The sequence below is a fragment of the Hypanus sabinus genome, chromosome 6 (assembly GCF_030144855.1).
Source record: "Hypanus sabinus isolate sHypSab1 chromosome 6, sHypSab1.hap1, whole genome shotgun sequence".
Classification (NCBI taxonomy): Eukaryota; Metazoa; Chordata; class Chondrichthyes; order Myliobatiformes; family Dasyatidae; genus Hypanus; species Hypanus sabinus.
In genome coordinates this window covers 9046786-9190964 of record NC_082711.1, presented here as the reverse complement: position 1 = coordinate 9190964, position 144179 = coordinate 9046786, and the positions used below count along the sequence as shown (strand labels likewise).

The 144179-nt window shown below is 42.1% G+C and overlaps 1 protein-coding gene across 1 annotated transcript; it reads left to right on the top strand.

Moving 5' to 3' along the window:
- Positions 1-51908: 51908 nt before the first annotated feature.
- Positions 51909-89020, top strand: LOC132394957 (spermatogenesis-associated protein 21-like). The gene is made up of 12 exons (XM_059971304.1): positions 51909-52030; positions 52128-52166; positions 58535-58570; positions 64575-64652; positions 65841-65939; positions 67313-67390; positions 69440-69523; positions 72300-72383; positions 73896-73967; positions 82266-82352; positions 87359-87579; positions 88768-89020. Exons 1-11 carry the CDS (start codon positions 51940-51942, stop codon positions 87427-87429), a joined length of 819 nt encoding a protein of 272 aa, XP_059827287.1. The 5' UTR covers positions 51909-51939; the 3' UTR covers positions 87430-87579; positions 88768-89020.
- Positions 89021-144179: the final 55159 nt, after the last annotated feature.

Sequence of the window (144179 nt, the reverse complement as noted above, 5' to 3'; positions counted from 1 at the left end):
TACCCTGCTCATCAGGGAGGAGGCTACATAGCATCAACACCAGGACTACTAGAGTCAAAAACACTTACTTTCCACAAGCAGTAAGGCTGACCAACACCCCATCCACTAACACACCTCTCCACACCTCCAACCATCACTTCATCATTTCCTGTCAGAGTCACCTATGTCCAGACACTCCTGTACTTAGTGTCACTTTACAGACACACATTCAGTCTATATATATATAAGCTAAACTTAGGTCTTTAGTCAATAGACAATAGGTGCAGAAGTAGACCATTCGGCCCTTCGAGCCTGCACTGCCATTCTGAGATCATGGCTGATCATCCACTATCAATACCCGGTTCCTGCCTTGTCCCCTTATCCTTTGATTCCCCTATCCATGAGATACCTATCTAGCTCCTTGAAAGCATCCAGAGAATTGGCCTCCACTGCCTTTTGAGGCAGTGCTTTCCAGACCCCCACAACTCTCTGGGAGAAGAAGTTTTTCCTTAACTGTCCTAAATGACCTACCCCTTATTCTCAAACCATGCCCTCTGGTGCTGGACTCTCCCAGCATCTGGAACATATTTCCTGCCTCTATCTTGTCCAATCCCTTAATAATCCTTTATGTTGCAATCAGATCCCCTCTCAATCTCCTTAATTCCAGTGTGTACAAACCCAGTCTCTCTAACCTCTCTGCGTAAGGCAGTCCAGACATCCCAGGAATTAACCTCATGAATCTATGCTGCACTTCCTCTATAGCCAGGATGTCCTTCCTTAACCCTGGAGACCAAAACTGTACACAATACTCCAGGTGTGGTCTCACCAGGGCCCTGTACAAATGCAAAAAGATTTCCTTGCTCTTGTACTCAATTCCCTTTGTAATAAAGGCCAACATTCCATGAGCCTTCTTCACTGCCTGCTGCACTTGCTCATTCACCTTCAGTGACTGATGAACAAGGACTCCTAGATCTCTTTGTATTTCTCCCTTAACTAACTCTACACTGTTCAGATAATAATCTGCCTTCCTGTTCTTACTCCCAAAGTGGATAACCTCACACTTATTCACATTAAACGTCATCTGCCAAGTATCTGCCCACTCATTCAGCCTATCCAAGTCACCCTGAATTCTCCTAACATCCTCATCACATGACACACTGCCACCCAGCTTAGTATCATCAGCAAACTTACTGATGTTATTCTCAATGCCTTCATCTAAATCGTTGATGTAAATCGTAAACAGCTGTGGTCCCAATACCGAGCCCTGTGGCACCCCACTAGTCACTACCTGCCATTCCGAGAAACACCCATTCACCGCTACACTTTGCTTTCTATCTGCCAACCAGTTTTCTATCCATGTCAATATCTTCCCCCCAATGCCATGAGCTCTGATTTTACCCACCAATCTCCTATGTGGGACCTTATCAAATGCCTTCTGAAAATCGAGGTCCACTACATCCACTGGATCTCCCTTGTCTAACTTCTTGGTTACATCCTCGTAAAACTCCAATAGATTAGTCAAGCATGATTTGCCCTTGGTAAATCCATGCTGGCTTGGCCCAATCCTATCACTGCTATCTAGATATGCCACTATTTCATCTTTAATAATGAACTCTAGCATCTTCCCCACTACTGATATTAGACTGACAGGATGATAGTTCTCTGTTTTCTCCCTCCCTCCTTTCTTAAAAAATGGGATAACATTAGCCATTCTCCAATCTTCAGGAACTGATCCTGAATCTAAGGAACATTGGAAAATGATTACCAATGCATCCGCAATTTCCAGGGCCACCTCCTTTGGTACCCGAGGATGCAGACCATCTAGACCAGGGGATTTGTCAGCCTTCAGTCCCATCAGTCTACACATCACTGTTTCCTTCCTAATGTCAATCTGTTTCATTTCCTCTGTTACCCTATGTCCTTGGCCCATCCATACATCTGGGAGATTGCTCGTGTCTTCCCTAGTGAAGACAGATCTAAAGTATTTAAGTTCTTCTGCCATTTCTCTGTTTCCCATAACAATTTCACCCAATTCATTCTTCAGGGGCCCAACATTGTTCTTAACTATCTTCTTTCTCTTCACATACCTAAAAAAGCTTTTGCTATCCTCCTTTATATTCCTGGCTAGCTTGCGTTCGTACCTCATTTTTTCTCCCCATATTGCCTTTTTAGTTAAGTTCTGTTGTTCCTTAAAAATTTCCCAATCATCTGTCCTCCCATTCACCTTAGCTCTGTCATATTTCCTTTTTTTTAATGCTATGCAATCTCTGACTTCCTTTGTCAACCACTGTGGCCCCTTTCTCCCCTTTGAATCCTTCCTTCTCTGGGGGATGAACTGATTTTGCACTTGTGCATTATTCCCAAGAATACCTGCCATTGCTGTTCCACTGTCTTTTCTGCTAGGATATCCGTCCAGTTAACTTTGGCCAGCTCCTCCCTCATGGCTCCATAGTTTCCCCTGTTCAACTGCAACACTGACACCTCCAATCTGCCCTTATCCTTCTCAAATTGCAGATAAAAACTTAATATCATATTTATATTTATTCTTTTTTTATGCTGCATTGGATCCAGAGTAACAATCATTTCATTGTTGTTTACACCTGCAAACCAAAGAATGACGATAAACCTACTTAAATCTTGACACAAGCAAGAGAAAATCTGCAGATGCTGGAAATCCAAGCAACACACACAAAATGCTAGAGGAACCCAGCAGGCCAGGCAGCATCTATGGAAAAGAGTGCAGTTGACATTTTGGGCTGAGGCCCTTCAGGAGGACTGGAAGAAAAGAGATGAAGAGTCAGACTTAGAAGGTGGGGGAAGGGGGAGGGAGAAACACAAGCTGCTAGGTGAAAATGGGAGGGTGAGGGGTGAAGTAAAGAGCTGGGAAGTTGATTGGTGAAAGAGATACAAGGCTGGAAAAGGGGAAATCTAATAAGAGAAGACTATATCCCATGAAATAAATAAAAGGAGGAAGAACCCCAGAGGCAGATGATGGGCAGGCAAGGAGATAAGGTGAGAGAGAGAAAAGGGGATGGGGAAGGGTGAAGGGGGGCATTACCGGAAGTCTGAAATATTGATGTTCATGCCATCAGACTGGAGGCTACTGGTGTTCCTATTCCAACATATCCATACACGGCCTCCTCTACTGTCGCGATGGAGGTTGGAGGAGCAACTGCTTATGTTCTGTCTGGGTAGCCTCCAACCTGATGGCATGAACATTGATTTCTCGATCTCCCCATAATGCCTCCCCTTTCACCATTCCTCATTTCCATTTCACTAACTCACTTTATCTACCTACCTGCCCATCACCTCCCTCTTGAGCTCCTCCCCTTTTTTTTCTTCTATGGCATTCTGTCCTCCCCTATTAGATTACCTCTTCTCCAGGCCTGTAGCTATTTCACCAATCAACTTCCCAGTTCTTTACCACCCTTCCCCCTCCCAGTTTCACCTATCACTTTGTGTTGCTTCCCCTCCCGCCACCTTCTAACTCGGACTCCTCATCTTTTTTTCTCCAGTCCTGATGAAGGGTCTCAGCCCAAAACGTCAACTGTACTCTTTTCCATAGAGACTGCCTGGCTGACTGAATTTTTCCAGCATTTTGTGTGTGTTGCTTAAACCTTGAATCATTTTTACTGTCTTATAGTGAGCACAATTCATCTTTCACCTCTGTGATTGATGACTTATATTGGTCCTTCCTGAAGCTTTGATTTTAAAATTCCCAACTTGATTGCAAATCAATTCATAATCTTATCATCCCCCTCCCTGTAATTTCCCTTAGCCCGAGAACCTATTGAGATCTCTCCCCTTTCTCTGATTCTGGCCTCCACATTGGTGGCTGTGTTATTGGCTGGCAAATTCCTGGTCTCTTGAAATACCTCTTTAAACATCTCTCCCTTTCTAAACACATGAGAGTTTTTACAGATACTGGAACTCCAGAGCAACACACACAAAATGCTGGAGGAACTCAGCAGGTCAGGCAGCATCTATGAAGAGGAATGAACAGTTGAAGTTTCAGTTTGAGACTGTCCATCAAGACTGGAGAGGAAGGGGGAAGAAGGCAGAATAAGAAAGTGGGGGAAGAGAATGGGTACAAGCTGGCAGGTGACAGGTGAGATCAGGTGAGGGAGAAGGTGGATGGGTACAAACCAAAACAATACTGTTGTTTCATGCTCCCTTTCTAATTATCTTGCTGCTTCTAAAGAGCTACATAATCATAAGGGATTAGGTGCCATTCTGTAGCACTCTAGACAAGCTTTCTCTTGTTTTGCTGATGATTGGATGACAATCGGATCGGTCATATTTGTCCAGCATTTTATGGATCGAACAAACTTGGTCTCCATTTTAAGAGGCTCATCAATGCCAACAGTCTGAGCAAGTGTCAACTCTGTTGCTTCTCTCTGAGTTTTAGATTTTTTTTTGCTAAGTCCAGACCATCACAGGATTATCACTTAGGAAAGCTAACGGTTTTTTCAATGCACCTTGGCCATTCCCTTTTCTCTCTTCTACCTTCTAGGAGAAGATAGCAGAGCTTGAGATCCTAGACAGCCAAACAGAAGAACAGTTTCTTCCTCACTGCTTTCAGACTCCTGACATCCCCTTCCCGGTAGTGCTCTGTGTTCTCAGACTCTTCATTCTGTCTCTCCTGTTTATTCTATTACAATCACTTCCACATTTGTTTTGCACTGCATCAGATATAGCACTCCAATCTTTGCACCATTCTGTTGTTTAGTCATCTTGTTTGTGCTTATTATTACCATGTCTACTTTGTGACCTTCAGATGAGCAAGAAATATCATTAAAATCTGGTGTAGAATGAACCTGAATTTGGCCATGAGCTGCCATGGATGTTCACCTGCATACAATGAGTATTGATTATTGTTGAAGGAAGTGAGTAAACAGCTATAGGGAAGGTGTTCATAAACTAATTTGTGTACTTCTTGTGTTTTATCAACAGAGTCTTTCGATGAAGAAGAAGAAGAAGAAGAGCAGCGATGTAAGATCATGAAAGAGAAGATAATGTAAATTTTAGATGTGAACTTTTTAAGTGAACAAAGCCAGTATTTATGAATATTTTTTGTTCTCTGTTAACAGTGGAAGAACTTGAAGAGGAGCAAGGCAAGTGGAAAGTTCTGGAAACAAGGAGGTGAAAACTGGAAGTTCCAGCCACAACAGGCAGCAGTGGTTCACAGCACTGAATCTATAGAACACAGAACATAAAACAGTACAGCTCAGTACAGGCTCTTCAGCCCACGATGTCATATCAACCCTTTAACCTACTCTAAGTTTAGTCTTTCCCTTCGCTCCCGCATGAGAAAGTCCTTCTCATCTCCATTCTAAAAGAGGCATCCTTTTAGAATGGAGATGAGGAGGAATTTCTTTAGCCTGACAGTGGTGAATCTCTGTAATTCGTTGCATAGGCGACTGTGGAGGCCAAGTTATTAGGTATATTTAAGGTAGAGGCTGGTTTTCTTGATTAGTCAGGGCATGTAGGGATATGGGAAGAAGGCAGGAAATTGGAGCTGAGAGGGAAAATGTATCAGCCATGATGAAATGGTGGAGCAGACTCGACAGGCCTAATGCCCTAATTCAGCTCCTATGTTTTATGGTCTTATAACCCTCTATTGTTCTATTATCCATGTGCCATTCATCTAAGAATTCATTAAATACCTATTACGTATCTGCCTCTGCCACCACAGTGTATTCCAAACACCCACTACTCTCTATGTAAAAAACTTACCTCTGAATTCTGGCATCACCTGTAAAGAGTCCATACATTCTGTCCGTGGCATGCATGGCTTTTCTCTGGATGCCCCAGTTTCCTCCCACATTCCAAGGTCGTGATGGTTAGAAGGTTAATTGGTCAAGATAAATTGCCCTGTGATTAGTTTAAGATTTAGTCAGCAGTTGCTGAGCAGTCCAGCTCTAAGAGCCAGAAGGGCCTATTCTGCACCATATCTCAACAAATAAGTAAACAACCTTTTTCTAAGGGTTGATATGTCTAATACCAGAGGAAATGCATATAAGGTGAGAGGAGTAACTTAAAAGGATATGTGAGTGTCAAGTTTTTTACATAGAGAATGGTGGGTGTCTGGAATACGCTGGCTGGGGTGGTGGTGGTGGCAGAAACATTAGAGAATTTTAAGAGACTCTTGAATAATATGATGTAGCTTGAGGGGCCAGAGGACCTATTCCACACTGTAGATTAGATTAGATTAATTAGGAAAATGAAAGAATATGAGCATCAACAAACAATAAAAAATCTACAGATGCTGGAAATCCGGCAACACATAAAACGCAGGAGGAACTCAGCAGGCCAGGCAGCACCAATTGTGATGAAGAATCTTAGTCCGAAACATCAACTATACTCTTTTCAATAGATACTGCCTGGCCTGCTGAATTCCTCCAGTATTTTAGACATGGGCATTGTCTAGGCAGAAGGATTAATTTAGCTAACCATTTCACTCCTAATTTAATTGGTTTGGCAAAGCATTGTGACTGAAAGGCCTGTCCCTGTGCTTTACTGATCTATGTTCAGACCTTAACCAAAACAGTGTCCTTCCTAAGGGCTTACCTCACTGTTTAATGCAAACACTATGTTCTAGATAAGAGTTAAAGTGAAGTGCCTCTTCTACATTATCCACAGTGTGAATGATAAATGTTTCTTTCAACAGAACGTTTAGCAGAAGAAGAGAGGGACTTCCTCAGACGGCGTAAGTAGTCATAAGAGCTTGGAACTAAATAGCATTTTAAAGCTGTTCTGTGCTGTACCGATCTATGTTTAGACCTTAGCCAAAGTAGTGTCCTTCCTAAGGGATTACATTATTGTTTAATGCAAACTCACTTGTGTATTGTCTGAAAAATAAAATTCCACTCAAAGTATTTAACTGATTTTATACAGTAAAGTGGTAATTTGTTCACTTTATTATTTAAAGGTATGTGATTGGCACACACAGGTAACTTTTATTGGTATTGGTTTATTATTGTGACATGTACCAAGAAACAGTGAAAAGCTTGTCTTGCCTACTGTTCATACAGATCAGATCATTACACAGTGCATTGAGGTATTGGACAAACAATACCAACAGAGAATGAAATGTAAAAGCTACTGAAAAAGTGAATTATAGGTGAACAACAAAGTGCACAATCATAACGAGGTAGATGGTAAGGTTAATAGTCCACCTTGTTGTACAAGAGGTCCATTCAAGAGTCTGATAACAGTGGGGTAGAAACTGTCATTGAGCCTGGTGGTATCCTCTGCCCAATGGAAGAGGGGAGAACCAAGAATGTCCAGGTGTTCAGCGTCTTCAGTTATTTTGGCTTCATTACTGAGGCTGTGAGAAATGTAGATAGAGTCTATAGAAAGGAGGCTGGTTTCCGTGATGTGTTGAGGTATGTCCACAACTCTCTGCTGCTTCTTGTGGTCATGGGCAGAGCATTTGCCATACTGAAGCATTATGCATCCAGGTAGAATGCTTTCTGTGGTACATAAGGAAAAGTTGGCGAGAAGTGACAGGCATATGCCAAATTTCTTTCACCTCATTTCAAAAATCCTTTTAAGGAAAGGTTGAATAGGTTAGACCTTGAAGAGTGAGGAGAGATTTGATAGAGGTATTCAAAATTAGGAAAGGTAAATGCAAGCAGGCTTTTTCCCCACTGAGGTTGGGACTAGAGGTCATGGGTTATGGGTAAAAGATGAAATGTTTAAGGAGAACATGAGAGGAAACTCTTCCCTCAGGACCTGGTGAAAATATGGAATAAACTGCCAGCATAAGTAGTAGATCTGGATTTGGTTTCAACATTTAAGAGAAATTTAGATAGGTACATGGATGGGAAGGGTATGGAGGGCTATGGTCCAGTTGTAGGTTGTTTGGACTAAGCGATTAATAATTTGGCAAAGGGCTGTTTTCTGTTCTGTGGTGTTCTATGACTCTAAATTAACATGTATTCATGAACTTGAGGTCACTAATGAAAATTCTGGTGTAAAATGCCCTCTGAGAAATATCACATACTATAAAAATAAAAAATACCAGAGACACTCAGCAGATGAAGGAGAATTCGCTTAATCTCCACAACCTTCTGGGGCAGACACGAGAAGAAGATATTCACATTGTCCAAATATTCATTTAACTCACATGACAGACCTACTAAAAATAAAGCTTAAACATCTTAGCTGCAATCATGAATTTTCAACTCCCAGCTCGGAAACACCATCCCAGATTTATGGATAATATGCTAAATCAGGAATTTCTTGTTCAGAAAATGATGATCAGGTCAGTGCGGAGAAACCTTGAGAAATAATCATCAGGAACACCATGAGGACATATTGCAGCTCTGTAAAACTCTGGTTAGACAGTTTGAATACTGGGTTCAATTCTGGTCACCTCATTACAGAAGGATGTGGAGGATTTAGAGAGAGTGTAGAGGAGATTTACCAGGATGCTGTCTGGATTATGAGGGTGGGTTGAGCAAGCTGGGGCTTTTCTCTTTGGTGCAAAAGAGGGTGTATCATGAGCATCCTGAGCAGCTACATCACTGCCTGGTTCGAAAATTGCACTGTCTCGGATCACAAGACTCTGCAGTGGATAGTGAGGTCAGCTGAGAAGATCATCGGGGTCTCTTTTCCCGCCATTACAGACATGTACACCACAAACTGCATCCGCAAAGCAAACAACATTGTGAAGAACCCCACACACCCCTCATACAAACTCTTCTCCCTCCTGCCACCTGGCAAAAGGTACCAAAGCATTCGGGCTCTCACGACCAGACTGTGCAACAGTTTCTTCTCCCAAGCCATCAGACTCCTCAATACCTAGAGTCTAGACTGACATCTACATCAGTTATTAATATATTGAAATTTGTCCTCTACTGTGCCTTTTGTCTTGTTTATTACTTATTTATTTATTATTTAATTATTGTCCTGCACTGTTTTGTGTACTTTATGTAATCCTGTGTAGGTCTGTAGTTTAGTGCAGTTTTTATGTTGTTTTACGTAGTCTAGTGTAGCCTTGTGCTGTCTCACATTGTCTAGTGTAGTTTTGTGTTGTTTCAAGTAGCACCAGGGTCCTGGAGGAACGTTGTTTTGTTTTTACTGTGTACTGTACCAGCAGTTTATGGTCGAAATGACAATAAAAAATGACCTGACTTGACTTGACGTGAAGTGTTTGAGATGATGAGGCATAGACTGAGTGGATAGCCAGAGACTTATTCTTAGCATGGAAATGACTAATGTGAGGGGGCATAATTTTAAAGTGATTGGAGGAAAGTATAGTGGGGATGTCAGAGCTCTTTACATAGAGAGTAATATGTGTGAGTGGTCTGCCGGACCTGGGGTGATGGTTGATTCAGATACATTTAGATAGGCACGTGTATGATAGAAAAACGGAGAGCTATGTGGAAAGGGAAGGGTTGGATTGATCTTAGAGTATGTTAAAAGTTCAGCACAACATTGTGGGCTGAAGGGCATGTTTTGTGCTGTAATGTTCAATGTTCTATGAACAGGATTTACGATTACTGGGCCAGCATGGATTTATTAAGAAAAGCCAATATTAAGTTGATGTGGAAACAAAAAGAGTGACTGTGGTGTTTATGGACATTAGATAAAATGCTTCAGAATAGACTGTCTTTGAGGTTGAAGCCTGTGTCAATGGAATAAAAAGGTAGAGTAACAATATGGGTGGTAGGTAATGGTGTATCAGTGAATGATTGAGTCTCAGATTGGTGGAAGGGGTACTGGAGTTCCCCAGATATCATTGTTTTTCTTAATATATATTATTGATTTGGATATAAGTGTGCAGTGCACCATTTTTAAATTTATAGATGGCATGCACAGTTCTTGGATGCGTTGGCACTATAGTTACAGTGAATTATACATATTAAAAATAATTTATTATTAAGTAATTGCAATTCTAATTTATTATAAATATATTCTTTTTGAATATATTCTCTTTTAACAGGAAATGAAATGTTGGCTGCTGAACTAGGTGTAGGTAAGTAATATGGTTGGAAGAAACTCCACTTAAAAATTATTTTGAATAAAATTACATTTTTAACATTAAAATTGTTAGTGTTTATCAGTAAAATTGATTTATCTCCAGGCTAAGTCTTTGGAATTATTTTCCTCAGTTGTAATTTCGTTAAAAAAGGTGGTGAAGCCAGAATCCATGAGTTCCCGTTGGACACTCCATGTTTCTTCACCCATTTCCTGAAATGTTTATTTCTCTCTATAGATTCTGCCTGTCTTGCTGAGTTCCTCCAACATTCATTGCTGTTGATCCTCAGACTATACAGGTTCTTGGTCAGAATGAGCTGACAAGATGAGGTGCATCTTAATAGAGGCATCTATTCTGGTAGGATAATGGACAGTAAGTGGAATAGATCCGACATCTGTGGCCAGAAGCATGAGGCTGAAACATGAGGACTTTCTGTCCAGTGCCATGGTTACTGATGCCTCCTTGGGACTGTAAAGAGCTTGGACTGGAAGTTCACACAAAAGTGTTGGAGGAACTCAGCAGGTCAGGCAGCATCTATAGATGAATTCATCCAGTGTTTTTATGTGTTGTTTCAGGTTCCAGCGTCTGCAGTCTCTTGTGTCTTCAGTGAAGTTGAAATTCTTGTGGTCCTCTTCCTAACTTAATGGCATGAGAGGGACTAAACAACTAATATGCAAGTTTAGCTTTCAAAATAAAATCACAAATATGATATTCTTGAGGTGATTACCTGAGACCCATTGATATTGGCATAGGATCAGAGATCCAAAAGTTTGAATGAAAGATTGATGTTGAAAATGTGGATTTCATTTGATGGCAGATTGCCCTTAGTACTGGAGTAAGAGTTCAGTCAGGATGGGTTTTACTTGAATTAGGATGGGATCAGTGCTCTGGCAAAGGGAAAAATACTAGGGCTTGCTTACTTAAAGTTTATTTAAAGCTTTAAAGTTTGAGAAGGGAGGAAATCAGATGAGGGGGACTTTAGAAAGTTAATTAGGACTGAACAATAATGTAATTTATGAGTATTGATAATATGTATGACAGATAGAGCACACATTCAGAAGTGCTATCATAGATGGGAAAATTTGATTAAAATGCTCTTTATTTGAATGCATGCAGTATTTATAGATAATTAATGGCACAAATTGAAATAAATGGGATATGGTTTAATAGCCATTACATTGATTATGGTTACCAAAGTTATTATTTAAAAGACCGAAGAAAAACAGTCCTGAGAGTAAGTTCTTTACAGAAAGTTGTTAAGATCAGGAATGCAAGAGATTTTACAGATGCTGGAAATCCAGAGCAACACACAAAAAATGCTGGAGGAACTCAGCAGATCAGGGAACATCTATGTAAATGAATAAACAGTCAATTTTTTGGACTGAGACCCTTCATCAGGACAGGAAAGGAAGGGAGAAGAAGCCAGAATAAGAAGGTGGGATAAGGGAAGGAGTACAAGCTGGAAGGTGATAGGAGGGACCGGGTGAAGGGGAAAGTGGGTGGAAAGGGAACATCCGCAACAACCTTATCAGCTGTAGATCTAGAACATCCTTAATAACTTTAAAATACTAATGTATAGAAAGCAGAATTTCCCCATGGCCAACCATTTTAATAGCATTCCTCATTCCTGTTTCAATATGCTGTTCTATGGCCTCCTCTTCTGCTATAGTGAGGCCACTCTGAGGTTGGAGGAGCAACACCTCATATCGTGTTAAGGTAGCCTCCAACCTGATGGCATGAACATTCCGGTAACTCCAACTTACAGAAATTTTTCCCCTCCCTTTCCCTCTTTTCTCCACTGGCCTCTTACCTCTTCTCCTCACATACCTATTTTCTCTCCCTGTTGCCCCTCTTCCTTCCCTCTCTCCCATGGTCCACTCCCCTCTCCTACCATATTCCTTCTCCAGCTTTTCACCTTTTCCACCAATCTCCTTCCAGCTTTTTACCTCATTAGCCCCTGCTCCACCCACCTGGCTTCACCTATCACCTTCTAATGCACCCACCTTCTTATTCTGGCATCTTCCCCCTTACGTTCCAGACCTGATGAAGGGTGTCAGCCCAAAACATTTGTCTGTTCATACAGTTCCATAGATGTTGCCTGACCTGCTGAGTTCCTCCAGCATTTTGTGTGTGTTACTCGGAATAAAAGGTAAGGATGTAGAATTTACATAGGGTGGGTATGAGGTGTATTATAACCATGTTTCAATGAGACAGCATAATGTACCTGGTTTAGATGAATGGAAAATGGAACTTCCATGTCCCAAATATATCTATTGTTTATTTGCAGCTGGTGCTATAAGTATGGAACAAACTGCAGAAGAAGGTAAGCTGTGAAACAACTTCACTTCATATGTTTTAACAATTTAATGAGCGGGCATGATTGAAGAAAATTATAGAAGGGATGTCAGAGGTAACTGGGGCATTTAAGAAATCTTAGAGAGGCAGGGGGATGATAGAAAAATGAAGTGCTATGTTGGAGGGAAGGGTTAGATTGATCTTAGGTCATAAGGTTAGCACAGCAGTGTGGGCTGAAGGTCCTTTACTGTACTGAAATGTTCTGTGTTCCCCATTCTAACTTTAAAATTGGTCTCTTTATTGCTGAAAGGAAAGTTCTTGTTTCTTTGCCTTTGACAAAGTTCCACATGGAAGGTTAGTTAAGAAGGTTCAGTCGTTAGGTATTAATGCTGGAGTAATAAAATGGATTCAACGGTGGCTAGATGGGAGATACCAGAGAGTAGTGGTGGATAATTGTTTATCGGGATGGAGGCCGGTGACTAGCGGGGTGCCTCAGGGATCTGCTTTGGGCCCAATGTTGTTTGTAATATACATAAATGATCTGGATGATGGGGTGGTAAATTGGATTAGTAAGTATGCCGATGATACTAAGGTAGGAGGTGTTGTGGATAATGAGGTGGGTTTTCAAAGCTTGCAGGGAGATTTATGCCGGTTAGAAGAATGGGCTGAATGTTGGCAGATGGAGTTTAATGCTGAGAAGTGTGAGGTTCTACATTTTGGCAGGAATAATCCAAATAGAACATACAGGGTAAATGGTAGGGCATTGAGGAATGCAGTGGAACAGAGAGATCTAGGAATAACAGTGCATAGTTCCCTGAAGGTGGAGTCTCATGTAGATAGGATGGTGAAGAAGGCTTTTGGAACACTGGCCTTTATAAATCAGAGCATTGAGTACAGAAGTTGGGATGTAATGTTAAAATTGTACAAGGCATTGGTAAGGCCAAATTTAGAATATTGTGTGCAGTTCTGGTCACCGAATTATAGGAAAGATATCAGGAAATTAGAGAGAGTGCAGAGATGATTTACTAGGATGTTACCTGGGTTTCAGCACTTAAGTTACAGAGAAAGGTTGAACAAGTTAGGTCTCTATTCATTGGAGCGTAGAAGGTTGAGGGGGGATTTGATTGAGGTATTTAAAATTTTGAGAGGGATAGATAGAGTTGACGTGAATAGGCTGTTTCCATTGAGAGTAGGGGAGATTCAAACGAGAGGACATGATTTGAGAGTTAGGGGGCAGAAGTTTAAAGGAAACACGAGGGGGTATTTCTTTACTCAGAGAGTGATAGCTGTATGGAATGAGCTTCCTGTAGAAGTAGTAGAGGCCAGTTCAGTTGTGTCATTTAAGGTAAAATTGGATAGGTATATGGACAGGAAAGGAGTGGAGGGTTATGGGCTGAGTGCGGGTAGGTGGGACTAGGTGAGATTAAGAGTTCGGCACGGACTAGGAGGGCCGAGATGGCCTGTTTCCGTGCTGTGGTTGTTATATGGTTATATGGTTCACATTGCTGTTAACTTTTTCCTGCAAAAAAACTTAACCATTGGCTGCAGTTTCATAGGTAGGTGTTCCAATAGGAATTCCTGGGGCATCTGTGATGCAAACCACTGGAAAGCTTTGACTGGAAAGTGAGAATTTTGGAAATACTCACCCTACTGGGCAGCACCTGTGCAGAGGGAAACAGAATTTATACTTCAGGTCAATGGCTATTTATTCAAGAGTCTTTGACTTAAAATCTCAGCTATTTCTCTCACTGCAGATACTGCCTGACCAGCTAATATTTTCTGTTATTATTTTGGGTTAATTTTATTTTATTTCTTTAGAGATATGCTGTGGAATAGACATTTCTGGCCCAATAGCCGTGCCACCCAAAAACCCACCAATTTAACCCCAATCCTGATCACAGGACAATTTACAATGATCTATTAACCTACTAACCAGTACTTATTTTGACTCTGGGAGAAAACCAGAGCATTTGGAGGAAACCCACACACAGATGGAAAGAACATACAAACTTTCTTCCAGATGATCCTGGAATTGAACTCTGAACTCTGATGCCCCGAGCTGTAATAGCATCACACTAACTGCTATGGCACCAGACAACTGGTGATAGCTTTTATTTGAAATTTCTAGCATCTGAAGTTTTCTTTTGGCAATGCTTTGTATCTTTAGTCTGATTCTCTTCTGTCAAATGCAAGGTCACTCGATAAGCGCTATTGTTGTTCTAGCTGGAAGGGATCACAATCTAACCTTCACTCCGACATAGCCCTCCATTTTTCTTTCATCCATGTGCCTATTGCTGCTCGAATTAGCAAATGGATCACCACAGAGCCAAAAGGAGTGAACTCTAAAAAGAATTTAACTTGAGACTAAAAGACAATTCACTACCACATCCTCATGGTCATTTGGCTTAGTCATTAATCACTGGTGCCTAGATCCAGTAGAAAATAAATAAAAGACATTCAGAATCAGAATTCTAGTATGGTACCAGAGGAACGTGAAATTGCAAATGTCACTCCACTCTTGAAGGAGGGAGAAAGGCAGAGGAAAGGAAATAATAAGACAATTTGCCTGACTCGGTGGTTGGGAAGATGTTGGAGTTGATTGTTAAGAATGTAGGTTCAGGGTACTTGGAGGCACATGATATAATAGGCCATAATCAATATTGTTTCTTTAAGGGAAAATCTTGCCTGACAAATGGTAGATTCTTTGAAGAAGTAACAAAGATAGACAAATGAAATCAGTGGATATTGTGTACTTGGAATTTCAGAAGTCCTTTGATAAGGTGCTACACATGAGGCTGCTTAACAAGCTATGAGCACATGGTATTACAGGGACCGTTCTATGTTCGATAAATAGTGGCAGATTGGTAGGAGGCAAAGAGTGGGAATAAAGGAAGCTTTTTCTGGCTGGCTGCTGGTGACTAATGGTGTTGGGACTGATTCTTTTTACATTATATATCAATGATTTGGATGATGAAATTGACAGCTTTGTTGCAAAGTCTGCAGACAATATGAAGATAGCTGGAGGGGGCAGGTAGTTTTGAGGAAGTAGGCTACAAAAGGACAGACAAATTAAGAAAATGGGCAAAGAAGTAGCAGATGGAATATAGTGTCAGGAAATGCATGGTCATCACTTTGACAGAAGAGGTAAAAAACCACTTTCTAAATGAAGAGAAAATTAAATACTCTGAGGTGCCAAGGAACTTGGGAGGACTGGAATATAAAAGCAATAATGTAACATTAACACTTTATAAAACACTGGTGAGGCCTCACTTGGAGTATTGTGAGCAGATTTAAACCCTTAATCTAAGAAAGGATGCTCTGGCTTTGGAAAAGGTTCAAAGGAGATTCATGAAAATGATCTTGGGGTGAAAGGCTCGTCATAGGAAGGGTATCTGATGATTCTGCCCTATACTTACTGAAAGTCTAAGGAGAAATGAGGGTGGACAGTGTAATAGAGCTTTGACCAGTGACCAATCTGGATGTCGGAAGTTTGAGAGGAGGGAATTTCAATTGGATCCACTGCCTGAGTAGAAAAAGGGAGCAGCCGGCCATGGCAGTGTAATAGAGCTTTCACCATTGACCAATCCACATTTGCGATTGATTAGCAAGGGCAATTTAAAGGAAGCAAGGCCAAGTGCAGTGGCCATCGTCACAGCGGCCCTTGTCTGAGTGGACAGAGACAGAGTGGTGATCTTGAGGCTTTGGCTCTTCAAGGCTTCAGTCAGAAAAAGCAAAGGAAAGGAAAAGCGCTAGGTTAAGTTTTTCTTTTCCTTCCCTTCTTTAACTCTGCACAGCTAGGGCAGTAGAGTGCCAGGCAGGATAGTAGAATACTCCTCTTGAGAGATGTGGGAAGGCAGGGAGTCCTCCAGTGATCCTGACAACTGCAACTGTAAGAAATGCATCCATCTGCAGCTTCTGACAATCTGCGTTAAGGAGCTGGAGCTAGAACTGGATAAACTCTGGATCAAAGTTCAAAGTAAAATTAATTATCAGAGCACATACGTGTTGCCACATACAAACCTGAGATTCTTTGTCTGTGGGCATGCTTAGCAAATCTACAGAACAGTATCTGTAACCAGGATCAGTGGACAACAAACTGTGCAAATGAAGATATAAATAAATTAAAATAAATAACGAGCATGAAATAACAAAATAAGAGTCGTTAAATAAGTGTGGTTATCCCCTTTTGTTCAACAGCTTAATGGTTGAGGGGTAGTAACAGTTCTTGAACCTGGTGGTGTGAGTCCTGAGGCTCCTGTACCTTCTACCTTATGGCAACAGCATAAAAAAAGCATGGCCTGGGTAATGAGGATCTTTGATGATGGATGCTGCTTTTCTACAGCAATGTTTCACATAGGTTGCTCAATTGTTGGGAACGTTTTACCCGTGATGTACAGGGCCAAATCCACTACCTTTTGTAGAATTTTCCATTCGAAAGCATTGGTGTTCCCATACCAGTCTGTAATGCAAACAGTAAGCACACTTTCACCACTCATTTATAGAAGTTTGCTGAGGAACTAGAGGTGTTATCATGCTTTCTTCACAATTATATTTATATGATGGGTCCAGGACAGGTCCTCTAAGATCCAGGAATTTTAAGTTACTGACCCTCTGCACTTCTGATCCTCTGATGATTACTGGCTCTTGTTCCTCTGGTTGCCCACTACTGAAGTCTACAATCAGTTCCTTGGTCTTATTGACACTGAGTGAGAGATTGTTTTTATTACCCCACTCAGCCAAGTTTTCAGTCATTTGGGAGGTTGTGACAGGTAGGACATACAGAGAGGTAGTTACACCCAAGGTGCAGGACACAGGAAACTGGGTGACAGTCAGGAAGGGGAAAGGTGTTAAGGAGCTAGTGCAGAGTACCCCCGTGGCCATCCTCCTCAACACAGGTATATCATTTTGGATTCTGTTGGGTGGGTGTTGGGAATGACCTACCAGAGGAAAGTCACAATGATGGGTCTCTGGCACTGAGTTTGGGTCTGTTACTCAGAAGGGAAGGGAGGGAGAAGAGGCATACTATGGTGATAAGGAATTCATTAATTTAGGGTTCAGCAATTTAGAATCAGAATCAGGTATATCATCACCAGCATGTGATGTGAAATTTGTTAACTTAGCAGCAGTTCAATGCAATGCATAATCTAGCAGAGAAAACAACCAAAAATAAAATAAAATAAATAATAATAATAATAATAATAAATAAACAAGTAAACCAATTATGTATGTTGAATAAATGAAAGGTACTGTGGGCAAGAATGAGATTCCCGGATGATATGTTGCCTCCCAGGTGCCAGGACCCAGGATATCTCAGATCGGGTCCTCAGCATTCTCAAGTGGGAGGGTGAACAGCCGAGGCCATGGTCCATGTTGGTACCAATGACATGGGTAGGATGAGTGATGAGGTTCTGCATAGGGAGTTAGGTGCTAAGTTAAAAGGTAGGACAACCAGGGTTGTGATCTGCTACCTGTGCCACATGCTAGTGAGGCCAGAACTAGGAAGATTATACAGTTTAATATGTGGCTAAGGAGTTAGTGTATGAGGGAAGGATAAGATTTTTGGAACATTGGGCTCTCTTCCAGGGAAGCTGGTACCTGTACAAAAGGTATGGTTTGCATCTGAAATGGGGTGTGACTAATATCCTAGAAGGTAGGTTTGTTAACGTTGCATGGTGGGGAGGGGGGGGGGGTTTAAATTAGAGGATGATGGGAACCAAAGTGCCAGAACAGTTAGTGGCAAGGTTGTGGAGGCAGATGTTGGTAAGACCTCTGACAAAGTTAGGAATCAAAAGGTTGAGCATGGTGCGACTAGTGTCCCGAGCTGCGTATATTTCAATGCAATTAATATAGTAGGAAAGGCGGATGAGTTCAGAGCATGGATTAGCACTTGAAATTATGACATTGTAGCCATTAGGATGAAGGAAAATCCTGAGGGATTCTACAGATATGTTAAGAGCAGAAGGATTACAAGCGACACAATTAGTCCCCTGGAAGACCAGAATGGTAATCCATGTGTGGAGCCAAAACTGATAAGGGAAATCTTAAATGCAGTATATGCATCTGTATTTGCTTAGGAGATGGACAAAGAGTCTATAGAATTGAGGTAAAACAGCTGTAAACAGAAACCAGGGAATTATATGCTGGTGAGTCTATCATCAGTTATGGGAAAGTTATTGGAAGATATTCTAAGGGACCAGACATAAGTATATTCGGATAGTCAGCATGGCATCATGCATTGTAGGTCACATCAAATCAATCTTATAAAGTTTTTTGATCAAGCTACCAGGAAAGTGGATGAAGGCAAAGCAGTGGATGTTGTCCACATGGACTTTAGTAAGGCATTTGATAAGGTCCCATATAGGAGGCAGGTCAAGAGGTTTCAGTTGCTCAGCATTCAGGATGAGATGCTAAATTGGATTAGATGCAAAAGTAAATCTATGGATGTTGGAAATCAAAGCAACACACATAAAATGCTGGAGGAACTCAGCAGGCCAGGTAGCATCTATGTAAAAGAGTATAGTCAACGTTTTGGGCTGAAAACCTTCATCAGGACTGGAGAAAATTATGACAAGGTAGAGTTAGAAGGGGGAGGGGTGCGACAAAAGAGGAGTAGCAGAGATATTTAAAACAGATAACTATTCCTCTACTCTCATGATGAGGCCACACTCAGATTGGAGACTCCTCTATTGTTGTGGTGAGGCCACACGCAGGTTGGAGGATCGACACCTTATATCCCATCTGGGTAGCTTTCAACCTAATGGCATGAACATCGATTTCATGAATTTCTGGTAATGTCCCCCCCACCTTCTCCATTTCCCATTCCCTTATCCCTCTCTCACTTTATCTTCTTACCTCCCCATCACCTCCCTCTAGTGCTCCTCCCCCTTTTCTTTCTTCCATGGCCTTCTGTCCTCTCCTATCATATTCCCCCTTCTCCAGCACTGTATCTATTTCACCAATCAACTTCCCTGCTCTTTACTTCAATTATCACCCCCCCCCCAGTTTCACCTGTTACCTTGTGTTTCTTCCTCCCTCCCCCAACCTTCTAACTCTGACACCTCATCTTTTTTCCTCCGGTCCTGATGAAGGGTCTTGGCAAAAATGTCAGCTGTACTCTTTTCCATAGATGCTGCATGACCTGCTGAGTTCTTCCAGCATTGTGTGTGTGTAAATTAGATTAGACATTGGGAGAAGATCGATAGTGGTAGTAGATTGTTGTGACTGGATGCCTGTTACAAGTGGTGTGCTGCAGGGATTGGTGCTGAATCCTTTGTTACTTGTCATCTATATCAATGCTCTGGATGATAATGTGGTTAACTGGATCTGAAAATTTGTAAATGATTCCAAGATTGGGGGTGTAGTGGACAGTGAGGAAGGCGATCATTCCTTGCAGAGGAAACTGCATCAGCAGGAAAAATAGGCTGAAAATGGCAGATGGAATTTAATGCAAACAAGTGCGAGGTCTTGCACTTTGGTAGGACCAACCAGAATATGAGTATGGTAGAACAAAGGGATCTAAATACAGTTATATAATTAGTTCAATGGGGTATTACAGGCAGATAGAGTCATAAAGAACACCTTTAGCACATTGGCCTTCATAAATCAATATATTGAGTGCAGAAGATGGGATGCTAAGTTGATGTTCTATGAGATATTGGTGAGGCTTAAGTTTAAATATTGAGTGCAGTTTTGGTCACCTACAGTACCAACAGGAAAGATGTAAACAAGGTTAAAAGAGTACGGAGAAAATTTACAAGTGTATTTCCCAGGTCTGGAGTAATAAGGAAAGATTGATTAGGTTAGGACTGTATTCTTTAGAATGTAGAAGATTGAGAGGAGATATGATACAGATGTACAAAATTATGATGGATATAGACAGAGTAAATACAAGCAGGCTTTTTCCACTGAGGTGGGACTACAACCAGAGGTCATGGATTAAGGGTGAAAGTTGAGAATTTTAAGGGGAACACAAGGGGAAACTTCTTCTCTCAGATGGTTATGAGAGTGTGGAATGAGCTGCCAGCACAACTAATGTGTATGTTCAATTTCAATGCTTAAGAGAAATTTGGATAGGTGCGTAGATAGTAGGGATATGGAGGGCTATGGTCCCACTGCAGAACGATGGGAATAGGCAGTATAAAAGTTTTTGGCATGGACTAGATGGGCTGAAGGGCCTGCTTTTGAGCTGTACTTCTCTATGATTCAATCTCATTGAAACCAATTGAATATTGAAAGGCCTTGATAGAGTGGATATTGAGAAGATGTTTCCTTTGGTGGGAGAGTCCAAGACCAGAGGATACACCCTCAGAGTAGAGGGCCTTCTACTTAGAACAGAGGTGAGGAAGAATTTCTTCAGCCAGTGAATAGTGAATCTGTGGAATTGATTGCCACAGGCAGCAGTGGAGGCTAAGTCATTGAGTATATTTAGGGCTGAGGTTGATAGATTCTTGATTAGTCAGGGCACGAAGTGATATGGGGAGAAGGCAGAAGACTGAGGCTGAGAGGAAAATAGATTAGCCATGATGAAACGGCAGAGCAGAAATTATCTATTTCTGCTCCAATATCTTATGGTCTTGTGGTCTTTATTAATACTGATGTATGTCATAAAGTTTGTTGTTTCATAGCAGCAGTACAGAGCAATACTTAAAGCATTACAGTTACAATTTGAATATATGAATTAACAGTGCTAAAGAGGAATAGTGAGATAGTGTTCATTAGTTCATGGAACTTCGGAAATCTGTTGGCGGAATGGAAGAAACGGTCCCTAAAATTTTCTGTGTGTGTCATCAGCCTCCTGTACTTCCTCTCTGATAGTGGTATTATAAGAAAGCTTGAGTTCTGATGGTGAGTGTTCTTAAGGATAGATGACGCCTTGTTGAGGTACTGCCATTTAAAAAAATGTCTTGGATGGTGGGGAGCATCAAAAAATTACTAAATAATATGAAAGCTACAGTATTTGAAAATATTAGACCAAATCTTGCTGCAAGTATAGAGAAGTTGAATTTCCACTCCACTGACAGTGTCTGACAGGTATGGAGTGACCATCAGACTGGGATAAATATTGAAAAGTAATACTACTGGATTGTCACCTTGTCGTGGTGGAGAAGCTTGTGTGGTCCTGAGATCCCGAAAGCGATGCCGTCTGGAGCTATGCTCCTGGTAGGGTCACCCATGGTTATAAGGTCGAGGGTGAGGTCCCTGACAAAGAACAATCCAACCAAGACCTCAACAGTAGAACAGGCGGACGTAGTAACTTCGAATTCAACAGCTGTGAAGGCAGATGAATGCTGCAACAAATCCATCAGCTCCAGTTGTCATGGTTTCCATGCCATTGGTATCAGTTGTTTGATTTGTGAAGTATCGTGTGCTTCTTGGAGTGCAACATCAACATCAAGCTCTCGGGATCTCAGGACCACACAAGCTTCTCCACCACGACAAGGTGACAATCCAGTAGTATTACTATTCAATATTTATCCCAGTCTGATGGTCACTCCATACCTGTCAGACACTGTCAGTGGAGTGGAAATTCAACTTCCCTATACTTGCAGCAAGATTTGGTCGAATATTTGGCTAACTTTGAGGAAATGCGAAGGGATTTAGAGAGAGTGGATTGGGTCAAGTTGTTTCATGGGAAGGATGTAATAGAGAAATGGAGGTCATTTAAGGGTGAAATTATGAGGGTACAGAATCTTTATGTTCCTGTTAGGTTGAAAGGAAAGGTTAAAGGTTTGAAAGCACCATGGTTTTCAAGGGATATTAGAAACTTGGTTCGGAAAAAGAGGGATGTCTACAATAGATATAGGCAGCATGGAGTAAAGGAATTGCTCGAGGAATATAAAGAATGTAAAAGGAATCTTAAGAAAGAGATTAGAAAAGCTAAAAGAAGATACGAGGTTGGTTTGGCAAATAAGGTGAAAGTAAATCCGAAAGGTTTCTACAGTTATATTAAAAGCAAGAGGATAGTGAGGGATAAAATTGGCCCCTTAGAGAATCAGAGTGGTCAGCTATGTGTGGAGCCGAGGGAGATGGGAGAGATTTTGAACGATTTCTTCTCTTCAGTATTCACTAAGGAGAAGGATATTGAATTGTGTAAGGTGTGGGAAACAAGTAAGGAAGTTATGGAACCTATGACAATTAAAGAGGCGGAAGTACTGGCGCTTTTAAGAAATTTAAAAGTGGATAAATCACCGGGTCCTGACAGGATATTCCCCAGGACCTTGAGGGAAGTTTGTGTAGAAATAGCAGGAGCTCTGACGGAGATCTTTAAGATGTCATTAGAAACGTGGATTGTGCCGGAGGATTGGCGTATTGCTCATGTGGTTCCATTGTTTAAAAAGGGTTCTAGAAGTAAGCCTAGCAATTATAGACCTGTCAATTTGACATCAGTGGTGGGTAAATTAATGGAAAGTATTCTTAGAGATAGTATTAATAATTATCTGGATAGACAGGATCTGATTAGGAGTAGCCAGCATGGATTTGTGCGTGGAAGGTCATGTTTGACAAACTTTATTGAATTTTTTGAAGAAGTTACGAGGAATGCTGACAAGGGTAAGGCAGTGGATGTAGTCTATATGGACTTCAGCAAAGCCTTTGACAAAGTTCCACATGGAAGGTTAGTTAAGAAGTTTCAGTCGTTAGGTATTAATGCTGGAGTAATAAAATGGATTCAACAGTGGCTAGATGGGAGATGCCAGAGAGTAGTGGTGGATAATTGTTTATCGGGATGGAGGCCGGTGACTAGCGGGGTGCCTCAGGGATCTGTTTTGGGCCCAATGTTGTTTGTGATATACATAAATGATCTGGATGATGGGGTGGTAAATTGGATTAGTAAGTATGCCGATGATACTAAGGTAGGAGGTGTTGTGGATAATGAGGTGGGTTTTCAAAGCTTGCAGGGAGATTTATGCCGGTTAGAAGAATGGGCTGATCATTGGCAGATGGAGTTTAATGCTGAGAAGTGTGAGGTTCTACATTTTGGCAGGAATAATCCAAATAGAACATACAGGGTAAATGGTAGGGCATTGAGGAATGCAGTGGAACAGAGAGGTCTAGGAATAACAGTGCATAGTTCCCTGAATGTGGAGTCTCATGTAGATAGGGTGGTGAAGAAGGCTTTTGGAACGCTGGCCTTTATAAATCAGAGCATTGAGTACAGAAGTTGGGATGTAATGTTAAAATTGTACAAGGCATTGGTAAGGCCAAATTTAGAATATTGTGTGCAGTTCTGGTCACCGAATTATAAGAAAGATATCAATAAATTAGAGAGAGTGCAGAGATGATTTACTAGGATGTTACCTGGGTTTCAGCACTTAAGTTACAGGGAAAGGTTGAACAAGTTAGGTCTCTATTCATTGGAGCGTAGAAGGTTGAGGGGGGATTTGATCGAGGTATTTAAAATTTTGAGAGGGATAGATAGAGTTGACGTGAAAAGGCTGTTTCCATTGAGAGTAGGGGAGATTCAAACGAGAGGACATGATTTGAGAGTTAGGGGGCAGAAGTTTAAGGGGGTATTTCTTTACTCAGAGAGTGATAGCTGTGTGGAATGAGCTTCCTGTAGAAGTAGTAGAGGCCAGTTCAGTTGTGTCATTTAAGGTAAAATTGGATAGGTATATGGACAGGAAAGGAGTGGAGGGTTATGGGCTGAGTGCGGGTAGGTGAGACTAGGTGAGATTAAGAGCTTGGCATGGACTAGGAGGGCCGAGATGGCCTGTTTCCGTGCTGTGATTGTTATATGGTTATATGTTATATAAGTATACGTTAAACAAATACATGTTTTTGTCTTTGCTCTGTGGGCCACATCTTAAAGCCAAGATTGGACTCATAAGCCTCTTGAAAGCCCATAAATAGACCAATGAATTGAAGATCATCATCCTCAATCTCGAGGGATAGCCACCACGACGACTACTGTATTGGCCCACAGGGTGAAAACCCACAGTTGATCTCATCTGATGAGTATTTATTAAGCTAAAAGTCTGTTCTAACAATGGTGCAACTTTTTTTACCATTGACTTTAAGAAAGTTTTTATAAGATATTGGTCAGACAACATTCAGAATATTGTGAGCAGTTCGGGGCCTATATCTAAGAAAGGATGTGTTGGTATTGGAGGGAGTCCAGAGGAGGTTCATGAGTATGATCCCAGGAATGAAAGGATTAATGTACTTTGTATATGAGAAGCGTTTGATGCTTTTGGGCCTGTACTTACTGGAGTTTAGAAGATTAAAGGGGGGAGGGGACATTATTGAAACATATTGAATATTAAAATGCTTAGAGTAGATGTGAAGAGAATGTTTCAAATAGTGGGACAGTCTATGACCAGAAGACATAGCCTCACCATATAAGGGCATCTCTTTAGAACAGGGATGAGGAGGAATTTGTTTAGCCAGAGAGCGGTGAATCTGTGGAACTCATTGCCACGCACAGCATTGGAAAACAAGTCATTGGGTATATTTAAAGCAGAGTTTGATAGGTTCTTGATTAGTAAGGGTGTCAAAAGTTAAGTGGGGAAAGCAGGAGAATGTGGTTGAGAGGGATAATAAATCAGCCATGATCAAATGGCTTAATTCTGATCCAACATCTTATGGTCTAAAAAAGAGAGAAAATCTGAATAGCTAATGGTTCACTTTCAGCAATTTTTGTGTCAATGCTAAAGATAAAAGCAATCCCTTTCAAGTGAATTAAAGCACCATTTCCTTTTATCTTTAATTGATTTCCTTCTGCTCAAATGTAGGATCAAGTAAATGCTTACTGAAAATAAGTTGGCATGTAATGTATCTTTGATCTTATATTAATATTTTCAAATGTCTCTGATACAGAGAGGTTGGCAAGAGAAGAACAAGAATTTCTTGAACTTGGTGAGTACAGTAAACAATGACTTAAAGTCATGGAGTTAAAGATATGAGGCACAGGAACAGGCCCTTCAGCCCAACTAGTCCATACTGACCAAGATGCTTGTCTGAGCTAGTCCCATCTGCCTGCATTTACACCGTAAGACCATAATATATAGGAGCACAATTAAGCCATTTGGCCCATTGCATCTGCTCTGCCATTTCATCGTAGTTGATCCAATTTTCATCTCAGCCCCAAACTTCTGCCTTCTCCCTGTATCCCTTCATGCCCTCACCAATCAAGAATCTATCAACTTTTCCCTTAAATATACATAAAGACTTGGCCTCCACAGCTGCCAGAGGCAAAGAATTCCACAGATTTACCACTCTCAGGTGAAAGAAATTCCTAATTTCCATTCTAAAAGGAAGCCCTCTATTCTATGTCCTCTAGTCTTAGACTCCATAGGAAGTCACACCATAGGAAACTTCCTCTCCACATCCACTCTATCAAGGCCTTTCACTATCCAATAGTTTTCAATGAGGACATCCCTCATTCTTCTGAATTCTAGTGAAGACATGCCCAGAGCCATCAAATGCTCTTCATCTGACAAGCCATTCAATCCTGGAATAATTTTTGTGAGCCTCCTTTGAACCATCTCCAGTTTCAGCACATCCTCTCTTAGATAAGGGGCCCAAACCTGCTCACAGTGCTCCAAATGAGGCCTCACCGGGGCTTTATAAAGTCTCAATATTGCATCCTTGCTTTTATATTCTAGTCCTCTTGAAATGAATACTAACATTGCATTTGCCTTCCTCACCACAGACTCAACCTGCAAGTTAACCTGTAAGGATTTCTGCACAAGGACTTCCAAGTCCCTTTGCATCTCCATTATTTGAATTTTCTCTTCATTTAGAAAATAGTCAAATCTTTAATTTCTTCTACTAAAGTTCATGACCATACACTTCCCGACACTGTATTCCATCTGCCATTTCTTTGCTAATTCTCCCAATCTGTCTAAATTCTTCTGTAGACTCTCTACTTTCTCAAAATTACCTGCCCCTTCAGCTATCTTCATATTGAATGCAAACTTTGCAACAAAGCTGTCACTTCCATTATCCATGTCATTGACATATAATGTAAAAAGAATAGGTCTGAACACAGATGTCTGTAGAACACCACTAATCACTGGTAGCCAGCCAGGAAAGGCTCCCTTTGTTTCCACTCTGCCTCCTGCCAATCAGCCTCTGCTTTATCCATTCTGGGATCTTTCCTGTAATACCATGGACATGTAGTTTGTTAAACAGCCTCATGTTTGGAACCTTGTCAAAGGCCTTCTGAAAATTCAAGTACACAATATCAAGTGATTCTCTTTTGTCTATCCTGCTTGTTATTTCTTAAAAGAATTCCAACAGATTTATCAGTCAAGATTTTTCCTTGATCAAACCATGCTGTCTACAGCCTATTTTATCATGTTCTTCCAGGTACCATGAGGCCTCATCCTTAGTAATCAACTGTAACATCTTCCCATCCACTGAGGTCAGACTAACTGGCCTATAGTTTCCTTTCTTCTGCCTCTCTCCCTTTTTGAATAGTGGAGTGACATTTGCAATTTTCCAGTCTTCCAAAACCATTCCAGAAGCTAGTGATTCTTGAAAGATCATTACTATTGCCTCCACAGTCTTTTCAGCCACCTCTTTCAGAACTCAGTTGTACTCATCTGGTCCAGGTGACTTATCTTCGTTCAGACCTTTCTGTTTTCCAAGAACCTTAATCTTGTAATGGTAACTTCACACACTTCATGCCCTGACACCTAGAACTTCGACCATATGGCTAGTACCTTCCACAGTGAAAACTGATGCAGATTACTTATTCAGTTCTTCCACTATTTCATTGTCCCCCATTACTACCTCTCCAGAAGTCCGATATACATACTCAACTCTCTTTTACATTTTATGTATCTGATGTTACGAACCCCGTAACTGGGTCACTTACCAGCAAAGATAGAGAGGTCCGTTGAAGTCTGATGATACTATTTTAACAGTATTTATTAGTAAAAATACACAAAAATAATATCAATGCAAATATACAGATAACATATGTCGTCAATACTGAATCTAAAAGTGCGGGTATAATAATAACCAATAAGAAATAAGCTCTATAGTTGTCTAGGGGATAATGTATTGTCCGATGGAAATTTAAAGTTCACTCAGTTCATGCAGGCTGCAGCCTTTGGGGACCGCTGAGTTTGCAATGGTTGGAGAGAGAGAGAGATTTTGAGAAACTTGCTGGCTTTCCTTTTATGATTTCGATCCGTCAGAGTCTCGTTGGTGTGGCCGTTCACTTGTGGCCTCTCCTTTAGCTAAGCTGTTCTTTCGTGGCGAGCCCTCCAATCCCAGGCAAGGGAAGGACGCACACAAGCACCCACCGGCTGTCGCTATTAAACACTGTCACAGGATTTCTAGCGTTTCTCCTGGTGCGTCTAAAGGGGTTGTTCCCCAGACCCTCTTTTATCCTTACTCACAGGGTCTCAGATGTCAATCAGGTTGGGATGATGCAATCCCTCAACCAGCCCACTCTGGTCGTTCCCCTGAGGGGCTTCAATGAATAGTACAGTACTCAATACACAATTTGCTGAGGCCAGGACACATTCCAAACCTTGTAGATTCTCTCTCATTTCCTGGGTCCCAGACCTGAATTAATAGCGATCTTGCGATTCTCAAAAAGGAGACTTTGTACCCTTCGGCCCCTCAGAGTTGCGGCACATTCGTAACACTGAAGAAACTTTAATAGTATTGACCGATTTACTTTTGAATTCCATCTTTACCTTCTTAATGACTTTTTAGTTGCCCTCTGTTAGTTTTTAAAAGCTTCCCAATACTCTAACTTTGCACTAATTTTTGTTCTAATATATGCCCTTTCTTTGGCTTCTATGTTGGCTTTCACTTCTCTTGTTCGCCTCAGTTGTATCACCTTTCCTTTAGAATTCTTCTTCCTCTTTGGGATGTATATATCCTGTGCCTTGCGAATTTCTTCCAGAAATTCCAGGGATTGCTGCTGTTCTGCCATCATCCCTGCCAATGTTCTTTTCTAACCAATCTAGCCAACTCCTCTCACATGCCTCTGTAACTCCCTTTACTCCACTGTAATACCAATACATCCAATTTTAGCTTCTCCTTCTCAAATTTCAGGGTGAATTTGATCATATTATGATCACTTGCTCCTAAGGGTTCTTTTCCCTTGCGTCTGTCTAATCAATTTTTGTTCATTATATAACATCCAATGCAGAATAGCTTATCCTCTAGTGGGCTCAACCACAGGCTGCTCTAAAAGAGTCATCTTGTAGGCACTCTTAGAAATTTGCTGTTCTCTAATCTAACACCAACATGATTATCCCAGTCTATCTGCATATTGAAGTTCCCTGTGGCTATCGTAACATTGTCATCTTGGCATAAATTTTCTATCTCCCTTTGTAATCTGTAGGCCACATCTTGACTACTGTTTGGGGGGTCCTATCAGGGTCTTTTCACCCTTGCAGTTCCTTAGCTCTATCCACAATGATTCAACACCTTCCAACCCGATGTCACCTCTTTCTAATGATTTGATTTCATTTTTTGCCAACAGAGCAACCTTCCTGCCTGTCCTTTCCTTTTGATGCAGTGTGCATCCTTGGACATTAAGCTCCCAGCTAGAATCTTTCAGCCATGATTCAGTGAAGCCTACAACATCATACTTGCCAATGTGCAACTGTGCTGCAAGTTCATCTACCTTATTCTGTATACTGCGCTCATTCAGATACAACACCTTCAGCCCTGTATTCACCTTTTTCGATTTTATCGCACTACGCTCAACCTTTTGATTCCTAACTTTGTCTGAGGGGTTACCAACATCTGCCTCTACAACCTCTCACTAACTGTTCTGGCATTCTGGTTCCCATCGTCCTGCAGCTCCAGTTTAAACCCCACCATGCAGCATTAACAAACCTTCCCACTGGGATATTAGGTCCCCTCCAGTTCAGGTGCAAACCATCCCTTCTGCACAGGTCCCACCTTCCCTAGATAAGAGCACAATGATCCGAAAATCGTATGCCCTCCCTCCTACACCAACTCTTTAGCCATGTATTAAACTGTATAATTCTCCTAGTTTTAGCCTCACTAGCACGTACATGGGTCGAGATCCTGAGATCACAACCCTGGATGTTGTGCTGACCGTGTAACTTACTCCAGAAACTGCCTAAAACTTCCTTACTGCATCGCCCTCTATTTTTCTAAGTTCCATATGCCTATTTAGGAATCTCTATTGTATCCGCCTCTACCACTGTCACTTGGTATACATTCCATGCACCCAGCACTCTCTATGTGAAACACTTACCTCTGACATCCCCTTTGTACCTATTTCCAAGCAACACAAAACTATGCCCCCTCGTGTTAGCCATTTCAGCCCTGGGAAAAAGCCTCTGGCTATCCACACAATCAATCCAACTTAGCACCTAACTCCCTGAACACCCTATTCAGAACCTTGTCATTTGTCCTACCCATATCATTGGACCTGCATATTCCACGATTTTTGGTTGTTCATCCTCCTACTTAAAAATGCTGAGGACTCGATCTGAGATACCTCAGACCCTGGCACCTGGGAGGCAACGTACCATCCAGTAATCTCGTTCTCGACCGCAGAACCTCCTGTCCATTCCACTAACTAACAAATGCCACATCACCACAGTGTGCCTCTTCTCCCCACTTTCCTTCTGAGTCACAGAGGCAGACTCAGTGACAGAGACCTGACTACCACTACCTCCCATGGCTTCTTGTGTCCCTGATCAGTGGGCTAAGCAGGTGCTACACTTTGTCCAAGGGCGGCCTGCAGGCTATCGGAGTGAAGGAGCTCCTTACGTCTCCTTTGGAAGAGATATATCTCCACCCTGCCTCCCAATTATAAAATGATCATTTTTTAAATTGAAGATTGATAAAGGCAGGACAGTTACTCTCTGAGTAATGTTTCATAACTATGAATTTTTTTAAATGAGTCTGCTTTTAATTTTCATTTTTTTATGTGAACAGAAATGAAGGTGGCCGAGGAATTTGAACAAGGCAAGTTTTCTAAGATTTAATTTAATGCAAAAGCAGACAATGTAAATACTGCCTGTAAACCATTCTGAGGAATTGGATTTTTAAAAATTGGTGAAATGCTATTTCTTTAAAAGTCATTGTCTTTCTTTACTAAAACATGTATTGCACTGAGGCCAGGAAATTGTATTGTTGTCATATAGTCAATATATACGAGTCAATATTGTTAATACAAGCTTGTTAACTATTTTTGGCAGTTACCTGGTTAAGCAAGGGACATCCTTTTAACTAATGCCCAGCAGAACATGATATAGAAACTGAGGTAGAAAGTTGAATACATTTGTACATTTGATGGTTCTGTGCCTCCGTTTGTCAGAGTTTAGAAGAATAAGGGGGATCAAAGTTCGAAGTAATTTATTATCAAAGTATGCATAAGTCACAAATACAACTCTAATTTTCTTGCAGACCTTCATATTTCATTGAAGCCCACTGAATATCGAAAGGCCTAGATAGATTGGAAATGTAGAGATGTTTCCAATGGTGGGAGAGTCTAGGGCGAGGAGACAGCTTCAGAATTGGAGGATATCCCTTTAGAACAGAGATGCGGAAGAAGTTTTTTAACCAGAGGGTGTTGAATCTATGGAATTCATTGTCACAGACGGCTGTGGCGGCCATGTTTTAGGGTATATTTAAAGCAGAGGTTGATAGGTTCTTGATTAGTCAGAGCATCAAAGGTTATGGAGAGAAGGCAGGAGAATGGGACTGAGAGGGTTAATAAATCAGCCATGATGGAATGGTGGAACAGACTCAATGGTACGAATGGGCTTATTCTGCTTCGATGTCATATGGTCCTATTGGCAGAACTTTGTAGATATGTTCCTAATGTCAGCAGCAGATTAACAGAAGCAGTAGTTTCCCCAAAGTTAATGATGCTTGGTGTTTGTGGAAAATGTAATGATTCAAATGTATGTTTATCACAGAAGATAGTGAATGGATTGAATGGAAAGCTTTAATCTTCTGTCAGAGTACAAATGAAAATGATGATAGTATTATATAAATGGCTATTTCCCCCTTTAGCCATGATGCTGGACATTTGTGTGACATGGCCTGGCTAATGTGGATAAATGGTCTAACAAGAGTATTTACACTGGGATATTATACTGGGAACTGGCATTGTTTACCTCTCCTTCGGTGATTTTGAAGGATTTTATGGACACAGCATGATCTCAGACCTATGGATCACTTACCACCTGTCATAGAAAGGTTGGGGGTTGGGTCTAGACACAACAGATAGATTCATAAACTCTGACATGAATGCAATTATCCCGTTGAATATCGTGTCACTTCATGTGAAATAGATGAATGTTGCAGTGGTTTCAATAAATTCTTGAAATGAAAAACTGTCTTCTGAATGTTGATAAGTATTGCAGAAATTACCATGACACATTATTTGATGCTGATTGACCTTTTCTGTTAACAGAATTCTTAAAATTAGAAGAACAGAGAATACTTCGAAACTGTAAGTCTTTTCTGAAGCAAGGCCTTCAATTCTTAAATATAAATCCAAATATTTGAGTGCAAGATATCTGATAGCACAAAATTATTGAAATTTTCATCAGCTGAGACACCATCTATAAAGAGAGAAACAAAAGTTAATGATTCAAATTAATTGGTTTAATGACAGATTATTGATGCCAATGTTAACAATTTCTTCTGCTTAAATGCTGCCATATTTCTAAATATTATTATTTTTGGAATCTATAAATTAATAATATGCATACTATGCATGTGTGTGTGTGTTTGTATGTAGGCATGTATGCACATGTGTGTGTCTATGTGCATGTGTTTCTGCACGTACAACATGTGTGTGTGTGCTTGGGTGTGGGGGTTTGTGTGTCTGTGTGTGCTCTTAAATAGCTCAAGGTTTTGATGCTCTGATGAGAAGCTTCACAGTATGGGTTGGCTCTAGTTTCTTAAAGCATGATAACATTTTAAACCTGAACAGGTTACAAGATTTGAGATGACATTTGAGATTTAGTTATGCATTTTAATTTTGGTAGAAATCAAATTGTAAAGGTGGAACACAGCTAAGATAAAAAAAAGATTAGCTTTATTCATCACATGTACATCAAAATATCAAAACATACAATGAAATGCATTGTTTACACCAAATCAAATCAGTGAGGATTGTGCTGGGCAGCCTGCAAATGTTGCCATGTTTACGGTGCCAACATAACATGCCCATATCTTGCTAAGCCTAATCATACATTTTTGGACTGTGGGAGGAAACCAGAGCACCTGGAGGAAACCCATACGGACACAGGGAGAATGTACAGACTCTTTACAAATCAGCAGCAGAATTGAACTTGGGTCACTAAGCTGTAGTAGTGGTATGCTATCAAACCCTGTCGTACTATGCCATATCATACCAGACGGCCACTGTTGACTTATTTCATGGCAGGTTAGTGGAGATAGACGGGATACCTAATTGGGACATAAAACATAATACTTTTTGAAAGAAGTATAGGGAGATCTTTTATGTAACATTGAAACAATCACTAATACCTTTTCTGTGGTTGATAATAACAGTCAGTGTATAGTAATTGTTGATAGGTTGGCATGGTAGCACAGCACTTAATGCAATTGCTCTTTAGTGCCAACAATCACCAGTTCTGGTTGGAGTCCTGCACTATCTGTAAGGAGTTTGTATGTTCTCCTCATAAGCATGTGGCTTTCCTCCAGCCGCTCCAATTTCCTCCTACATTCCAAAGGCATATAGATTATAGGGAGTGAGTTGTGGGCATGCTATGTTGGCAGTGGAAGCATGGCAACTTACGGGCACATCCTCGGAAGGTGTAGGTCGTTGAAGCATTTCACTGTATATTTCAATGTCCATGTGACAAAGTCAATCTTTAATTCTCTGTGAAATTTTTAAACATATTCATGCTGTCTAATTGCTTCTGTTACCTCTCTGCAGTGAGAATAAATGAAGAGATAGAGAAAATGAAAGGTATGTTCAGTAGGAAGGATTAAACGAGAACTTGCTTGAATTTGATGACCATGTTCACCACCTTCAGGCTGATAGAATCATGAGTGGTTCAAAGTATTTGACAATTGTTCTCTCTTTCTGCAGCAAGTAAACCATCAGCTCCACCAGAAGCTGGTAAGTTCCAGTCGGAGCGAGAGATAAGCAGGCCTGAGATGGTTGTAGTTATATCTCTAATAATAACAGAGAACATGGGGGGGGGGGGGGCGGCGGAACGAAATCTGACAATGAATTTAAAAGAGAATCCACCTCAGAATCATGTTTATTATCACTGACTTATGCTGTGAAATTTGTTATTTCAGGCAGCAGTAGTGCAGAACATAAAATGTACTAGAAATTACAATAAGAAATATAATTAAATTATAACACACAAAGTGTGTGTGTGTGTGTATAATACTGTGTTCTTGCTCTACTCCAATATAGATAAACAGATATATGAGGCTCTGTTGGTCAGGGTCGACTATGGATGTTGCATCTTGGCTGTCGTATGTAAGCTAGTACACAAGCCAGGGCAATATGCAGAGCAATCTGTTGCCCCTGTAGCAGGCTCCCCCTCTCCATGCAGTGGATGAATCTGAAGGAAGAGTAAGTCACAGGAGGTGCCAGTTAGTATTGAACTCAATTTAGGACTGCCTCAGAGACTCCAACTCTGAATATTTCCCTCTGGGGTTTACTCCTGAAGCCTTCCCTGTGACTGGGTACAACTGCAAAGCAGCGGATGTTTGAGATCAGAGACTTCCCTCTCCTAGAAGTGCTGAGTCTGATGGCAGGGGTTATCAATGATACTTGCTTACAGAGTGTGTTACAGAGAGATAGCTAAGTAGTGCAAAAAGAGAGCAAAAATAGTGAGGTAGTGGTGTTCATCCGTTCATGGACAGTTCAGAAATCAGATGGTGGAGGGGAAGAAACTATTTCTAAAATGTTGAGTGTTTAGCATCTTCCCTTATGGTAGTAATGAAAAGCGGACATGTTCCGGGTCATAGGGGTCCTTAACAATGGATGCTCCCATTTTGAGGTATTACCTTTTGAAGATGTCCTCAATGGTGGGGAGGCTAGTGCCAGTGATGAAGCTGGCTGAATCTTAAACCTTCTGCAGCTTTTTCTGAAGCTGTGCATTGCCCCTTCAAAATTTAATTTAAAGTCTATTACTTATAAAAAGTAGGTAAATGAAAAACTGGGGAATAGCAGACTTTTAATTTAATAATGGGAAAGTTACTAGTATATAATCAGGGATTACAAAATAGCTGAGAACTTGGTTAAGTATGAACGTAGATCATTATGCTTGAAATTTATGAACTCATTAACACAGTAAATGATTGAATGACTATGGTTGTGCCTAAATATACTTAACAAAGGTATGAAATAATGATTTCCCTAGCATTAAAAGCAGAAATATTATAAATGATGATCGAAAACATGATACAAAAAGAAAAAAAAAATAATAATAAATAAGCAATAAATATTAAGAACATGATCTTCATCTCATACCTTGGTACTTATTGCTTATTTATTACTATTATTATTTTTCTTTTTGCATTTGCACATTTTGTTGTCTGCATTTGCACATTTTGTTGTCTTTTGCACATTGGTTGTTTGTCCATCCTGTTGGGTGCCGTCTTTCATTGATTCTATTATGTTTCATGTATTTACTGTGTATGCCCACAAGAATGTGAATCTCAGGGTTGTATATGGTGACATACATGTAGTTTGATAATAAATTTACTTTCAACTTTGAATATGGATTAGGCCAGAGAATATTTAAAAGTTTCAGCCTGTGATTTATACTATATAACATGAAATGTTTTTTGGCATGGTTTAAGAAGAGAAACAGTTTAAGAGCTAGAAGCAGAGAAGGTACTGTGATCCATTAAGCCCTCAGCAGCAGAGCATTACCAGAGTGTTAAGAAACTGGTGCTGGAGGAGGATGGTACTTTCTTATCCCACCAGCTCATCTACGCAGGGTATGCTTTAGTGTCTTTGGAGCAGATAAATTCAATGTCTTAGGAATTTTACAAACTTTCTTCTGTTATCCTGAAGTGATCTTTACTACAGAGGGTGTCATGGCTTTGCATGGTAAAGCCATGACTTGGGTGCCTCAGTAGCATAGTGGTTAGTGTGATGCTAGCTCAGGGAGATCCAGAATTTGGAGTTAAATTCCAGTCCCAGTTGTAAAGAGTTTGTACGTTCTCCCTGTGAACTGCATAGGTTTCCTCCAGGCTCTCCAGTTTTCTCTCATAGTCCAAAGACATATTGGTTAATAGGTTAATTGGTCATTGTAAATTGTCCTGTGTTTAGGCCAGGGTTAAATAGGTGGATCATTGGACATTGTGACACATTGGGTTGAAAAGGCCTGTTCTGCACTGTATCTCTAAATAAAATAAGTAAGGTAAGAAGTTCAGATGTTCACTGATTGAGTTGGAACTGTTGTTACCCAATTGTAGCACTAGTAAGCAAAAAGTCTGATTGAATTTATTTATCTATTTAGGTGTTTTTGTTTTGGAGAAAAGGCAATGGCGATCTAACTGAGTATGTCATGTTGATACGGTGTGACTTCCAATGGGTGGAGATGTCATCGAAACTTTTAATGCTCTAATATAGTAATTTGTTGTTAAAAGAAGTGATTAGCTTTATTTTAAAGACAAGAGATTTTATAGAGCAACACAGACAAAATGCTGGAGGAACTCAGCAGATCAGGCAGCATCTATGGAAATGAATAAGCAGTCAACACTTCAGGCTGAGACCCTTCATCAGGACTGAAAGAATAGAGGATGATAGCCCCTTCCTTTCTTTATTTAGTAGATTTATTAACATTATTTGTCACATGTACATCGAAACATACAGTGAAATGTGTCATCTGTGTCAATAACCAACACAGTCCAAAGATGTGCTGGGTGCAGCCTACAAGCATTGCCTTCAGCCACCAAAATAGCATGCCCACAACTTACTAACTCTAACCCGTACGTCTCTGGAATGTGGAAGCAAACTGGAGGGAACCCACACAATCACGAGGAGAGCATACAAACGCCTTACAGACAGCGACAGGAATTGAACCTGGATTGCAGGTGCTAGGAAGAATTATGCAAACTACTAAACTACTGTGTCTTCCACGTCTATATGATGGCAAAGCAGCTGGATGCTGACTGCTTCTGGGCTGAGCAGAGTTAGGGAAGTGTGATCCTCAATAAACTCCAACCTCTGTCATTGTTCCAAATGGAACTTCACTTCACTGCCATTTGTCCCCAGCCTCCTTTTCCTGTTTGTGCATGGATAAGACCAAAAGACATAGAAACAAAATTAAGCCATTTGGCCCATCGAGTCTGCTCCACTATTCCATCATGATGGATTTATTATCCCTCTGAACCCCATTGGAAACCCAAGGGAAACCCCATTTCCCTTCCTTCTCCCCATAACATTTGGCACATCTTGACTAATCAAGAATCTATCAACCTGCACTTTAAGTATATTCAATGATTAGGCTTCTACATTCATCTGTAGCAATGAATTCCACAGGTTCATCACCCTCTGGCTAAAGAAATTCCTCCTCATCTCTGTCTGAAATGGACACCCCTCTCTTCTGAGGCTATGGCCTCTGGCCCACTCACTCGAGGAAATATCCTCTCCTTATCCACTCTATCAAAGCCTTTCAATACAGGTGCCCCTCACTTTATGAATTTTCGCTTTACGCCACTTCGCTTTTACCAAGGACCTCCATTATTAACATATTTTCACATTACAAAGAGGATTTTTGCTTTTATGAAAATTTTTCCCTATAAATTAATGGTTCTTCGCTTTATGCCATTTCAGCTTAAGAAAGGCTTCATAGGAACGCTCAACCTTTGTAAAGGGGGGGGACACCTGTATTCGATATGTTTCAGTGAAATCTCCCCTCATTCTTCTAAACTCCCAACAAGTACAGCCCAGCCATCAAAACAAAAAAGAATCAGTGCCAACACCAGCCCCTGTGGAAAACCACTTGTCACCAGCAGCCAACCTGAATAGGACCCCTTTATTCCACTCTTTGCATCTTGCCAGTCTGGTGTCTTTCTGGTAATACCATGGGCTCTTATCTTATTAAGCAGCCTCATGTGCAGTACCTTGTGAAAGGCCGCCTGAAAATTCAAGTAAATAGCCAAATCCTTCTGTCAGATGAGAACTGCAAGGATCTTCTGAACGAACAAGCTTTGGGCCCACCTCACTAAAAATTCCTAGTGCCTGTGATTGTTCTGTGGTCAGGAGAATCCAGGTGACTCAAGTTCTGCTAACACCAGTTAAGAGACGGACACAGTTTAAGAAAGATGTGTGGGGACAGGTAGGGTGAATGCAAGCAGTTTTTCCCCACTGAGGTTGGGTCTGACTAGAGTGAGAGATAATAGGTTAAAGATGAAAGGTGAAATATTTAAGGGTGAATTTCTTCACTCAGAGGGTAGAGTGAGTGTGGAATGTGTTGCCAGTAGAAGTGGTGAGTGCGATGCTGAGACTAGCCAGAATAGTAGTTGAGCATAGACGAGATGGGCATAAGGACCTGTTTCTGTGTGTAGTGCTCTATAACTCAATGACAATTTTTTTTCTCGGGGTAGTGGGTGATCAAATCAGGTTGCCAAGGAAGCTGCTGGAAACAGATAAAATGATGCCATTTAACCGTCTAAGGATTATGAGGAAGTAAAAAGGGCTGTATTGAGGAGTTACGAGTTGGTGCCAGAGGCATACCGGCAGAAGTTCCGGAACTTGAGAAAGCCGTGGAACCACACATATTTAGAGTTTGCCCTTGAGATGCAAATGTGTTGTGAGCGTTGGTGCGCCTCAAAAGGGGTCATTGGAGATTATGATAAACTATTACAGTTAATACTGATGGAGCAGTTCAAAGGTTGTATCCCTTAGAATATAAAGACGTACTTGGATGATAAGGAGACAGTGACTCTGTCTGCGACTGCCAAATTAGCAGATGAGTATGCCTTAACCCACAAAACAAAGTTTTCCCTAAACAAGAGCTACCAGAGAGGCAGTAGGGACGGTAGAGAAAGCCCACCGGCTAAGGCAGAGAATAAGCCGGGAGCTCGTGGAAAAGGTAAGGAGGAGGAAAAGCAGGCAGGCAGGAAGGTTCCCAACTTTACATGTTATAATTGTGGGAAAGCTGGTCTTATAGCATCTAAGTGTTTTGCTCCAAAGAAAGAGACAGGAAGAGGGAAAACGGCAGTTCTGACTGGTTGCATTGAGTCGGTCAACAGATCGATGGGGAAGGCAAAGGTAGATAGAGCACAAGAGGGGCGTGAGAAGTTTATCTCGGAAGGGACAGTGTCCGTGAAGGAAGGAGAAACCCCAGTTCCAGTGCGGATCTGGAGAGATACTGGGCCTGATCAGTCATTGATTCTAAGGAAGATGTTAGACTTCGGTCCTGAGACTGAGACGGGGGAGGTTGTGTTAAGAGGTATCGGAAACGGGACCGAGGCCATACCTTTGCACAGGATGTTTCTGAAATGTGACCTGGTATCTGGACCAGTCGGAATAGGGGTGTGGTTGAAACTACTGATGGACGGCGTGGACGTCCTACTTGGTAACGATCTGGCAGGTGGTGACGTGTATTCAGCAGTGAAGCTGACAAGCAAGCCTGTAAGTGCTGAGGACCCGCCCATAGAGTCCAAGATTTATCCCGCATGCGCGATCACTCGCAGCATGTCGAGAAAGGCAGCTGAGAAAGGAGACAGTTTAAATGAGTCCAGTGTTGATTTAGCAGAGTTGTTTTTACCGATCTTGTACCAGGAGAGGTTAGAGGATGGTAAAAAGGAGAATAGTGGAGCTAAGGAAAGTAAGGGAGACGAGGCAGATTTAGTGTTGTCAAGAAATGGAATTTTGAACCTGACCCATAAGATACCCCTAGGTGGACACTTGGGAGTGAGGAAGGAGGTTATGGAGGCACAGAGTAAAGATGGGAAACAGATGGGGCAGTTAGAAGGTCCAGGGTTGGACACGGGTGATCTGTCTGGTTTGACAGAGCTGTTTTCAGTTGAAGAAGTTAAGTGTGTTCCCGATGATATGAGAGCAGTCCTAGATGAAAAGCATGCCGCTACCTTGAGGGAGTCTGCTGGGTTAGCAGGCGAGGTTGTTTTAACCCGCAAGGCTGAGTTTACTCCAGATGGGAGCTGCCCAGAGAGTAACTGGGAGGATCAGGGGAACTTAGAATTTGAAAAGGGGACTGGTATTGAAAGCCTAGAAGAGGCAGATGTCCCGTTGGCCTGTGTTCAGGATGTGAAGGTACCTGTGGAGTCACAGGGTACTGAACCTAGTGTTGAAGCTCAGGAAAAGTCTGAGGTATCTGATTTAGTTGAAAAGGAATGCAGTCCTTTTGGGTCAGATGGACTTGGTTCAGTGAAGAAAGGGTTAACCGTGGCACCGGGAGAAAGTGAGAATTCTCAGTCACTTGTGTTAAAAGTTAGTGAGGAGATGAAAGCTGGTGATGTGAATATTATTGAAGGGAAAGGGAAAAGTATTGTTCCTAAACTTTTGAATAAAGAAAATTTAAAATCGAGTTTGGTGTCAGAACTGTTGACAAAAGTGAAGAGACCATTAACTAAACAGTGGCTTGTTAACACAGTGCTTGCAAATCAATTACAGTTTGTTTTGGAATTTAAGGATAAACAACTTGGTGATGTTGTTCAAGGATGTGATTTGGAGAGCCAGAACTTAAAGTGTTGTTTTGACCAAGAGGGGTCACCTGCAGATGTTAAATGAGAAACTAATAGAATTAAAGACCCTGAAGATGAAATTAATGACCTGCTTAAAATTAATGAGTGTTTTTGAAGTTCAGCAAATGGGCTTAGTTTGGAAAACATTGGTGATAAGATAGCTCATGTGAAAGGAGTCTGTGAAGGCCTGTTCCAAGCTGGTGAGCAAGCTAACCACATGAGGGTTAAGTGGAAAAGAGGCAAGGGTTGACCAAATGCCACTTTGAATAACAGGATCTGGTTTTGCGGGAATTTGATTTTTCTTGAACAAAGCATGTGAATAATAAAGACAACATCATGGAAGATTGAATGTTAAGTTTAAAAGTAAAATAGAGATTAGTATTTGCACAAACCTCTGTAATGTACCACAGTATAATCACAGATGTATTGGTTCACACTTTGTAATACACACCTAAGCTAAGAACACAGTCCCTTGGTATTTTTGGCTAACATGAAAAATAAAAATAGGAGGTTATTAAGTTGGAGTCAGTTCTTACAGGAATTCGATATTAAAATACAACATGTAAAGGGGAGTGAGAATGTAATCGCTGATTGTTTATCCAGATGTTAATTTGAAAGTGTATCTGTATTATTCTTGTGGTTAAGACCACTTCAGTAATATGTTAAGCTCTGTAATTCAGTAATGTGCTTTATTAGTTAATTTTCACCCTGGTGAAAATTCCCAGAAGGATGGGGGTGTTATGAGGAATGAACAGACCTGATGGACAATGGGATGCAGAGTTAACCATTCCCAACCCCCCTCCCCGAGAACTATGAACTATTGCTGTTGCTATGCTGCTCATGAGAGAGAGATAAAGCCCAGGCAAGAACATCTGCTACAGAAAACAGGGGGAGAGAGACTGTTGATTTACTGTATTTTGACTCTACTTTGCACGTTAACATTCCTCAGGAGTCAGCAGGAGTGGCCTGATTTGATGGATAGCTAAGACCCCGTGAGTGGGGATAAAAGACAGGTCTGGAGTGGACACTGACTGAGTGTTGGGAACCCACAGAAAGGCGGGGGCTTCGGAGACCGAACCAGGAGATCAGTCAGTAAAGCTCACAGTGTTACAGTAGGGCCGGTGGGGACTTGTGTGTGTGTCCACTCATGCCAGAGTGACGAGTCCACCACAGAAGAATGGTCTAGCTGAAGAACAGAGGGGTCATAACTGAATGGCCACAATGACACGACAGATTAAGAAAGCCACAAAAGGTTTGCCTGCCGCAGTTGTTGCTGTTACATCTCGCTCGCTCTCTCTCTCTCTCCAATGATTTCAATACAACAACCATAACTACCTCAGCATTTATGACCGGAACGCTATACTTTCCTATGACAATTCATTTACCCCTAGACATCAATAGAGCTTGTTTATTATTGATTATTATTATTCCTACACCTTTAGGTTTATTACTGCTAACTTGTTTTATATGTATATTTGCATTTTTGATATTGTATTGTGTAGTTTACTAATAAACACCTTTAGTTTGGTACCACCAGACTGCAACGGATTCTTCTTTCTCTGCTGGTCAGACACCCAGTTACGGGGTATGTAACAAGAAGAAGGAGCAAAGTCAGATTATAGCTCCTTAAAACTAGTTGCTTTGGGTTGTTCATTGATTGTACCAATATGTGTGCCTTGAGTCATTGTCGCTCTTTTCACTCCCAGCAGCACCAGCACCAGCAGCTGAAGCTGAGGCTCCATCAGGAGGTGGTAAGTAGAAAATTGTGCAGGTGACGTTTTCATTTTGCTCTTTGGAAATTGCCTTGCACTGTATAATATAAATTTGCCTCAACATACAATCATACAGACAACTGCAAAGAGGCATAGCTGAAAGAGCTAAAATTTTGTGTTTATTTATACTGAATTATAAATACAAGAGATGTTGGAAATCCAGAGCCACACACATGTACAAAATGCTGGTGGAACTCAGCAGGTCAGGCAACAGATATAGAGAGGAATAAACTGTCAGTGTTTCAGACAGAGATGCTTCATCAGGACTAATATTAGCTGCTCTCTGTGAACATTTCAAAAGAATACACCTCATGGTCTTTTTGCCCCTGGAGGAATGCAGCAGGTCACTGGAGGGGAATGGATGGCTGATGCTTCAGGGCAACACCCTTCATCAGAACTGTCTACTTCCCTCCACAGATGCTGCCTGACTTGTTGAGCTCCTCCACCATTTTAGGTTTATTTTGCCTCAAATTCCAGTAACCTCAGTCTTTTGTGTCTCCATCAGCAGTCTTGAATCTGGTTCAGGAAGCTGTGTGTCAAAGGCCACAAAGATTTTAATTGATAATTTAGAGGTCGAGAGTCTCCCTAGCTTCCTTGAACAATATTTAGTCTTCAATTAACAATGAGTGTCTCATAGATCTGTTGTATCAGAGCTCCTGTCTTAACTAAAAATTACGTGTAAAAGTTAGAGCCGTCTCGGAGAGGGACACCTGTTCAACACTATTTATATCCTTTCCATTTCATCAAGCTTGTGGCGACCCACTTTCTGCGCAGGCGAACTGGCTCACAAATAGCCAGCCTACGGGGAGAGACCTTGGTAATGCACCTCTGACATCATTCCTGCCCGGAGAGGGCGGGCGCTGGGGATTAAATGCCAGCACCGCGAAGTTTGAATAAACTTGTCTCAAAACGACTTACCGACTGCGTGTCATCTCTAGCTCTGTATGTAGTACATCGTTACATTGGTGACCCCGACGGTCCAAACGGGATTTGGACCAAAGATGACCGACTCTTCATCTGTTCATGCAGTTGTGCTAAAACTGCCGACTTTCTGGACGCTGCGACCACATGTGTGGTTTAGCCAAGCAGAAGCCCAGTTCCAGATTCAGCAGATATCCTCTGATTCCACGTATTCACGGACCACAAACCATTGACCTTCGCGTTCACAAAGGTGCCCGATCCCTGGTCGGCTCACCAGCAGCGACATCTGTCCTACGTATCCGAGTACACGATGGACATCCAGCATGTCTCGGGAAAGGACAACGTCGTGGCGGATGCACTCTTCAGACCAGCTGTTCAGGCCCTGTCCCTGGGGGTGGACTATGCAGCACTGGCGGAGGCGCAGCAGGCAGATGACAAGATGCCCATCTACAGGATCGCAGTCTCGGGTTTGCAGCTGCAGGACTTTCTCATAGGCCCAGGTGAGAGGACCCTCCTGTGCGACGTGGCTACTGACTAACTTCGCCCCATCGTCCCGGCAGCCTGGAGGCGGTGAGTTTTGACTCCATACACGGTTTGGCACACCCATCTATCAGGACAACCATCCAGCGGGTCTCCAGCATGTTCGCTTGGCACAGACTTTGCAAGCAGGTCAGTGAATGGGCCAGAACGTGCGCACAGTGCCAAACAGCCAAAGTGCAGTGGCACACTAAAGCCCCACTGCAGCAGTTCGAACCCACCCGCCAGAGGTTCGACCACATTCATGTGGATATTGTGGGCCCCCTACCAGTGTCCCGAGGAGCGCGGTACCTCTTAACTATGGTAGACCGGTTCACGAGGTGGCCAGAGGTGGTCCCGCTCACCGACACATCTGCCGATTCCTGCGCCTGAGCACTGATTGCAACCTGGGTAGCACGTTTCGGGGTACCGGACCACATTACCTCCAACAGAGACGCCCAGTTCACCTCCAGCCTGTAGTCGGCTGTGGCCAGCCTGTTGGGAACACACCTACACCACACTATTGCCTACCACCCACAGTCAAACGGACTAGTGGAGCGCTTCCACCGTCACTTGAAGTCGGCTCTCATGGCCCGCCTGAGGGGACCTTACAGGGTGGACGAGCTTCCCTGGGTCCTGCTTGGAATTTGCACAGCACCCAAAGAGGATCAGCATGCCTCGTCGACCGAGTTGGTGTACGGCGCACCCCTGGTCGTCCCGGGAGAGTTCATACCAGCCCCAAGGGGGCAAGAGGAAGAACCTGCAGCAGTCCTGGACAGACTACACGAAAGGTTCGGCAACCTGGCCCCCATGCCGACTTCATAGCACGGACGGATCCCGACCCATGTACCCAAAGACCTGCAGGACTGTAAGTTTGTGTTTGTATGAAGGGGCGGACACCGGGCACCGCTACACCGGCCGTACGAGGGACCATTCAAGGTGATCAACAACAATGGGTTCACGTCCGTTCTGGACGTTGGGGGGGAAAGAGGAGGGTTTCATGGTGGACCGATTCAAACCAGCCCAAGTAGACTTGGCGCAGCCGGTCGAGGTTCGGGCACTGCGGCGCAGAGGCAGATCCAGACTGTGGACATTGGAGGGGGGGTGGGGGTTGTGTGGCGACCCACTTTCTTTGCAGGCGAACCGACTCACAAATAGCCAGGAGAGACTTCGGTAATGCACCTCTGACGTCATTTCCGCCCGGAGAGGGCGGGCGCTAGGGATTAAATGCCAGCGCCGCAAAGTTTGAATAAACTTGTCTCGAAACGACTTACCAACTGCGTGTCATTTCTAGCTCTGTATGTAGTACATCGCTACAAGCTTTTATTTATTTTGTAGTCAAATAATTTAAATTACAGAAGAGCAGAGAAATAAATGGACTTTGACTGAAAAAATTAGAATTCTGTGCCTGTATTTGCTGTAATAGCTGCTCACTGGGAGTGATAGTCTCAAAAAAAATGTTTAAGTGAAGCTGTCCATTCTTATGTGTTAGGAGTGCAAAATGTGGACACTTATAGTTTGTTCACGAAGTCCCGTGTGCATCAGCTGTTAGAATTCTTGCACCAAAAACAAACTCCTGGATGAACTCAGTAGGTCAGGCAACATCCGTGGAGGGAATTGGATGGCCGATGTTTCAGGCCATGACCCTTCATCTGGATTTTGCATCTTTGGAATGTGGGTGAAAACTGGGGCACCTGAAGAAATCCCACACTATCACGGGGAGAACGTGCAGTCAGCAGTTGAATTGAACCCAGGTCGTTGGCACCATAAAAATGTTACACTACCGTGCTATCCCAATGGGATGGAAAAGGCCTTGAGGGACATGGGACAAATGCAGGGAAATAGAATTAGCTCCGATAAACATTTTGGTTAGTAGCATGGTCGAACTGGGCTGGTGGGCCTGTGTAACTCTGGCTCTGTGACTCTATGCCTCTAGCTCAGGGGCTCAACTCCAATATGGAGGCTTAATGGTATTGGTTCATGGCATAAAAAGTGTTGGAAACCCCTGCCTAGCTATTGGATTCCCATGTTCAGTATCAGATACATCAGCACACCATCTTTGATGCTTGTGTTTCAAATCTCAGCTTTTAAAGGGTTTTTATTTTACAAATTCAAATAAATGATCTGTTCTCCACATTTCTTACTTAAAAAGTTGACCACAAAATATGTCAGATGAAATGAGATTACAATGATTTTGTTCCTGTTTGTTCTGATACATTCATGTAATTTTTATTTAAGGCAGAAGCTCTGGTACAGCTGTTCAGTGGTGACATATCAAAGAGAAGTCTGCAGCATTGATGAGGGGTCTTGATCCAAAACGTTGACTGTTTATTCCTCTTGCTAGATGCTGCCTGGCCTACTGAGTTTCTCCAGCATTTTCTGTGTGTTTTGTTTGGGAGAATGTGTCTTCAGAGTATGTCCTCAATGTGAGTGAGAGCTGGTTACACCAGATGATACATCAGTCCTCCCGTGCAATGGAATTGGGCTGCTTGCCAGTGGGAAGGACTCTGAAAAGTAGTCAGGGTCCATCAAACAACCATTATTGTCTGGGTAAGAATTTAATGAATGGTTGGTAAGATGACATACCTATTACTTCTAAAAATTGCTTGCCATATTTCTGCTTCACATCAGTAACTACACTTCAAAAATACTTCAGCACCGGAAAGGTGCTTTGAGATGCCTTAAGTAGTTGGAGAAGCAATTATGTATATTATTGAAATCTTCATAATTGAATAACATTGTTATGGATGCACTGTCACAGCAGATTTAATGAGAAAACTCACCATCATCTTCTTGGTGTAGTTATAAACTCCTTCAGTAGTTCTAGCCTTTTTTTGGGTCTCACAGCCCAGGAAGAATCTGAAAATGGTCATTTTGGAAAAGGTATTGGAGAATTATTAACAATTGTAGAATTATAACCTAGCCACAGTTAAGAGCTTCAGTAAGTATAGATGTTGTCAAAATTTAAGTTTTTGTGTACTGATCTTTTCTTTTATTATCAGAAAATGCAAGTTGTAGTGATACAACCCTGGCTCAGAAACGTAAGTTTATAAATGAGGTAGAGCCTGAAAACATTATTATTGACAATTAATCACAGTCAAGATTATTTAATACACAACAATAATGAATGTAGGCAAGGTTTGCTGAAAATTTACTTTGTCCTTACCCATTGCTCCACTGGTAGAACCTCCTTGGTTGCTTTAAATCTTATTTGAACCACAATCCTTTCCACAAATTCTTTCCATATAATTCCAAGAGGTGAGGTTATAGAGATTCCACATCATCTCACTGATCTTTGTAAGTTTTACCTCAGTGAAGATGTAAGGATTAAGTGTAACATTCAATTAAACTTCAGTTAAGAGAAGTTTGGATAGGTAAACGGATGAGAGGGGTATAAGGGCTGTGGTCTGAGTGCCATTAGATGGGACTGGGCAGACAACCAGGTTGGCATTAACTTTACGGGTTGAAAGGCCTGTTTCTGTGAAGCAGGAACTCAGCAACTGAGGACTAAGGAGCTGTTGATGGACCTGAGGAGGGCTAAGGCACCAGTGACCCGTGTTTCCATCCAAGGGGTCAGTGTGGACATGGTGGAGGATTACAAATAGCTGGGGATACGAATTGACAATAAACTGGACTGGTCAAAGAACACTGAGGCTGTCTACAAGAAGGGTCAGAGCCGTCTCTATTTCCTGAGGAGACTGAGGTCCTTTAACATCTGCCGGACAATGCTGAGGATGTTCTACGAGGCTGTGGTGGCCAGTGCTATCATGTTTGCTGTTGTGTGCTGGGGCAGCAGGCTGAGGGTAGCAGACACCAACAGAATCAACAAACTCATTCGTAAGACCAGTGATGTTGTGGATGTGGAATTGGGCTCTCTGACGGTGGTGTCTGAAAAGAGGATGCTGTCCAAGTTGCATGCTATCTTGGACAATGTCTCCTATCCACTCCATAATGTACTGGTTAGGCACAGGAGTACATTCAGCCAGAGACTCATTCCACCGAGATGTAACACTGAGCGTCATAGGAAATCATTCCTACCTGTGGCCATCAAACTTTACAACTCCTCCCTTGGAGTGTCAGACACCTGAGCCAATAGGCTGATCCTGGACTTATTTCCACTTGGCACGATTAACTTATTATTATTTAAATACTTATGGTTTTATATTGCTATGTTTCTTCACTATTCTTGGTGCGGTTGTAATGTAACCCAATTTCCCTCGGGATCAATAAATTATGTCTGTCTGTCTGTCAACTTGTGTAGCATCTATGAAGGGGGATAAACTGTTGAGGTTTTGGGCCTAGACCTTTCATCAGGATTTGAAAGGAAGAGGGCAGAAGCTAGAATAAGAAGGCAGACGGAAGGGGAAAGAGCACAAGCTGATAGGTGATAGTTGAGACCATTTGATGGGGAAGGTGGGTTAGTAGGGAAGGGGGATGAAGTAAGAAGCTGGGATATGATAGGTGTAAGAGGTAAGGGGCTGTAGAAGAAGAAATCTGATAGAAGACGACAGTGGATCATGGAAGAATGGGAAGTAGAAGGGAAAACCAGTGGGAGCAGATGGACAAGTGAAGAGGCAAGAGAGGAACCAGAATGGGAAATGGAAAAAGAGCAAAGGATGGAGGGAGGAGTAATTACCAGATGTTAGAGAAATTGAGTCTACTCAGACTTTGGAATATGAAGTGTTGATCATCCAACCAGAGTGTGGCCTCATTGTGGCAGTAGAGGAGGCCATGGATTGACATATCAAAATGGGAGGCCAAATTGAAATGGGAGGCCACCGGAAAATCCGGCCTGTTTCTGTTCTATAGTAGTCTATGATTCTATGATGAAGGCAGCAGGACATGTCGATTGTATTTTGGTGCACTTACTGTACAACTTATCTTCACAAATCTGCTCCATTTACAATGTACATAAATCCCAATACAGCATGCAACTCCCAAACAAAGTACAGAATAGTCTAGAGCAGCAGTTCCCAACCTGGTATTGGTCCATGGCATAAAAAAAGGTTGGGAACCCCTGGCCTAGAGAGAGGGGATATTGCCAGTCTTTGACTCTGGACCACACTTGGATGATGACACCAAATTCAAATCTCCATCTTTGTTTAACTATAAGTTTATACAAACCTTGCCACAAAACAAGGGAATTCAAAGAAAGCCTGAACTTAATTACATGAGTTTGGCATGGTCTGGATGGACCGAAGGGCCTGTTTTTGTGTTGTAGTGTTCTATGACTAAGTAAAATATCATGGTACCGCAGTAACTTAAAATAATTGGAATGCACAGCAGTCATGGTGTAAGGTTAGTGACCTGAGATATTACATCCATTGCTTCACAAGCACTGGCTGGCCTGCTGAGTATTTCAAGCATTTTCTGTCTTTATCATTTCATACAATGCTCATCCTTAATTGTAATTCAATAGGTTTCAATGAGGTCACCCCTCATTCTCCTGAATTCCAGTGAATACAGGCCCAGAGCCATCAAATGTTCTTCATAGGACATGCCAATCTATCCTGGAATCATTTTCGTGAACCTCTTTTGAACCATCCCGAGTTTCAGAGGCCAACACTGCTCTACATGATATACTGTATGTGTGTATGTAACACACATATATATAATTAAATAAACAGTGCAAAACATGACTGTGTAACTAGGCACAGCTTAAATGCCATCTATAAATTTGCCATTGACACAATTGTTATTGGCAGAATTTCAGATAGTGACTAGGAGTGAGATAGATTGGGTTTGAGTGGTGTCACAACAACCTTGCACTCAACACCAGCAAGACCAAAGAATTGATTGTGGACTTCAGGAAGGGGTGTTGAGAGAACACACCAGACCTCACCAAGGAGTCAGCGGTGGAAAGGGTGAACAATTTAAAGTTCTGGGTGTCAACTTCTTGGAGGATCTACCTTCGGTCCAATATTGGTGCAATCATGAAGAGGTCACGCCAGTGCCCATATTTCATTAGGAGATTTTGTATGTCACCAAAAACTCTAGTAAATTTCTACAGATGTACCATAGAGAGCATTCTAACTGTTTGCATCACAGTGTGGTGTGGTGTGCCAATACACAGGATTAGTAAAAGCTGCAGAGGGCTGTAAACTTAGTCAGCTCCATTATAATACAACTCTCCCCATCATCGAGGTCATCTTCAAAAGGCAGTTCCTCAAGAAGGCAGTATCATGATGAAGGACCCTCACCAACCAGACATGCCCTCTTCTCATCACCACCATCAGGGAGGAGGTACAGGAGCCTCAAGACCCACACTCAATGTTTTAGGAACAGTTCCTTCCCCCTCCGTTATCAGATTTCTGAATGGTCCATGATCTCGCAAACACTACCTGACTAATCCTCTTTTGCACTACTGTCTATTTAGTATTGAAACTTACAGTAGTTTATTGGGGCTGAACAAATTTCATGACTTACCTTAGTAACGATAGTTCTAATTCTGATTAATTATCAGAATCAGGTTTAATATCACAGGCATGTGTCATGAAATCTCTTCTTTTGCAGCAGTAGTGCATAATAATATCAAAACTACATATTACAATATGAAAACAATTTATATAGACATACAAACACACACATAGTTATTAAATTAATTAAGTATTACAACAATTATTATATAATAATTGAGTATTTCCTGTTAGGAATGTAAATTCCTTTATGTGGCCCTAGAATACCTGGAACATATCAGTGCTGATTGTATGTTACTCGTCAGCAGTGAATGCTTTGAGGGGGGCATGGTTATTTTGGAGAAATGGTAGAAAGAGGTGCTGATTAAAACCTAGTGACATCATAACTGGTTATAGCTCACAATTCTAGCCTCCATTCCTGATGACCATGGATTGAACTTGCACAGAGGTGCCTCATGTGTTGGACCACATAATTTTATGGGCGCAACAGTCTTATCAGCTGACTGCTGCACCGTAACAGACATCGAGAATGTACAGTGAGAGGCTCTCAGGGACTGGAGGTCCTGGTGGGATGTGTAATAGGCAAGGGTTTTCTTTCCCTATCGAGGACTCATAGATGAAGCTTTACCTACCTTCATATGGGAATCAGACAATGATGAGGGTAAAGTTACAATGATACAGAGAGGAGCCAGAAACTGGAAGTTGTCAGTTATTGTGTTTCAGAGCCAGCATGGCCACCACGATGGGCAGAAATGATGTCCTCCTGTGCGGTAGCCATTATGTTATTATTAATCTGGAGAAGTGAAGTGATTCATTATCAGCTATTACTGTCTGGTCTGGTGCAGCATTCTCCCACAGTATACAAAAGCGACAGTGAGCTGTCAGGTCAGCAGTAAAGGTCATTGTCTGCAGTCTACCATCACTGCAGGACTTAGAAACATAGAAAACCTACAGTACAATACAGGCCCTTCAGCCCACAAAGTTGTGCTGAACATATCCCTACCTTAAAATTACTAGAGTTACCCATAGCCCTCTATTTTTCTAAGCTCCATGTACCTATCCAAAAGTCTCTTAAAAGACCCTATCGTATCCTGGACTCGTATGTCCGGAAGCAAGCAGGAAAATCATTGCAGACACTACTCATCCAGAAAAATTCCTTTCCCGAAAGCTCCTTTTTGCAAAGCAAAAAAGTGATGTTAAAACAAAAAAACACCACACCATCTTAAAAATTTCTCCCCACAAGTGGTTAATCTGATCAACAATTCTTGTTGGCCACCACCCTCCAATCTATTACCTCAGTCAATTCAGTACAATGTAAACCACTTTTACATTGTAAGTGCATGATAGCATTTATGTGTATATATATGCACATTTTATTCCATATTCGTACTTGTTAGCCTTCATTAGTCGGGGATTGAGTTCAAAAGCCTCGAGGTAATGTTGCAGCTCTATAAAACCCTGGTTAGAGCACAATTAGAATACAGTGTTCCATTCTACCCACTCCTCTACCTATCTTTGTATCATCGGCAAACTTAGCCACAAATCCATTAATACTGTAGTCCAAATTATTGACATACATTGTAAAAAGCAGCAGTCCCAACACCAACCCCTGTGGAACTCCACTGGTAACCAGCAGCCAGCCAGATTATGATCCCTTTATTCTCACTCTGTTTTCTGCCGACCAGCCAATGCTCCAGCCATGCTGTAATTCCACAGGCTCTTATCTTGCTAAGCAGCCTCATATGCGGCACCTTGTCAAAGGCCTTCTGAAAATCCAAATACACCACGTCTACTGCATCTCCTTTGTCTACCCTTCTTGTAATTTCTTCAAAAAATGGCAGTAGGTTTGTCAGGCAGGATTTTCCTTTCAGGAAACCATGCTGGCTTTGGCTTGTCATGTGCCTCCAGGTACACTGTAATCTCATCCCTAACAATCGATTCCAACAACTTTCTAACCACTGATGTCAGGCTAACAGGTCTGTAGTTTCCTTTCTGCTGCCTCCCCCCCGTCTTAAATAGCAGATTAACATTTGCAATTTTCCAGTCACCCAGTACAATGCCAGAATCTATCGATTCTTGAAAGATCATCGTTAATGCCTCCACAATCTCTCCAGCTACTTCCTTCAGAACCCGAGGGTGATAAGACATAAATAGAGTGGACAGCCAGAGACTCTTACCCAGGACAGAAATGGCTAATATGAAGTCATAATTTTAAGGTGATTTTAGGAAAGTATAAGGGGACATTGGATGATATTTTAATACACAGAGTGGTGGGTGTGTGTATTGCCCTGCCGGGGTGATGATAGAGGCAGATACATCTTGGACAAAAGAAAAGTGGAGGACTATGTGGGTAGAAAGGTTTAGATTGATCTGGAAATAGGTTAGAAGGTCAGCACAACATCATGGGTGAAAGGTCCTGTCTGTGCTGTAATGTTCTATGTTTGATGTTTTCTTATGTAAGGTTTGTTCTCATACCTCCTTTTCTCTGTTAACAGAAGTGGCTCTGCAAGAACTTCAGCAGCAACTAGGTAAGTTTCTAGAAAATGGTTGCAATACAAGAATAGTGTTCAATGACTAATTCTCTGCTAAGGTAAACATCTTACTACTGTTATTCTGTGTCAACAGAGAGGTTGCAACATGGTGAATTGTCAGAAGAAGAAAAAGGTGAATTTAACCCTGGAGAAACCTTGGTTTAAGAGTATGAGATGCAAAGTATTATAGCGCACCTATGGATCGTATTTCTGGGTCATATGAATTAAAAATGTGATGTGTTTCAAAATATATAATGCATAAAGTGGAACATTGCAAATAAACGAGTGAATTAGAACACACAAGAATGCAGGGGCGTGAGTAGGCCACCTGGCCCTTCAAGCCTGTGTTCTATTTGATGAGCCTTAGAGTAGTTTATAAGAATATGATTCAGAGGGAGTTCACGAGAATGATAGTGGGTATGAAGAGGTTACCATATGAGGAGCATTTGATGCTCCTGGACCTGTACTCACTGGAGTTTAGAATACTGAAATTGAAACCTATTGAATATTGAAAGGCCTAGATAGAGCAGATGTGGAGAGGATGCTTCCATTGTTGGGAGAATGTAGAACCTGTGGGCACAGCCTCAGAGCACAAGAATGTCTCTTTAGAACGGAAATGAGGAGGAATTTCTTTAGCCAGAGGGTGATAAGGCCATAAGACATAGGAGCAGAATTAGGCCATTCAGCCCATCGAGTCTGCTCTGCCATTCCATCATGGCTGACCCCAGATCCCACTCAACCTCATACCTGCCTTCTCACCATATCCTTTGCTGACCTGACCAATTAGGAAACGATCAGCTTCTGCCTTTAATATACCCGCGATCTTGGCCTCCACCGCAGTCAGAGCAGTCCACAGATTAATTACTCTCTGGCTAAAAAATCCCTCCTTACCCCTGTTTTAAAAAGTCGCTCCTTGATTTTGAGGCTGTGCCCTTTAGTTCTGAATACCTCTGCCATAGGAATCATCCTCATCACATCCAACCAATCTAGTCCTTTCAACATTCGGTAGTTTCAATGAGATCTCCTGCATTCTTCTAAATTCCAGTGAGTATAGGCCCAAAGCTGCCAAACACTCCTCATACGTTAAAGTCTTTATTTCCAGAATCATCCTTATGAACGTCCTCTGGACTCTCTCCAATGACATCACTTCCTTTCTGAGATATAGGGCCCAAAACTTGACAATACTCCCAAGTGCAGCCTGACTAGTGCCTTATAAATCTACAGCTCTACCTCCTTGCTTTTATATTATATTCTCCTTGAAATAAATGCCATAATCACATTTGCCTTATTTACCACAGACTCGACCTGTAAATTAACCTTATCGGAGTCTTGCACAAGGATTCCCAAGTCCCTCTGCAACTCTGATGTTTGAACCGTCTCCCCATTTAAATACTAGTCTGCTGTATTGTTCCTTTTATCAAAATGCATTATCGTACATTTCCCGACACTGGGTTCCATCTGCCACTTTTCGTCCATTCTTCCAATTTGTCTAAGTCCTCATTGGCACTACCTATACCTCCACCTATCTTTGTATTATTTGCAAACTTTGCCACAAAGACATCAATTCCATTATCTAAATCATTGACAAACAACATGAAAGGTAGCAGTCTCAGCACTGACCCCTGGGGTGCACTAGTCACTGGCAGCCAACCAGAAAAATTTCCTTTTATTCCCACTCACTGCCTCCTGCCTGTCAGCCATTCCACTATCCATGCCAGTACCTCTCCTGTAACGCCATAGGATTTTATCTTGTTAAGCAGCCTCATGTATGGCACCTTGTCAAATCCCTTCTGAAAATCCAAGTAAATGAAATCCACTGCCTCTCCTTTGTCCACCCTGCTTGTTACTTCCTCGAAGAACTCGTAACAGATTTGTTAGGCAAGATTTCCCTTCACAGAAACCATGCTAACTTTGACTTATTTTATCATTAGTCTCCAAGTACCCCGAAACCTCATCCTTAATAATAGACTCAACACTCCTAACCATTGAGGTTAGGCTATAACTGGCCTATAATTTCCTTTCTTTTGCCTTCCTCTCTTAAAGAGTGAAGTGACATTTGCAATCTTCCAGTCCTCTGGGATCATGCCAGACACAAGTGATACTTCAAAAATCATGAACAATGTATCTGTTACCTCTTCAGCAACCTCTCTCGGGACTCTGGGAGGTAGTCTGTCTGATCTAGGTGACCTATCCACCTTAAGACCTTTGAATTTGCCTTGCACTTTTTCCCTTTGTAATGGCTCTCACCCCTGCTCCCTGACACTCACAGACCTCTGGCACACTGTTGGTGTCTTCCGCAGTGTAGACTGATGCAAAGTGCCCATTAAGTTCATCTGCCAATTTTTTTTCTGCCCGTTATTATCTCAGCTGCATCATTTTCAAGTGGTCCAATATCATCTCTCACCTCCCTTTTACTCTTTATATAGCTGAAAACACTTTTGATATCCTGCCTTATGTTATTAGTTTGCCCTCATATTTAATCTTTTCCCTTCTTATAGCTTTTTAGTTGCCTTTTGTTGGATTTTAAAAGCTTCCCAATCATCCAACTTCCCACTCACTTTTGCTATCTTATTTGTCCTTTTTTGGCTTTTATGCAGTCCTTAACTTACCTTGTCAGCCAGGGTTGACTATTCTGAACATTTGAGAACTTCTCTGGGACATATCTACCCTGCAACTTGTGAACTATTCCCAGAAATTTCAGCCATCTCTGCTGTGCCGTCATCTCCACCAGTAACCTCCTCCAATCCACCTAGACAAGCTCCTCTCTCATGCCTCTGTAAATCCCTTCATTCCATTGTGATACTGATACATGTGAGTTATGCTTCTCCCTCTCAAATTGCAGTATGAAATCAATCATATTATAATTACTGCCTGTTAAGAGTTCCTTTATATTAAGCTCCCTAATAAGATCTAGGCTATTACATAACACTCAATTTAAGATAGCCTTTCCCCAAATAAGCTCAAACACAAGTTACTCTAAAAAAACCATCTTATAGGCATTCAACAAATTCCCTGTTTTGCGATCTGCCACCAACCTGATTTTCCCAATCCCCTTGCATGTTGAAATCACCATTACAATTGTGTCATTACTCTTATTACATGCCTTTTCCAGCTCCCTTTGCAATCTCAACCCCACATCTTGGCTACTATTTGGAGGCCCATGTATGATTCCTATAATGATTTCTTTATATGCCAGCAGTTTCTTAACTCCACCCACAAAGATTCAACATTCTCTGACCCTATGTCACCTCTTTTCTAAAGATGTAGTTCCACCTCTTACCAATAGAGCCACACCACCGTTATGTCTTCCTGCCTGTCGTTTTGATACAAAGTTTATCCTTTGATGTTGAACTTCCAACTATGACCTTCTTTCAGTCATGGCTCAGTGATGTCAACAACGTCATAACAACCAATCTCTAATTGTGCCACAAGGTTATCCACCTTATTCTGAATGCTACACTCATCTAAATACAACACCCTCAGTCCTGCATTCTTCGGTCTTTTGAGTTTTGCCTTTGTATTTAACTGTACTCTGTCTGCATTTGTACCCACTTATTGGCTTATTCCTCTTTACATTCGTGTTACCTCCATCTTGTAAACCTGCTGGTTCATCCTCAGCTCTATCATACTGGTTACCATCCCCTGCCATATTAGTTTAAGCCACTTCCAACAGCTCTAGCAAACCTGTCTGCAAGAATTTTGGTTCCCCTTGGTTTCAAGTGTAACCCATCCCTTTGTTACAGGTCCCACCTGCCCCAGAAGAGGTCCCAATTATCCTGAAGTCTGAATCCCTGCCCCCTGCTCCAATTCTTCAGCTACACAATTTATCTGCCATCTCACTGTCGTGTGGCACAGGCAACAATCCTGAGGTGATTGAACTGTGGAATTCATTGCTGAAGATGGCTGTGGAGGCCAAGTCAGTGTGCATATTTGAATTGGAGATTGATAGGTTCTTGATTAGTCAGGGTGCTAAAGGTGACAGGGAGAAGGCAAAAGAATGGGGTTGTGAGAAATAATAATCAGCCATGATGGAATGGCAGAGCAGATTCAATAGGCCAAATAGCCTAATGCTACCCTATGTCTTGTGCTTTTATGATCAAAGGCAAAGAGTCACAACCTTCTGAGAAGCACAATTTCTATATATCTGTGTTTTAAATGACCAGGTTGAGACCTTTGTTCAGGACTGCAAAGAAAGTGAGGAGATATTTGGTATAAAAAGATAGAGGGCAGGGGTGGAGCAGGAGCTGGCAGTTGATGGCTAGTTCTGATGAAGGGTCTCGGCCTGAAACATTGACTCTAGTTTCCTTCAACACATTGCCTGACCTGCCGACTTCATCCAGCATCTTGTATATGAAGCTAGGGAAGATCTACTTCATGTCCTGTACAACCTGCTAAGTGGGGCGGAATCAGAACAGATACAGCAATTCAAAACTGAGCACATTGAGCTACAAAAGATCACAACTGATGAGTGTTCCTCTGATTGTAAGACTGGTACCAATGGAACCTCACACATCTAGTTCTTGGTTGTGTGCTGTAATTAGTTAGTGTTGGGGTTAGAGCAGCACTTTAGTACAGTACCAGTGACCCGGGTTCAATTCCTGTCATTGTCTCTAAAGGGGTCTGTACATTCTCCCCTTAAATGTGTGGATTCCCTCCCTGGTTAATACAATGTGGGCTGTTATGTTGGTGCCAGAAGCATGAGGACATTTGTGGGCTGCCTCCGGTACATCCACAGACTGTTGGCTGTTGACCCAAACCTCACATTTCACTGCATGTTTCAATGTTACAATGTATATGTGACAAATAAGGCTAATCTCCTTAAGTTTCTCTTTATATATTTAGTAAGATTTCAAAATGTAAGGAAATATACCTTCAATACTATTTACAATTTCTCATATAATGATGGGAAAATCTTTACACTTGGGCTGAGTTAGGACGAATAACATTGGTTTCACAAGGGACCATCTCAAAAAATGGAGAAACTGGCTATTTTCTCATGATCCTCAGTGGTATTATCTTTGCTGGCTACTCCACCATCAATATCCTTAAGGTCATGACTGATTAGAAACTTGACTTCAATACCTTTCAATGTCAAAATCAATTTATTATCCAAGTACATACATGTCACATGTTACCAAATACTACTCTGAGATTAATTTACTTGCACAGGAAAAAAATAAGAAATACAATAGACGTTAATGAAAAACTATACAGAAATAAAGACTGATAACCAACCAATGTGCAAATAAAATAAATACTGAGGACATGTGTCTTTGAAAGTGAGTCTGTAGGCTGTAGAATTAGTTCAGAGTAGTGGTGAGTAAAGTTATCCACTCCAGTTAAGGAGCTTGGTGATTGTAGGGTAAAGATTTATTCCTTAACTTGAGTGAGACCTAAGGCTCCTGGACCTTCTGTCTGATGGGTGTAGTGACAAGAGGGCATGGCCAGATGATGGAGGTCACTGTTGGTAGATGAAGCTTTCTTGTGGCAGAGTTTTATATAAATATATTCATTGGTGAGAGTGCTTGTCTGTGATGGATTGGGTTGTGACCACCATTTTCTGCAGCCTTTTCAATCCCTGGGCCTCAGTGTTTCCACACCAGGCTGGGATGCACCCAGTTAGGATACTCTCCACTGCGCAGTTATAGAAATTTGCAAAGTTTTTGGTGACAGGCTGAATCTATACAAACTTCTAAGAAAGCAGAGACACTGCTGTGCCTTTTTTGTAATGGCACGTTTGTGCTAGTCCTAGGACAGATGCTCTGATATGGTAATACCAAAGAATTTAAAGCAAACATGTGAGCTCACAATCACCGCCCCGAAAATTCCACTTGTGTTTCATGACATTGAGTGACGGATGTAGTGTAATAACTTTCTGATTAGGAAGGGTGTTAAAGGTTACAGTGAGAAGTCAGGAGAATGAGGTTGATAATAAATCAGTCATGATGGAATGGTGGAGCAGACTTGATGGGCTGAGTGGCCTAATTTTGCTCCTACGACTTATGGTCTTAAGGACTAAAGCCAAATCCTTGGCCATGCTGCCTGACAAAGCTGTGACAATACCAGTACACAATTGGCAATCCTGTACTTCTCTGATATGGATAATACAATTTCAATTCTGCATTTTGTATAGTTATTCAAATTCCTAACTGTGACAATGCGATTTGAATTTGTATCCTTGGTCAGTGGTCCAGCACTTTGGATGTCTGTTCATTAATGTAACTAGTAGTTACATTACTGCGCTGTGTCTCTAAATAAATAAATAGAAAGCTACTCTGCAAAGAGAAGAGTCAGTCCTTCATTACAGAGCTCCACCCACAATAGTGAGCTTCAGAATTTTCACTGCTACTTGTAAAATTTTATATTCAACTGATGTCAACTTGAAAAAATTTAACTGAACGCATTGAATGTTATAAGATGATTAAAAATTGTATCTTTTAAATATTTGGTGATACTTCTGATGCGGAAAGTTTGAAACCTGTCTTTGTTTTCTTTTAATAGAGAGGTTGTTAAGTGAAGAGAGGATGCTGAAGGAAAGTAAGGGTTATTTTTTTTCTATTTATTCCAGTTAATTGTTTACAGAAGGTAACTTTAATTTTGATATTTGTTTTTTTACATACTGTAAGATTTGTGAGAATAATTAAGTGTTTGAGTGAAGAGTGTTTGAGAGAATTTTTTACTATTTTACTATTCTCTCAATTGTTGAACTGAGAGACGCAGGTAGCTAAGGTTTTAATGAATTAGATTTTGAAGGTTTTTCCACAAAGAATTTATTAGTTTTTTTGATAAAAGTAGTTGAGGACCTGAATTATAGGGTAAGGTTGAATAGGTAACTTTATTCTATGAAGCGTAGGAGAATGAGGGGAGATTTGGTAGAGCAATACCAAATTATAAAGGGTAAAAATAGTATAAATACAAGTTGGCTCTTTCCACTGAGGTTGGGTGAGATTACAGTTAATTAGAAGTCATGAGTTAAGGGTGAAAGGTGAAATATTTGAGATCATGAGAGGGAACTTTACTCAGAGGGTGGTGAGAGTCTAGAATGTACTGTTCAAATGTTTATTTTCTATCATTTCCCATGAATTGTATTAGTATCTTCTATGTGCCACAGACTACAGGGTGTATGTAATCATGATCAGTGCATTTCTTGAGATTCTCCTCTAACCATGTGAGTGAGATGAGGCTGTGAATTTCAATAAGAAATTTCTTTCCATAGAGCAATAGTAATTCCGCTTGGATATTGTCTACTCGAAGGGCCTCTTTGTTGTCCATTTGGTACATGGCCTCTATTCAGTGTTTCATTTCTGTCCTTGAGGAAAAGCCTCTGGCTGTCCACACTACCTATGACTTATCATGTACACCTCTAAAAAGTTGCTTTTCATCCTCCTTGGCTCCAAGGAGAAAAGTCTTATCTTGCTCAACCTATCAAAGACATGGTCTCTAATCCAAGCAACATCCTGGTAAATATCCTCTGCACCCACATCCTTTCTATAATGCAGCAACCGAAACTGAACATAGTACTCTAAGTTTGTGCTAACCAGGTTTTATAGAGCTGTAACATTACCTCTTGACTTTTGAACACAATCCCCCAACTAATTTAGGCTAACACATCATATACCATATGTTTGCCATGTCATGGTGTCAAAATCTGTCACAGTATGTCAGTTCCCCATTGACCTTAATTCTGTATTTGATTAAAGATTGGCATGAAATTGATGTAGAAAAAGAAAGAGGGTTAATGTTTCAGGTCTAAGTCCCTCTGTTATCCTTGAGAGGACCTAGCCTTCCTTTAACTATCCTCTTGCTCCTCATGAGATATAAGAGCAGAATTAGGCCATTTGGCCCATCAAGTCTGCTCTGCCTTTTCATCATGGCTGATCCATTTCCCACTTAGCCCCAATCTGCCTCCGTCTCCCCACATCCCTTCATGCCTTCATACCCTGGCTAATGTTGGTTTTTTTGGATTTTGCTTAATCTTACTGACCAAGTAAGATGGTCATATTTCATGACCCCCTTTACCCATCCTAATTCCTTGTTTTGGGTGGCAGGGTGGAGATACACTTGCTAAAGGAGGTGTAAGGTTTTCTCTTCTACCGCTAGCCTGCAGGTCACCTTTGTGCAAGGAGTAGCACCTGATTTAGGGTCACGTGAAGTCATGGGAGCAGGTGGTGGATTGTCACATGAGCAGCTGGTGCATATCACAAGTCCTGGTTATGCAAACCCTGACAGTAGGCAGACACTCACTGAAGAGTATAGATAATGACTGAGGTCACCTGCCTTGTAAAGACACTGCCCAGAAGAAGGCAATGGCAAACCACTTCAGTAGAAAAATTCGCCAAGAGCAATCATGGTCATGGGACCATGATCACCAACTCATATAACACAGCACATGATGATGATGATGAATTCCTTGTTTAAGGTTTCTCTAGTTTCCTTTTCTATTTCTCAAGGTAATTTCAGCTTCCTAAACATTAGTTAAGATTCTATTTTTTCCCAGACATTATCTTTCATTCTTGCACGGACGTGTTACTTCTGAACTCAAACTTATTGGCTTTGAACTGACACCCACATGTCAGTCATAGATTTAACCCCAGACAGCCATTCCCAATCTACTCTCTCCAATTTTAGCCCAAGACTTAGTAATTAGTCTTCCCCCAATTTAGCACAGTTGTCTAATCACCAGTCTAACTTTACCCACAGCTACCTTAAAATAATATGAATTATACAAAATTATGAAGGTTTTGATTGGAGAAAGGCTAACTGTGAGGAAATGTGAAAGGAGTTAGAAGAAGTAGTTTGGGACAATTTGTTTTATGGGAAGGATGTAATAGAGAAATAGAGGTCATTAAAGGTGAAATTTTGAGGGTACCGAATCTTTATGTTCCTGTTAGGTTGAAAGGAAAGGTTAAAAGTTTGAGAGAGCCATGGTTTTCAAGGAATATTAGAAACTTGGTTTGGAAAAAGAGAGAGATCTACAATAAATATAGGCAGCATTGAGTAAATGAGGTGCTCGAGGAATATAAAGAATGTAAAAAGAATCTTAAGAAAGAAATTAGAAAAGTTAAAAGGAGATATGAGGTTGCTTTGGCAAGTAAGGTGAAAATAAATCCAAAGGGTTTCTACAGTTATGTTAATAGCAAAAGGATAGTGAAGGATAAAATTGGTCCCTTAGAGAATCAGAGTGGACAGCTATGTGTGGAGCCGAAAGAGATGGGGGAGATTTTGAACAATTTTTCTTTGGTATTCACTAAGGAGAAGGATATTGAATTGTGTAAGGTAAGGGAAACAAGTAGGGAAGTTATGGAAACTATGATGATTAAAGAATAGGAAGTACTGGAGCTTTTAAAGAATATGAAAATGGATAAGTCTCCAGGTCCTGACAGGATATTCCCTCGGACCTTGAGGGAAGTTAGTGTAATAATAGCAGGGGTTCTGACAGAAATATTTCAAATGTCATTAGAGACGGGGATGTTTCCGGAGGATTGGCGTATTGCTCATGTGGTTCCATTGTTTAAAAAGGGTTCTAAGAGTAAACCTAGCAATTATCGGCCAATTATGTAAGTTTGACGTCAGTGGTGGGTAAATTAATGGAAAGTATTCTTAGAGGTGGTATATATAATTATCTGGATAGACAGGGTCTGATTAGGAGCAGTCAACATGGATTTGTGTGTGGAAGGTCATGTTTAACAAATCTTATTGAATTTTTTGAAGAGGTTACTAGGAAAGTTGACGAGAGTAAAGCAGTGGATGTTGTCTATATGGATTTCAGTAAGGCCTTTGACAAGGTTCCATACGGAAGGTTGGTTAGGAAGGTTCAATCGTTAAGTATTAATATTGAAGTAGTGAAATGGATTCAACAGTGGCTGGATGGAAGATGCCAGAGAGTAGTGGTGGATAACTGTTTGTCAGGTTGGAGGCCGGTGACTAGTGGTGTGCCTCAGGGATCTGCACTGGGTCCAATGTTGTTTGTTATATACATTAATGATCTGGATGATGGGGTGGTAAATTGGATTAGTAAGTATGCAGATGATACTAAGATAGGTGGCGTTGTGGATAATGAAGTAGGTTTTCAAAGCTTGCAGAGAGATTTAGGCCAGTTGGAAGAGTGGGCTGAGCAATGGCAGATGGAGTTTAATGCTGATGTGTGAGGTGTTACATTTTGGTAGGACTAATCAAAATAGGACATACATGGTAAATGGTAGGGCATTGAAGAATGCGGTAGAACTGAGTGATCTAGGAATAATCTAGGATAGGGTGGTGAAAAAAGCTTTTGGTATGTTGGCCTTTATAAATCAGAGCATTGAGTATAGGAGTTGGGATGTAATGTTAAATTTGTACAAGGCATTGGTGAGGCCAAATTTGGAGTATTGTGTACAGTTCTGGTCACTGAATTATAGGAAAGATGTCAACAAAATAGAGAGAGTACAGAGGAGATTTACTAAAATGTTACCTGGGTTTCAGCACCTAAGTTACAGAGAAAGGTTGAACAAGTTAGGTCTTTATTCTTTGGAGCATAGAAGGTTGAGGGGTGACTTGATAGAGGTATTTAAAATTATGAGGGGTATAGATAGAGTTGATGTGGATAGGCTTTTTCCATTGAGAGTAGGGGAGATTCAAACAGGAGGACATGAGTTGAGAGTTAAGGGGCAAAAGTTTAGGGGTAACACGAGGGGGAACTTCTTTACTCAGAGAGTGGTAGCTGTGTGGAACAAGCTTCCAGTAGAAGTGGTAGAGGCAGGTTCGATTTTGTCACTTAAAAAAAATTGGATAGATATATGGACAGGAAAGGAATGGAGGTTTACGGGCTGAGTGCGGGTCAGTGGGACTTGGTGAGAGTAACCGTTCGGCATGGACTAGAAGGGCCGAGATGGCCTGTTTCCGTGCTGTAATTGTTACGTAGTTGTTATATAGACAAGGTATATGCAAGCAGACTTTTTCCACTGAGGTTGGGTGGGACTACAACCAGAGGTCATGGGTTAAGGGTGAAAGGTGATATTTTAAAAGAGGAACATGAGGGGAAACTTCAAGCCAAGTCAAGTCAAGTCACTTTCATTGTTATTTCGACCATAACTGCTGATACAATACATAGTAAAAATGAGACAACGTCTTTCAGAACCATCGTGTTACATGACACAATACAAAAACTAGACTGAACTACGTAAAAAGAAACAACACAGAGAAAGCTACACTAGACTACAGACCTACACAGGACTGCGTAAAGTGCACAAAAGCAGTGCAGGCATTACAATAAATAACAAACAGGACAATAGGGCAAAGTGTCAGTCCAGGCTCTGGGTATTGAGGAGTCTGATAGCTTGGGGGAAGAAACTTACATAGTCTGGTCCTGAGAGCCCAAATGCTTTGGAGCCTTTTCCCAGACATCAGGAGGGAGAAGAGTTTGTATGAGGGGTGTGTGGGGTCCTTCATAATGCTGTTTCCTTTGTGGATACAGCGTGTGGTGTAAATGTCCGTGATGACGGGAAGAGAGACCCCAATGATCTTCTCAGCTGACCTCACTATCCGTTGCAGGGTCTTGCAATCCGAGATGGTGCTATTTCCGAACCAGGAAGTGATGCAGCTGCTCAGGATGCTCTTAATACAACCCCTGTAGAATGTGTTGAGGATGGGGGGTGGGAGATGGACTTTCCTCAGCCTTCGCAGAAAGTAGAGACGCTGCTGGGCTTTCTTTGCTATGGAGCTGGTGTTGAGGGATCAGGTGAGATTCTCCGTCAGGTGAACACCAAGAAATTTGGTGCTCTTAACGATCTCTACCGAGGAGCCATCGATGTTCAGCAGAGAGTGGTCACTCCATCCCTCCTGAAGTCAATAACCATCTCTTTCGTTTTGTTCACATTCAGAGACTCAGGTGGTCAAGAGACTGTGGAATGAGCTGCCAGCAAAAATGGTGCATGCCAGCTCAATTTCAATGTTTAAGTGGAGTTTGGATAGGTACATGGATGGTAGGGATATGGAAGGCAATGGTCAACGGGAGTAGGCAGTTTAAATGGTTTGGCATGGACTAGATGGGCCAAAGGACTTTTGTCTGCTGTACATTTCTATGATTCTATGAATTATGTAATAATTGGTAACGATATACATTTATATTTCTTGCAGAGAATTCTTTAACAATCTGTACCATGGATTAATTACTGATATTATCACATTGCTACTTTGATTACTGTGTTCAGTTTATATTTGCCATAGTTTGCAATAACTGTCCTACAACCTCCATAGTTGTGTTGTGATACTCAAGGATTTGGGCTAGATTGCTTTTTTGAGACTGTGTTGTACTACTATGTAACTACAAGTGCCTTATACTGTGTGTGATTGTTGGTATTGTGTTTTGCACCTTGGCCCTGGAGGAAGGGTGTTTTTGTTAGCTATATTCATATATGGTTGAATGACAATTAAATTTGAACTTGAACTTGTTAACACAAGCAACTCATTTCCAGGTATGTTTTGAGGTACATGTAATAAATAAATAAATGTAATAAATAAATCTGAATCTGAATCTAAAATATCTTAACTGTTTCATAACCAGAGATGGAAAAACAAAGAGACCGGAAAGGAACGTGTCGTCTTCCTCCACCACCACCACCAGAACAGAGAAGCGTGGAAGGTAGAATGTGATGGGTTAATAGTTAACCATATTGAGGTGGTTAACGTGGCAGGTTGAGCAACTGAGCCCTGAGCTGCTGTTGCTTAGTGTACATAAAAATTCTAAATTTGTAGAAAACAGAAAATGTACTTAACGGTGAGCCCAGTGGCAAACAAGGAAACGAATGCATGAAAATCTGACATAGCAGAAGAATGGCCATTTCTAACTTGTCTTTAATAACTCTCGATGGCAATGAAGTATTTTTGAAGTGTAGTTACTGTTGTAATATAGGGAAGTGTGCAGCTTGTCCCAGAACGGCAGTGGGAGTGCCTTTCACAAGCCCATGGTGAAAGAGCTTCATAGACAATTTAATACTTCTGAAATGTCAGAGGGTATAAACTGTGAAAGCAAGTTATACACAACAAGGTATCTAAAGCAACCAATAATGAGCAGGCAATCCACGGTAGTGATGTGGGTTGAGAAATAAATATGAGCAGACACAATTTGCTGTGAGGTTGGTTATGATCACTTGCAGGTTCTTCATGATCATGTTCAACCATTTTAGTTTGTCCTACCCCCATTATCTGTTACCTCAGTCACTGCAGTGCACTCTAAACACTTTAAACTACTTTTTATAATGTTGTTTATATTGTAAGTATAAGCTGATCTTATTCCATATCCATACTTTGTAACTTCTAGCTTAATACTTTTACATAATTCTTTATTCTTTGTAATTGTTGAATGTTGTTTGTGTTACATGTTGTGCCCTGACCACCACAACATGGCAAATTCCTAATACATTTTTGATTTATTTAGAGATACAGCACAGAATAGGCCCTTCCAGCCCTCCGAACCGTGCCGCCTGATTAACCCTAACTGAATCACAGGACAATTTACAATGACTGATTAACCTACTAACTGGTATATCATTGGACTATGGGAGGAAATTGGAGCACCCGGAGAGAACCTATGCATTTTAAGCGGAGATTCCTTACAGCTAATGCCAGAATTGATGCTGTGTGCTGTAATAGCATTACATTAACTGCTACTCTCCCGGGGCACCATGTGGTCGAATCACATGGTGCTTCTTCAACTTCCTGTCTTGTAATTGCCAGTTCAGGGTGGCTGCACCCAGCAGTACAGTGGCAGCCAGGTGTCATGGCCAGACAACTCCAGCGTGGTCTAATGATAACTTTTTCTGTTCAGTAGAAGCGCCAGCAGCTGCTGCAGCGGCACCACGTCCATCAGCCGAGGCAATGGGTGCCAGACCGAAAACTACCTATGCTCGCAGGCGTTCAAACTTATCAGGTGAGTACTGAGTTCAGAGGCTTCTGCTGAGGGGCAGATCAACACCTCCAGCAGTTAAGGAGAAGGCTCATTATTGCACAGTATTACTAATTTGGTGGTCCAGATCCAAGACTAACACTTCTCCTTTTTTGCTGTCCTTTTTTAATCTCTCTCTCCTTCTCTCCCTCTACCCTCACTCTCCCTCTAGATAGGGTAAATGCAAGCAGGCTTTTTCCACTGAGTTTGGGTGAGACTAGATCTAGAGGTCATAGGTTAAGGATGAAAGGTGAAATGTTTAGGGGGAACTTCTTCCACTCAAAGGGTGGGGAGACTGTGGAATGAGCTGCCAGCATTAGAGGTGGGTGTGGATTTGATTGCAACATTTTGCTATGATCCACATTGATGCATCAAATGTTCCATCCAGTCGTCTTGCCTTGCAAGCGTAACAGCCTGGCATTTGTTAGTACCATGCCATTAGACTAGATGATCTGATATCACCAGCGCCGACCAAACAAGTCTCTTTTCCCTGTATGTCAATATAGATACTAATCGCAAGTTGCATTCTGACCTTTGAATTCCAGTTCAAATTCAAACTGGAATAATGTCTGCTTCAGATTTATTTCAGCCTAATCTGCTGCTCAGAAATCTGAACAGAGGCATCTTGGAGCACATGTCCATTGATGCCTCAAAGGTGCAACACAGTTTGGTAAAGTGGTTAAGAAAGCAAATGGTGTGTTGGCCTTCATTAGTTGGGATTGACTTCCATTGCTGTAAGGTGATGTTATAGCTCTATAAAACATTACCTAAAGTACATGGAGTAATGTGTTCAGTTCTGGTCTCCTCACTACAGGAAGGATGTGAAGGTTTAGAGAGGGTGCAGACGAGGCTTACCAGGGTGCTGTCTGAATTAGAGACCATGTCTTGTGAGGATGGGCTGAGTGAGCTAGGGCTTTTCTCTTTAGAGAAAAGGAAGATGAGAGAGGTGACTTGATACAGGTGCACAAGAAGATAGGAGGCATCGAGAGAGTGGACAGTCAGTAGCTGTTCCCAAGGGCAGAAATGGCTAATATATTTCTAAGGAAATTGGTTATTGGAGGAAAGTATGGGGGAGTTGTGTCAGAGGTAGTTTTTTAACACACAGAGTGGTGGGTGCCTGGAACAGACTGCTGTGGTTAGAGGCAAGCGCAGATACATCAGAGACATGTAAGAGACATTTAGAAAGGCACACAAATGAAAAAAAGATGGAAGGGTATGTGGGAGGGAAACATTAGACTAATCTTGGAGTGGGTCAAAAAGTTAGTACAACATCATCGGGCAAAGGGCCTAACATCTGCTGTAATATTCTATGTTCTGTATTGTATGTTTACTGACTCCTCATGTTCTATGTATTAAAGTATCTACAGCAGAACTCCAACCAGGCTGGATGGATACCCAACAGATACGTCCTTCTGGCCTCCACCGGCCAATGCCTTGTAAGTAGTGGGAACGACTCGTAAGAGTTTTTCTATTACAAGTAAGGTTCGGTGATGTATATTATTGTTGGTCCAGTGTTCATTTTGAAGTAAACACAGTACTGTGTGAAGTCCTAATGCAGAGTCTTGGCCTGAAAAATCATCTCTATTGATGCTGCGTGACCTGCTGAGTTCCTCCAGCATTTTGGTGTTTTGGCCCTTTATCAAAGAAGGATGTGTTGGCATTGGAGAAGGTCAGAAGAATAATCCTGGGAATGAAAGGGTTATGTATGAGGAGTGTTTGATGGCTTTGGGCTGGATTATAGAAGAATGGGGGAGGAGGAAATCTGTCAAATATTAAAAGGCCTGGATAGAGAGCACATGGAGAGGATGTTTCCTGAATAGGGTGAGTCCAGGACACAACCTCAGAATGCAAGGACATCCTTTTAGAACAGAGCCAGGAAGGAATTTTTTAGCCAAATGTTGGTGAATCTGTGGAATTCATTGCCGTGGATGGCTGTGGAGGCCAAGTCACTGGGTGTATTTAAAGCAGAAGTTGATAGGTTCTTGATTGTTTAGGGTGTCAAAGGTTACGGGTAAAAGGCAGGAGAATGGGGTTGAGAGTGGTAATAAATCAGCCATGATGGAATGGCGTAACAGACAGTGGACAAATTGGTCTAATATCTGCTCCTATGTCTTATGGTCATATGGTGTTGCTTAATACTGTATGTGAAGTAATCTGTGACATTAATCTTTGGAAAAACAATGATCCACTCTTGCAATTAAGTTAGTGAATGATACACAGAGAATACACAGAGAATCTCGCAATGAAAAACAAGTAATGGTTTGAAAGGCTAATGATATGAATTCTGAAGTTAAATATTAGATCAGTTTATTACTGAAGTCAGGATTGAATTGTGTTCTGAGAAAATGTTATGAGCCAAGTAGATATGAACTTCAAACTAATATCTCTCTTCTTTTCTAGCGTGGACCAGACTATGCAAACATAGACAAAGTTGCTTGGACCCTCCCATTCCATTCACTCCTCTCCCCTCATTCACTTATCTCTGATTTACTCTTCAAAGTTCAAAGTAAATTTATTATCAGAGCATATACATGCCACTACATAACAACCCGGAGATTCTTTTTCCTGCGGGCATACTTTGCAAATCTATAGAACAGTGACTGTAAACAGGATCAATGAACAACAAACTGTGCAAATACAAATATAAATACATAGAAATAAATAATGAGATAATGAAATAACAATATAAAAATTCCTTGAAGTCAGACCATCAGTTGAGGGAACACCAGAAATAGAATGACTGTAGCTGTCCCCTTTTTTCAAGAGTCTGATGGTTGAGGGGTAGTAACTGTTCTTGAACCTGTTGGTGTGAGTCCTGACACAGCTGAATCTTCTACCTGAAGGCAGCAGTGAGAAAAGAGCATGGCCTGGCTGGTAAACTTCTGCTCTTACTCCTGATTAGTGTCAGAAATTTATTTCACTTTGCTACAATGGTACAGGAGGTAAATTTAAATTTTGTATTGTTTGACTGGTGAGAGCTTTCTGGTCAGTCAAACTGGATGATGGTTAAATAAAACTGCTTTGCATCAAGAGAGCCCTGAATTGTTCAAATACAAATTACAACTGCACAGCCCTGGGGTGGCACCATGCATTGTTGTTAGTACAATTATTTTACAGTGCCACTTTTCACCAGTTGGGGTTCAATTCTTGCTGTTGTCTGTAAGGAGTTTGTATATTCTCCCCATGACCGTGTAGATTTCCTTTGGGTGCTCCAGTTTCTTCCTGCATTCCAAAGGTGTACGAGTTGGGGTTATTAAGTTGTGGGCATGCTGTGTTGGCATGGGACTTGTGGCAACTCAGCACCTCCTCAGACTGTATTGGTTGTTGACGCAAATGACACATTTCAACATTTTTCAATGTTTCGATATGTATACCGTATATGTGACAAGTAAACATAATCTTTAATTTTTCAATGTTTTTTTCATATTTAAACTACTTGTGCACAAATGTCACACGTCCAATACTTTATTCTGTACAAACAACAGCTGTCACTGGCCCATCCACAGCGTGTGAGAGCGGCCCAAGAGGAAGTGCGATCCCTGCTCCAAAGCGGCAGATACCCAGACCATGTGAGTAGAGAAAGAAAGAAAACCCTTGTATTAAAGGGACTGTTTTATATGGAATATTGCGGCATATGCGATTTACTGCATAGGTCATGCTGTCCACCGTATCTGCACATCATCTTGTACACCACTATCTAGTGACCTCTCATCTTTAGCTGACTCAACCTATCTTTAAAAAAATAGTCTCTAATCCAGACAGTATCCTGGTAAATCTCTTTTGCACCCTCTCTAAAGCATCCACATCATTCCTGCGATGAGGCAACAACCATTCCATTACCAAAGTCACTTAGGTCACATTTCTTCCCCATTCTGATGTTTGCTCTGAACAACAAATGAATGTCAGCTCTTTATTCCTTTCCATTAACGCTGCATGACCAGCTGAGTTCCTCCAGTATTTTGTGTGTGTTACACAGACCCATGTCTACCTGTTTTTCTGATTTGAGTTGCTGCCACGTGATTGGTTGATTAGATATTTGCATTAACAAGCAGATGTACAGGTGCAGTTGATAATGTGGCCACTGAGTGGCCTTGCAGGGGCAACACAGGCACATCGCATCACATGAGCAGCATTCACAAGAAGCACAAATTAAATAAAATTCTATGCAGGCTTTACAAGGACCCAGTCAGAGAAAATAAGATACACTTTAACGCAAAGTGATCAAGATGGCCATAGTGTTGCTAAACTGAAGTGATTAAGGGTGTGCCAATCGGTTCAAGAACCAAATGGTTGAAGGGAAGTAGTTGTTCTTGAACCTGGTGGTGTGGAACTTCAGGCTTCTGTACCTCCTCCTGATAGGATCTTTGAGAAGATCCATAGCCTGGGTGGTGGAGATCTGCTTGTTGGTGGGAAGATATGTGCCTGTTGTGTGCTCTACTATCATCAACCGTTTTGCACACTAAATTCGTAGAGGTTTACTGAAGTTGCTTAAAATCCCAAAGTCTGCTGCATGGTGAGAAAGTTGTGTGTAATAATGCAGGATGCAAAAAAAAAGAACAATTTCTGGCTTTTTTGGAAACTTAAACACTAATTTCCAAGATTGACCCAGGTGTGACCCATGCTAAGGGTCCACCAAGTGTGGACCAGGCCAAACAAGTAGATTCAGATTTATTTATCACAACTACATTACAGCATACAGTGAATGCATTGTTTGTGTTAGCAACCAACACAAACTAGAGATGTGCTGGGGGCAGCTCACAAGTATAAACCACACATTCTGGTGCCAATGTGCCATGTCAACATTGCTCGGCAGAACAACACAAATCACAACAAGTGACAAAACAAGCCCTGTTCCTCCCCCTTGCTCAGCCACACACAGAGACAGTCCTCTAACTCCAGGACAGGCTTCCAGGCCTCTAGTCTCTAGCATGGATGAAGTAGCCTTGACACTCCCATTTCATCCGCTCCCATCCCCTCTCTTTCACCTGTTTCCTCAGTTACTGTCAGTTATTCATGTTTTCACTCCCTATCCTCAATGATGTTGGCTTGACAGATTGAAGGTATTTTCACAAGGTTCATAAGAATGATTGCAAGAATGAAAGAGTTCAAAGTTATTTTATTATCTAAGTACATGTATGTCACCATATACAACCTTGAGATTTTCTTGTGGGTATGTAAAAAATAATAGCTCTAAGGTTAATATACGAAGAGCATGTGATGGTTCTGGGCCTGTGCACACTGGAATTTAGAAGAATGAGGGGGATTTCATTGAAGTCTATCAAATATTGAAAGGTCTAGAAAGAGTAGATGTGTACTGTTTCCTATAATGGAGATTGTAGGACCAGAGGGCACAGCCCCAGAATACAAGGATGTCCCTTGACAACAGAGATGAGGAATTTCTTTAGCCAGACGATGGCAAATCTGTGGAATACATTGCCACAGATAATTGTGGAGGCCAAGTCATCGGTACAATGGACACCATGGTGGCGTGACAGTTTTACAGCCCAGGGCAATTCAGAGTTCAACTCCAGCGCCGTTCCGTAAGGAGTTTCTGTAGGTCCTCCTCGTGGAATGTGTGGTTTTTCCTAGGTGCTCCGGTTGCATCCATAGTCAAAGCATACTGGGTAGGTTAACTGGTCATCATAAATTGTCCCTTGATTAGGTTAGGGTTAATTTGGGTCATGGGATTGCTGGGGTGGTGTGGCTCGAAGGGTCAGAAGGGCCTGCTCCATGTTGGATCATTAAAAATTTTTTAAAGTACATTTAAAGTGGAGAGTGATAAATTTTTGATTAGTCAGGATGTCAAAGGTTACAGAAGAAGACAGGAGAGTGGGATTGAGAGGTATAATAAATCTGCAATGATGGAATGGTGGAGCAGACTCAATGGGTCGAATTGCCTAATTCTGCTCTCTTGTCTTATGGTTTTATGGTAATACACATGGCCGGTCCTCTAACTGCAGAGCAGGTCTCTGATCTCTTGTTCCTAGTGTGGATGAAGTTGCCTTGACATTTCCATTCCATCTGCTCCCATCATCTCTCTTTTACCTGAGCCTTAGTTCCTCTCTGTTCTTCATGTTTTCACTCTGTTCTGAAGCAGTCAGTGATGCTGACTTGACTGGTTAAAGATATTTCAAGAAGGGGAGTATAATGTTGCAGAACCTGGCGTTTCAGTGGAAAGAGATCTCTGATAACTAAACCAATTAATATTCAATAAAATTTTACTATAGTAACAGAACTGTTAACTATTTTTTTCATTTATGTACCTTTTAATTCTTCAGTGTATCTACATATTTAAAATAATTTGTACACATGACACAAATTGACTTAATTCTATGTACACATCAGCTTCTCTGGCAGGTCCATCCACAGCATTGGACAGCAGTTTCAGAGGAAGTGCGATCCCTGCACCAACCCGGCTACCGAGATCATGTGAGTAGGAAACAAAGTGGAAGAACTGTGTGTTATATCAAAGATTTCAGCGTTTCAGGGTTTAATAACACATACGAACAGAACTAGGCCATTCAGCCCATTGAGTCTTTTTTACCATTCCATCATGGCTGATTTATTATCCCTCTTAACCCCCATTCTCCTGCCTTCTCCAAGTAACCTTTGATGCCCTGACTAATCAAGAACTTAAGAACCTCCACTTTAAATACACCCAATGACTTGGCCTGCACAGCTGTCTGTAGTAATACATTTCACAGATTCACTATCCACTTACTAAAGAAATCCCCCCTCACCTCTGTTCTCGATGGATATCCTCCTACTCTGAGGCTGTGCCCTCTGGTCCTAGATTCCCCCACTACAGGAAACATCTCCACATCCATTCTATCTCGGCCTTTCAATATTTCATAGGTTTCAATTAGATCCCACCGTATTCTTCTAAACTCCCACGGGTTCAGGCCTAGAGCTGTGAAATGCTCCTCATACATTTACCCTTTCTTTTATTTTTTCCTAACAGTTTGGAAATAATTGGAAGTAAAACTTTTGAATTGATTTTGAGAGAAGATGGGGTTTTTTTGCCAAATATTACCATTTAATTTGAATTATTTTATATGGTTTCCTTCCAATTTTATTATCTTTTTTAAAAATGTGCATTGGCGGTTGATGACTTTTTTTTTTCTTTATATTTTTAGATGATGGTTAAACATACTGCTTCCGGGGGTTGATTCCTAATGGGGTTTTTTGTAGTTAGATGGGGTTCTTTTTTTTCTTCTTTTTTCTATATATAAAAAAAATTCTATTTTTATATATTATGATGGTTTTTTTCAGCTCTATTAATTGTATACATATTAATTTGCTGAAGTTTTGTATTATTCTATAGCTGTAGAAGATTATGTATCAATAAAAAGATTCTACAAATGAAAATAGAAAAAAAAAGAAAAAAACCCCTTTCATTCCTAGAATCATTCTTGTGAACCTCTTCTGGACACTTCCCAATGTCAGCATATCTTTTCTTAGATAAGGGACCCAAAACTGTTCAGAATACTTCAAGTGTGGTCCAACCAATGTCTTATAAAGCTTCAGCATTACATACTTGCTTTTATATTGTAGTTCTCTTGAAATGAATGTTAATATTGCGTTTGCCTTCTTTACCAGCTGCAATCCCTGACTTTCAGGGAATCTTACACAAGTGCCTTTGCACCTCTGATTTTTAAATTTTCTCCCAATTTAGAAAATAATGTATGCCCTTACTCCTTCCACCAAAGTGCATGACCATAATATCATTTTTATAAGTAATAATATAATTTTGCAATGTGACATTGTGCTGGGAAGACATCTTTAGTGACAAAAATTGGCAGATGCTTAAAGAAATTTTTACTCCTGTAGGGCTCATCTAATCATTCATTTATGTGCATTACAGCTCTTTAATACATTTCTATTATTAAAATATATTTTGTCCACAAAATCTCATATTCGGTATTTTATTCTGTTTAACAGCTGCCTTGCCCACTCCATCAGGCTTGAGAGGAAGCGCAGTCCCTGCCCCGGTGCGGCAAATTCCCAGACCAAGTAAGTAGGAAAAGAAGGAAAACCCTTGGAACTATTCTCAGCAAGTCAGCATTTTAAGATTTATTGCCTCATTGATCTGCTGGCCTCAGCTTACACAGAGTGCTGGATTTTGGTCGAGACTCTTCATCAGTCCTGATGAAGGGACTCAGATCATATGTTTGACTGTTTATTCCCCTCCAACCCGGGAAAATGTCTTTGGCTATCCACTCGAACTATGCTTCTTATCATCTTGTACACCTCTGTCAAGTCACCTCTCATCTTCCCTTGCTCCAAAGAGAAAAATCTTAGCTTTCTCAACCTTTCCCCTTAAGACTTGCTCTCTAATCCAGGCAGCATCCAGGTAGATCTCAACTGCACCTTTGCTAAAGCTTCCACATCCTTCCTATAATGAGGCAATCAGAACTGAACATCATATTCCAAGTGTGATCTAACCAGCTGCAATATTACCTCAGGACTCTTGAACCCTTGGGCTGGAGAAAAAAGATAAGAAGTTGGAGTAAGAAGATGGGGGGAAGGGAGGAAGAAATACAGGATGATACGTGAAACCGGGAAGTAGAGAGGGGTGAACTGAAGTGCTGGGAAGTCAATTGGTGAAAAAGATAAAGGCTGGGGATTGGGAAATTTAATAGGAGACAACAGAAGGCCATGAAAGAACATGAACAGGCAGGAGCACCAGAGGGAGGTCATAGGCAGGTAAGGAGATAAGGAGAGAGGGAAATGGGAATGGAGAATTTTTGCTCTATTATATGTCCTCTCTTTGGCTTTTGACTTCTCTTGTTAGCCATGGTTGTGTCATCTTTCCTTTAGAATACTTCTTCCTCTTTGGGATGTATATATCCTGTGCCTTCTGAATTGCAGAAATTACCCCTCCTGGAATCCAGCACCAATCTGATTTTCCCAATCTACCTGCATTTTGAAATGCCCCATGACTATTGTAACACAGCCCTTTTGTATCTCCCATTGTAATTTGTAGACCACATCCCTGCTACTGTTTTGGGGTCTGTATACAACTTCCATCTGTGACATTTTACCCTTGCGGTTCCTTATCCACAATTATTCAAAACCTTCTGACTCGATGTTGCCTCCTTCTAATGATTTGATTTCAATTTTTTTATTGAAATCCAACTAATGGGGTCTGAGTCCATAGGACACTCAAAGCAGCTGCGCAGGTTGACTCTGTGGTCAATAAGGCATACGGTATATTGGCCTTCATCAATCGTGGAATTGAATTTAGGAGCCGAGAGGTAATGTTGCAGCTATATAGGACCCTGGTCAGACCCCACATGGAGTGCTGTGCTCAGTTCTGGTTGTCTCACTACAGGAAGGATGTGGAAACCATAGAAAGGGTGCAGAGGAGATTTACAAAGATGTTGCCTGGATTGGGGAGCATGCCTTCTGAGAATAGGTTGAGTGAACTCGGCATTTTCTCCTTGGCACAACGGAGGATGAGAGGTGACCTGATAGAGGTGTATAAGATGATGAGAGGCACTGATCATGTGTATAGCCAGAGGCATTTTCTCAGGGCTGAAGTGGCTAGCACGAGAGGGCACAGTTTTAAGGTGCTTGGAACTAGGTACAGAGGAGATGTCAGGGGTAAATTTTTTTACGCAGAGAAATGAGTGCATGGAATGGGCTGCTGGCAATGGTGGTGGAGATGGATACGATAGGGTATTTTAAGAGACTCCTGGACAAGTACATGGAGCTTAGAAAAAAGAGGGCTATGGGCAACCCCAGGTAATTTCTAAGGTAAGGACATGTTCGGCACAGCTTTGTGGGCCGAAGGGCCTATATTTTGCTGTAGGTTTTCTATGCTTCTGCATTTCTAACAGGCAACACTGTCCCCTCCAGCTTCCTGCCTGTCCTTTCGATACAATATGTAACTTTGGACATTAAGCTCCCAGCTATAATCTTTCAGCCATGATTCAGTGATGCCTACAACATCATTCATGCCAATTTGCAACTGTGCCACAGGTTCATCTACCTTATTCCGTATCAGAATCAGAATCAGGTTTATCATCACCGGCATGTGATGTGAAATTTGTTATCCGATTCCTAAATAGACATTGAATTCTTGGACACTACCTCACTTTTTAAAATATACAGTATTTCTGTTTTTTTTGCACGTCTGTTGATCTATTCAATATACATATACTGTAATCAATTTACTTATTTATTATTTTATTTTATCTATAATTTTTTCTCTTCTATATTATGTATTGCATTGAACTGCTGCTGCTAAGTTAACAAATTTCACGTCACATACCGCTGATAATAAACCTGATTCTGATTCATACATGCCAATTTATAATTGTGCTATAGGTTCATCTACTTTATTCCGTATACTGCGTGCATTCAGTCCTGTATTCATCCTTCTTGATTTTGTCCGCTTTTTACATTACAACTCAACCTATTGACTGCAATTTTTCCATATCAAAGCCTTTCCTCACTACACATTGCCTATGTTTGTAAACCATACCTCATCTTCAGCAATATCAACCGTCTTTCCTACAATACTTGCATTCAAATATAGGCAGCTCTGGGCACTAGTGCAGCATGCTCAACCTTTTGATTTCTAACTTTGTCTGAGGTCTTACTAACATCTACCTCCACAACCTTGCCACTAACTGTTCCGACACCCTGGTTCTGATACCCCTGCAACTCTAGTTTTAACCTCACCACGCAGCATTATCAAACCCTCCCACTAGGATATTAGTTCCCCTTCAGTTCAGGAGCACACCGTTCCATCTGTACAGGTCCCACCTTCTCTGGAAAAGAGCCCATGATCCAAAAATCTTATGCCCTCCCTCATACACCAATTCCTTAGCCATGTGTTAAACTGCATAATCTTCCTAGTTCTGGCCTCACTAGCAAGCAGCGTGGATAACAATCCTGAGATCACATTCCTGGAGGCCCTGCCCTTTAACTCAGCACCTAAACTTCCTGAACCTCCTGGAAAGTGCTCTATGCTCCAAGAAAGTAGATGAAGGAAAGGCTGTGAATGTTGTCTACATGGACATGAGTAAGGCCTTTGACAAGGTCCCACATGGGAGGTTAGTTCAGAAGGTCCAGACACTAGGTATACATGGAGAGGTTGTAAACTGGATTCAAAATTGGCTGTGTGGGAGAAGTCAAGAGAGTGGTAGTGGATGATTGCTTCTCAGACTGGAGGCCTGTGACTAGTGGTGTGCGTCACAGATCTGTGCTGGCACCATTGTTGTTTATATCAATGATCTGGATGATAATGTGGTAAATTGAATCAGCAGGTTTGCTGATGACACTAAGATTGGAGACATTGTGGACAGCGAGGAAGGCTTTCAAAGCTTGCGGAGGGATCTTGACCAACTAGAAAAATGGGCCAGAAAATGGCAGATGGGATTTAATGCAGAGAAGTGTGAGGTGTTGTATTTTGGAAGGACAAATCAAAGTAGGACATACACAGTAAATGGCAGGGCACTGAGGAATGCAGAGGAACAAAGGGATCTGGGAGTTCAGATACATAATTCCCTGAAAGTGGCATTACAGGTAGACAGGGTTGTAAAGAAGGCTTTTGGTATCCTGGCATTCGTAAATCAAAGTGTTGAGTATAGGAGTTGGGATGTTACAGTGAGGTTGTATAAGACATTGGCGAGGCCAAATTTGGAGTATTGTGTGCAGTTCTGGACACCTAACTATAGGAAAGATATCAGTAAGATTGAACGAGTGCAGAGAAGATTTACTAGGATGTTGCCGGGTCTTCAGAAGTTGAGTCACAGGGAAAGATTGAACAGGTTAGGATCTTATTTCTTGGAGCGTCGAAGAATGAGGAGGGATTTGATAGAGGTTTACAAAATTATGAGGGGTATAGACAGAGTAAATGCAAGTAGGCTCTTTCTACTTAGATTAGGAGAGATAAATACAAGAGGATATGGCTTTAGGGTGAAAGTGGAAAGGTTTAGGGGGAACATTAGGTGGAACTTCACTCAGAGAGTGGTGGGAGTGTAGAATGAGTTGCCATCTGACATGGTAAATGCGGGCTCACTGTTTAATTTTAAGAATAAATTGTATAGATACATGGATAGGAGAGGTCTGGAGGGTTATGGACTGGGTGCAGGTCAATGGGACTAGTGGTATAAAGTTTCGGCACAGACTAGAAGGGCTGAATGGCTTGTTTTCTGTGCTGTAGTGTTCTATGGTTCTAACTCCCTAAGCAGAACCTCATCACTTGTCCTTCCCTTTTCATTGGCACCTACATGAACCACGACCTCTGGCTGTTCACCCTTCTACTTAAGAATGCTGAGGACTGGATCTGAGATATCCTGGAACCTGGCACTCATTCTCGTCCACAGAACCTCCTGTCTGTACCCCTAACTAACAAATCACCTATCACCACAGCGTGCCTCTTCTCCCCCTTTCCCTTCTGAATCATAGAGCCAGATACCCGACTACTGTGACTTTCCTGATAGGTCAACTATCACCCCACCTCCAACAATATCCAAAGTGATATACCTGTTGTTGAGGGGGATGCCCACAAAGGTATTCTCTGCTAGCTCTTTAACCCCTTTACCCTTTAAAACTGTTACCCTTTTTCCTGTGTCCTGAACCTATCAAAGTCTGTCTTAAATACACCAAATGACCTGGCCTCCACAGCTTCCTTTGCTAATAAATTCCACAAATTCACCTCCCTCTGGCTAAAGAAATTTCTCCACGCCTCTGTTTTAAATGGACACTCTTATATCCAGACACTGCGCCCTCTTGTCCTAGACTCCCATACCATGGGAAACATCTTTTACACATCTACTCGGTTTAGGCCTTTCAACATTCGACAGGTTTCAATGAGATCGCCCCTCATCCTTGTAAATTCCAGTGAGTACAGACCTAGAGCTATCAGATGTCCCTCATATGATAACCCTTTCATTCCCAGAACCTCCTCTGAACCCTCTCCAATGCCAGCACATCTTTTCTTAGATGAGGAGCCCAAAACTGTTCACAATACTCAAGGTGAGACCTCACCAGTGCTTTATAAAGCTCCAGCATCACATCACTGCTCTTGTATTCTAGACCTCTTGAATGAATGCTAACATTGTATTTGCCTTCCTCACCACCGACTCTACCTGAAAATTAACCTTTAGGTATTCTGCACAAGTACTCACAAGTCCCTTTGCATCTCAGATTGTTGGATTTTCTCCCTGGTTCGAAGCTAGTCTGCACATTTATTTCTGCTACCAAGGTGCATGACCATGCATTTTCCAACATTGTATTTCATTTGCCACTCTGTTGCCCATTCTCCAAATCTGTTTATGTCCTCCTGCAGCCTACCTGTTTCCTCAACACTACCTGCCACTCCACCAATCTTCATTTCATCTACAAATATGGGAACAAGGCCATATATTCCACGATAAAATTTCATTATTTTCCCAAATAAGAGAGAATCTGCCGATGCTGGAAATCCCAGCAACACACACACAATGCTGGAGGAACTCAGCAAGCCAGGCAGTATCTATGGAAAAAAGCATAGTTTCTTTTATTCCCACTTGCTATTTCCTACCAATCAACCAATGTTCTAACCATGCCAGTAACTTTCCTGTAATCTCATGGGCTCATAGCTTGGTAAGTAGCCTTGTGTACTTCCTTTCAAAAGCTTTCTAAAAGTCCTAATATATAACATCCACTACATCCCCTTTATCTGTCCTTAAAGAATTCCAAAAGGCTTGTCAGGCAAGATTTACCCTTAAGGAAACCATGCTGACTTTGTGCTATCTTGTCCTGTCTCGCCAAAGTTTCATCCTTAAAAAATTGACTCCAACATCTTCCCAACCACTGAGGTCAAGCTAACTGGTCTAGAATTTCCCTACTGCAGCCTTCCTCCTTTCTTAAATCTCCTTTCTGACATTTGCAATTTTCCAATCCTCTGGCACCATGCCAGCGTCCAATGATTTTTGAAAGATCATTACTAATGCCACCACAAACTCTACCACTACCTCTTCATCTGGTTCAGGTGACTTAATAAACCATAAAAATCATATAACAATTACAGCACAGAAACAGGCCATCTTGGTCCTTCTAGTCCGTGCCATTATGTACCCTTAGATCTTTCAGCTTTTTGAGCACTTTCCTCCTTGTAAAAGTAACTGCACCCACTTCTCTTCCCTCACACCCTTCAGCATCTGGCACAATGTTAGTGTCTTCCACAGTGAAGACTGATGCAAAATACTCATTTAGTTCATCCGCTATCTCTTTGTCCCCTGTTATTATTTCTCCTGCCTCATTTTCCAGTGTTCCTATATCAATCTCATCTCCCTTTTAATTTTCTGTAATTTAAAAGGCTTTTACTATCCACTTTGATATTGTTTGCTAGCTTTCTTTCATGTTTCATTGTTTCCCTCCTAATAATTCTCTGTAGGGTTTTAAAAGCTTCCCAATCCTCTGTCTTTCCACTAATCTTTGCTTTGCTGTATGCCCTCTCTTTTACTACGTTAGCTTTGACTTCCACAGTTTGACTTCAGTGGTCAGCCATGGTTGTACTATTTTGCCATTTGAGTATTTCTTTGTTTTTGGAATACACCTATCCTGTACTTTCCTCACTTTTCTTAGAAAACAGCTCCTTCCAGTTTACTTTCTCATACCACTGTAATTTCTCTTACTCCACTCAAACACTACTACGTCAGACTTTACTTACTCCCTGTCAAATTTTAAGTTGAACTCAATCATATTGTGATCACTAAGGGTTCTTATACCTTGCACTCCCTAATCATCTCCGGTTCATTACATACCCAATCCAATATAGCTGACCCTCCCCCCTTAGTAGGCTCAACAACAAACTGCTCTAAAAAGCTATCTTGTAGGCATTTAACAAACTCACTCTCTTGAGTTCTATTTCCAACCTGATTTTCCTATATGTTGAAATCTCCCATGACCATCATAACATTGCACTTTTGTCACACCTTTTCTGTTTCCTTTTGTCCACATGCCAGCTGCTGTTGAGAAGCCTGCCATCAGGATCCTTTTACCCTTGCAGTTTCTTAACTCTAATATCCTATCTATCAGCTCTTCAGCCTCCTGAGTGATATAGAGTTCATCCAGTTCTAGCTCCAACTCCTTAATGCAGATTGTTAGAAGCTGCAGCTAGATGCACTTCTCACAGTTGTAGTCATCAGGGACACTGGATGTCTCCCTGCTTTCCCCCATCCTGCAAGAGGAGCATTCTACTATGCTGCCTGGCATCTCTACTGTCCTAGCTGAGCAGATATAAAGAAGGGAAGGAAAAAAAACTTAACCGAGAGTCATTCTTTTCTTTTAGTTTCTCTGAGTGAAGCCTCTCTTCATGGAAGCCTTGAAGAGCTAAAGCCTCAAGATCACTACTCAGACTCTGTTCACTCAGACAGAGGCAGCTACATTTGCTCCTGCCTTCCTTTAATTTACTAATCAATCCCAAACAGCATTTGGTCACTGGTCAAAGCTCTTTTTTGTTGTAGCAATCCACTGTTGGCTTTTCTACTCAGGCAGTGGAAGCTGGGAGGATTCTAGGTGACAAAGGCAGTATGCATGAACTTCATTGTGACAAAGCTGCCAAATGGGCGCAAACTGTTGTTTGAGTGCATTTCACCAATTAAAGTGACATGGAATTGAAGCATTGGCGAGTGTGTGGAGGGTGAGTGCTGGCTGCCCGTGTTTTGATTGATCTGCTATGGAGAGGGAAAAGTCTGCTTGAAGAGTGTTCCCCAGGTTTTTCGGCATTTTGGATGTGGAATTAGGACCATAGTCTTTTTTTCAATCTTGTAGTTTTTTATATTCTGTGTTTATCACCCAATCTTTCTTGTTTTTTTATGCAGGAGGGGTGATTTGAGGATTGATGTGCCTGTTCCATTTTGTTCATTTTTTTCATGCAGGAGGAGGGATTTGGGGGTGGTGGGGAGGTGCTGATGGTTCTGTTTTTGTTTGCTGTTTTGTGTGGGGAGCGGGATTTGGAGATTGATGATCGTGCTGTCTTTCTTTTCTTTTCTCTCTTGGTTTCATGGCTACCCAGAGAAGAAGAATTTCAAGTTGTATATTTTGATAATAAAAGAACCTTTGAGCCTTTTGAGTGAAATCCCCTCCTCTCAAAATTTCTGATATCCAGATTGGTCACTGGTCAAACATCTTTTTATAATAGTGCCGTTTAAGAGTCTGTGAGATAGGCAGGCATAGGAACAATTTATTGCAGCAAGAGAAACTTAATTGATTAATTTCTGTGCATTATACTCTTTCATCTGTCTACATATTGGAAACATTTTTCATCTATACAAAACTAATCGTCAATATTTTATCCTGTGTAATTGACAGCCGTCCTGCCACAGCCATCCGCTCTACATGAGACCAGTTTGAGACGAAGTGCAACCCATGCACCACAACGACAGCAATCCAGAATGCGTAAGTAGAAGAAGGGAGATCCTTGAACTGATACTGTGGCACATTAATGATTAACACTCCAGGACTGAAGCCTAAGGTCCCACACCACCAGGTTCAAGAATAGTTATTACCCTACAGCCATCAGACTCCTGAACCAGTTTGGATAACTTAACTCATCACGACTTTGAACTGATTCACAACCTTACAGACTCACTTTCAAAGACTCTACAACTAATGTTCACAGCACCTATCTATCCTCCCACCCTCCCTCCTTTCATCCCTCTTTGGATATTTGGCATTTTTTGTTTATGTATAGTTTTTCGTAAATTCTATTGTATTTACTTTCATGTAAATGTCTGCGAGGTAATGAATCTCAAGTAATATATCGTGACATGCTCTGTATCTACAGGTACTCTGTATCTACTATGCCTCTTATAATCTTATAAACCTCTCTGAGGTCTCCCGTCAGCCTCTGATGCCCCAGAGAAAACAACCCAAGTTTATCCAGCCTCTTGTGATAGCATATGCCCTCTGAACCAGACAGCATCCTAGTAAACCTCTTCTGCACCCTCTCCAAAACCTCAACATCCTTCTTATAGTGGGACAATCAGAACTGTATGCAATACTCCAGATGAATGCATCTGGATTTAAAAAGTGAAATAGTGCTAGTTCAGGGTTAACCTGTTCCCACTTTGGGGAAAAAATAAGTTTCAACAAGTGTAAGGAACCCAGGATGTCAAGGCTTAGTACAAGGAGACCAAAAACTGACAACTGGAGTAGTTGTGGGCCACTAGGGTCTATAACCTTGTCCTGCCATTCAACATGATCATGGCCAGTCTCTGCAGGCCTCAATTCCTCTTTTGTGCAACTCCTCATAACACTCAATACCTCACTCTTTCAAAATTACCTATTAAGGACTGGATAAAAATTATGCAGCAGATATAATTTACAGAAAATGCGAGAGATTGAGCAGCAGTTTAGAAAATGTCGAGGTTCACTTAGAGAAACTCAAAGCACAAAGAAAATGGAGTAGACAATATTAAGGAAAAGCCCAAAGCACTTAAAGAAATTTATTTAGCGATAAGGCAAGATAACAGGTCCTTCAAGCCAAATGAGTTACACCGATCAATTATATCCATGTGACCTATTAACCTACTAACCTGTATATCATTGGAGCGTGGGAGGAAACCGGAGCACCCAGAGGAAACTCACACATTCACAAGGAGAGTGTAGGAACTCCTTACAGGCAACGGCAAGTATTAAACCTGGGTTACTGACACTGTTATAGAGTTATGCTAAATGCTTACTGTGGTGCTGCCTCCAGTTACAGAAAATGGGAGACATAGGACAGGAGTTCAAAAAGTGGAGAAACTCATTTTTAAAAAAGTTCCCCTTAAATATTTCACCTTTAACCCTTAACCTATAATCTCTTGTTCTAGTCTCACCCAATCTCAGTGGGAAAAGCTTGTTTGCATTTGCCTTATCTATACCCCTCATAATTTTGTATACCTCTATCAAATCTCCCCTCATTCTCCTACACTGTAGAGAATATTAAGTCCTAACCTATTCAACCTGTCCTTATAACTCAAAAGTCCTGACAACATACATGTAATTTTTGTCTACACTCTTTCAATCTTCTTGATACCTTTCCTGTATACAGGTGGCCAGAACTGCACACATTACTCCGTTTGGCCTCAATAATGTCTTGTGCAACTTCAACATAACATCCCAACTCCTGTACTCAATACTTTGATTTATGTAGGTCAGTGTGCCAAAAGCACTCTGTGTGGAATTCACATGCTCTCATTGTGACCATGTGGATTTTCCCTGGGTCCTTCAGTTCAAAGTTCAAAATAAATTTATTATCAAAGTACATAAATGTCACTATTTCCAGTCCTGAGATTCATTTTCTCACAGGCATTTAGTGCTCCATGCTAATGTGCTCTCCGGGCTGTATTCACTATTTTTTGTAGGAATTTCTGTTCAAGGGTATTGGTGTTTCCATACCAGGCTGTGATGCAACCAGCACAGATCTGTAGAAGTTTGTTCCAGTTTTAGATGTCATTCTCAGTTCTGTGCAGACTCCTAAGAAAGTAGAGAAGCTGTCAAGCTTTCTTCATAATTACACTTAACATGCTGGGCCCAGGACATATCCTCTGAAAGGATAAAAGCAAGGAATTTAAAATTGCTGACCCTCTATACCTCTGATCTTCCTATGAGTGGCTCATGGACCACTCATTTCCTCCTTCTGAAGTCAATAATCAGCTCCTTGGTCTTGATGACATTGAGTGAAAGGTTGTTATTGCTAATTCGCCACCACTTTTGATTTGACCAGCAACTGAGGTATCATCAGCAGACTTAAATATACTCTCACATTGCAAAGACATGGGAGTGTCTACTCTAAAATGGCCCTGTTTTATAGGTGAGTAGTAAGATCTGGGAGGAGTTGATTAGAATGTGGGGAGAATAGAAGATGGATTAGACAATTAATGTGAATGGATAACACACAAAATGTTGAAGGAACTCAGCAGGTCAGGCAGCATCTATGGAGAGGAATGAATAGTTGATAAAATTGAAAGAATGCAGAGAAAATGTAAAGGATGTTTCCATACTGAGGACCGAGTTATAGGGAAGAGTTGAATAAGATAGGACTTTTTTTTTATTATGAGGGATATAAAAAGGGTAAATGCAAGCAGGCTTTTTCCATTGAGGTTGGGTGGGACTAGAACTAGAGGTTATGGGTTAAGGGTAAAAGGTGAAATGTTAAGGAGATCATGAGGGGAAAGTTCTTCACTCGGAAGATGGTGAGAGCACTGAATGAGCTGCCAGCAGAAGTGTAGATGCAGGTTTGATATCAACATTTAAGAGAAATTTAGATGGGTATGTGGATGGGAAAAGTTTGGAGGACTCTGGTCTGGCTAAGGGTCAATTGGTCTAGACAGATTAGTAGTTTGGCCTGAACTAAATGGGCTGAAGGGCCTGTTTCTGTGCTGTAGTGCTCTATGACTCTACTTTGGGCTGAGACCCTTCATTAGGTTTGGAAAGGAAGGGGAAAGGCCAGAATAAGAAGGTGGGAGAAGGGGAAGTAGTTCAAGTTGGCAGGTGATAGGTGAGACCAGGTGAGGGGGAGGATGGATGGAGCTGGAAGGTGAGATGTGAAAAAGGGAAATGGCTGAAGAAGAGGGGATCGAGAGTGCACTGTAGCAGAAAGGGAATCAGGGAGGATATGGGCAGATGATGAGAAAAGTAGGTGTAAAAGGGGAGCGATAATAAGGAATGGAAGAGGAGAGGGGAGAAATTACTGTAAGAGAAATCGACGTTCATTTCATTAGGTAGCTGGCTACCCAGATGGAACATGAGGCATTGCAACTCAAATCTGAGAACGGACTCATTGTGTAAATGGGTGTTGATGTGGCGCAACGTGGTGGGCAGAGTAGCCTGTCTATGTGATGTGTGAAGTAATTATTTAGGTTTAAGAGGCTGTGAACAGTGGGAAGCCACAGTGGTCAGTGCCAGCGTTTCACCTGTTCACAGTATCTACAAGTGACGGGTGAGAGTGTGAAGGGTGTTACATCCAAATCTGTTGATGGTTCAAGACAGATGTCAGCCTGGGCTTTGAGGAGAGCACAGACAGGTTTCAAGGTTCCCTGTCCTGGGCCGATAGAAAGTTGATTGGTTCTGTCGCTTCCACTTTCACTAGGAAGGATCTAGGCGAAGATCCTTTCTCCCCTAGGAATGAGGTTTTGCAGCTTCTGTAGTTCTGGTTTTTTTAGAAGATGGGGTTTCTAGCCCCATGCCCAACACTTTTTGCAGCTGAGCTTGGGACTGTCCATGGCAGAGTTAAGATGGAACGTATGTTGGAAATATAAGAAACCATCTCTGTTGGTAGAAAAATTAGAAACGCAGAGACCTCACTGTGCCTACCTTGTCTCTGGTAGTTTAGATTACCTCTGTTGTTTTATTCCCAGACCAATGGCCAGTGGCAACAGATTATCCCGATTCCTTCCCCAACTTTCCACAGTTCATTGGCTGTTTAATTCTTTGGTTATCTCAGAGGTGCATGGGATTTGAGATCCATTCATTCTCAATTTTTCACTTGCATTTTTCATTTTAAAAAATTGAGGATAGTTATTGGGATGGACAGATTTTTCTTCCTAGTGACTTAATAGTCCTTTGCATGTTGATTAAAGAACAAGTTTCTTGTATTTTTCCGTTTTCCAAAGGTGGCTAATTGAGTGATCACACAATCACATTAATACATTGAAGATTAGATTTATTTGTCAAGTGCACATTGAAACATACAGTGAAATGTGTCACTTGCATCAAATCAAATCAGTGAGATTGTGCCAGGAGCAGTCCACAAGTGTTGCCACACTTCTGACACACTCACTAGCCCTAACCCACACATTTTAGGAATGTAAGAGGAAAACGGAGTACCCAGAGGAAACACATGTGGTCATAGGGAGAACGTACACGTTCCTTACAACCAGCAACGGGAATCAGACCCTGATCTTACAGCTGGTTACTGTAAGAGCATTGCTGTAACTACTATGCTATCATACTTCCTCCAGCTTCTCTATTTTCCTCCCCATTTCCAAAAACATATGGGCTTGTCAGGATTAATAAGTTGTGTTGGCTCAGACTCTACTAGGGAGACTGCAAGTGTTGCCGCACATTCCAGCTGTGTTGGTCAGGGACACAAATGTGATCAATGTTTTACTGTATCTTTCAACATACATATGACAAACAAAGCTAATCTAATCTAAAAGACAAGGACACAGTAAATGTGTGGACTCCACATGCTCCATCTCCAGAGACTTCTGTGAGCATAATCCCAGAAGAGAAGCAGGCAATCAAATCAGGCAGAACCCCCAATTCCTTGCCGCCTGACGACAAGGCTCTTTGTATCTTTTGCCTGTCAAATGTACAATGCTTGTATAATGATGAATTATGAAACAATATGAGTTACTCTTTTCACTGTTGTTCAAACTGAGAACTGAAATATCTTTCTGTTCTCATGTTGCTAGCGGCTCCCCGCAGTCAAAGACAATCCACAGGATCAAAGGTTTGCAAAATGCCTCAAAGAAAAAGAATGTAATCGTAAAAATATGAGAAAGAAACTGAACGGCAATTCCAAGTGCTTTGCAAACAAGAACGATTTTAAGGTTACCGCGATGATGTAATGCATTCCCCATACCTGGCAACATGTCAAGAATCAATCAGAAAGGTCAGCAGTTACAAAATTCAGGTGAGTTACTTTACTCAATCTTTCAATTGACCATCTTGTGTATTGACTTAAACAAAGTTTGCAAAAATGCAGCATCGATTAAGTTTCAGCAGAACAGATCTGTGTAGAACAATTTACAAAAACAATCACTTGTACAGTCGTTACAGTACTGCAGTACTGTTTGTTGTTCTTGGAAAGTTGGAGGGCCTAAGTGGTTAAATTAGTCATTAAATTGTGACTTTTTCCATTATCCGTCTAATCTCAGAACAATCTGACCTGAAGGAACAATCGTTGAGCACTTTTGCTTCATCTGCAACAAACAGGATTTTCCAGTGGCCCACCTTCTAATTTTATCTCCCCTCCCCACCCACTTGCTTCACCTATCGCTTTTTGGCTTGTCCTCCTTCCCTCCCCTCCCCCACCCTCTTATTCTGGCTTTTTCCCCCTTTCCTATCCGGTCCTGATGAAGGATCTTGGCCAGAGATATCGACTATTTATTCCCCTCCATAGATGCTGTCTGTCCTGCTAGTCTTCCAGTATTTTGTATGTGTTACTCCAAAGGAAACTCATTTACCCATCTGCCCCGCACCTGGTTCAAATACAGAATTAAAATCAGGTTTATTATCACTGTCTTGTGTTATGAAATGTGTTGTTTTGCAGCAGCAGTACAGTGCAGAACATATAAGTTAAAATAAGAAATACAAATTGCAAGAAGAGAACAAAATTTTGAGGGAGTGTCCATGGACCATTCAGAAATCTGATTGCAGAGGGGAAGGAGCTGTTCCTAAAATGTTAAGTGTATGGGTTCAGGTTCCTGTAACTTCTCTTTGGTAGCAATGTGAAGGGGGCATGTCCTGGATGTTGGGAATCCTTCGTGATGGATGCCATTTTCTGGAGGCATTACCTTTAGAAGATGTCCTCAATGCGGGGAAGCGAGTACCCATGATGGAGCTGGCAGATGCTACCCTCTGCAGCTTCTTCTAGTTCTGTGCCGTGGCCTCACTATACTAAGTGGTGATGCGACCAGTCAGAATGCTCTCCATGGTACATCTGTAGAAACTTGCTTGCGTCCTTAGTGACATAACAAATCTCCTCAAACTCCTTCTTTATCGTTGGGTTGAGTTTATTCTAAGTTTAGTTTAGAGCTGTTCATCTTCAGAATCTTTGTCAATATATAGATCTTAATGTCAAAATATCAAATTTTTCCAGGCATATGAAAATGGACAACAGTTAGGTATGGGAAATGGCCATTCTGGAGTCTGAATTCATGGAACATCTGTACGAAGCAACTACCCTTTGCTCTGATGTTGGTTAAATCTACACTAAACATCCACATCTCCTGTGGGAGACAATATCTGTTTCATTCAGCCGACTGAAGACTTATGAGGTACAATGGCTTGAGAAACTTCTTGGGGAGTGAAATTCATCCAGGGTTTACTTTCTAGGTGTCAGTGCATAAACATCAATGCACAACATGAAGGGTTTTCACAGAACAACACTGAGTCAATAAAACTATGCAAGCTAAAAGATAAATCGTCTGTATATTTTTCTAGGTATAATTACACAATAGCAGCTTCACCAAGTCCATCTGCAATCCAACCATTATAGAACATAGAACGCAGAATATTTCAGCACGGTACACGCCAGTCAGCCCACCTTTTAACTTACTCTAAGATAAGTCAAACCCTTTCCTCCAACATAGCCCTCCATTGTTCTATCATCTATATCCCTAATGTATCACCATCTCTGGAAGAGCATTCCATACTCTCTGTGGGTCTTACCTCTAACATTCCTCCAATCACTTTAAAGTTATGCCCCTTCATATCAGCCACTTATGCCCAAGGTAAAAGTCTTTGCTTATCCATTTGATCTATGCCTCTTATCATTTTGTATACCTCTATCAAGTTACCTCTTATCCTCCTTCACTGCAAAGAGAAAAGCTCCATCTTGCTCAACCTATTATCATAAGACATGCTCTCTACTACAGGCAGCACCCTGTTAGATCTCCTCTAAAGCTTCCACCTCCTTTTCTTTAACAAGGAGACCAGAAGTGAACATAACACTCCAAGCATGGTCTACCAGGGTTTTATAAAACTGCAACATTACCTTGCGGTTCTTGAACACAATCTTCAGACTAACAAAGACCAACACACGTCTTCTAATTCAACCCTATCAACTTGTGCGGCACCTTGAGCGATCTGCGGACGTGGGCCCCAGGATCTCTGTTCCTCTACTTTAGTAATGAAAAGGGAGAACACACAGCAGGTTGGTCAGCATTTGTGAAAGGAAGAACAAAGTTAACCCCTTGTCAACACTGAGAAAACTTAACAATGGACAGGTTTTAGGAAGCTGAAAAATGGGGGTGGTGGAAGTTAATAAAAGGGAAGGTCTATGATAGGGTAGAAGCAGAGAACAGATTTGTCTTCTGCATTTTCTGTTTTAATTCGGATTTGCAGTGATTATAGTGTCCTGCATCAATCACATCCATCATTCAGACAAGAACAGGAGATATAGGAGTAGGAATAGGCCATATGCTTCTCCAAGCCTACTTTTCCATTCTTCAAGATCCCAGATGATATTCTACCTTCGTTCCACATTCCTAATGATTCCCTTAGTACCCATTTCAAACCATGACTGAGTTGCCATAGGCCTATGGTATCAAGAAAAGTTTAAAGATAAAAGATTGAAGGTTACCTTTATGTCACATGTACATTGAGACATATAGTGAAATGTGTTGTTTGCATCAGATTAAATCAGTGCGGACTGTGCTGGGCAGCCCGCAAATATCACCATGCCTCCGACACCAACAGAGTATGCCCACAACTTACTCAGATACTTTATTCCTTTGAGTGCCATGGCTACAGTAGTGGAGGCAATATTGTATATATGAAGGAGCATCTACGACCAGCCAGGAAGCAGCCTTTGTTTGCCCAGCAGAAGCTCAATATTCCGGATGAGCTGAGATGGAGATACTGAGGCTGCGGATCAGGTAAAAAGCAGTGCAGCAAGAGATGGAGGTGGAAATCATATCGGCATGGACTAGAAGGGCCGAGATGGCCTGTTTCTGTGCTGTAATTGTTATGTGGTTATATCTCCTGTCTGTCAACATGGGGAGTGACATATTGCTAGCAAATAAAATGGAGGAACTAGCAGTATACACGATGACAAAGAACAAATACTGGGAATGCAGTGTTATGTGTTTCACCAAGACATGGCTACATGAGGAAGTCCTGGATTTCAACACTACTGTGAATCAGTTTTCAATACTACGAACAGAGTTAGCCTCCAGTGCGGTAAGAGGAAGGGAGGTGGGCTTGGTGTGCTTGTGAGCAACAGATGGTGGTCCATCTGGTCACATTTCTGTGAAAGAATGAATCTGCAGTCTGGTTATTCAACTTCTTGCTGTGAGTTTGTGCCCGTATTATCTACCACACAAGTTCAGTCATGCCATATTGTGCATTGTCTACATTCTGCCTTCCCGCCGCAGTCCCAATGTTGCGTCTGATGTCGTACACACTACCATTGTGAGACTCCAGGCTCAGCGCCCCAAAGGTTTCATTACAGTATCGGGAGACTTCACCTATGTTTCTCAACAACCCATCTTCAATCAGTTTGTCAACTGTTATGCAAGAGGAAATAAAGCACTGGACCTCTTGTATGCAAATGTTAAAGATGCGTACAGCTCCACAGCTCTCCCCCCACCTGGAAGATCAGATCACAATCTGGTTCAGTACAGCAATAGCTAGCTACCACCAAGATAGTAAAGAAATGGTCTCCAGAGGCCATTGAGGCCTTGAAGGGCTGCTTTGAGGTTACTGACTGGAAGGTGCTTTGTAAACCATAGGGGGAGGACATTAATGGACTTACTGATCATATCACTGGCTGTATCAACTTCTGCGTAATGCCAACAAGGACCGTTCACTGCTTCCCTAACAACAAAGCATGGGTCGCAAAAAGAAAACCTTTAGGTCAGGAGACAGGGAGGAATTTAAACAGAGAGAGCTAAAGGAGAAGACCAAGGTGGCTGAAGAGGAATACAGGAGAGAGTCTGAGAACAAGCTTGGACAGACTAGCGCATGGGAGCTGTGGAAAGGCACGAGGAACAAAACTGGCTTCAATCAGCCTAGCTGTAGAGCCTCAGAATGCAGCCATGGATGAGCTAATGAGTTAAGAGAATTCTTCAATAGGTTTGACAATATCCCTCCTGTTCACACCCCACTCAGCAAACTGGTCCAGGTGCAGAGGCACCCAGTGCTCCCTCAGCATCAACATCTTCCCTCCTCCCTCCAGTTCAACATGTGGATGAACAATACAGGCTACCACGGTCTACACCCCTTCCTTCCCCTGCACCTACCAACCACACCTCCACATACCAACTGCTATTGTCCCAATCCTCACCTCCCCCAGCCCCCACCTTTCACCAACTCCCCAGTCATCATAAGACATAGGAGCAGAATTAGGCCATCTGGCCCATTGAGTCTACTTCTCCATTCAATTATGACTGATCCTTTTTTTTTCTCCTCCTCAACCCCAGTTCCTGGCCTTCTCTCTGTAACCTTTGATGCTGTGTCCAATCAAGAAGCTATCAATCTTTGCCTTAAGTACACCCAATGACCTGGACTCCACAGCTGCATGTGGCAACAAATTCCACAAATTCACCATCCTTTGGCTAAAGAAATTTCACCGCATCTCTGTTTTGAAAGGGTGCTCCTCTGTCCTGAGGCTGTGCCCTCTTGTCCTAGACTCTCCCACCATGGGAAACATTTCTACTACCAAGGTGCATGACCATACATTTTCCAATGTTATATTTCATTGGCCACTTTCTTGCCCATTCTCCTAATCCATTTAAGTCCTTCTGCATCCTACCTGTTTCATCAACACTCCTTGCCCTTCCACTAATCTTGTATCATTTGCAAACTTGGCAATAAAGCCAACTACTCCATCATCTAAGTCATTTAAATACATCATAAAAAGAAGTGATCTCAAAACCAACCCCTGTGGAACACTACTAGTCACTGACAGTCAACCAGAAAAGGATCCTTTTATTCCCACTCACTGCCTCCTACCAATTAGCCAATGCTCTATGTTAGTAACTTTCCTGTAATACCATGAACTCTTAACTTGATAAGCAGCCTCATGTGCAGCACTTTTTTAAAAGGCCTTCTGAAAGTCCAAATATACAACATCCACTGCATCCTCTTTATCTATCATACTTGTAATCTCAAAGAATTCCAACAGGTTTATCAGGCAGGAGCACCAACACAGAGGCTGTGTACAAGAAAAGTCAGAGTCACCTTTACTTCCTGAGGAAACTGAGGTCCTTTGGAATCTGCAGGGCTCTCCTTCACATGTTCTACCAGTCTGTTGTCACCAGTATAATCTTGGTGGTGTGCTGGGGCAATGACATCAATATTGGTGATGCCAACAAGCTCAATAAACTGATTAGAAAGGCTGCTCTGTTATAGGAGTCAAACCGGAGGCTTGGTAAAACAAAGGACCTTTTAGAAAATCTGGACAATGTTTCTCACCTTTACGTGCCACCTTGGCTGAAACAGAGGAGCATTTTCAGTTATCGACTAAGACAACTGAGCTGCTCTCAAGAACGCAATATGAGTCATTCTTACCCTCACCCATTAGGCTCTATAATGAGTCAACCTATAGCCGGGGAAGTGATGACCCCCTCCTGTTAGATTGTTAGTAACCTCTGTTTAGCACACCCTGCTATCCCGGACACCCTGTGCAATACTACCCTCACTTCTTATCTGCACAGTGTGAATGTGCACCATTACTCTATAATATTACGGTAACTCATGCTATCATCTTATCAATGTGACTTGTAAATCTTGTAATCTTTGACTTGAAAATCTTGTAGTACATCTTATTTTTAAGGTAACTTAATTTTATTTTTCTTACTTCTCTTTCAATATTTGTCTATCTGTGCATTGCAATGCTCGTGTGATACTGTAATTTCCTTAGTGATCAATAAAGTTTCTATCTATCTAACCCTAACTGAATATCTTTGGAAAGTGTGAGGAAACCCATGCCTCACGGGAGAATATACAAATTCCTTACAGACTACGGCAGGAATTGATCCTTGATCTTACAGCTAGCACAGTAAAGCAATGTGCTAACCACAATGCTACTGTGATGCCCCAACTTTAAAGATTTACTTTCCTTTGGAGAAGCATCTCCCCATCCCAGTTGTAAATAGCCTACCCATTATTCTGAGCCTGTGACCCCTGGATCTGGACTTTAGATTTCAAGATAAGATTACGATTTGCTTTATTTGTCACGTACATTGAATGTACAGCGAAATTATGTAATTTGTGTTGAGGAACAACACAGTCCGAGCATGTGCTGTAAGTGTCACCATGCTTCTAGCCCAAAAATGGCATTCCCACAGCTTACTAACTCTTACTCACCTATACGTCCATGGAATATGGGAAAAAACCGGAGCACCTGCTGAAAGCCCACACAGTCATGGGGAGACCATGGAGAATGTAGAAACTGCTTTCAAATAGTAGCTGGAATTGAACTCCAATCATGATCGCTGGCACTATAAAGCATTATGCTGCCTGCTAACCGTTCTATCTTGCTACATTATAGAGCAAAGAACAGTACAGCATGATGGTCTACCACCCTTTTAACCAACTCTAAGATCAAACTAGAAACATAGAAAACCTACACCACAATACAGGCCCTTTGGCCCACAATGCTGTGCTGAACATGTACTTACTAAGAAATTACCTCAGATTACCCATAGTCTATTTTACTAAGCTCCATGTGCCTATCCAGGAGTCTCTTAAAAGACCCTATTGTATCTACCTCCACTACCATTGCCAGCGGCCCATACCACGTACTCACTACTCTCTGGGTAAAAAAACTTAGCCCTGACATCTCCTCTGTACCTACTTCCAAGCACCTTAAAATGGTGCCCTCTTGTATTAGCTATTCCAGCCCTGAGAAAAGGCCTCTGACTGTCCACACGATCAATGCCTCTCATTATCTTATACACCTCTACCAGGTCACCTCTCATCCTCTGCTGCTCTTAAGGAGAAAAGGCCGAGTTCACTCAACCTATTCTCATAAGACATGCTCCCCAATCCTGGAAGCATCCTTGTAAATCTCCTCTGCACCCATTCTGTAGTTTCCACATCCTTCCTGTAGTGAGGTGACCAGAACCGAGGACAGTACTCCAAGTGGGGTCTGACGAGGGTCCTATATAGCTGTAACATTACCTCTTGGCTCTTAAATTCAATCCCATGATTGACGAAGGCCAATGCACCATTTGCCTTCATAACCACAGAGTCAATCTGTGCAGCAGCTTTGGGTGTCCTATGGACTTGGGCCCCAAGATCCTTCTGATCCTCCACACTGCCAAGAGTCTTACCATTAATACTATATTCTGCCATTATATTTGACCTACCAAAAGATTTGCCTCACATTTACCTAGGTTGAACTCCATCTGCCCCTTATTAGCCCAGTTTTGCATCCTTTAGATGTCCTGCTTGTAACCTCTGGCAACAATCCACATTATCCACAACACCCCCAACCTTAGTGTCATCAGCAAATTTCCTAACCTATCCCTCTACTTCCCCTTCCAGGTCATTTATAAAAGTCATGAAGAGAAGGGGTCCCAGAACTGATCCCTGAGGCAGACCACCGGACACCGACCTCAATGCAGAATATGACTCATCTACCACCACTCTTTGCCTTCTGTGGGCAAGCCAATTCTGGATCCACAAAGCAATGTTCACTTGGATCCCATACCTTCTCAATAAGCCTTGCATGGGGTACCTTATCAAATGCTTTGCTGAAATCCATATGCGCTATATCTACTGCTCTTCCTTCATCAATGTGTTTAGTCACATTCTCAAAAAATTCAATCAGGCTCATAAGGCATGACCTGCCTTTGACAAAGCCATGCTGACTATTCCTAATCATATTATGCCTCTCCAAATGTTCATAAATCCTGCCTTTCAGGATCTTTTCCATCAATTTACCAACCACGGAAGTAAGACTTACTGGTCTATAATTTCCTGGGCTATCCCTACTCCCTTTCTTGAATTTGAACAACATCTGCAACCCTCCGATCCTCCGGAACCTCTCCCGCTCCAAATGATAATGCAAACAACATAACCAGAGGCTCAGCAATCTCCCCCCTTGCCTCCCACAGTAGCCAGGGGTACATCTCATCCGGTCCCGGAGAGTCATCCAACTTGATGCTTTTCAAAAGCTCCAGCACATCCTCTTTCTTAATGTCTATATGCTCAAGCTTTTCAATCCACTGTAAGTTATCCTTACAATTGCCAACACCCTTTTCTGCAATGAATACTGAAACAAAGTATTCATTAAGTACCTCTGCTATCTCTTCAGTTCCATACACACTTTTCCACTGTCACACTTGATTGTTCCTATTCTGTCACATCTTATCCTCTTCATGTACTTGTAGAATGCCTTGGGCTTTTCCTTAATCCTGTTTGCCAAGGCCTTCTCATGGCCCCTTCTGGCTCTCCTAATTTCATTCTTAAGCTCCTTCCTGCTAGCCTTATAATATTCTAGATCTCTATCATTACCTAGTTTTTTTTAACCTTACATAAACTTCTTCTTGACTAGATTTTCAACAGCCTTTGTACACCATGGTTCCTGTACCCTACCATCCTTCCCCGGACTCATTGAGACGTGTCTACGCAGAACGCCACGCAAATATACCCTGAACATTTGCCACATTTCTGCTGTACACTTCCCTGAGAACATCTGTTTCCAATTTATGCTGCCAAGTTTCTGCCTGATAGCTTCATATTTCCCCTTACTCCGATTAAGCACTTTCCTAACTTGTCTGTTCCTATCCCTTTCCAATGCTATGATAAAGGAGATAGAATTGTGATCACTATCTCCAAAATGCTCTCCCACTGGGAGACTTGACATCTGACGAGGTTCATTTCCCAATACCAGATCAAGTACAACCTCTCCTCTTGTAGGCTTATTGTTTCAGGAATCCTTCCTGAACACACCTAACAAATTCCACCCCATCTAAACCCCTTGCTCGAAGGAGATACCAATCAATATTTGGGAAATTTATATCTCCCACCATGATAACTCTGTTATTATTACACTTTTCCAGGATCTGTCTCCCTATCTGCTCCTTGATGTCCCTGTTACTATTGGGTGGGCTATAAAAAACACCCAGTAGGGTTATTGACCCTTTCCTGTTTCTAACTCCCATGCACAGAGACTTAGTAGACAATCCCTCCATGACTTCCTTCTTTTCTGCAGCCATGACGCTATCTCTGAGCAACAGTGCCATGCCCCCACCTCTTTTGCCTCCGTCCCTGTCCTTTCTGAAACATCTGTAGCCTGGCACTCTAAGTAGCCATTACTGCCCCTCAGCCATCTCTGTAATGGCCATAACATCATAGCTCCAAGTACTGATCCACGCTCTAAGCTCATCTGCTTTGTTCATGCTACTTCTTGCATTAAAATACACACATCTCAAATCATTGGTCTGAGAGCATCCCTTCTCTATCACTTGCCTATCCTCCCTCTTGCACTGTCTCTAAGCTTTCTCTATTTGTGAGCCAACAGCCCCTTCCTCTGTCTCTTCAGTTCGGTTCCCACCCCCAGCAATTCTTGTTTAAACTCTCTCCAATAGCTTTAGCGAACATCTTAGCGGTTCGAGGAACCGGGTGAGGTGAGGAAGACCGGAGCTGCAGAGCTCTCACAGCTAGTTGCTTGGTAAGTATTGGTAAGTAGTCCTGCTTCCCTTTACACTTATAACTTTAAAAGTATTGTTAAATAGTGTGATAGTTAGCTGTATTGGGGCAAAGGGTTCTTGCATAACTAATACTAGTACATTAAATTAACTATATAGCAGTACATTAAATTAACTATATAGCATGGAGCAGGTGATGTGTTACTGCTGCGAGATGTGGGAACCGGTAGACCCCATTGAGTGACACGGCGACTACATTTGCAGCAAGTGTTTGTTGCTCGAGGAACTCCAGCTTCATATTGATGAGCTGCAGTCCGAGCTTCAGACACTGCGACACATCAGGGAGGGGGAGAGTTACCTGGACTCCGTGTACCAGGAGATAGCCACACCTAATAGATTTACTAATGTAGATTGCAGTCAAGCACAGGATGGTGTGGCTATGAGTGAGGAAAGTAGGGGAATCCAGGAGGTAGGGGTGGAGGAGTTGCAGGCCTTGCTCTTGTCCAACAGATTTGTGGCTTTAACTCCCTGTGAGGGCAGGAGCGGGGACTGTGGGGAGGATGAGCAGCCTGCCCATAGTACCATGGAGTGGGGGGCCATTCCAGAGGGGGGAGTCAATAGAAGTGTTGTAGTAATAGGGGACAGTATCGTCAGGGGGATAGATAGGGTTCTCTGCAACCGAGAGCGAGAGTCCCGAAGGCTATGTTGCCTGCCTGGTGCCAGGGTTAAGGACATCTCTTCTGGGCTGGAGAGAAACTTGCAGTGGGAGGGGGAGGATCCAGTTGTCTTAGTACACGTCGGTACTAATGACATAGATAGGACAAGGAAGAAGGTTCTGTTACAGGAATATGAGCAGCTAGGGATCAAATTAAAAAAACAGAACCTCAAGGGTAATAATCTCTGGATTATTACCTGAGCCACGAGCAAATTTGGCTAGGTTAAATAAAATTAGGGAGTTAAACACATGGCTCAAAGACTGGTGTGAGAGAAGTGGGTTTTGCTTCTTGGGACACTGGCACCAGTACTGGGACAGGAGAGAACTGTTCCGGAGGGATGGGCTTCGCCTGAACCGGGCTGGGGTTAGTGTCCTGGCGAATCATATAACTAGGGCTGCAGAGAGGTCTTTAAACTAACTAGTGGGGGGTTGGATTCTGGAGAGCAAATAATTAAAAAGACAATGGAGGAGGTAATGGATGTAGGTAAAAGTGGAGGAATAAAAAGACAGAGTGTGTCAGGAGGGGAAAGAATGTACGGGGATAAGCGTGAAGTTGTACAAAAGGAAAAGGTAGGAAATAAGTGTCAAACATATTTGAAAGTCCTTTATTTGAATACACGTAGTATTAGGAATAAAATTGATGAGTTGACGGTACAAATAATTATGTATGGTTATGATATTGCGGCAATTACGGAAACATGGCTGCAGGGTGACCAGGGCTGGGAATTAAACATACAAGGGTATTCGACAATTAGGAGAGACAGGCAAGAAGGAAAAGGAGGTGGGGTGGCTATGTTAATAAAGCAAGAAATCACTGCAATAAAGTGAAATGATATTGGCTCAAAGGATCAGGATAACAAAACAATTTGGGTAGAAATAAGAAATAGTAAAGGGAAAAAAGCAGTGGTGGGAGTAGTCTATAGGCCTCCAAACAGCTGTAACTCAGTTGGTCGGAGCATAAAACAGGAAATAGTTGGGGCTTATAATAAGGGAACAGCTATAATTATGGGGGATTTTAACTTTCATATTGACTGGACTAATCAAGTCGGACACAGCAGCCTTGAAGAAGAGTTTATTGAGTGTATTCGGGATGGGTTCCTTGAACAATACGTTACTGAGCCGACAAGGGGGCAAGCAGTCTTAGATCTGGTCCTGTGTAATGAGACAGGACTAAGAAAAAATATCCTAGTAAAGGATCCCCTTGGAATGAGTGACCATAACATGCTCGAATTCCATATTCAATTAGAGGATGAGAGGGTTGGATCTCAAACAAGCGTACTGAGCTTAAATAAAGGAGACTATGATGATATGAGAGCGGAATTGCTTAAGATGCATTGGGAAAATAGATTAAAGGGTAGATCGGTACTTGATCAGTGGTGTATATTTAAGGCATTATTTTACAACTATAAAGAAAAATATATTCCACTGAAGAAAAAAGAGTGTAAAAGAAAAAATAGTTATCCTTGGCTAAGTAAAGAAATAAAGCAAAGTATACAACTAAAAAGAAAGTTATATAAGGTAGCTAAATCTAGTGGGAAGATTGAAGATCGAGAAGCTTTTAAAGATCAACAGCAAATAACAAAAAGATTGATTAAGAAGGGGAAGATAGATTATGAAAGTAAATTGGCGAAAAACATAAAAGCAGATAGTAAGAGTTTTCATAGTTACATAAAAAGAAAAAGGGTGACTAAAGTAAATGTTGGTCCCCTAGAAGATGAGACCGGGAAATTAGGGGACATGGAGATGGCGGAAACGTTGAACAAATATTTTGTATCAGTTTTTACAATAGAGGACACTCAAAATATCCCAACACTGGATAAACAGGGGGCTCTAGGGGGAGAGAAGCTAACTACGATTCAAATCACCAAGGAAATGGTACTTGATAAATTAATGGGACTGAAGGTGGATAAATCCCCTGGACCGGATGGCTTGCATCCTAGGGTCTTAAGGGAAGTGGCGGTCGGGATTGTGGATGCATTAGTGATAATTTTTCAAAACTCGCTGGACTCGGCAATGGTCCCGGCAGATTGGAAAAATGCTAATGTAACTCCTTTATTTAAAAAGGGCAATAGACAGAAGGCTGGGAATTATAGGCCAGTTAGCCTAACATCTGTGGTTGGCAAAATGTTGGAATCGATAATTAAAGAAACAGTAATAGGGCATTTGGATAAACAAAGCTTAATAGGACAAAGTCTGCATGGCTTTACAAAAGGGAAGTCATGTTTGACAAATTTGTTGGAGTTCTTTGAGGACATAACATATAGGGTAGATAAAGGGGAACCAGTGGATGTGGTGTATTTGGACTTCCAAAAGGCATTTGACAAGGTGCCACACCAAAGATTATTACTTAAAGTAAAAAATCATGGGATTGGGGATAATATTCTGGCATGGGTGGAGGATTGGCTTTCTAACAGAAAACAGAGAGTTGGGATAAATGGTTTATTCTCAGACTGGCAGTTGGTGACTAGTGGTGTTCCGCAGGGGTCGGTGTTGGGACCCCAACTCTTTACAATCTATATTAATGATTTGGAGAAAGGGACTAAGTGCAAGGTATCGAAGTTTGCTGATGACACAAAGATGGGAGGGAGTGTAATGAGTGTGGAGGACATTGAAACCCTGCAGGGGGACATAGATAGGCTGAGTGATTGGGAAGACATTTGGCAGATGAAATATAATACTGACAAGTGTGAGGTCTTGCACTTTGGCAGGAAAAATAATAGAGCAAGTTATTATCTAAATGGAGAGAAACTGGAACGTGCTTCTGTGCAAAGGGATCTGGGGGTCCTGGTGTAGGAAACACAAAAAGTTAGTATGCAAATGCAGCAGGTGGTCAAGAAGGCCAATGGAATGCTGGCTTTTATTGCTAGGGCGATGGAGTATAAGAACAGGGAGGTCTTACTGCAGTTGTACCGGGTATTGGTGAGACCACACCTGGAGTACTGCGTGCAGTTCTGGTGTCCATATTTAAGAAAGGACATACTGGCTCTCGAGGCAGTGCAGAGAAGGTTCACTAGGTTAATTCCGGGGATGGGTGGGTTGATGTATGATGAGAGGTTGAGTAGATTGGGACTCTACTCATTGGAGTTCCAAAGAATGAGAGGCGATCTTATTGAAACATAAGATTGTGAAGGGGCTTGATTGGATGGATGCGGGGAGAATGTTCCCAATGATGGGTGAAACTAGGACTAGGGGGCATAATCTTAAAATAAGGGGATGCCGTTCCAGGACTGAGATGAGGAGAAATTTCTTCACTCAGAGGGTAGTGGGGCTGTGGAATTTACTGCCCCAGAGAGCTGTGGAAGCTACTACACTCAATAAATTCAAAATGATAGACATTTTCCTGGATAAAAATGGCATTAGGGGATACAGTGAGCGAGCAGGTAAGTGGACATGAGGTTAAGTTTAGATCAGCCATGTGATCTCCTGGGCCTGTTTTCGATAGCCTGGATGGGTCGGAGAGGAATTTTCCAGATTTTTTCTCCTCAATTGGCAAATCATTTTTTTTTTCTCCCTGGGTGATCACATGGGTTTGGGCGGGATGAATAATAAAATAAAATGGGCGGCATGGTGCCCTGTTGGTTGGCATTGTTGCCTTGTGGGATTCGGTGATAACTAGAGTTAAGATTGGATCAGCCATGATCTTGTTGAATGGCGGAGCAGGCTTGAGGGACCGATTGGCCTACTCCTGCTCCTATCTCTTATGTTCTTATCCCTGCCAGGATATCTGTCCCCCTCAGATTCAAGTGCAACCCATACTTTTTGTATAGGCCACACCTGCTTCAAAAGAGATCCCAATGATCCAGAAATCTGAATCCCAGCCCCCTACTCCAAACCCTCAGCCACGCATCCATCCATCACCTCACTCTATTCCTATACTCACCGTCGTGTGGCACAGGCCGTAATCCCAAGATTACTACCTTTGAGGTCCTGCTTCTCAACTTCCTTCCTAACTTCCTGTAGTCTTCTTTCAGGACTTCCTGCCTTTTCCTACCTATGTCATTGGTATCAATATGTACCATGACCTCTGGCTGTTCTCCTTCCCACTTCAGGATATCATGGACACGATCAGAAACATCCCGGACACTGGCACCTGGGAGGCAAACTAACATCTGTGTTTCTTTCCTCATCCACAGAATCGCCTATCTGACCCCCTAACTATAGAGTCCCCTATTACTACTGCCTTCTTCCTTTCCCTACCCTTCTGAGCCACAGGGCTGGACTCTGTGCCAGAGGTGCAGCCATTGTTGCTTCCCCCAGGTAGGCTGTTGCCCCAACAGTACTCAAACAGGAGTACTTATTGTTAAGGGGGACAGCCACTGGGGTATTCTCTAGTATCTGCCTCTTGCCCTTCCCTCTCCTGACTGTTACCCACTTATCTGTCTCCTGAGACCCTGGTGTGACTACTTGCTTATAACTCCTCTCTATCACCTCCTCACTTTCCCTGACCAGACAAAGGTCATCGAGCTGGAGCTCCAGTTCCCTAACGCAGTCCTTAAGGAGCTGTAACTTGACGCACCTGGCACAGATGAGGCCTTCCCAGAAGCTGGGAGTCTCCTGGACTTCCCACACCCGACACCGAGTATAGAACAGTGGCCTCACAGACAACCTTCTTGTTTCTGTTTTTCACAGGTAACCTACCTCTAACTCTATCCCTCCTATATCTCTCTGCATTTTTTCTTATTATAACACAGAATAGGTTCCTCAGCCCATGTGTTGTGCCGACCTTTTAATCTACTCCATGATCAAGCTAATCCTTAACTCTTAAACAACCCATAACCCTCCTGAGTCAAGAAAGAGGTCCTCTCATTGTCATCTATATGTTGACTTCTAGTAACTTGTGAACATTGACAATATACTTCAATTGGATGAGCTACATAGATGGGCCAGACATGGGGGAACATCTGATGGTAAGATTTTTTTTCAGAGGGAGAACTGGTGGTTGTAGAGGCAGATATGATAGCAATGTTTAAGAGTCATTTTGATGAGTAAAGACAGGGAATGGTGGGATATGGAGTTGGTGCAGGCAGTTAGGAGCAAGGATCAACGTTATTCACCAAATACATTTATTAATAATTTGCTGTGGTGTGTTGGTGCAACATACAACAAAAAATTCAACAGTTATAAAGCATTATATGAATTATACTTTGATCTCAAAGCTCAGCTGCCTTGCGGCTACAACCACCCATGAGGAAGGCTTCGGGAGCAAACCCTGAGGGAAAAATCAGGAGCTGGGATCCCTAAGGCAGTCCTACATTAAGTTCAGCGGTGACTGACCACACCTGTGATGCTGCTGGTGCCAAACTCTACCAGTCTGCTATTCCTTTGGGTTCATCAGATGAATTGAAAGGGGCAACAGCTTGCTCTCCATATTGCACTGCCCAGGCTTGCATATCTATACAGCTTGGTTGCAATATCCATGTTTGACCCTGACCAATGGAGGCTTCAGAGATATGAAGTTAAATTTGGAAGCACAGATATATAAATAAAATTTGCATAAGGACATAAATACCAGCATATACTTACAATGTAAACAGCTTTATGAAAAGTGTTTACAGTGCAATGATGAGACTGAGGTAATAGATGGTGTGGGGAGGGGGGGGGGCTAACCAGAATAGTTGATCAGATTAACTGGCTGGGGGAACAAACTTTTAAGATGGCATGATATTTTTGTTTAATAGCGCTTTCCAGAAAGGAGCTTTTGAAAAAGGCAGTTTGCATGGCAGGTAGTGTCCACAGTGATTTTATCTGCCTGCTTCCTTGTCCTGGAAACACACCTCCTGCAGTGATGGTAGTTCAAATAATGTGGTCTTGTTTGTATTCTGTGCTATACTTTTTCCAGACAGTAGATCATCAGTCAGTGGCCACTTTATTAGGTACCTATTAAAGTAGCCAATCAGTGTACATTCATGGTGTTGTGCTGTTGCAGCCCACTCACTTCAAGGTTTGGCATGTAGTGCATCCAGAGATGTTCTTCTATACCACTATTGTAATGTGTGGTTATTAGAGCCACTGACACCTTGAACCAATCCAGTCATTCTCCTCTGACTTCTCTCATTAAGAAGACATTTTCACTCTCAGAACTACCACCCACTGGGTTTTATTTTTGTTTTTGGGACCATTCTCTGTAAACTCGAGAGTGTGAAAATCCCAGGAGATCAGCAGTTTCTGAGATACTCAAACCACCCAGCCTAGCACCAACAATCATTCCACAGTCAAAGTCACTTAGCTATCACTTCTTCCCCATTTTGATGTTTGGGCTTAACAACAACTGAAATTCTTGACCATGTCTGAATGATTTTATGCATTGAGTTTCTGCCATGTGATTGGCAGATTAAATATTTGCATTGACCTGCAGGTGTACAGGTGTATCTAATAACGTGGCCACTGAGTGTACAATAGAGTTCGGCCACTCGGCCCATCGGGGTTGCTCAGCCAATGTCCCTGCTGTAATATGGACACAATGGGTCGCTTCCAACGAGGGAGGTGGTTCGGGAAGCTGGAATGTCCTCTTGCGCGCTTCATCTCCGACGCTGCCGGTGACCGGAGTAACCCCGGACTGTTGCATCACCGCGGGTCACAGAGCGCCAGGCTGACGCGGGCGCCCGGCACTGTCGCCCCGGCTCACCCAGCAGGGCACAGGGGAGGAGGAGTCGGAGGGGTGGGGAAGCGCGATGGACAACAACGACAAGGCCGACGGAAGAGCGCCCGATGACCCTCACGAGGCCAGAAACCAACCACCAGGCCCGGGGCACCAGCCGAGGGCGAGCCCTGGCAGCACACCCCCCTGTGATACCAGCACCTCCCCAGACGGGACCTGTCCATTCCCAGCGGCGACGTCGGCCACCAGTGGTTAGTACCGTATGGTTTATGTTCTTACCCACGGGGTGGGCAGGCGTAACACAGAATAGTCATTATCCAGGCTAAGTGGAGGGCATTATTAGCCCAAATCAGTCATGCTGAGGGTTAGCGGAACCAGTCACTATCCTCTCCCAAAGTAACTCTATTATCATATCAGATCCTTATTGGTTGATAGCACAGTTTAACCTCCTCTCTTAACTGAGGAATTGCCTATGAGTCGTTTAGAGAATATGGCAGCCTGTCTTTTTTTTGTGGTAAGGTTACTGGGCCATCTATAAGTCACATGCAATTAGCAAAAAATGAGCCAGGTTGTTGTACATCTTTGCTCTCCACCCCTCAAACATCAGGCATCAAAAATAACTTCACTCACCCCAACAGTTTACAGGCTCTTCATGTTATTTATTACTTATTTATTATCATCATCATTTTTCTTCTGAGTTTTGTATTTGCACAGTTTGTTGTCTTTTGCACATTAGTTGTTTGTCTGTCTTGCTATGTGTGGTCTTTTGTTGATTCTATTGTGCATGATTGTATTTACTGTGAACACCTACAAGGAAATGTATTTCGGGATTGTATGTGGTGACTTATATGTACTTAAATTTACTTTGAATTTTGACAGTTCCACCATCCCAAGACTGTTCTGCCAGATGGGTGCTGGAGTCTGAGGGGTTATGACCTAAAGCAGATTCCACCCCAGTTTAGTTATATAAAAAAACAACTACATTGCAGGTCGGGTAGCATCTGTGGAAGAGAATGGTCAGAACTGAAAATTGATTATTTTTTTGAGATAGTGTGGAACAGTCCTTTCCAGCCCAATGAGTCACGCTACCCAGTAACCCATCAATTGAACCCTAGCTTAAATCACGGTATAATTTACAATGCCCAAACAACCAGTACACTTTTTGGACTGTGGGAGGAATCCAGAGTACCCAGAGGAAATCCACACACACACGAGAAGGAATGTACAAACTTGCTTTCAGGGGACAGCAGAGCTCAACTCCAAACTCCAACCCCCTACACATAAAAGCATTGTGCTAACTGCTATGCTACTGTGGCGCTCCAAAGAATAAATCGGTTTAATTATCGTCATGTACAGTGAAAAACTTTGTCTTGCATGTCATCCATACAGGTCATTTCATTACAACAGTACTTTGAGATAGCACAAGAGAGAACAGTTAGATTGCAGAATAAAATGTTATAGTTACAAGAAAGTACAGTGCAGGTAGTCAGTAAGATGAAGATCTTAACAAATTAGATTGTGAGGTACCTAGGGAGCCATTTAAAATAATGGGATTGAAGCGGTCCTTGAGCCTGGTGGTACGTGCTTTCATGCTTTTTGTATCTTCTGCCCAATGGGAGATGGGGGGTGGGGGTGCTGGAGAAGAGAGAATGTCCAGGATGGGTGAGATCTTCATTTGTGTTAGCTGCTTCACCTTTGCAGGTGCTGCGTGACCCACTGCAGTTTGTTTTTTGATCGAGATTTTAGCATTGCCGTTTCTTGTGTCTCTAGCTATACTCAGAACACTGTCATAACAGGAGTTGAGGACCTGAGTTATAGGGAAAGGTTGAATAGGTTAGGACTTTATTCCCCAGAGTGTAGGAGAATGAGGGGAAATTTGATAGAGGCATGCAGAATTATGAGGAGTATAGATAGGGTAAATGAGGTTAAGGGAGAATGCAATTAGAGGTCATGGGTAAAGGGTGAAAGTTGAAATGTTTAAGGGGAACAGGAAGGGGAATTTCTTCACTCAGAAAGTTGTGAGAGTGTAGAACAAGCTGCCAGTGCATGTAATGGGTGCTGTTTTGATTTCAGCATGTAAGAGAAATTTGGATAGGTACATGGATAGGTCAGGGCGCAGGTTGATGGGACTAAGTAGAGTATGGTTTGGCATGGATTAGTTGGGCTGAAGGGCCTGTTTCTGTTTTGTAGTACCCTACGACTCTATGGGGTGACTTTGTCTTGCATTGGGCTTTTAATTGCACTTAATACCTCCCATACCATAATAAAAGTACAGAATTGCAAACCTATTACATTGGCGTCACACAAACTTTGCTGTGGCATTTTGTGACTGTCTTACTATGATAAAATGGTTGCAGGCATTGTTATTTTAATTTAGAGATACAACACAGTAACAGGCCCTTCCAGCCCAATGAGCTTGTGTCACCCAATCATACCCACGTGACCAATTAACTTGCAATAACCCGTATGTTGTTGAAATGAGGGAGGAAATGAGTGCACCCGAAGAAAACCCACATGATTATGGAAGAATGTACAGATTCCTTACAGACAGTGTTGGGAATTGAATAGCGTTCTGCTACCTTGCCGCTCCACAAGGAAATAGACCATATGTCAGTATTTATATTCCATGCATGCAAGTGGTTCTGATACTGAATACATCATTCCTCATGCTCTCAGTTCACTTTCTCTTCTCCATCTGTCTCACACGATAGTGTCTACTTCGACCAATAGCACTAGATGTCAACACATATCCTTGCAAAGTGTGTTTGGGAATAGTGTAAACTAGAACACAATTTTCTATCTGCGTACAGTTTTATTATTATCTATACCATTAAATTATCTGCTAAAGTAATGAACTGAGGATCCAGAGGATGGTTGTTGTACAAGACGTATGGCATGTCCTGGGATCGATGCTGAGGATTGAGGTTTGAGGGGCAAACCAGAAGTCCAGAATTTGAGGACTGTTGGCCATAGCCTAGTCTACATATCTCTGCAAGTCCACTGGGGAGGTTGAAGCCTGGTATCTGCAGGCCTGAGTACAAATCCGCTGGAGGCCTGAGGCCTGTCCTGGGTTAAAGGACTGCGGGTAGGAGGGAGGAATGGGGCTTGGTTTTTGCTGTTGCTATTTAACTACTTGTTGTATTCTGTGTTGTTCTCCTGAGCCTTGTGGACACGCTATGTAGGCACTGGAATGTGTGGTGTGGCAACACTTGTGGGCTGCCCTCAGCACATCTTCACCTGTGTGTTGCTTGTTAATACAAGTTATACATTTCACTGAATGTATCGGTGTACAAGTGATAAATAAACTTGAATCTTGAACCTTGATGACTGTCTGGTAGAGAAAGTGAAAGAGCAGGACGCAGAGTAACTGTTTTCTCCTCGATTTTATTGAAATGTAACCGTGGCCTGTTTTTCAGCGTCAGGTGAAACGAAGCAGAAGGCATGATAGAAAATACATTTTTACATGACAGCATCTTTCGTAGAACAGGTAAATAACAGCTTTACCTGAAAAAACCAATGCTTAAGTGATTAAGTTGTCACTAATGATTATCCTCGTTGATAAACGGTAAACAGTCAACAGCATTTAAAGAGCCACTAGAGTTGGAACTTTTTTCTAACCAGGATGTTACACTGACCCATTAACCTACTCCAAGGTCAATTTAACCTTTCCCTCCCGCATAACCTTCTATGTTTCTATCATCCATGCGCCTATCTTACAGTCCCTGAAATGTCCCCTATGTATCTGCCTCTACCACCACCCCCTGGCAATGCATGCCACACACCAACTACTCAGTGTATAGTTTTTAAAAACTACCTCTGATACCTGCTCTGTACTTTCCTCCAAAGGACTTAAAGTTATGCTGTCTTGTATTAGTCTCCTGGTAAAATATCCACTCTATATATGCCTCTTATCATTTTATACACCTCTATCAAGTCACCTCTCATCCTCCTCCGCTTCAGTGAGAAAAGTCCACATTTGCCCAGTCTATCCTCATAAGACATGCTTTCTAATCCAGGCAGCATCCTGGTAAATCACCTCTGCACATTCTCTAAAGCTTCCACATTCTTCTGATAATGAAGCAACCAGAAATGAACACAATACTCCAAGAGTAGTCTAGCTAGAGTTTTATAGAACTGCAACATTACCCCATTGCTCTTGAGCTCAATCCCCCAACTAATGAAGGGCAACATATGATGCACCTTCTTAACCACCCTATGAAATGCACTGTCAAATCCTAAGATCCCTCTGTTCCACCACATTGCCAAGAATCCTGCCAGTAACCTTGTATTCTGCCTTCAAGTTCAACTTTCCAAAGTGTATCACTTGTCACTATTCCGGATTGAACTCCATCTGCTAGCCAGGCTCTGCATCCAGTCAATGTCCCGTTGTAAGCTCCAAGATGTTGTAACTTACAGAATAGATCCCTGAAATGAGTTGGTATAAGTCACAACGCCTCTTAGAACAGTTGCAATAATTCAGTCAAGACTGGGGATCATAGACATTGCTAATATTTAATCAAAGAATTTGCCAGCGTTTAATGGAATGGCTTAGTAACAGATGAGTGATTTGATGAGGTGTTTTTGCTAATTGAGTCTTGTCAAGGGGTGCATTGTGATGAAAGAAAAATATTATATTGAAATTCACCTGCAAAAAAATTTTGTGTGACATTGGATATATGATTTGGTGTATTGAATAACAATGGCTTTCTGTACTCCTGGTAATTTAGAAGTGTTTCTGTGCTTGGGTGGAGAGAAGGGTTCGGTTAAAGTCATGACCTACTGTACATAGTTGACATATCTTTCTCATATTTTCCAGGTGCAACGGTGAACAGTCTTTCTTCCATAAATTGAGCCTGGTGATAATCTTGCAAATAAGTTGTTACACTCTGGTGTATTTGTTGGGTGATGTTGTACCCATTAAAAATTGGCATTTCCTTTGAACCAAATTCAGTGTGTTGATTCACTTCTTTCACCCATTGTCTTCGCTGTCTTCATTATTTCAGGTATTATTTGACATTGATTTGAAAAGGTGGTTCTTTAATAAACATCAATAAACCTGAGGCACACACAAAATGCTGGTGGAACGCAGCAGGCCAGGCAGCAACTATAAGAAGAAGCACTGTCAATGTTTCAGGCTGAGACCCTTCGTCAGGACTAACTGAAAGAAAAGTACTATCTTTTCTTTCAGTTAGTCCTGATGAAGGGTCTCAGCCTGAAACATTAACAGTACTTCTTCCTATAGATGCTGCCTGGCCTGCTGTGTTCCACCAGCATTTTGTGTGTGTGTTGCTTGATTTTCCAGCATCTGCAGATTTCCTCATGTTTGCATCAATAAACCTGTGTTAATGGTATAATGTGGTTAGCACAATGCTATTACAGCTCGGGAGGAGGGGGTGGGGGGAATCGGAGTTCGGAGTTCAATTCCAGCATCCTCTGTAAGGAGTCTGTACATCCTCTTCGTGGAATGTCAGGGTTTCCTCCGGGTGCTCGGATTTCCTCCCACAGTCCAAACACTTACTGGTTAGTAGGTTAATTGGTCATTGTAGATTGTCCTGTGATTAGGCTTGGGTTAAATAGATGGGTTGTTGGGCGGAGAAGCTCATGGCTATTTTATGCTGTATTTCTGAATAAAATAAATTAAATAAACAAGATAAAGTTTAGTTCCCTAGTGAACCTGCACTCTGCATTCCAACATTCAACCCATCCTTCCGTGGAGCTCCAGAAAGAATCTGGCTTTGTTGTCCTGCAGATATATCTGTTCACTTTTGAATACCAACAATCTGGAGCTGAAGGCCAGACTTCCATTGGTCTTTTGTTCTTTACCCTTGTAAAGATTCAAGATAGTTTGTTGTCATTCTGCAGTATACAATTATAATGGAGAATGAAATGATGTTATTCCAGACCTGATGCAGCATTAAAAAACATAATAAGCATGAAGAACACAATAAAAGCACTATAAAGATCGATTCATAAGACAGTGTATATATTTAGATCATAAAGTGATGCTAGGCACATGAACGTTGGTATACCTGTGACAGGAAATGATGAAGTAGTGGTGTTTGGGGGTGTGGTCAGTGGAGGTGTTGAGCAGCCTTGCTGCTCGGGGAAAGTAACTGTTTTTGAGTTTGGTGGTGTGGATACTACATAGCCTCCTCCCTGATGGGGCTGGGACAAACAGTCAAAGTGGGTGGGTTCTTCCATGATGTTGCTGGCACTTTTCCAGCACCTTTCTGTATATACGTCCTTGATAGCAGGTAGGCTAGTGCCAGTGATGCGTTAAGCAGTTTTAACTACCCATTGTGGAGACGTCCTATCTGTTGCGGAGCAGTTTCTGTGTCACAGTGATGTAGCATGAGACAAAGGAGTAGAATTAGGCCTTTCAGCCCATCAGGTCTCTGCTATTCCATCATGGCTGATCCATCATCCCTCTCAACACCGTTCTCCTGCCTTCTCCCATAACCTTTGATACTCTGATTAACTAAGAACCTATCCACTCTCCACCATCTCCACAGACAGATGTCTGTGTCTGTCTGTCTTAAAACATATCCAATGTCTCGGCCTCCACAGCCATCTGTGCTAATGAATTCCATAGATTCAGATAAAGAAATGTTTCCTTGTCTCTGTTCTAATGGGCATCTCTCAATTCTGAGGCTATGCCCTCTAGTCCTCAACTTCCCTACTATATGCAACATCCTCTCCACATCCTTTCTATCAAGGCCTTTTAATATTTGATAGGTTTCAATGAGATCCCTCCTTATTCTTTGGGACCTCAGTGCGTACAGGCCTAGAGCCATAAAACATCCCTCGTACATTAACCCTGTCATTCCTAAGATAATTCTTAGGAATACCAGCATATCATTTCTTAGATAAGGGGCTCAAAACTGCTCACAATACTCCAAATGTGGTCTGACCAATTTATTATAATGCGTCAGCATTACATCCTTGCTTTTGTATGCTAGTCCTCTCAAAATGAATGCTAACATCACATTTGTCTAACTTACTTCCCAGCTAACCTTTAGAGAATCTTGCACGACTGTAAGTCCCTCTGCACCTCTGTTTTTTGAATTTTCTATTTTAGGAAATAGTATACACATTTATTCCTTGTGCCTAAGTGCATGGCTGTACTCTCAACACTATTCCATCCACCACTTTGCCCTTTCCACCAATCTATCCAACTTCTTCTGCAGGCACCATGTTGGGATGTTCTCAGTGCACATCTGTAGAAATTCATGAGTATTCATCCAGCTTCCTCAGAAAGTAGAGGTGTTGGTGAGCTTTCTTGACTGTGGAGCATGTGTTTTGGGAGTATAAGAGGTTGTGTGAGATTGAGTTTGAAACTGCTGCAGTTTCCTTAGTTGTGCTGCCAATGTGAATAGGGGTGTGAGTGGTGCAGGTTCTCCTGAAGTCAGTAACATAAAAGGAGTTCTCAATGGCTGGGGTAGACCTTGCATCCCAGTGTGGTCTCTGGGTACTTGTGATCAATGCCTTTATTTCTTTAGGACCTCAAGACACAGGAGCAGAATTAGGTCATTCAGCCCATCTAGTCTTCACCAGTCCATCATGGCTGATTGCAAAGTCCAAATTCCAAATTCATTTTCAAAGTATGTATACCACATAAACTTTTGGGTACCACAGTAGCATAGTATAAGCGTGACGCTATTACAGCTCAGGGTATCGGAGATTCTGACATCCCCTGTAAGCGGGTTTGTACGTTCCTTCCCATGAGTGTGTGTGTTTCCTCCGGGTACTCTGGCTTCCTCCCACAGTTCACAGACGTACTGGTTAGTAGATTGTATTGGTCATTGTAAATTGTCCTGTGATTAGGCTAGTGTTCAAATTGATGGTTTGCTGGATGGGACAGCTCTGTGGGCTGGAAGGAACTCTGTGATTCTAAATAAATAAATATATGCAACCATGAGATTCATCTTCTTGCAGGCACCCACCAAACAAAGAAACACAATAGAATTCGTGAAAAACCATACACAAGAAAGACCGACAAACATTTAATGTGCAAAAGAACACGAAAACAAAGAAGTAAACAAGTAACGCATAGGACTTGATCTGCTAAGTCCCTGAAAGTGAGTCCACAGGCTTCGGAGTCAGTTCAGCCTTATTATCCTTCTCAACCATATTCTCCTGCCTTCTCCCTGTAACCTTTGATGTCTTTAGTAACAAAGAATCCAGCGACCTCCACTTTAAATATATGACTTGGCTTCCACAGCTGTCTGTGGCAATGAATTCCACAGATTCATCTCCCTCTGGCTAAAGAAATTCCTCCTCATCTTCAAGCATTTAAGAATTTAAAGATCATTGGCCACTGGGCTTTTAATGGGCAGCCATGTTTGCTTACCATGAGAGTGCAGTAGCTACGGTTCTCTATCCTTAGTTCTTATGAAAATTACTACTGCAACAGTCGTGTAGGGGCTAGCACAATGCTATTGCAGCTCGGAAAATTCTGGAGTTCAGGGTTCAATTTCCGCCACTGTCTGTAAGGAGTTTGTACATATTCCCTGTGAAATACCTGTGTTTCCTCTGAGTGCTCTGGTTTCCTCCCATGTTCCAAAGACATATGGGTAAGTGGATTAATTTGTCACCAGGGTGTAATTTAATTATTTAGTGTTTACTTACTGAGATACAGCGCAGAACAAGCCCATCAAGTTGTGCCACCTAGAAACCCTTGCCTAAGATCCCCTCTCATTCCTTTACAAGCCCAGAGCCATTAAATGCTCCTCATATATTAACCCTTTCATTCCTGCAAACATTCTCATGCACCTCCTCTGGACCTTTCCAATGCTAGCATATCCTTCCTTGGATAAACAGCCTAAGGCAATTCACAATGCTCCTCAGCCATACAGTTGTTTGATTTGGTAGTTCGCAACTGGGTGATTGGGGACACATTTTTATCTCTGGTGTCTCAGCAGGAGTCGGATAATTCAGACTCCTCTGCCAGTTATTCTTCTCGTGAGTCAACAAGGGCACTGTTGTCTATCAGAGTGGTTCAGACTGGATGGCAATGTTCCCTCTAATTTTCCTTTACAGCTTCAGGACCAACCATTGCTGAGCAGGAAGTTTTTACGCGGCCTGAAAACTGAGCAGCACCATAAATATTTTTTTTAAATATGCACATCAAACAAGCACAAACCACAACTCACAACACCAGGCCAGGCAGTCAAAACAACCTACAGACATAATGGCAAAAGTAAAATGTTTTGACTCGTAGGCATCGGCATTCAGTGGGCTGGCAGTTTATTAACAATGAGCTACCGACTTCCATTCTGTGTCTGTAGACAGTGTTGTAACTTGAAACATTGACAATGCAAATATGTTGAATCTTTATAATATTTTAAAGTAAAAGTTGTGGAATATTATTTAGAGAATGTATGGAATATGTACATTAACACAATTAAAGTTTTCACAATTATATTAACATAAATTTCTACTGGACAGTGAGGAAATGTGAACACTTGAGAAATCTGGAGGGATTGTGTGGTGTATTGCATACGGTTCTGGTCACCCCATTATAGAAAGGATGCTGAGGCTTTTGAGAGGGTGCAGAAGAGGGTAATCACGATGTTGCCTGGATTAGAAAGCATGTGCTACAATGAGAGCTTGGACAAATTTGGGTTGTTTTCTCTTGAACACTTTTTCGGTGATTTCCAGAGAAAATGCAGATTGTTGTCTTAGAGTCACAGAAAACTACAGCACAAAAACAAGCCCTTTGGCCCATCAAGTCCATGCCAGACCTTTTCTCCACATTGGTTATTTTTCTGTCCAGTTGAGTCCGGTCTTTCATTGATTCTATTATGTTTCTTGGATTTACTGAGTATGCCCACAAGAAAGTGAATCTCAGGGTTTTATATGGTGACATATACTGTATGTAGTTTGATAATAAATTTGAATTTTGCACTTTGAACTGGAGCAGTGGAGGCTGAGGGGAGAACTGATTGGATTGAATTGATTTTATTTCTTACATCCTTCACATACAGGAGTAAAAATGTCTCCGTCCAAATGTACAATGTGCAATCATAGTAACTTATAATGAGTTATAATAAATAGAACAGTCAATGTAACATAGAAATACACTCAAATCAACATGAGTTAATCAGTCTGATGGCCTGGTGGAAGAAGCTGTCCCGGAGCCTGTTGGTCCTGGCTTTTATGGGGCAGTACCCTTTCCCGGATGGTAGCAGCTGGAATAGATTGTGGTTGGGATGCTTGGGTCCCCAATGATCCTTCAGGCCCTTTTTTCATACCTGTCTTTGTAAATGTCCTAAATCATGGGAAGTTCACAACTACAGATGTGCTGGGCTGTCCGCACCACTCTCTGCAGAATCCTGCGATTCAGGGAGGTACAGTTCCCATACCAGGCAGTGATGCAGCCAGTCAGGTTGCTCTCAATCATGCCCCAGTAGAAAGTTCTCAGGATTTTGGGGCCCTTACCAAACTTCCTCAGCTGTCTGAGGTGAAAGAGGGACTATTGCCTTTTTCACCACACAGCTGTTGTGTACAGGCCACGTGAGGTTCTCGGTGATGTGGATGCCAAGGAACTTAAAGCTATTTATACTCTCAACCCCAGACCCATTGATATCAATAGCGGCTGGCCCATCTCCATTCCTCCTGTAATCCACAATCAGCTCCTTTGTTTTTGCAACATTGAGGGAGAGATTGTTTTCCTGACACCACTGTGTCAGCAAGATGACTTTTTCCCTGTAGGCCACCTCATTATTGTTTGAGATTTGGCCTATCAATGTAATGTCATTAGCAAATTTAATTAGCAGATTAGTTCTGTGGGTGGCGACACAGTCATGGGTATACAGGGAGTAAAAGAGGGGACAGTACATAGACCTGAGGGGCTTCTGTGTTGAGAGTCAAAGGGGTAGAGGTGAGGGAGCCCACTCTTACCATCTGCCAGCGATCTGACAGGAAGTCCAAGATCCAGCTACACAAGACAGGGTGAAGGCCGAGGTCTCTGAGCTTCTTGTCGAGCCTGGATAGAACTATGGTGTTGAATGCTGAACAGTAATCCAAGAACAGCATCCTCACAGAAGCATCCTTCTTCTCCAGGTATGTAAGGATGGTGTGCAGAGCTGTGGCTATTGCATCATCTGTTGATCAGTTGCATTGGGAGGCGAATTGTAGGGGTCCAGTGAGGGTGGCAGCAAGCTGCAGATGTAGTCCTTGACCAACCTGTCAAAACATTTGCTTATTATTGAGGTGAGTGCAACAGGACACCAGTTGTTCAGACATGTTACCTTGGTCTTTTTTGGTACAGGAACAATGGTGGATAATTTGAAGCAGGGCATTCTACACTGGGAGAGGGAGAGATTTTAAATGACTGTAAACATATCTGCCAGTCGTGCTGCACACATCCTGTGTACTTGCCCTGGGATGTGTTCCGGTCCCGCAGCCTTGCGACTGTCCGCACTTTGGAAACATCTGTGTGTCTCAGAGATGACTGGGTTTCAGGTTGTAGTGGTGGCTTTCCTCAGAGGCTCAGAGTTAGGGACATCAAACTGAGTGTAAAAGCGATTGAGCTCATCTGGGAGAGAAGCCGTGATGTTGGCAGCATCACTGCATTGGGCTTTGAAGTCTGTGATGGTGTGCAACCCTCACCACAAGTCACAAGATAGAGGTTTATAAGATTGAGAATTTCTAAGAAAGTAGACGTGCTATCTTTGTAATGACACTTACATGCTGGTCCCAAGACAGATCGTCTAAAATGTTAATGCCAAGGAATCTAAAGCTATTGACTCTCTTCACCTCCGATCCTCTCATAAGACCATAAGACATAGGAGCACATTAGGCCATTCAGCCCATTGAGCCTGCTCCACCACCCCACTCCACGGCCTCTCCATAACCTTTGATGCCATGTCCAGTCAAGAAGCTATTGAGTTCTGCCTTAAATACACCCAATGACCTGGCCTCCACAGCTGCCTGTGGTAATAAATTCCACAAATTCACTACCCTCTGGCTAAAGAAGTTTCTTCACATCTCTGTTTTAAATTGACACCCCTATATCCTGATGCTGTGCTCTCTGTCCTAGACTCCCCCACCATGGGAAATATCTTTTCCACATCTACTCTGCCTAGGCCTTTCAGCATTTGAATGGTTTCAATGAGATTTCCCCACCCCCCCACCAGCCTTCTAAATTCTAGTGAGTACAGACCCAGAGCTGTGAAACGTTCCTCGTATGATTACCCTTTTATTTCCGAAATCATCCTTGTAAACGTCCTCTGAACCCCCTCCAATGCCAGCACATCATTTCTCAGATGAAGAGCTCAAAACTGTTCCAAGGTGAGGCCTCATTAAGGTGCCTTATAAAGCCTCAGTATCACATCCCTGCTTTTGTATTCTAGATCTCTTGAAATGAATGCTAACATTGCATTTGCCTTCCTCAACACCGACTCTCCCTGCAAGTTAACCATTAGGGTGTTCTGCACAAGGACTCCCAAATCCCTTTGCATCTTAGATGTTCGGATTTTCTCCCTGTTTAGAAAATTGCCTGCACATTTATTTCTACTAACAAAATGCATGACCGTACATTTTTCAACATTGTATTTCATTTGTCATTCTGTTGCCCATTCTCCTAATCTGCCTAAATCCTTCTGCACCCTACCTGTTTCCTCAACACTACCTGCCCCTCCACCAATCTTTGTATCATCTGTAAACCTGGCAACAAAGACATCTATTCCATCATCTAAATCATTGATACACAGTATAAAAAGAAAAGCAGTCCCAACACCAACCCCTGCAGAACACCACTAGTCACTGGCAGTCAACCAGAAAAAAGTCCTTTTGTTCCCATTCACGGCCTCCTACCAATCAGTCAGTGCTCTAAACATGCCAGTAACTTTCTTGTAATACCATGGGCTCTTGTTAAGCAGCCTTATGTGTGCTGCCTTGTCAAAGGCTTTCTGAAAGTCCAAATATATAACATCCACTGCATCCCCTTTATCTATCCTACATGTAATCTTCTCAAAGAACTCCAACAAGTTCATCAGGCAAGATTTTCCCTATAGGAAACCATGCTGACCTTGTCCTATGTCACCAAGTCCTCCATCACCTCATCCTTCACAGCTGACTCCAACAACTGAGGTCAGGCTAACTGGTTTATAATTTCCTTTCTGCTGCCTTTCTCCTTTCCTAAAGAGTGGAGTGATATTTGCAATTTTCCATTCCTCTGGCATAATGCCAGAGTTGAATGATTTTTGAAAGATCTGTGCTAATGCTTGCACAATCTCTACCACTACCTCTTTCAGAACCCTAGCATGCAGTTCATCTGGTCCAGGGACCCCCTTAGGTCTTTCAGCTTTTTGAGCACCTTCTCCCTTGTAATAGTAACTGCACTCACTTCTCTTCCCTCACACTCTTCAACATCTGGCACACTGCTAGTGTCTTCCACAGTGAAGACTGAGGCAAAATACTCACTTAGTTCATCTGCCATCTCCTTGTCCCCCATTATTATTTCTCCTGCCTCAGTTTCTAGTGGTTCTATAGCCCTCTTACTCTCTTTTATTTTTAACTACTTGAAAAAGCTTTTACTGTCCGCTTTGATAGTTTACTAGCTTGTTTTCATATTTCATCTTTTCGCTCCTAGTGAGTCATATAGTTGCTCTCCGTAGGATTTTAACACCTTCCCAATCCTCTGTTTTCCCTCTAATTTTTGCTTTATTCTAAGCCATCTCTTTTGCTTTTACATGAGCTTTGACTCCCTTTGTCAGCCACGATTGTATTATTTTGCCATTTGAATATTTCTTCATTTTCGGTATGCATCTATACTGCAGCTTCCTCATTTTTTCCAGAAACTCATGCCAACACTGTAATGTGCTGTACTATTCTATGTTCTATGTTCTAACGCTGCTCTGCTGTCATCCTTGCCAACATCTCCTTCCAATTTACTTTGGCCAATCCTCTCTCATACCAATGTAATTTCCTTTACTCCACTGAAATACTGCTATGTCAGACTTTACTTTTGCCCTATCAAATTTCAAGTTGAACTCAGTCATAATTGTGATTACTGCCTCCTAGGGTTTCTTTTACTTTAATCTCTCTAATCGCCTCCATTTCTTTACATAACAGCCAATCACCAACATAGCTAGTAGGCTCAATGACAAACTGCTCTAAAAAGCCATCTCATTGGCATTTAACTCACTCTCTTAAGATCCATTCCCAACCTGATTTTCCCAATTTTGAAATCTCCAATGTCTATCATAACATTGCCCTTTTGACATGCCTTTTCTATTTCCTGTTGTAATCTGTGGTCCACATCCCAGCTACTGTAGGAAGGCTTGTATATAATTACCACCAGGGTCCTTTTACCCTTGCAGTTTCTTAACTTAACGTTCAAGGATTCAACCACAAACAAGAGAAAATCTGCAGATGCTGGAAATCCAACCAACACACACATAATGCTGGAGGAACTTAACAGGCCAGGCAGCATCTAGGAAAAGAGTGCAGTTGACGTTTTGGGCCGAAACCCTTCGGCGGGAAGGATTCAACCACTTCCGATCCGATGTCATATCTTTCTACTGACTTGATGCCATTCTTTACCAGTAGTGGTACACTTTACCAGCACAATAAGGACTTCCAACTTCCTCCTCCTGATATCAATAAAGTTTGCTGACTTTGTTTGAGAGATTGTTGTTGTGGCACCATTCAACCTGATTTTCAGTCTCTCTCCTATACACTTAGTGGCCACTTTGTAAGCATCTCCTGTACCTGATAAAGTGGCCACTGAACATATATTCATGCTCTTCTACTGCTGCAGCTCATCCACTTCATGGTTCAACATATCATGCATTCAGAAATGCTCTTCTGTACTCCAGTTTTATGACGTGTGGTTATTTGAGATACTGTCTGCTGTGTGTCAACTTGGACCAGTCTGGCCATTCTCCTCTAACCTCTCTCATTAACAAGGCATTTTAGCCCACAGGATTGCACCTCATTGGATTTTATTTTGGTTTAGAACATAGAATACTACAGTACATTACAGGCCCTTCAGACCACAATGTTGTGCTGACCCTCAAACGCTGCCTCCCATATAACCCCCCACCTTAAATTCCTCCATATACCTGTCTAGTAGTCTCTTAAACTTCACTAGTGTGTCTGCCTCCACCATTGACTCAGGCAATGCATTCCATGCACCAACCACTCTCTGAGTGAAAAACCTTCCTCTAATATACCCCTTGAACTTCCCTCCCCTTACCTTAAAGCCATGTCCTCTTGTACTGAGCAGTGGTGCCCTGGGGAAGAGGCGCTGGCTGTCCACTCTGTCTATTCCTCTTAATATCTTGTACACCTCTATCATGTCTCCTCTCATCCTCCTTCTCTCCAACGGGTAAAGCCCTAACTGCCTTAATCTTGGATCATAATCCATACTCTCTAAACCAGTTAGCATCCTGATAAATCTCCTCTGAACCCTTTCCAATGCTTCCACATCCTTCCTATAGTGAGGCGACCAGAACTGGACACAGTACTCCAAATGTGGCCTAACTAGAGTTTTATAGAGCTGCATCATTACATCGCATCTCTTAAACTCTATCCCTCCATAAGCTTTCTTAACACTCCATAAGCTCTCTTTTCTTAACACTCCATAACACTCCATAAGCTTTCTTAACTACCCTATCTACCTGTGAGGCAACTTTCAGGGATCTGTGGACATGTACTCCCAGATCCCTCTGCTCCTCCACACTACCAAGTATCCTGCCATTTACTTTGTACTCTGCCTTGGAGTTTGTCTTTCCAAAGTGTACCACCTCACACTTCTCTGGGTTGAACTCCATCTGCCACTTCTCAGCCCACTTCTGCATCCTATCAATGTCTCTCTGCAATCTTCTACACTATCTACAACACCACCAACCTTTGTGTCGTCTGCAAACTTGCAAACCCACCCTTCTGCTCCACATCCAGGTTGTTAATAGGTCGTTTTCTATTTTAAAAGCTCTCCCGCGCAGGTCTCCTGTCATTGCTGAATACAACAGACAACACAACATATAAAAATAAATAAAATACTAGTACAAAAAAAAGTAAATATTTATGGGTTCATTGTCCATTCCAAAAACCTGAGGGCAGAGGGAATAAGCAGAGGGATAAAGAATCCAGGTCATTTCTTGCACCATTCTCTGTAAATTGTATAGACTGTTGTACATGAAAATCCCAGGAGATCAGCAGTTTCTGTGATACTCAAACCAGCCTGTTGGACACCAACAATCGTTCCATGGTCAAAGTCATTTAGGTTTCATTTCTTCCCCATTCTGATGGTTGGTCTGAACATCAACTGAACCTCTTGACCATGACTGCATGCTTTTATGCATTGAGTTGCGACCACATGATTGGCTGATTAGATATTTGTGTTAATGAGCAGGTGTACATAATAAAGTGTATTCTGACAGTGGATGGAAGAGGTGCTGACAGCAGTTAGTATGGCAGGTGTTAAGAAAGGATGATTATTCTCTCTTTTCGTAGTGCAACAAACCAGAGATGGAAGTGAGCAGATGTTATTGCTGGTGCCTCTGCAGCTGAATGATTTAGAGCTCCCCAGTTACAGCATTTCCGATGCCTCCGATGGTGAGTCCCATCATTGAGACTACTTGTTCAATTCTTCATGGTGAAGCCGACATGAAGGCAAAATGGTCTCCTTCCATAAGATGTAAGAGCAGAATTAGGCCATTTGGCCCATCGACTCTACTCTGCCATTTCATCATGTCTGATCCATATTTCCTCTCAGTCCAATCTCCTGCCTTCTCTCTGTATCCCTTCATGTCCTGACTAATCAAGAGTCCATCAGCCTCTGCTCTAATTTTCTAATTCTCTTATTGTGGAATTTTCCATTTGTAATGTCATGACAGTGCTCAGATTTTGAAGGTTTTTAAATTTTGGAATTTTGTATAGTTTTCAAATGGTGATGCCTCAAAAAAGTGGCATTTATCATCAAGGACCCCATCATCCAGGACTGCCCTCTTCTCATCAGCGAGGAGGTATAGAGTCTGAAGACCCACACTCAATGTTTTAGGAACAGCTTATTCCCTCTGCCCTCAGATTTTTGAATGGACAATGAACCCATAAATATTTACTTTTTTTTGTTCTTTTTTTGTACTAGTATTTTTATTTTTATATGTTGCGTTGTCTGTTGTATTCAGCAATGACAGGAGACCTGGGCGGGAGAGCTTTTAAAGTGAAAAAGCCGTTGCACTGGGGCAGTTCCAATTTCTCAAGCTTAGAAGTCCAGTTCCAGATGTTACAAGCTGGTCTTCCTTGGTTGCAGTGATGACTGTCATTTCTATGTCTTGTCATGCCCTTCGCTCTCCACAAACCATTGTAGAACCACTTTCCAGACCGTTAGATCTCACTGTTGATCTCATCCACCCAGTCCAACAGAGCTGAGTTTACACACTGGGAAGACATGTCCTTATCGTACCAAGGTATGAGGTACAGGGTATCCAGGACAGGAAGGGGTAGCACGCCTAGTGAAGGGGCTTGTCATGTCCATTCTGGGCAGATCACATGCTTTTTGTCCCCACCAGTTGCTTAGCTCTCATCTGTGGTATTTTTATATATATACAATAGATTACAATTATATATATATATCTATTTTGCTGCTGGAAACAACAAATTTCACAATATATGTCTGTGATATTAAACCTGATTCTGATTGATCAAACAAGGCTGACAGAGGGTGTCCATTTTGTCTGTATCTGATCCTTCACAGCACAAAAGAGTGCAGATGAAAGTTACCAGATGTTGCCCTTGGTGCCGCAGCTGAATTCAGACGACTCGGATTCCTTGGCAAGCAGTGGTGGAAATGCAGATACCTGTCAATGTGAGTAACCAGAATCTGTAACCTTCATCAGCAGTGTGGAGGAAAAGAGGTATTATTTTTATTTATTTAGAGATATAGTGTAGAACGAGCCCTTAAAGTCAAGTGAGCTGCACCATCCAGTAACTCACTGATTTAACCCTGCCCTAACCACAGGACAATTTACAATGGCCAGAGGTGTTAGAAAGGACAGGCAGGAGATGAAGCATAATCACAGCCAATGGGATGAGTTACAGGGCAATAGAGGCGTGGTACAGTTAAAACAGAAAGCAACAAACACTGGACTGAAAGTGTTCTATTTGAATGCACACAACATAAGAAATAAAATGGATGATCTTGAAATTCAGCTACAGATTGGCAAGTGTGACGTTTTGGCCATCGCTGAAACTTGGCTAAAGGATGGCTTCCATTGGGAGTTGAATGTCCAAGGATATACGGTGTATCAAAAAGATTGGTTAGTAGGCAGAGGGGGTGGTGTGGCTGTGTATAGAAATAATGTTAAATCATTAGAAAGGAATGACATAGGATTGGAAGGTGAAGAGTCTCTATGAGTTGAATTAAGAAATGGCAAGGGTATTCAAGAAGTACTGGACTTCAAGAGAGTGAATTTGTAGAATGTCTAAGGAATGGCTTTTTAGAACAGCTTGTCGTTGAGCCCATTAGGAGATTGGCTGTGCTGGATTGGGTGCTGTGCAATGATCTGGAGGTGGTAAAAGAGCTTAAGGTTAAGGAACTCTTAGGGAACAGTGATCACAATATGATTGAATTCACTTTGAAATTTGAGAAGGAGAAACTCAATTCCAATGTGTCAGTATTTCAGTGGAATAAAGGAAATTACAATGGCATGAGAGGGGGACTGGCCAAGGTTGACTAGAAAGGGACATTAGCAGCAAGGATAGCAAAGCAGGAATGGCTGGAGTTTCTGCAAAAAATGAAGAAGTGCAAGACAGATAGATTCCAAATAAGAAGAAATTTTCAAATGGAAGAAGGACACTACCATGGCTGACAAGTGAAATCAGAGCCAAAGTAAAAGAGAGAGCATACAAGGAAACCAAAGCTAGTGAGAAGATAGAGGTTTGGGAAGCTTTTGAAGGCTTGCAGAAGGAAACTAAGAAGGTCATTAAGAAGGAAAAGATGAATTATGAAAGGAAGCTGGTGAGTAATATCAAAGAAGATACTAAAAGCTTGTTTAAGTGTATAAAGTGTAAAAGAGAGTTGCAGGTAGATATAGGACCAATAGAAAATGATGCTGGAGATATTGTAATGGGAGATGCAGAGGAACTGAATGCATATTTTGCATCAGTCTTCACAGTGGAAGACATCTATAGTATACCGGACATTCAAGAGTGTCAAGGAAGTGAAGTATGTGCAGTGAAAATTACGACTGAGAAGGTGCTCAGGAAGCTTAATGGTCTGAGGGTGGATAAATCTCCTGGACCTGATGGAATGCACCCTCAGGTTCTTGAGGAAGTAGCTGGAGAGATTGCAGAGGCATTAACAATGATTTTTCAAGAATCGATAGACTCTTTGTACCGGATGACTGGAAAATTGCAAATGTTACTCTGCTATTTAAGAAGGGTGGGGGTGACAGAAATTAACTATAGACCTGCTAGCCTGATATCAGTGGTTGGCAATTTGTTGGAATCGATTGTTAGGGCTGATATTACAGAATACCTGGAGGCACGTGACAAGATAGGCCAAAGCCAGCATGATTTCCTGAAAGGAAAATCCTGCCTGACTACCCTACCGCAATTTTTTGAGGAAATTACAAGGAGATTACAAGGAAATTACAAAGGAGATGCAGCAGGCGGGGTGTACTTGGATTTTCAGAAGGCTTTTGACAAGGTGCTGCACTTGAGGCTGCTTAACAAAATAAAAGCTCATGGAATTACAAGGAAGTTGCTAACATGGGTGGAGCATTGGCTGATCGGCAAAAAACAGAGTGGGAATATATTCTGGCTGGCTGCCAGTTACCAGTGGAGTTCCACAGGGGTCAGAGTTGGGACCACTGTTTTTTATAATGTACAGTGGCATGCAAAAGTTTGGGCACCCCTGGTCAAAATTTCTGTTACTGTGAATAGCTAAGCGAGTAAAAGATGACCTGATTTCCAAAAGTATAAAGTTAAAGATGACACATTTCTTTAAATATTTTAAGCAGGATTACTTTTTTATTTCCATCTTTTACAGTTTCAAAATAACAAAAAAGGAAAAGGGCTCAGAGCAAAGTTTCGGGCACCCTGCATGGTCAGTACTTAGTAACATCCCCTTTGGCAAGTATCACAGCTTGTAAATGCTTTCTATAGCCAGCTAAGAGTCTTTCAATTCTTGTTTGGGGGATTTTTGCCCATTCTTTCTTGCAAAAGGCTTCTAGTTCTGTGAGATTCTTGGGCAGTCTTGCATGCACTGCTCTTTTGAGGACGATCCACAGATTTTTGGGGGACTGTGAGGGCCATGGCAAAACCTACAGCTTGCACCTCTTGAGGTAGTCCATTGTGGATTTTGTGGTGTGTTTAGAATCATTATCCTGTTGTTCATCTTCAGCTTTTTTATAGACAATGTGATGTTTGCATCCAGAATTTGCTGGTATTTAATTGAATTCATTCTTCCCTCTACCAGTGAAATGTTCCCCGTGCCACTGGCTGCAACACAAGCCCAAAGCATGATCGATCCACCCCCGTGCTTAACTGTTGGAGAGGTGTCCTTTTCATGAAATTCTGCACCCTTTTTTCTCCAAACATACCTTTGCTCATTGCAGCCAAAAAGTTCTATTTTAACTTCATCAGTCCACAGGACTTGTTTCCAAAATGCATCGGGCTTGTTTAGATGTTCCTTTGCAAACTTCTGATGCTGAATTTTGTGGTGAGGATGCAGGAAAGGTTTTCTTCTGATGACTCTTCCATGAAGGTCATATTTGTGCAGGTGTTGCTGCACAGCAGAACAGTGCACCACCACTCCAGAGTCTGATAAATCTTCCTGAAGGTCTTTTTCAGTCAAACAGAGGTTTTGATTTGACTTTCTAGCAATCCTATGAGCAGTTCTCTCAGAAAGTTTTCTTGGTCTTCCAGACCTCAACTTGACCTCCATCGTTCCTTTTAACTGCCATTTCTTATTTACATTACGAACTGAGGAAACGGCTACCTGAAGATGCTTTGCTATCATCTTATAACCTCCTCCTGCTTTGTGGGCATCATTTATTTTAATTTTCAGAGTGCTGGGCAGCTGCTTAGAGGAGCCCATGGCTGCTGATTGTTGGGACAAGTTTGAGGAGACAGGGTATTTATAAAGCTTTGAAATTTGCATCACCTGGCCTTTCCTAACGATGACTGTGAACAAGCCATAGCCCTAATGAGCTAATGAAGGTCTGAGTCCTTGGTAAAAGTTATCAGAGAGTTCATATTTCTTGGGGTGCCCAAACTTTTGCATGGCACTCCTTCCCTTTTTTTTCCACTCTAAAATTGTACAAAACAAAAATAATACACTAATCTTGCTTCAAATGTTGAAAAAAATGTTTCTCTTTAACTTTATGACTTGTAGAGATCAGTTAATCTTCTACTCACTTAACTATTCACAGTAGCAGAAATTTTGACCAAAGGTGCCCAAACCTTTGCATGCCACTGTATATCAATGATTTGGACAATGGAATTAATGGATTTTTGGCTAAATTTGCCGATGTTACAAAGATAGGCGGAGGAGTGGGTAGTGTTGAGGAAACAGAGAGACTTAGATAGTTTAGGGGAATGGGCAAAGAAGTGACAAATGAAATACAATATTAGAAAGTGTATAGTCATGCAGTTAGGTAGAAGAAATAAACGGGCAGACTATTATTTAGGTTGGGAGAGAATGCAAAATGCAGAGATGCAAAGGGACTTGGGATATCTTGTGGAAGATACCCTAAAGGTTAACCTCCAGGTTGAGTTGATTGTGAAGAAGGCAAATGTAATGTTGGCATTCATTTCTAGAGGAAAAGAATATAAGAGCAGGGATGTAATACTGAGGCTGTATAAGGCATTCATGAAACCAGACTTGGAGTATTGTGTGCTGTTTTGGGCTCATTTTGAAAAGGACATCCTGACATTGGAGAGGGTTCAGAGAAGATTCACGAGAATGATTCCAGGAATAAAAGGGTTACCGTATGAGGAACTTTTGGCAACTCCTGGGCTGGAGAATGAGGGGGAATCTCATAGAAACATTCCGAATGTTAAAAGTCCTGAACAGATTAGATAGGGCAAAGTTATTTCCCATTGTAGGGGAGTCTAGGACAAGAGAGCACGACTTCAGAATTGAAGTACCTCCATTTAGGACAGATGTGGAATAATTACTTTAGAGGGTGTTAAATCTGTGGAATTTGTTGCCACAAGTGACAGTGTAGGCCAAGTGATTGGGTGCATTTAAGGCAGAGATAGACAGGTTCTTGACTAGCTAAGGCATCAAAGAGTGTAGGGAGAAGGAGGGGAGTGAGGATGACTGGAAGAATTGGATCAGCCCATGATTGAATGGTGGAGCAGACTCGATGGGCTGAATGAAAAAGGAGAAGTATGTAAAGTTTCGGAATGAGGATCAAATGAAGCACATGAGGAGTATAAAGAACCCGGAAACGAACCAAAGAAGGGAATTAGGAAAGCCAGGAGGAGTCATGAAAAGACCTTGGCAAGTAGGATTAATGTAAATCCCAAGGCATTCTATACATACAACAAGAGTTAGAGGATAACTAGGGAGAGGGTGGGACCACTCAAGGATGAAGGGGGGAATGATTGCTTGGGTCCAGAGAATGAGGTGTGTATAAATGACCTGGATGAAAATGTCGATGGATGGGTTAGTAAGTTTGCGGACGTGTACAGAACACCCAGATGGTATGTTGCCCATCAGATGCCAGTGTCAGGGATGTCTCAGATCACATCCGCAACATTTTGAAGAGGGAGGGGGAGCAACCCAGATGTCTTGATACATACTGGTACCAATGAGATAGGAAGGAAAAGCAATGAGGTACTGTAAAGAGAATTTAGAGAGCTAGGTAGAAAGCTGAGAAGCAGAACCTCCAGGGTAGTAATTTCTGGATTGCTGCCTGTGTCATGCACCAGTGAGGGTAGAAACAGGATGATTTGGCATGGTTGAGAAGCTGGTTTCAGGTTCTTGGATCATTGGGATCTCTTCTGGGGGGAGGTATGACCTGTTTTAAAAGTGATGGGTTGCACCTGAACCCGAGGGGGACCAATATTCTCATGGCAGGTTTGTTAGAGCTGTTGGGGAGGGTTTAAACTTACTTGGCAGAGGGGGTGGGAACCGGAGTGAAGGAACTCAGGATATGACAGATGGTAAAAAACTAAAGATAGCATGCAGTCAGATTGTCAGGAAGGGCAGGCAGGTGAAGCGACTTAATTGCAGCCAACAAACTGCTTATCATTAGGGATACAGAATCAGAAAGGATAGCAAATACGGTACTCAAGGTGTTATATCTAAATGCGCATAGTATAAGAAATAAGGTAGATGATCTTGTTGCAATATTACAGATTGTCAGGATTGAGGTTGTAGCCATCACTGAATCGTGGCTGAAGGATGGTTGTAGTTGGGAGCTGAATATCCAAGGTTACACGTTATATTGGAGAGATAGGAAGGTAGACAGAGGGGGTGGGGTGACTCTACTGGTAAAGAATGGCATCAAATCAGTAGAAAGATGTGACATAGGATCGTAAGATGTTGAATCCTGTGGGTTGAGTTAAGATACTGCAAGTGTAGAAGGACCCTGTTGGCAGTTATATACAGGCTTACAAACAGTGGCTGGGAGGTGGACCACATGTTGCAACATGAAATAGAAAAGGTGAGTGAGCACAATGTTATGGTGGTCATGGGAGATTTTAACATGCAGGTTGATTGGGAAAATCGGGTTGGCAATGGATCTCAAGAGAGTGAGCTTGTTGAATGCCTAAGAGATAGCTTTTTAGAGCAACTTGTCTGGATTGGGTGTTATGTGATGAACCAGCGATCACAATATGATTGTGTTCAACTGGAAATTTGATAGAGAGAAATTAAAGTCTGATGTCACAGTATTTCAGTGGAGTAAAGTTAATTACCTTGGTATGAGAGAGGAGTTGACCAAAGTAAACTGGAAGGAGCTGCTGGCAGGGATGTCAGCAGAGCAGCAATGGTGTGAGTTTCTGGGAAAAATGAGGAAAGTGCAGGACATACGTATTCCAAAAATGAAGAAATACTCAAATGGTAAAATAGTACAACCATGGCTGACAAGGGAAGTTAAAGCTATTGTAAAAGCAAAAGAAAAGGCATACAACAAAGTGAAAATTAGTGGGAAGATAGAGGATTGGAAAGTTTTTAAAAACCTATAGACAGCAACTAAAAAAAACCGTAAGAAGGGAAAAGATGAAATATGAAAGCAAACTAGCAAATAATATCAAAGTGGATGGTAAAAGTATGTTAAAAATACAAGAGAAATGAGAGTGGATATAGAACCGCTAGAAAATGAGGCAGGATAAATAATAAGGGGAGGACAAAGAGATAGCGGATGAACTAAATGAGTATTTTGCATCAGTCTTCACTGTGGAAGACACCAGCAGTGTGCCTGATGACGTAGTGTGTGAAGGAAGAAAAATGGGTGTGGTTACTATTACAAGGGAAAAGATGCTCTAAAAGCTGAAAGACCTAAAGGTACATAAGTCACCCAGACCAGATGATCTGCATGCTAGGGTTCTGAAAGAGGTAGCGGTAAAGATTGTGGAGGCATTAGTAAAGATCCTTCAAAAATCAATGGACCCTGACAAGGTGCCAGAGGACTGGAAAATTGCAAATGTTACTCCACTCTTTAAGAAAGGAGGAAGGCAGTAGAAAGGAAATTATAGACTAGTTAGCCTGACCTCAGTGGTTAGGAAGATGTTGAGAGTCAATTGTTAGGAATGAGGTGTTGGAGTACTTGGTGACACAAGACAAAATAGTATAAAGTCAGCATGGTTTCCTTCAGGGAAAATCCTGCCTGATGAACCTGTTGGATCTCTTTGAGGAGATTACAGTTAGTGTAGATAAAGGGGATGTAGTGGATATTGTATATCTGGACTTTCAGAAGGCCTTTGACAAAGTGCTTTTACCAAGTTTAGAGCCCATGGTATTACAGATCAGTTACTCACATGGTTGGAGCATTGGCTGATTGGTAGGAGGCAGCGAGTGAGAATAAAAAGATCCTTTTCTGGTTGGCTGCCAGCGACCAGTGGTGTTTTGCAGGGGTTGGTGTTAGGACCACTTCTTTTTCTGCTGTATATAAATGTTTTAGATGATGGAATAGATGGCTTTGTTGCCAAGTTTTCTGAACGGGGAGAAAATCCAGGAATCTGAGATGCAGAGGTACTTGGGAGTCCTTGTGCAGAAAACCCTGAAAAACCTTGAGAATTGTGAACAGTTTTGGGCCCCTCATTTAGAAAAGATGTGCTGGCATTGGAGAGGGTCCAGAGGAGGTTCACAAGGATGATTCCAGGAACCTCATAGGAGGAACATTTGATGGCTCTGGGTCTGTTCTTGCTGGAATTCAGAAGGATGAGGGGGATCCAACTGAAACCTTTCGAATGTTGAAAGGCCAAGACAGAGTAGATGTGGAAAGGATGTTTCTCATGGTGGGAGAGTCTAGGACAAGAGGGCATAGCCTCTGGATAGAGGGCCAGCCTTTCAAAGCTGCAGAGAAATTTCTTTAGCCAAAGGGTGGTGAATTTGATGAATTTGTTGCCAGATGCAGCTGTGGAGGCCAGGTCATTGGGTGTATTTAAGGCAGAGATTGATAGGTTGTTGATTGGACACGGCATCAAAGGTTACGGGTGAAGCCCAGGAACTGGGGTTGAGGAGGAGAAAAAGAAAGTATCAGCCATTATTGAATGGCGGAGAAGACTCAATGGGCTAGATGGCCTAATTCTGCTCCTTTGTCTTATGGTCTACGAGGATGATAAAGAAATGGAGGACTATGTGGTAGGGAAGTGTTAGATTGATACATTAAAAGATCAGCACAACATTGTGGGACGAAAGGCCTGTACTGTGCTGCAGTGGTGTATGTTCCATATTGTATGTTCATCGGAGCTTTTCAGAACTGACATCAAATCACACCTGAGGAATGACAAGGCTCCATGTTTGGCACTGTGGCCTTGTTACATTTCGGAGTGAGGCAAGAACGCATCCGACCATAAGACATAGGAGCAGAATTAAGCTAATCGGTCCTGCCATTCCATTATGGCTGATTTATTTTCCCTCTCAACACCAAAGGGTTATGCTTTCTCTGCATAACCCTTGATTCATTTTCTAATTAAGAAGCTATCAACTTCCTCAAGTTGCACTTGTGTAAAACTTTGGTTGAGCCCATTTGGACTTTTGTTTGCAGTTCTGGTCACCCCATTACGGGAAGGACGTGGAAATTTTGCAGAGGGTGCAGAATCAGAATGAAACAGAGGGTGGGAGTGAGAGTGTGGAACAAGTTGCCGGCAGATGTGGTGGGTGCAGTTTTAGTTGCCACATTTAAGAGAAGTTTGGATAAGTACACGGATGGGAGGGGTATGCAGGGCTAGGGTCCAGGTACACATCAATGCGATTAGGCAGAATAACAGTTTAGCATGGACTAGATGAGCCAAAGGGACTGTTTCTGTGCTGCAGTGCTCAAAGACTCTAAACAAAAAATGCAGGAACTCAGGCAGTATCTTTGGAAGAAGAAAGCTTTCAGGTCCGGGGCCCTTCATTCAAACTGGAAAGACAGAAAAAACAAGTTGGTTTGAATTACAGAGAAGGTGGGGAAAGGACAAGTGGAACTGAGGGAACATCTCTTATAGGGTGGGACCATGGTCGCGTAGCCGTTAACGTAATGTGATCACAGTGCCAGCAACTCTGGTTCAATTCCCACCACTGTCTGTAAGGAGCATGGGCTTTCTCCGAGTGCTCCAGTTTCCTCCCATGTTCCAAAGATGCCCTGAATAGTAGGTTAATTGATCATATGTGTGCAATTTTATGGCACAGGCTTGTTTGGCCAGAAGGGCTGAATCTCTAAATCTAACTCTAAAATCTAAATGTTTTAATTGACTACAGGCACATTATGTTTCTTTGTTCAAATTAGTAAATTAGTTAGGGAATTAGAATTGAATTGAATTAGAATTGACCCTCCTGACGAAGGGTCTCAGCCCGAAACGTCGTCAGTGCTTCTCCTTATAGACGCTGCCTGGCCTGCTGTGTTCCAACAGCATTTTGTGTGTGTTTGTTTGAATTTCCAGCATCTGCAGATTTTCTTGTGTTTGCTCTTGGAATTGATTTATTATTTTTCATATGTACTGAGATACAATGAATTCCTCACTTGACCCTCAGTCATTAGGGTCTTCAACCAGAAGGGATAACTTGACTCACCCTGTCAGTGACCTGTTCCGACAACCTATGGATTCACTTTTAAGTTGTCTTCATCTCATGTTCTTCACATTTATTACTTGCATTTTTTTTTTCTCTTTTTGTATTGCAGTGTTCATTGTCTCTTGCAGATTGTTTGTCCATCTTGCTCGGTGCCATCTTTCATTGATTCTATTGTATTTCTTTGTACATTGTGAATGCCCACAAGAATATCAATCTCAGAGTTGTATATGGCGACTTATACATGCTTTGATTATAAATTTACTTTGAACTTGAACTTTGAAAAGCTGGTTTTGCGTACTGCTCATACAGATCAGTTAATTGCTGTCACATACTGAGGTACAGAGAAAACCTTCTTTTGCACGCTGTGCAAAATAATTTCATCACATCAGTACACTGAGGTGGTACAATGGAAAACAATAGCAGAATGCAGAATAAAGTATTGCCGTTACAGAGAAGTTCAAATTTATTTTCATTTGATATGCATGTACACTTGTCAAATGAAACAACGTTCCTCTGGACCGAGGTGCACAACACCGTACATATAACTCAGAGACAACATAGAAGCCAATATTCCTTGCTTCGTGGCTGTGGACTCACTTTCATGAACTTCAGTTGTTTGCATTACTTGTTTTCCCCTGTGCATTAGGTTAGGGTGCACCTGGGACCAGAGGAAAGTTGTGTCGGTTGGTGGTACACATGTATACAGTTGAAAGGCAATAATCTTGAAGTTAAACTTGAACGAATATTTTAACTGAAGTTGAATTGGATCTACCCTCTGTGTTCACAGTGCAACGGGGTGGGGACAGAAGCGACCCGATGTTGCCCCTCATACCCCAGCTGGATCTGGATGACTCAGGTGGGTTTCCTGGTGGCCAACCATTTTCAATCCCCATCCATGACCTCCTCTTCTACCATGATCAGGCTACTCTCAGGATGGAGCAGCAACACCTATGTTCCATATAGGTAGCTTCCAATCTGGCAGTCTCTGCAAATGCCAGTAATTGTTTTCCCCTCACCCTTCCATCTTCTTCAATTCCCCACTATGGACCCCCCCCCCTTACCTCTTCTCCTCACCTGCTGATTACCTCCCCAGGTTCCTCTCCACCTTCCCCTTCTCCCATGGCCACTCTCCTCTCCTTTATCAGATTTTTTCTTCTCCAGACCTTTGCCTTTTCCACCTTCCACCTCCCACCTTTTTACTTTATCCCCCTCTTCCACCCATCCACCTTCCCCCTCGCCTGGTCTCACCTATCACCTGCCAGCTAGTACTCCTTCCCCTCCCCCCACCTTTTTATTCTGGCTTCTTCCCCCTTCCTTTCCAGTCCCGATGAAGGGTTTGACCTGAAACAGTGACCCTTTATCCACTTCCACATTTTTCCAGCATTTTGTGTAAGTATTGTTTACTCTTTAACTTGTGTCGTTAAAGCACCTTATTATTTGTTAATTTGTTTGTGGTAATGTTACTTGATGTGTTGTGTGTGAGTTATATGTTGTGCACCTTGGTCTGGGGGAACATTCTTTTGTTTGGTGATATACATGTGTACATTTGAATAACAATAAGCCAAACTTGAAATTGAAGATTTTATTTGATGTTGAATTGGAACTACCCTCTGTGTTCACAGTGCAATGGGCTGGGGACAGAAATGAGCAGATGTTGCCCCTCATACCCCAGCTGGATCTGGACGACTCAGGTAGGACAATGGATTTTACCTCTTAAACCATTTCTGAGTCAAAAGTAAATTGCTGCTCAGGAGTTGTCTGTGTGGACAATAAGTAAACTAGGTGATTATGAACAGAAGGGATTCTCCTGATGCTAGCAATTCAGGGTATCACACACAAAATACTGCAGGAAATCAGCAGATCAGGCAGCATCCATGGAGGGGAATAAACTGTCGAAGTTTCAGGCCAAAACCCTTCATCAGCACTGGAAAAGCAAAGTGATTATTCAAGATCTAAACTCAAGATTGTTTAATGTCATTTCCAGTACACGATGCAGTACAAGAAAATACAATTAAGATAAAAGCATGTCCATAAATGATGCCAGGCACAGGAGTGTCTGTACATAAGGTGACTGACAGGAAATGATAAAGTAGTGGTGGTTGAGGATGTGGAGGGGTGGGTCAGTGGGTGGAGGTGTTGATCAATCTTACCACTTGGGAAAAGTAAAGTATTTTGAAATACAATTGGTAGCTAGACCATGACTCGAGATTGACTTCGGTGTAGTGATTAGCATAATGCTTTACAGAGTAGGAGATAACTGGAGCACTTGGAGGTAACTTTAAAATCAGGGTTCGATTCCCGCTGTTGTCTGTAAGGAGTTTGTACATTCTCCTCATGACCGCGAGAAGTGCTCTAGCTTCCACCCACTCTGCAAAGATGTATGGGTTAGGGTTAATGAGTTGTAGGCATGCATTTTGGAGCCAGAAGTGCTTGCACGATCTTGGCTTGTTTGATTTGATGCAGATGATGCAGTTTGCTGTATGGACATAAGATAAATAAAGCTAATCTTTAAACTTATCTAAACCATCAAGATTGTAATTTGTACAAATTGAGGTCAGAATATGGGATTCAGAGAGACATAGTGTTATACAACAGGGAAGCAGGCTGTTTGTCCCACCTCGTCCATGCCAGCCAATTGCCTACCTGAGTTATTTTCATTCAGCCCCCATCCTAAACCTTTCCTATCCATGAACTGGTGCAAGGGTCATTCAAACATTTTAATTGCACTCATCTCTACCACTTTCTCCTGTACCTCATTCCATGTACTTATCACCCTCTATTTGAAAGCATTCTCCTTTAAATCGTTCCTCCCTCACCTCAAAACTATGCTCTTTATGTTTAGGAGAAAAAGACTGTGACCGTCCACCATTTAGTATGGAGATAAGCAGGAATTTCTTTAGCCAGGGAGTGGTGAATCTGTGGAATTCTTTTCCATAGGCAACTGTGGAGGCCAAATCTTTACATATATTTAAGGCAAAGGTTGATAGATTCTTGATTGGTTAGCGCATGAAGGGATACGGGGGGAAGGCAAGAGATTTGGGCTGAGAGGAATAATGGATCAGCCATGTTGAAATGGTGGAGCAGACTCAATGGACCAAATGACCTAATTCTGCTCCTATATCTTATGGTCTTTCTGTTATATCTGTTTCTCTCACGTTTTCATAAACCTCTATGAAGTCACCCTTCATGCCAGGGAATATCTATCTAGACTCTATTCTTAACTCAACCCCAGGAGTTCCAGTGATGTTACATTTTGTCCCTTCAAAGCATTAAACTAATTCAAAGGAAGACACAGGAGCCTGAAATGCAGGTCTAACTTCGTGTTTACTTTAAGCGAGACGCACACATATCATGTGCCAGTGTGATGACATATGCAATTCACATATTTATACATATAAGTCAAGAAAATGATTAAATGAACAGGAATGCTTAATCAACCAATATGTCTACAAGATTACTCAAACATTACTTAAATATTGAATGCACAATGAACGCCATCCTTGAGAATCCTTTTTGCACCTTTTCCAACCTAATGTCATCCTCGTAATTGCTGTCCAGTCACAACACAAGAGCAGTCTCACTGACAATGTGTACAGATTCAACAAAACACCCAACTCCTATACTCAGTTCAACAAGACTAAGGAATAGGAACAGAATCAGGCCATTCAGCCCATCCAGTCTACCCCACCATTCCATCATGGCTAATTTATTATCCCTCTCAACCCCATCCTCTTGACTTCTCCCCGTAACCTTTGATGTCCTTACTAATTAAGAACCTGTCAATCTCTGCTTTAAAAATACCCAACGACTTAGCCTTCACTGCTGTCTGTGGCAATGAGTTCCACAGATTCACCACTTTTTGGCTAAGAAAATTCCTCCTCTTCTCTGTTCTAAAGGAATGTCCTCTATTCTGATACTGTGCCCCGTGGTCCTAAACTCCCCCACTACAGGAAACATTCTCTCCACATCAAGTTAAGTCAAGTCACTTTTTATTGTCATTTTGACCATAACTGCTGGTACAATACACAGTAAAAACGAGACAACGTTTTTCAGGACCATGATGTTACATGAACAATACAAAAACTACACTGAACTATGTAAACCAACACAAAAACTACACTAGACTACAGACCTACCCAGGACTGTATAAAGTACACAGAACAGTGCAGGCATTACAACAAATAATAAACAAGACAATAGGCACAGCAGAGGGCAGTAGGTTGGTAGTCCGGTGGCTTGGGGGGAAAATCTGTTACATAAATAAACAGCTGAATGGCGGTGTCCGGGATCCCGTCCGTTTCTGTGCTCCCGCCGAGTATTTCATTGCTACAGATGTAGTCCAATTTAATGTCCTTTGGAAAGCAGACTGGACGGGAGAGCCGGCCGGCCAGGGGCTTACTTTTCTCCTGGCACGGACTCCTGCCCACTCGCCTTACTTCCGCTTCCTCACACACTGTCTACGACATACCCAACTCCAGGTACTGGCATCAAGTGACTCCGTGGACTGCAGGCCTGATTCCCTCAGCAAGCTGAGGTCATGCAATCTAACCAGCAGATTTTCATGAAGGTTTGTTTTTGGGCGATCTCTGTATTGTAGCAGTAGCTGGCGATGGTAGATAGTCGCTCTGTTATCCATTGCCCTAAACCCTAACTGTGCCTTAAAATTAAATTTAAAAAACTAAATTAAGGTAGCACCAGATCCGAAAGCCTGCTGCTGCCGTGTGCTACACCACCTACATCCACTCTATCTAAGCCTTTTAATATTCAATAGGTTTCAATGAGATCTCCTTCATTCTTCTAGTGAATACAGGTCCAGAGCCATCAAATGCTCTTCATATGTAAACCCTTTCATTCCCAGAATTATTCTTGTGAACATCCTCTGGAACCTCTCCAATGCCTGCAAGTCTGACCAATACCTTATAAAACCTCAGCATTACATCTTTTTTAATATTCTAGTCCTCTTGAAATGAATGCCAACATTTCGCTTGCTTTTCGCACTAAAGATTCAACCCTCAAATTAACCTGTAGGGAGTACTACAAAAGGACTCACAAGTCCCTTTGCACCTCTGATTTCTGAATTTTCACACCATTAAGAGAAAATTCCTTCTACGAAAGTGCATGATCATACACTTCCCTACACTATTTTCCATCTGCCACTTCTTTGCCCATTCGCCTAATCTGTGTAAGTACTTCTGCAACCTCACTGCTTCCTTAACACTAATTGTCCCTCCACCTATCTTCATATCATCCACAAACCTGACTACCAAGCTATTAATTCTGTCAATGAAGCCATTGACAGAAAAAGTGAAAAGACTCTTCAAAACACCAACCTCTATGGGGCACTATTGGTCACTGGCAGCCAATCAGACTAGAACACTTGATTTCAGTCATTGCCTCATGCCAGTCTGGCATGTCCAAAGTGACCAATGAGGGCAAGTGTGCCAAGTACCTTCTTCACTGCCTTGTCACCACTTCCAGGGAACAATGTATTTGTGCTCCTAGATCGATCTTTTCTAGAGCTATGTACTTGAAGCCCAGATCTCTATTGAGAGTCTAAGACCAGAAGGATTCAGATTCCTGGATCATTGGGGCCTCTTCTGCATGGTACAACCTGTACAAAAAGGACTGGTTACATCTGAACCCAAAGGGGTCCAATATCCTAGCGGGCACATTTAGTAGAGCTGTTAAGAAGGGCTTAAACTAATTTAGCAAGGGTGAGAATCGGAGTGATAGGATTGAGGAAGGGGAAAGCATAAATAAATCAAAGATATTGTGCAACAGAGATGATAGAAAGAACAGGCAGGAGATGAGGCTTAATCACAGCCAGGGGCACGAGTTACAGGGCAGTAGAGATGTGGTGCAGTTAAAACAGAAAGCAACAAATACTGGCCTGAGAATGTTGTATTTGAATGCACGCAGCATAAGGAATAAAATGGACGATCTTGAAATTCAGCTATAGATTGACAAGTGTGACATTGTGGCCATCTCTGAAACTTGACTAAAGGATGGCTGCTTGGGAGCTGAACGTCCAAGGATATACAGTGTATCAGAAAAATAGGCTAGTAGGCAGAGGGGGTGGTGTGGCTCTGATGATATAGGTTTGGAAGGCTACTGTAGCGTCTGTATGGGTTGAGTTAAGAAATGGCAAGGGTAAAAGAATCCTAATGGCATTTGTATACAGGCCTCCAAACAGCAACCAGGATGTGGATTACAAATTACAGCAGGAGATAGAAAAGTCATGTCAGAAGGGCAATGTCATGACTTTCGTTGGGGATTTTAACGTGAAAATGGATTGGGAAAACCAGGCCAGTATCAGACCTCAAGAGAGAGAATTTGTAGAATGTTTAAGGGATGGCTTTTTAGAACAGCTTGTTGTTGAGCCCACGAGGGGATCGGCTGTACTGGACTGGGTTTTGTGTAATGATCCAGAGGTGATGAGGGAGCTTAAGGTTAAGGAACCCTTAGGGAACAGTGATCACAATATGATCGAGTTCACATTGAAATTTGAGCAGGAAAAAATAAAATTCATTGTGCCAGAATTTCAGTGGAATAAAGGAAATTACAATGGCAAGAAAGGGGAACTGGCCAAAGCTGACTGAATGCGTATTTTGCATCAGTCATCACAGTAGAAGATAGACAATAGACAATAGGTGCAGAAGTAGACCATTCGGCCCCTCGAGTCTGCACCGCCATTCTGAGATCATGGCTGATTATTCACTATCAATACCCAGTCCCTGCCTTGTCCCCATATCCCTTGATTCCCCTATCCATCAGATATCTATCCAGCTCCTTCTTGAAAGCATCCAGAGAATTGGCCTCCACCATCTTCCGAGGCAGTGCATTCCACACCTCCACAACTCTCTGGGAGAAGAAGCTCTTCCTCAACTCTGTTTTAAATAACTGACCTCTTACTCTCAAAGATGTTTGCAGTATACCAGATACTCAAGAGTGTCAGGGAAGTGAAGTTTACGCAGTGAAAATTACGACTGAGAAGGTGCTCAGGAAGCTTATCTGAGGGTAGATAAATCTCCTGGACCTGATGAAGGGCAGGACTTCAGGATTGAAGGACGTCCTTTTAGAACAGAGATGTGGAGAAATTACTTTAATCAGAGGGTGGTAAATCTGTCAAATTTGTTGCTACAAACGGCTATAGAGGCTAAGTCATTGAGTGTATTTAGAGATAGATAGGTTCTGGATTAGCCAGGGCATCTAAGGGTATGAGGTGAAAACAGGCGAGTGGGAATGACTGGAAGAATTGGATCAGCCCATGATTGAATGGCAGAGCAAACTCAATGGGCCAAATGGCCTACTTCTGCTCCTATATCTTATGGTCTTATGGCATGGCCTAAGAATAAAAGGACATCATCCCTTTAGGACAGAGATGATGAGGACTTTCTTTAGTGGAAGGGTAGTGAATCCATAGAATATAATTGCTGCAGGCAGCTGTGTAGACCAAGTCATTGGGTATACTGTATTTAAAGCAGAGTTTGTTCAGCATTTAATTAGTCAGGGCATTAAAGGTTACAGGGAGAAGACAGGAGAATGGGGTTGCGAGGGAAAGTAAGTCAGCCATGTTCAGATGGCAGAGCAGACTTAGAACATAGAATAGTACAGCACATTACAGGCCCTTTGGCCCACAATGTTGTGCTGACTCTCAAACCCTGCCTCCCATATAACTCCCCACCTTAAATTCCTCCAGATACCTGTCTAGTAGTCTCTTAAACTTCACTAGTGTATCTGACTCCACCACTGACTCAGGCAGTGCATTCCACGCACCAACCACTCTCTGAGTGAAAAACCTTCCTCTGATCTCCCCCTTGAACTTCCCTCCCCTTACCTTAAAGCCATGTCCACTTGTACTAAGCAGTGGTGCCCTGGGGAAGAGGCGCTGGCTGTCCACTCTGTCTATCTGTCTCTGTCTATTCCTCTTAATATCTTGTACACCTCTATCACGTCTCCTCTCATCCCCCTTCTTTCTAAAGAGTAAAGCCCTAGCTCCCTTAATCTCTGATCATAATCCATACTCTCTGAACCAGGCAGCATCCTGGTAAATCTCCTCTGTACCCTTTCCAATGCTTCTACACCCTTCCTATAGTGACCCAGAACCAGAACTGGACCCAGACTTGATGGGCTAAATTGCTTAATTCTGCTACAATGTTTTATTGTCTTATGGAATATTGCATTAGAGGCTCCCTCTGTGTTCACAGTGCAACAGGATGTGGACAGAAGTGACGAGATGTTGCCTCTCGTACCACAGTTGGATCTGGACGACCCAGGTAGGCCCATTGATCTTACACTTATACAATAACTAACATCTCCAGTGGTGAGTGCTTAAGGACAGTTAAAATATCAGAATGGTCAGAGTCAACTTAGCCTGGCTGTCTGAAAAAATTCTGAGATTTGAACCATTAAAATACTTCCCAGCACCATGTTGTATTGTTTGAGGGTGTTTGAGTGTCCATTTGATGTATCATTGTATGGATGTTGAGTGAATGTCTCTGTCACTCTCTCTGTGTTCCCAGAACAACCATTTGGAGATGGAAGTGACCAGATGATGCCCCTGACACCTGAACCTGATTTGGATGATTCAGGTAGGCCCATGGATCTTGCTGTTACACCATTAAATACACCTCATTATGATCTTGTACCTTATTGTCTGCACTTTCTCTGTAACACTTTATTCTGCATTCTGTTATGGTTTTACCTTGTTCTACCTCAATGCAACATGTAACAATTTGATCCATAGACAATAGGGGCAGGAGTAGGCCACTCGGCCCTTCGAGCCAGCACTGCCATTCACTGTGATCACGGCTGATTACCCACAATCAGTACCCCGTTCCTGCCTTCTCCCCATATCCATTGACTCTGCTATCTTTAAGAGCTCTATCTAACTCTTTCTTGAAAGCATCCAGAGAATTGGCCTCCACTGCTTTCTGAGGCAGAGCATTCCACAGATCCACAACTCTCTGGGTGAAGAAGTTTTTCTGTATGATTATTTGGATATGCAAGGCAAGCTTTTCACTGTAACTCAGTACATCAGTAAAACAGATGGGGGGGGGGTCTTAAATGAATTCTTTGCATCTGTATTTTCTTAGGAAATGGACACAGGGTCGGAAGAAATGAGGCAAAGCAGCATCAACTTCATGGACCCTGTACAGATGACAGAGGAGGAGGTGTTGACTATTCTGAGGCAATTCAGGGTAGATAATTCCCTAGTGCCTGACAAGGTATTCCCTCAGATCCTATGGCAGAAATTTTCGGGGCCCTAGCAGAGATATTTAAATCATCCTTAGCGACAGTGGAGGTACCAGAAGACTGCAGGGTAGCTAATGTTGTTCCATTGTTTAAAATGGCTCTTAACATAAAGCTGGAAATTATAGGCCGGTGAGTTTGACATCGGTTGTGGGAAAGTTATTGAAACGTATTCTAAGGGACAAGATATTTAAGTATTTGGATAGAGATGGACTGATTAAGGGTGGTCAGCATGACTTTGTGAATGGTAAGTTGTGTAAAACCAATCTTATAGAGTTTTTTCGAGGAATGATACCAGGAAAATGGTTGAAGGCAAGGCAGTGGATATCGTCTACATGGACTTCAGTAATGTATTTGACAAGGTCCTGTGTGGGAGGTAGTCAGGAAGATTCAGTCACCCACATTCAGGATGAGGTAGTAAACTGGATAAGATATTGGCTTTGTGGGAGAAGCCAGAGAGTGGAAGTAGAGGGTTGCCTCTCTGACTGGAGGCCTGTGACTAGTGGTGTGCCATGGGGATTGGTGCTGGGTCCGTTGTTGTTTGTCATCTGTATCAATGATCTGGATGATAATGTGGTTAACTGGATCAGCAAATTTGCAAATGACATCAAGGTTGGGGGTACAGTGGGCAGTGAGGAAGACTGTCATGGCTTGCAAAGGAAACTGCATCAGCTGAAAAATGGCAGGTGGAATTTAATTCAGACAAGTGCAAGGTTTTGCATTTCGGTAGGACCGACCAGGGTAGGTCTTACACAGTGAACAGTGGGGCACTGAGTAGTGTGGCAGAACAAAGGGATCTGGAAATACAGGTACATAATTCATTGAAAGTGACATCGCAGGGAGATAGAGTCATAAAGAAAGCCATTGGCACATACACCTTCATAAATCTGTATTGAGTACAGGAAAGGGGATGTTTTGTTGAAGTATAAGGTGTTGGTGATGCCTAATTTGGAGTATTGTGTGCAGTTTTGGTCATCTACCTACAGGAAAGATGTGAATAAGGTTGAAAGAGTGCAGAGAAAATTTACAAGGATGTTGCTGGGTCTGGAGGAACCGAGTTATAAGGAAAGATTGAATAGGTTAGGACTGTATCTTTTAGAACGTAGAAGAGATTTTGTAGAGGTATACAACATTTTCAGGGGTATAGATAGGGTAAATGCAAACAAGCTTTCTCCACTGAGGTTGGTTGGGACTAAACTAGAGGTCATAGGTTAAGGGTGAAAGGTGAGAAGTTTAAGGGGAACATGAGGGGAAACTTCTTCACTCAGAAGGTTGTGAGAGTGTGGAATGAGTTGCCAGCACCGTGGTCCATGCAAGCTCTATTTCAACATTTAAAAGAAGTTTGGATACGTACATGGATGTAAGGTTATGGAGGGCTATGGTCCAGGTGCAGTTCGATGGGAGTAGGTAGTTTAAAAGGTTTTGGCATGGATTAGATGGGCTAAATGGCCTGTTTCCGTGCTGTACTTCTCCATGACTCTACGTATTTACTACTGTAATGAAATTATATGTATAAACAATACAGAAGAGAAGCTTTTCACTATATCTCGGTACATATTTGAATCGGGAGCAAGTTACAGCTTGTGATTCAGCTGGGAGCTCAGAGAATTCGACCGTGTAGGTAGGATTTCAGCCTACCTGGTCAATACCTGTGGAGGAGGGGGAACTGCGCAGGCGTGAGTGACGTCAGCGTCGAGCGCGCACTTTAAAAGGCAGGACTTCTTTTCAGAGTGGGCAGCGGAGTCCGTGGAAGCAGAGTCCTGGGCTTTGGCTAAGTGGGCTTCGGTAAGCTTGTGTGATTGCTCGCTGAGGGGAAGAAGGTAAGGTTGCTAGGTGCTTTTTAGACATTCCATTAATCCAGTTCAGGTATGGGGGAGACAGTCAGAGCAGTGGTGTGCTCTGTATGCAGTATGTGGGAGGTCAGGGTCAACACAGTTGTCCCTGATGACCACACCTGCAAAAGGTCCAGCTGCAGCTCCTATCAGACCGAGTTAGGGAGTTGGAGCAGGAGCTGGATGAACTACGGATCATTCGGGAGGTGGAGGCAGAGATAGATAGGAGTTATCAGGAGGTAGTCACACCAAAAAACCAAGAAGTAGGCAGATGGGTGACGGTCCAGAGAGGCAGGGGGAGCAGGCAGAGAGAGCAGAGTACCCCTGCGGCCATTCCCATTAACAATAAGTATACCGTACTGGATACTGTTGATGGGGATGACCTACCAGGAATGAGTTGTAGTGGTCCTGCCTCTGGCACAGAGGTTGAACCCTCAACTAGAAAGGGGAGGAGAGAAGAGAAGAGAGCGATAGTTTTAGGGGACTCTATAGTTAGGGGAGCAGATAGGAGATTTTGTGGGGCAGATCGGGAGTCTCGGATGGTATGTTGCCTCCCTGGTGCCAGGGTCCGGGACATCTCAGATCGGGTGCAGGCTATTCTTGAGAGTGAGGGCATGAACCCAGATGTAGTGGTCCATGTAGGGACCAATGATGTAGGTAAGGTGAGTGAGGGGGTCCTGCTTAGAGAGTTCAGGGAGTTAGGAGTGAAGCTGAAAGGCAGGACCTCCAGGGTGACAATCTTGGGATTGCTACCTGTGCCACGTGCGAGTGAGGCGAAGAATAGAATGATTATGCACATTAATACGAGGCTGAGAGCATGGTGCAGGAAGGAAGGGTTCAGGTTTTTGGATAATTGGTCTTTGATCCAGGGACATTGGGATCTGTTTCGAAGGGATGGTCTACATCTGAACCGGAGGGGTACTAACATTCTTGCAGGAGTATTTGCCAGTGCTGCTCGGGGGGGTTTAAACTAGATGTGCAGGGGGCAGGGATCCAGATCCAGAGGGTTGGTCAGAAGGTGCATGGGGTTAAATGTGTACAAGGTTTGGGTGATCTTGAGAAGGTCATCAAAATTCAGGGTGCAGTTTGCCCGATGGAAGTTCAAGGAGCTGGGTTAGGTACCGTAGACAATGTTTTAAGCAAAGAGAGGAGGAATGGGCTAAGAATTCTATACTTGAATGCGCGTAGTGTCAGAAATAAGACAGATGAGCTTGAAGCTCAGATGAAAATGGGGAACTACGATATTGTTGGGATAACGGAGACATGGCTGCAAGGGGATCAGGCCTGGGAATTGAGTGTACCAGGGTATACGTGCTATCGTAGAGACA

Bases quoted from the DNA above. Each gene is read 5' to 3' on its own strand.
- LOC132394957 (XM_059971304.1), top strand. From the start codon at position 51,940: ATGTTTGATGTTTTCTTATGTAAGGTTTGTTCTCATACCTCCTTTTCT. The intron at 73,968-82,265 runs GTAAGTAGGAAA...TGTAATTGACAG, and splicing joins GCGGCAAATTCCCAGACCAA to CCGTCCTGCCACAGCCATCC. The intron at 82,353-87,358 runs GTAAGTAGAAGA...TCATGTTGCTAG, and splicing joins ACGACAGCAATCCAGAATGC to CGGCTCCCCGCAGTCAAAGA.